Source organism: Malaclemys terrapin, chromosome 6 (assembly GCF_027887155.1).
Source record: "Malaclemys terrapin pileata isolate rMalTer1 chromosome 6, rMalTer1.hap1, whole genome shotgun sequence".
Taxonomy (NCBI): domain Eukaryota; kingdom Metazoa; phylum Chordata; order Testudines; family Emydidae; genus Malaclemys; species Malaclemys terrapin.
In genome coordinates, this window is record NC_071510.1 from 70,959,653 (window position 1) to 71,103,831 (window position 144,179).

The 144,179-nt window shown below is 41.3% G+C and overlaps 1 protein-coding gene across 1 annotated transcript; it reads left to right on the forward strand.

Annotated features, from left to right (window-relative positions):
* Positions 1 to 29,789: 29,789 nt before the first annotated feature.
* Positions 29,790 to 116,433, forward strand: ST8SIA4 (ST8 alpha-N-acetyl-neuraminide alpha-2,8-sialyltransferase 4). The gene is made up of 5 exons (XM_054031246.1): positions 29,790 to 30,162; positions 36,599 to 36,730; positions 47,850 to 48,107; positions 77,053 to 77,346; positions 111,488 to 116,433. Exons 1-5 carry the CDS (start codon positions 30,050 to 30,052, stop codon positions 111,768 to 111,770), a joined length of 1,080 nt encoding a protein of 359 aa, XP_053887221.1. The 5' UTR covers positions 29,790 to 30,049; the 3' UTR covers positions 111,771 to 116,433.
* Positions 116,434 to 144,179: the final 27,746 nt, after the last annotated feature.

A 144,179-nucleotide genomic window follows, 5' to 3' on the forward strand; every position in this document is an offset into this window, starting at 1 on the left:
CTGTATAAGCTGAAAAGCTTCTCTTTCACCAACAGAAGTCAGTCCAATAAAACACGTCACTCATCTTGTCTCTGACACTAAGCTCCACATAATAGCCATAAAGGCAGTACACTTTCTCCTTCAGACCCTTATAACTTATGTCTGCCGTGATGTCTAAGAACCGTTGTTTTGGAGTCAAGCTGAATGAGGTAATATCTTTTATTGGACCAACTTCAGTTGGTGAAAGAAGCTTTTGAGATGCACTGGACTCTTCATGTCTGGGGAAAGGTACTCACCATATCACAGCTAATACAAGGTGAAAGAGATTGTTTAACATAAGTAGCTCATGTTCTAAGAGACCATTCAAGGTGGAGTGGCTTGTTAACACCTTTGCATTCATGGGACAAAAAAAGGGGAGGGTGTATTAGTGGGTTATAGATTTTGTTGTAATAAACCATAAATCCATTGTCTTTATTAAAACCATGATTTTTAGTGTCTAGCAAAATTATCAGTTTAAATTCCCAGACTCATTTTCTGAAGGTGTTGTGCAGGTTTCCTTTGAAGACTGAGAGGTCAAATATGGAATGATCGTTTTCTGAAAGTGTTTGCCACTGTGTGGTGATTGGTGTTTTTTGGTGGGAATCTATCTGAAAGTGTAGTGATTGTCTGGTTTCACCCATGTAGTTGTTGGGCACTTATTGCACTGGCTAAGTTACACTACATGTTGCGATAGGCACATGTAGGACCCATGGATCTTGAAAGGTATGTTGTTGGGGTGTTGATCATCCTAGAAGTAGAGAGATGCCTGCATGTTTTTCATCTGTTATAGCAGAGTCTGATGCTGCCTCGAGTAGGTGGGCCTTGGTCTGTGGGGAGCTTATAATAATGAGATTGGGGGCTGTTTGAGGGCCAGAAGAAGGGGTTCAGGAAAGGCTTCGTTCAGGATATGGGTGGTCCCCCACTGAATACGGGTTGTAATTGTTTAATAATAACCTCGTATGGGTGTGGGGTGATAGGTGACAAGAGGGTTTGACATTTGATGTGCTGAGACCACTGTTCATTGCAATAATCATAGTTTTGCTGTTGTCTTCCACCCATTAGCCTGTATCCACATATTTATCTTCATAAGGTAAGATTAAAAGCTTGGGGAAGGGACTTTTTCTCCCCCCCCCCCCCCCCGCTTTCTTTTATTACCTATGTATACAGCAACTAGCATGATAGAACCTTTCTTCCTGAATGGGGTCCTCCCATAATACAAATAATTAATGATAACCCATGATGGATCACTGTGACAGCATGTTTTTTTGTACAGTGCTTAGAACGATGGGGTCCTGGTCCATGAATAGGTTTCCTAGGTGATACATTAATCCAAATACAGCCCTCCTGCACTCCGCCCCAATGGTGTCCCCTTTAGGAGTACCTGCTGGGTCAGACAGCAGTGAGCTTTTTTCCTGATGAAATCCCAACAGAATTTCCATGGCTCTACATGAGTGCCTCCCTGATCTTAAACTATCAGGATTAGGTTCAGATTCTTCAGATGGGGGTTTTGAAAAATCCAGCACATCCCTAGGTAAGTTGTTCCAACAGCTAATGACCCTCACTATTAAATATTTGCTTCTTATTTCTATTCTGAATTCATCAAGCTTCAACTTCCAGCCATTGAATTTTCTTACACCTTTGTCTGCTAAAGAACCCTCTACTGTTACTGTAGGTACTTATCTCAGGTAGGTGTACACATCTCCTTCGGCTCACAGGGGGTGCATGAATGCCTTTGGATTTACAACTAGAAATAAATTAGTGTCACAGGTATGGTTGTCAAATAGGTAATATTTAAAAAACAGACATTCCAGCAGGAGTGCTGGATCCTCCCTTGCCCTTTCTCTTCCTTCTCCCCCGCCACCCCCCGGCTCTGCCCCATCCACTGTAATGACGCTGGTTCTGGTGGGACCCAACTGAGAGTATCAATTCAGGACAAATTGCTTAAAGCAGAACAGTTACAGCCCAAGGCTGGGGTTTCTATGCACACCAAGGCAAACCAAACCAGCCAGACAGAGAGGACTTTGGTTTTACCCCACTGGCTAACCACAAGTCACACAAACAATTCCCTTAGACGCTCCAGTTTCCCAGTATCACCACCAGTGCCACTCATTATGGGGACAAATGGCTATGAAAACCAATACCCCAGTAAAAGAAAAGAGGTTCTCTCGATCCCAAATGACCAAGCCCCAGATCCAGGTCAATATACAAATCAGATCTTCACCACAAATCACGCTGTTGCCAGTCCTTTAGAATCTAAAATCTAAAGGTTTATTCATAAAAGGAAAAAGATAGAGATGAGAGTTAGAATTGGTTAAATGGAATCAATTACATACAGTAATGGCAAAGTTCTTGGTTCAAGCTTGTAGCAGTGATAGAATAAACTGCAGGTTTAACTCAAGTCTCTGGAATACATCCCCAGCTGGGATGGGTCATCAGTCCTTGGTTTAGAGCTTCCATTTGTAGCAAAGTCCCTCCAGAGGTATGAAGCAGGTTTGAAGACTAGATGGAGATGAGGCATCAGCCTTTTATAGTCTTTTCCAAGTGTAAGAACACCTCTTTGTTCTTACTGTGGAAAATTACAGCAAAATGGAGTCTGGAGTCACATGGGCAAGTCCCTGCATACTTTGCTGAGTCACAAGGTGTATCTGTCTTCTTTCAATGGGTCAGTTGTGTAACTGATGGTCCTTAATGGGCCATCAAGCATGTTAGGAAGCAGGCTAGGCAGAGCTGACACCAACTTGTCTGGGGTATCACCCAGAAGCATAGCATAAGTTTGAAATACAGACAGTATAGAGTCAATATTCATAACTTCAACTTCAAAAAATATATGCATATACAGACAATATAATCATAACCAGCAAACCATTAACCTCTCCATAGACCCCTTACATGACAACCTTTATACAATATTTATTGCAAATATATAACAGTGGTCTATACAGTTACAGATTGTCAATAACGTCACACACTCCTCTTCTCTTCTCTCCTCCCCCACCCCATCGCTCACTGCTTTTGCCCTCCCACCCCCCTGCCTGGGTCAGGGGAGACTCTCCCGTGGAGCCAGGGCTGGGAGCTGCAGCTGCCCAGTGCAGGTAGGAGGTGCCCCCAGATGAGTAGGGGTGGTGCACGTGATGACCCAGCGCCTCCCCTGCTTGCAGTAACTGGACTTTGGGTGTCCAGTCAGTAGATCTGACACCAGGTCTCCTTTTTGGGTGGACTCTTTGGTTGAAAACTGGGCACCTGGCCACCCTAGTCACAGGGCTGATGGAATGGCCCCATATGCAGTCTATGGATGTGGTGACCTACAGTGTGTGCATCCTACAGGGCAAACTCCTCAGAGGTAGATGGGGTGTCCATGTGCACAGTCCCAGAATACTGGATATTCTAGTACTTCCAGGAATGGTGTAACTCTGCCTCTGCTCGCATGATCTTGCATGAACTGTGTGTGTAAAGTCACACAGGTGTGGGCAGAGCAGTGCACTCCATTATGGTGTCCATATATGGGTTTGCCCAGTATCAGATGGGGGTTTCATCTCACTATCAGATGGGGGACAAACATTACAAAAGCAGGACTGTCCAATTTAAAACTGACCGAGTGGCCTGCCTATTGGTAGGCCACAGGTGTCCTCAGTAGTCTTAAGCAAGCTTGCAAAACAAAATATAGCCAGTCTCCCTCATACCCAAAGATCTAACTGACCCGTGTATGTTATGATCACCCCACTATGCACAGGGCCAGCCTGAGGATTTGGAGAATGGTTAGTAAGATTATTTGGGATGCACCCCAAATATTTACTAATTCACTTATAAAAAGTGGAGGAAAATGTTTACTTCCTACTTCCCCAGCTGCAGATATGGAGGTCAGCTACTTGTGCTGGGGTCTGTGTATAGCATTTCAAGGAAAATTATCATGGATAATCTGGGTATGTGGAAGCCACTATGTCTGCAGCCACTGGAATCTTTTGTGTGGCATCCAGCCGAAATCTGGCATGCACACGTCGTTCTCTACAAACAGCAACTATTGAAGTTTCACAGCCCTCTTGCTGTGTGGTAGGTAAGTATTAATTCCATTTTATAACTGAGGGAACACAAAGGTCAAATATCTTGACCCAAGCTTCAGAGGGAGTAAGTTTCAGAGAGGATTAGAGTGTGGGAGTCCTTGTTTCCATTCTCATAATCTAGTCCCTGCTGCTGCTCTCTCTGGAGTGTGCCCTCCACACTTGCCCTCATGCGTTTCATGTAGGCCAGGTGGGCCAATTAACCTACTGGGCTGCAAGCTGGGGGATATTTAGGCTGAGAAAATCCCTAATTAAGGGAAGCTAACCTGTGCAGGAACAGGCAGGGTTTCTATAAAACCAGGAAGCTAGTAGCAGAAAGAGGGCTGCAGTCATTCTCCCTGAGAGAAGTGAGTGAAAAAATGTAGACACAAGCAAAAGGGTTTGGCTAGAAGGGTGGAGAATGCAAGCCTGGGATAGGCAAGGTAGGAAGTTAGGGTTACCATTCGTCCGGATTTACCCGGACATTTCCTCTTTTTTGTACTAAAAATAGCGTCCGGGGGGAATTTGTAAAGCACTCACAATGTCCGGGATTTCCCCCCTCCCCCGGCAGAGCAGACCGAGCGGCTGGGAGGGCTGCAGGAAAGTCCCGGGCTGGACTCCGGAGCAGCTGTAGAGGAGCCGGATCCGCCCTGCATTCTGAGCAAGTGTATCAGCACAAAGTGCAGCCCTCCCCTTTTGCAACTGGGAGCGGTTTCTGCCATGCAGCGTAGCAAAACGGGAGTGAGAGCACTTTGTGCTGATACAAGGGCAGCTCTCCCCTGCAGCCCGGTCTGGGCCAGGGACCGGGTTTTGTTGTGCAGGGCCAGGGACCGGGTTTTGTTGTGCTGGGGAGCTCAGCCACGTGTCCGGCTCGCACAGAGCCCAACACCCTGTTCTGAGCAGCAGGGTAAGGGGGCCAGGGGGCAGGAAGGTTCTGGAGGTGGCAGTCAAGAAACAGGGGGGGGGAGCTTTTTGGGGGGAGTGGAGAAAGTTTTGGGCAGTCAGGGTACAGGTAGGGGGTAGGGTCCTGGGGGGCAGTTGGGGGGGTCTTAGGAGGGGGCAGTTAGGGGACAAGGAACAGGGAGTCTGAGGCCTGGTCCCCACTAAGTCCCCAAATCGGACTAAGGTACGCAAATTCAGCTACGTTAATAACGTAGCTGAATTCGAAGTACCTTAGTCCGAACTTACCGCGGTCCAGACGCGGCAGGAAGTCTCCCCCCGTCGATGTCGCGTACTCCTCTCGGCGAGCTGGAGTACCGGCGCCGACTGTGAGCACTTCCGGGATCGATCCGGGATCGATTTATCGCGTCTTAACCAGACGCGATAAATCGATCCCAGAACATCGATGGCGTGCCGCCGGACCAGCCGGTAAGTGAAGACTAGGCCTTAGGTAGGGGGTGGGGTTCTGGAGGGCAGTTAGGAGCAGGGGTCCCAGGAGGGGGCAGTCAGGGGACAAGGAGCGGGGTGGGGGGCTGAGAGTTCTGGGGGGGAGCTGTCAGGGGGCAGGAGTGCGGAGAGGGATCAGAGCAGTCAGGGGACAGGGAGCAGAGGGGTTTAGATGGGTTGGGAGTTCTGGGGGGGAGCTGTCAGGGGGCAGGAGTGCGGAGAGGGATCGGAGCAGTCAGGGGACAGGGAGCAGAGGGGTTTAGATGGGTTGGCAGTTCTGGGGGGGACTGTCAGGGGGTGGGGAGTGATTGGATGGGGCGTGGGAGTCCCAGGGGTCTGTCTGGGGGTGGGGGTGTGGATAAGGGTTGGGGCAGTCAGGGGACAAGAGGCAGGGAGGCTTAGATAGGGAGTGGAGTCCTGGGGGGCAGTTAGGGGCAGGGGTCCCAGGAGGGGGCAGTCAGGGGACAAGGAACGGGGGGAGGGTTGGGGGTTCTGGGGGGGCGGGAAGTGGGAGGGGCATGGGGCGGGGCTAGGGCGGGGCTCCTCCCGTCCTCTTTTTTGCTTGCTGAAATATGGTAACCCTATAGGAAGTAGGCCAGGGGAGTGGCAGGAAGGTTTGTGATTGCCTGGACCTTTGCTGCTGGAGATGAGGCCCTGGAGTAGATGCCCCAGAGTACAGGGTGGGCCTGAATTCACCTACTGGTCATTGTGTGGTTCAGTCCTGGCAGTGTACTTGAAGGCTGTCTGGGACCATGTGAGGGAGTGGCCCAGCCAGGGCAGTGGATTTAAAGACTGTTTAGGAGGCAAGGAAGACATTGATGTTACTCTGGAAGGAGAGGACTCCTATGGCTTGGCCAGAGGACAAAGCCACAAAGTTGAGGCACTGCAACTCCTGAGGAGCAAGAGAGGGGCTGCAGAGTGAGATGACAGGCCAAGGAATTGCAGGAAGAGAGCATCAGGTTCAAAGAGCTAATCCCAGAGTGACCAGAAGCAGGTGCTGCTGAGCAGTGAGTAGCTGACACCATTAATCTCCTTGTGTCCAAAGGTGTGTCAGCTGCCCCACAGATATGCTTGCTGACTCTGCTGCAAGGCCTCTGGCTGGAAGTGATCTTGTGGCTGTCATAATGCTGTTAGACAACTAGGTGATGCTGCTCCCCATAGCTGCAAACTAACCGTGGTCCCCACCAAATCTGAGATCTGATGCCACGGTTTTCATGAAACCTGCATACTCCTAGCATAGACCTGGCCTAAGGAACTCCTTACCACTACTTAATCCAACTTCACACTACGATGAGTTATCATGAAGAATTCTCCCCCCCACCCCCAACTGAGTGAGATGAGCTACATTGGCAGAAGTGTACTTTTGCTAGTATAGCTGGGTCTAAGCTAGGTACTTTTGCTGGCACGGCTATGTTGGTCAGCACTGTGATTGCTGACAAACATAGCTATGCTGCCAAGAGTGTTTAATGTAGTTCTGGCCATACAAGGACACATCTGGATCAGGGAAACTTGCTCTAGTCCAGAGGCTCCCAAATTCTTTATTTGTGTGTGTGTGTGTGTGTGTGTGTGTGTGTGTATACACACACACACACACACACACACACACACACACACATACATATGTGTGTGTGGGGCTCCCTTCAGAGCTCTCATGTCCCTTGCATGCCTGCCCCCTTCTAAGAAACAGTATTTCTGTGGCAGCCCAACCCAGCCAGGCCATCCAGCTGCTCCTGACCTGCAAGTATCCTCTTATTGGGATGCACTCCAGACAGGCAGCCCCAGCAGGACACATGTTGCACCCACTCTCCCCAGAATCACTGACAGGCCACAGGCTTCTGACCCTGACACAATCCCTAGAATATATGCACAAGAGCCTAGGAGGAACCACCAGTGTGGGGCCCATGCGCATCAATCTCTGGAGAGTTTAGTAAGCTGGAATGGGGTGCCCCCCCCACCTCCTGAACGGAGAGGCCATGCCCTCCAATCCTTCCTATCTCCTTGTTCTTCCAACCTGGCAGCAGTGGCTGGGACAGGTGACTTGGAGGCTAGTGAAAGGAATTCTTATTTTATCAATAATAGTCTGAAGAAACAAGAGAATTCTTAACTAGTCAGGTCCTTCTGCCCTCCCGGAAACTCATTGCTCTGCCTCCTGGGGGGTGCACCCCACAGTTTGAATACCAATGCTTTAGTGTAACTATACTGAGTTTATGCTGGTGCAGACTCCAAAAATAAATGCATTGCAGCACCAGAGCAAGCTCTGTCTTACATTTCTACAGTGCAGCTACTGCTTGACATAGGTGCTGGAACTGGGTGCTGCTGCACCCCATGGCTTGAAGGGGTTTCCAGCATATACAGGGTTTACAGTTTGGTTCAATGGCTCTCAGCACTCCCCACTATAAAAAATTTCCAGCACCCCTGTAGAATGGGGGTGTCTGTACTGGTATAGTTACTCCAGTGCAAAAGAAACACACAAGCAAAACACACGGGAATTTGACATCAACTACAGCACTTCTGGGAGATTTCCACTACACAAGAAATTGCTGAGAAAGATTTGGTAATACTAGGGTTACCATATTTCAATACTGCAAAAAGAGGACACTCCACGGGCCCTGGCCCCACCCCAACTCCACCCCTTCCCCGCCCCAACTCTGCCCCTTCCCCCAAAGTCCCCGCCCCAACTCCACCCCCTCCCCTGAGCACCCCGCATTCCCCCTCCTCCCTCCCGCCCCCCGGCTGCTGCTGTGCTGGGAAAGTTGCTTCGGCCCCCGCTGCGGTGGAGAGCGGTGGGAGCCGGGAAAGTTGGAGCCCGGGGAGGAGGCGGTCCCCTTATCATGCCTCCCTATTTTCCCGGACATGTCTGGCTTTTTGGAAATTCCTCCCGGATGGGGATTTGAGGACCAAAAAGCTGGACATGTCCAGAAAAATCCGGATGTATGGTAACCCTACCCCAGAGCTGCCTCCTGCCCGCCTGCCGGACCCCCCCCAGGCCTCACCCCAGAGCCGCCTCCTGCCCACCTGCCGGACCCCCCAGGCCTCACCCCAGAGCCACCTTCCACCCACCCACCGGACCCCCCAGGCCTCACCCCAGTGCCACCCGCTCTCCACAGGGCCCATCCTCAGCCTTCTCCTGCCTCAGTGCCACCTCTCCTGACAGCCTGCCCTCTGCAGCCCCCCCACTCTCCACAGCCCCTGCCTCAGAGCCCCCTCCCATAGCCCCCACCTTCCATAGTGCCTTCCACAGCACCCCCACTTCAGTCCTCCCCTTCACCTCCCTCCATAACTCCTACCCTTCATTTCCCCACCTCCTTCCATAGCCCACCCCCTCCACAGCCCCCCACTCTCCACAGCCCCTGCCTCAGAGCCCCCCACCCCCTCCCATAGTCCCCTACCCTCAGAATCCTCCCCACCTCAGAGTCCCCCACCCTTCACCTCCCTCAGGGGAGCCTCCACCCCGCTCCCAGCCGGACCTGGCAAGGTTGCGGCAGCTCAGGCTGCGGGAGGCGCTGCAGCGCGGGCCCTTCCCGGGTGGGGGAGCTCGGGCTCCCGGGAGCCGCCGCCACACACCGAGAAACTTTCTCTGTGTCGGGACCCACACCCGAGCAGCGGCTCCGCCGGGGGGGAGGCAGCCCTGGCTGCACGGACCGCTGGTGGGGGGGCTCCTTGCACGGCCAGGACGGAGGGGGGAGACTGAGGCTCTGCCAGAGCCGCGGGAGGGAGGGAGAAGGAGGGAGAAGCTGCCGCGGGTCCCCCGCACCAGCAGCTGGCTGCAGGGACGTCACCGCTCCTAGCCGTGGGGCGCAGGGTTGCAGCAGCACGGGGGGGGGGGGGGGGGAGGGAGGGTATTGCAATCCGCAGGCTGAGCAAGCTGACACTCCAAGAGGAGGCGGACAGTGGGTAGGGTTATCATACGTCCGTATTTTCCGGACGTTTTTATATATTTAAAAAATCCTCCCGGACGGCAATTAACAACTAAAAAGCCGGACATGTCCAGGGAAATACGGACGTATAGTAACCCTAGGTAATACATGCAAGTTTATGGCAATTCTATGTTGATCCTGTGGCTGTTCTGTCAGGCTGTCACACATATGTCATTGTACTTTAAGCACAAAAAAAGGGGAAATACATGCTTTTTATGAATCTGAAAAGCAAAAATCAGCATGATCCATCCATACTTCATGTTCTATAAATACATGGAATAAATAATACAATTTATTAAAATGACTTTAATCCTACTGCATATAGCAAAGCCATTCCTCTACACTGCTAATGTGCAGTGTTTTGCTATTTGAAATGCTAGTAATTTTAAAAATACAGGATTATGCTTCTGCTACAAGAATAAAAAGATTGCATATCAAAGAGCTCCTCTAGCATAAACATGTTGAAGGACAAGGTTTAATGAAAAAAAACACAGGGAGGTACTAAAATTTGGGGTTAAGATTGGTGTTTTTTTGAAGTATTAGTGTTTCCTGAACATCAACACTGTCATTGTTTATCTTTACCTGAAGTTATCAAGGGAAATGATGATACATATTGAATCATGCCTCTGTGAAAAAAGATCTAACCATGAGAAGTGCTTAAACTGCTCAAAGGATTAATCATTACACTGCTCTACAGCCAAAATGCTTCTGAAATAAATGTAGTCAAACTTTACTAATTCTGGGTCACTGAGAACGAAAATGATGCTTAAAATTGTTGATTGGCTGTAGTTTTCAAGCTATGCTATTGGGTCAGTATATACGACCCTTGACTTGGGAATGGCAGAGGATACGTAAGTTATAAAGGGAAGGGATCTCAATTTAAACCAGAAATGACTAAAATACATCTTTGACTGGATCTATGAATAAATCTATGACTGGGTTTGGACAGTACTTGCTTTTTAGGCAAAACAATGAATGATGCAATCTGAAGCTGGTATTGCGTCATACCTGATATGAATTGCATCATGTTATTCCTAGAAGTCATGGATGATGCAATCATAACGAAGCTTACATCACTCTGCTGAACAAATTGCCCTATATCAGTTCTAGAAATCATACAGTGTCGTGCTCTCTTATTTGTCAGTGTTTGATTTTGCAAAGGGACACATTTCTGTTTAGCCAAAGTGAGCAGAGATGCCTCGTACTTGCGTGAACAGTGCAGATAACTTCTGCTATGTTTGTGGTGAAGTGACTTTTGCATCACAAAAGCGCAGTATAACCACTATGGTTAAGAAAGCCTATCACCTTTATTTTGGCTGCAAAATTGGAGATCAGGACAAGAGGTGGGCCCCACACATATGCTGCAACACTTGTGCAACAAATCTTCGCCAGTGGTTGAACAGGAAAAGGAAATCTATGCCTTTTGCAGTGCCAATGATTTGGAGAGCACCAACAGATCATACCAGCAATTGTTACTTCTGCATGGTGCCTCCAGTTGGGAAAGGTGTGTCAAAGAAGAAAAAGTGGACTGTGCATTATCCAAACATTCCATCAGCTACACGCCCAGTACCCCACGGAGAAGGACTGCCGGTTCCTGATGCACCAGAATCATTCTCACTTGAGTCAGACGAGGAAGAGGATGAAACTTCTGGTCCTGAACCATCAATGTCACAGGACCCACATTTTCTCCCATCCTCCTCCTCTGAACCACACCTCATAACACAAGGTGAACTGAATGACCTTTTCAGGGATTTGGAACTACCTAAGAGTAAGGCAGAGCTGATGGGCTCCAGACTACAGCAGTGGAATCTCCTAGCAGGTGATGTTAGGGTTTCCATGTTCCGTGACCGTCAAAAGGATCTTGTCCCATTCTTCTTCATAGAAGGTGATCTTGTAGCCTGCAACAACATCGATGGTGTGATGGCAGCCCTCAACATTGTTCACGATCCAGATGAGTGGAGACTGTTCATTGATTCATCGAAGATGAGTTTTAAAGCTGTTTTACTGCATAATGGCAATGTTTTGCCATCAATTCCAGTTGGTCATGCAGTCCATATGAAGGAAACCTATGACAACATGAAACAACTTTGGAGGTGCATAAACTATGACCAACATCAGTGGCGGCTTTGTGGCAATTTGAAGGTTGTTGCTCTCTTGCTTGGTCTGCAGACTGGATACACAAAGTACTGCTGTTTTCTCTGCGAATGGGATAGTCATGCAAGAGATTCCCACTACCTCAAGAAAAATTGGCCACTCCGACAGTCATTGGAGCCTGGGACGAAAAGTGTTCAGCATCCACCACTTGTTGAATCAAGGAAGATTTTGTTACCACCCTTACACATCAAGCTGGGTCTGATGAAGAACTTTGTCAAGGCCATTGACAAAACACAAGCAGCTTTCAAGTACCTCCATGGAAAATTTCCAAGCTTAAGTGAAACTAAGATAAAGGAAGGTGTCTTTGTTGGTCCTCAGATTCGTGAACTTCTTCGAGATGATGCATTTGACCATGCACTGCATGGCAAGGAAAAGACGGCATGGAAAGCCTTCCAGTTAGTGGCAATAAATTTTCTCGGAAACATCAAGGCAGACAACTACAAGTTGTTGGTGGAAAACCTCCTCAAGGCATACAACATGTCCTCCTTGGTTGCAACATGTCACTAAAGATACATTTTTTGCACTCTCATCTAGATTTTTTTCCACCGAACTGCGGAGCAGTGTGCGACGAGCACGGCGAGCGATTTCACCAGGACATTGCAACAATGGAGAAATGCTATCAGGGCAAATGGAGCCCATCAATGCTTGCAGACTATTGCTGGACAGTGACAAGAGATGCTCCGTTTACAGAATACAAGAGACAAGCCAAGAAGCGCCGAGTAGACATGAATAGGACTAAACTATGTACATAATAGTTTTTTGCCTTTTTTTCATAATAAATTTTATTTATATAACCCTTTTGCTGATTTTTAAAGTGTTACATAAACAGGACAGGTGAAATATCATCATGTAAGCAACCATAAACACGTGAAAAGACCTAGGTTTACAATTTATGATTAAAAGTCTACTATCTACACAATATGCATAGACCTAAAATGTAAAAACTCAAATATCTTAGAAACAGTAGCCAATCAGTTGTTTTAATTGTCATATTTGAATTCAGCACATCAAAATACATAATAAATAGCACATTTTATCTCTGAAGCAGACGACTTCTCAAAAATTGTAGACCAGTGTTATCTAAGATTTTGGTTACACAACAAAAATAGAGTGGCTTGTAGTAGCAGATGTGGTGTGCAAAACTAAATCAGTTATAAAGTCTTGAGCATATATGAATACCTCCTTCCTCAAGAACAGACATCCACCAAACTCCTCCTTGCAGTATATGTAGTTACAAATACAGAGCCATATCTTTTTTTTTTTTTTTTTTTAAGGTAGAACTACATGAATTTAGATGGAGATTCTTGTTTAAAAAGTGACTATGATAAAGCTCAGAGAACTACATTTTTACTTTGACCACAGTGGATTTATATTAGTTTAAATGAGAGAAGAATTTGGCCACAAAAGGGTTTTTTTTTTTTTTTTTTGGCACAGATGCATAGAATGAAATGTATTTAATGGAAAAAGACTTAATATGGTTTAACAAATGCAAATATTGCCAGTCGCTAGATTTATTCAGTACAAAGTTCAGGCTATCTCATGAAGTCTGATGTTGCAACTAATTAGCACACAAAAACGTGAACTGCTTAAATGCATGATTTGTAGTATTCACAAATTTTTGCTTCTCCAATACCCCTCTGTGAAAAAATTTACTGTTAGCTGCCATGAAATAAGCTTTTCTGAGTATGTTTCTGGATTAGTATAACTAAACTATTTAATTCATATTATAAACTATATTTGATATGTATTCTTTTTATGTAAATATCAGTTTTTATTAAAAAAAAAACCCAAGCCATATAATTTCAAGGCATAATTTAGATAGCTTGTTAGTGCTGTGAAGTGCTGTTGATGGCCCATTAAAGAAAGGTAATTAAAAGAATTGGTGAAGTACTAGATAAGAATTTCAAAATTCTTTATACAGTAAACTCATTTTGTGTTGTAATAAACTGTCATTAGAAATAAAATGCACCACCTGGCTCAATTAACTATATGCCTCTGCTTATTACTTGACTACATATGAGAGCTAGAATACAACCCTATACAAGAAGGGGAAACATAGGCAGAGCATCCAGGGGGAGGGTCTCCCCTCATACTCCCAGTGGGCCTTGAAGTAGGGGCTCAGAGGTAGGTGCTGAACAGGCTGGCACAGAGATGCTTTGGATAATGGACTGTGTCAAGTTGAGGAGGGGCAAATAGATCACATTTGAACTATTCCAGTGGCCAAAAAATCCCTGCATGGTGCACACAGATGGGTTGCAGTCTCCTAGCCTGGAATAGCAGCAACAAAAAGGAGCCAAGGGGTCAGATAGTACATTCCTTATGCAACGAGAACACCCAATGATGTAACTGGAAGAAAAGGAAAATTGACAGTAATGAATATAAATCAGAAGATAGGAATTGTAGAATATTTGATATGGGAAGCAAAAGGCCATGAAATCTATGGCCAGCAGAGTTCAGGACAATAGGGAGTTTAATATTAAACAAAGAAACCTAACAATGGTATTGGTCCATTATTAGATGGCGGTAATGCAGAAAAAGCTGAAGTGTTCAAGAAATATTTCTGTTCTGTATCTGGGAAGAACACTGTCCATTTTGCTGTTATCTCTGGAGGATGTTAAACAGAAGCTACTAACGTCAGATATTTTTAGATCAGCAGGTCCAGATAACTTTCATCCAAGTGGTTTAAAAAGAGCTGGCTCAGGAGCTTGCTGGACCACTAATGTTGTTGACTTTTTCCCAGTAAGTATTGGAGCCCTGGGAAAGTTCCAGAAGACTGGAAGAAAACTAATGCCCCAACTTTTAAAAAGGGATAAATAGGATGACCTGGGTAACTTAGACCTCTCAACCTGACATCAAACCTGGGCCAGATAGGGGACTTTTTAATAAAAAAATTAATGCAAATCTACATGGGTTTATGGAAAACAGATCTTCTGTAACTTGATTTCTTTTCTTAAAGACATTACAAGTTTGGCTGATAAAGGAATAGTGCTGACATAAAAATACATTTGTATGGTGTTTTGACATGGTATCACACAACATTTTGATTAAAGAAAAAGAGAACATCATAATTAATATGGCACCCATTAAATGGATTACTAACTGCTAAGCCTCAAAATTTAATAGTAAAAAGGGAATAATTGAGTGTTACCCCTGTAGGGTGCTGCAAGTTTTTGGCCTATGCTAGTTAACATTTCTTATCAAGGACCTGGAACAAAACAAAATAATCATTGATAGTTTGCAGATGACCCACACATTTGTGGAGCAGGATTGCCAGTTTTGCCTGTGTCTAATCAGGCCTTATCTCTCAGAAGCTACTGAAGCCAAATGAGGAGATCTTAGGCGCTAAAGTCTGGCAGCGCTAAGGCAGGATCCCTGCCTATCCTGGCCCCCTGCTGCTCCCAGAAGCGTCCGGCACATCCCTGCGGCCTTTGGGCTGGGGGTGGGGGGAACAGGGGTTCTCCAAATGCTACTGTGACAGGTTGGATCACAGAAACCCCCCTGGGAGCTGCCAGCCGATGTGCCAAGACTACCCTGTTCCTATTTTCCCTGCTAGCTCAGGACTCCAGCACTCCTGTCTACTCCAACACAGACCCAGGGTCTGAATTACTTATCCCAAAGCTGCAGGTTTACCTGAAAACAGCTCACAGAAGTGTGCTTGTCTTTAGCACTCAGATGCCCAACTCCCAGTTGGGTCTAAACCCAAATAAATCTGGTTTACCCTGTATAAAGCTTATGCAGGGTAAACTCATAAATTGTTCACCCTCTATAAAACTGATAGAGAGAGATGCACAGTTGTTTGCTCCCCCAGGTATTAATACATACTCTGAGTTAATTAATAAGTAAAAGTGATTTTTATTAAATACAGAAAGTAGGATTCAAGTGGTTTTAAGTAGAAACAGACAGAACAAAGTAAGTCACCAAGCAAAATAAAATAAAATGCACAAATCTATGTCTAATCAAACTAAATACAGAGAAGATCCTCACCAGTTCCAGAATGCTCCCTTTTACAGACTAATCTCCTTTTAGCCTGGGTCCAACAATCACTCACACCCCCTGTTGCTGTCCTTTGTTCTAGTTTCCTTCAAGTATCCTCGGGGGTGGGGGGGTGGAGAGGCTCCTTCTTTAGCCAGCTGAAGACAAAATGGAGGGGTCTCCTAGAGGTTTAAATAGACTCTCTCTTGTGGGTGGAGACCCCCTCCTTACCCTGTGTAGAATCCAGTCACAAAATGGAGAATCGGAATCACATGGGCAAGTCACATACCCATGCATGACTCAGGACTTGCAGGTAGTAGCCATTACCCACATGCTACCTTGAACGTACTTAGGTAGACTTCTTATGTGGATTGGAATCTTCCAAGCTCTTTTGTCTGTTAAGTGCTTCCTGATTGAGCATCTAATTTGCACATTCCTTTCCCAAGAAGTGACCAAATGTTCTAACTAAGGCTACTTAGAAATCAAGCAATTATACAGCCAATGTTCATAACTTTGAACACACAAATGGTGCCTGCATGCAACTAGGATGAACATAACCAGTAGATCATAACCTTTACATAGATATGTTACATGGCATATGTAGCAAAACTCTATTCCAGTTATATCATACATACATTTATGAGCACCCCCCCCATAAAGCCTTAGGGGGTACACTGTCACAGCTACCCCCGCCCTTTAGGCTATGTCTACATTATGCAGCTTTTAGTGACACAGCTGTGTCACTACAGTTGTGCTGCTAAAAGTTGTGCCATGTAGCTGCTGTTTGTCTGCTCTCCTGTGGACAAAAAACTTCCACTCACAACGAGCGGTGTTAGCGTTGTCAGCAGGTGAGTGCTACTGCCGACAAAGAGCTGTTCACACCAGCGCTTGTCATTGGCAAAACTTTTCTTTTGGGAGGTGGGGGGTTAACACCTCTAAAAGACAAAAGTTTTGTTGTTCAGTTACCGGTGTATACATAGCCTTAACCATGCTGCACCACCACCCAGAAGCTGCCCAAGGTAAGCATCTCCCAGCCAGAGCATGCACCCCTCACCCCCTACTGCACCCCAACTCCCCACCCCAGCCCTGAGCCGCCTCCTGCACCCAAACTCCCTCCCAGAGCTTGCACCTAACACCCCTTCCTGCACCCTAACCCCCTGCCCTAGCCCCATGGAAGTGAGTGAGAGCAAGTGACAGAAGGAGAGGAGTTGGAGTGAGTGGGCCAGGGCTTCGGAGAAGGGGCAGGGCAAGGGTGTTTGGGTTTGTGTGATTAGACAGTTGGCAACCCTATTGTGGAGAGGTAAATAAGGAAGAGGATAGGTCACTAACTCAGTGATCTGGATTGCCTGTGCACAATTTACAAGCAAACTATGTATTTTAAGTATCAGAGGGGTAGCCGTGTTAGTCTGAATCTGTAAAAAGCAACAGAGGGTCCTGTGGCACCTTTGAGACTAACAAAAGTATTGGGAGCATAAGCTTTCGTGGGTAAGAACCTCACTTCTTCAGATGCAAAGGTGCCTCTGTTGCTTTTTATGTATTTTAATACAGCTAAATGGAGAACAAAGAATGTAGGCCCTACTTACAGCATGGGGCATAGGCGCTGACTTCCCCCTTTTCCCCTGGTGCTCGACCCCCCTCCTTGCCCCGCACCCACTCCACCCCTTCCATGCAGCCCCGCCCCTGCCCCACTTCTTCCCACCCCCATTCCAACCCTTTCCCCAAAGTACCTGCCCAACTTCACCCCCTCCTCCTCCCCTAAGCATGCCATGTTCCCACTTCTCCCCCCGCCTCCCAGCACACCACCAAAGAGCTGTTTGGCAGCAGCCAGGCGGGAAATGGTGGGAGGTAGGCGGAGGAGCAGGGACGTGGTGCGCTTGGGGTGGGGGGAGGAGGAGGTGGTGGAGCAGGGGGGAAGGGAGCTTGGCTGCCAGTGGGTGCAGGGCACCCACTAATTTTTCCCCGTGGGTGCTCCAGCCCCAGAGCACCCATGGAGTCAGTGCCTATGGCATGGGGGACACTACCCAGGGAAGCAGTGATTCTGAAAATGACATGGGGGTGACTGGTGTGTAATCAACTGAACATGAGCTGCCACTGTGGTGCTGAGGCTAAAAGAACTAATGCAATCCTGGGATGCATAAACCAGGGACTACTCAGTAGGGATAAAGGTTATTTAACTCCATATTTGGCACTGGTGTGACTGCTGCTGGGATACTTTGTCCAGTTCTGGTGCCCCAATTCAAGAAGTAGAAACATAAAGGATAAATTGACAAAGGTTCAGAGAAGAGCCAAGAGAATGATTAAAAGATTAGAAACCTGCCTTATAGGATAGAGTAAGCTCTTTGAGTCTATTAAACTTAACAAAGAAGGAGAGGGTGACTTGATTACAGTCAATATGTATCTACATGGGGAACAAATATTTTAATGGGCTCTTCAGTCTAGCAGAGAGGGTATAACACGCTCCAGTAGCTGGAAGTTGAAACTAGACAAATTCAGGCTGGAAATAAGGTGCATATTTTTAATGATGAGTGTTGAGATGAGTTCCTGTCTGCATCCTGTAAAACTTGCCCATACCGGTATTGCCCTGGCCTCTTCTTTTGTCATTCAGTGTTGCACGCATTCTAAAACAATATGCATTTCCTCTACTTTTGGAGGCGAAGCCAGACTTTGAGGCACCTGCTCCCCTACTTGGTGTAAACTTTGCTTGTGCCAATCAGAAACGAACACAAACAGGTTTTGGGCCCCGTTCCCTTTGACACTTCTATATTGTCATAGTTGGTACTTTATGGGCCTGCCTGCCATGTGCAGGCAGGGAGAGGAGAAAGAAAAATGAATCCTGTGTATCCTGTGTACACCCGTAACCGAGCCTGATCACCTCGAAGCCTCTCTCTCAGCTCACGTGTTTCAAACAGAGTTTCTACGTTTGCAGGTCGTTATGCGTTGGTTTGTATTTGTAAGTATCAGTTATTACTAATTGCTGCATCTTTGTTTATAAATATTGTTAGTAGATATTTTAGTCATTGTGTGTTTTAAGTTTCATTAACTCTATTAGCTAATCAAACGCTGCTCCCTTACCCTTTGTAATTATCCCCAATAAAACTTTAAATTGATTAATTTGTGTGTGTGTGTGTCTGCAGTTTGCATCGTGACCCATACTCTCCTTGCATCCCTTACCAATATAGTCTATTGCCACGTGCAGCCTAAATAACAGGCCTGCATTTTCTTTCACCCCTGCGTGCCCGTGGCAATCCACATGGCGTCACGAACAGGATGCAAGGGAGTTGGGCCATGCCCGTGGCATGCTGCAGACCGCGCAGATGATGAAATTGAACAGTTCCAATATTTGCAGTTTCACCTTTTTACTAGCCAAAATTCGACTGATCCAAAAATAGAATGGATCTGTTCCCTTGGCTCGGGTAAAACTCTATACTGTACCATTAACCCTGGCACATACGGGATGCCTCCTTCGGTGCCACCCGAGCTTTAGGTGTCAGCCAGCCAATTGTTCCCTACAGCCTCAGTGCATGGAGACTGCGGAGAACCTCAGTGCTGCAGATCCCTCTCAGCTTTGGAGAGAGTGTAGCCGCATTGTTAGAAAATCCGGAGGTACCGTTTCCAAATTGATTCCCCCACCTCGGGTAATATCTGCTGATCCGGCACACAAATTATTATGCCAGATGATAAAAGAATTAGATTTAATTAAGAAAACCAAAAAATTGCGACCCGATGAATATAAATCTGAGGATGTTTCCACCGTCCTGTTTAGCATGATATGCAAGGCCCTCGATCTGTGCTCTGTCCTCCACGGGGGCACAATGTTTGCAGCTAAACAGCCCCAGGCTCTCCTAAAGATGATAATGAGGAGAAGACAGAAAAGGTAGAGCCCATCACTACCTCCCCCTCCCCAAGTCCCTCTCAGAAAATTTTGCCACCCCCATATGAAGCTCCTAAAACTCCTCTGTATCCAGCTCTGCCAACAACCCCAGAATTTACTGAATCTGAAACTGTAGCAGAAGCTTTGCCTATTGCGATAACTAAAACTAAAATAGATGCACAAACAGGCAACACCACGCAGGTTACTGAACTGCGAACACGTACTAAGGCCGAACTTAAAAAGTTTTTAAAGGAAACGCAACGAAAAGCCGATGAGGCACCAATGGTTTGGGTCGGGCGGCTAGCCTTAGAACACGGAGGAGAATTGGTGGACCGTGAGGAGGTTGGCATCTTAGCCAAAACGGCCAATTGGGCATGAGGCTTCCCGGGTCATGCTTTATTAAATAATCGCATTTGGCCACTTACCACCCCGGCAGCTGCCATTTTAGCAATGCAAGGCAGTTTTAAAGGATTGTATATCCCCCTGGGAGCCTTAGTTATGGGCAATCGCAGGAGCTTCCATAGCCCTGTGGGATCCACTACAAAACCCACTTAATTTAACTGTTCAACAGCAATTGGTAGCCACACCCTTTATACATGTTACTGATCCCACCCAAATTCCTGTCTCAGCAGAGGCAGTTGATTTAGCATTAGAAGCTGCCCCTGGAGCTGACACCGATGCCATGCTGCACTTGCATGCGGCTGTTCACAGATCCATCTTAACGTTATTTGAAGTAGTTAGTAAAATTAAGTTGTCACTGCCGCCCCCGCCTGTTGTCCTCCTAGTTGATTCGCCACCAAAAGACCCTCCAAAGAGTCAGTTTAATCCCCAAAAATATCCTGAGTGAACTAAAGCTGAGTGGGCACGATTTGGCTTCCTTCTTAACAAAGGAATCCCCAAAGAAGCCCTGCATAAAATGTCAGGCCAAGAGCAGCAAAATATAGCCGAACAGCTAGGCTGGAAAAATTGGGAGGACTATGTTAGGTCAAAAAACGAATAGGGGCCGGATGCTGCCCGGCCCAAATTAAAGATCCTACCGATGAATGCCCATACGCCACCCTGTTAGTTAACGGTGACACCCCCACCTCCTTTTTATTAGACACTTGAGCTCAAGTTAGCATTATTGAGCCTAATGTTCCCCACTGTCCTACTGGCTCCTTTATGTTTGTTCAAGGCCTCAATGCAGTACAAGAAAAACCCGTGGTTTGGGTTAAAATTGCCCACGAAAAATACGTAAGAAAAATAGAAGCCTTGTTAGGATCAAAAAATCTGCTAGGTGTCTCAGATATTAAAAAATTTAAACTGCATAATCAAATTCTGCAAGCCCTCCCTATAACCGTAGGCGATCATTCCCCCTATACCCCCGAAGTAGTTAACTCCCAGCCATGGAAATTTTCCCCTATCCCCACAAAATCCGAAGGGCTTCCCCTTATTGAAGCTTTGCTCACTCAGCTTCTAGAAGAGAAAAAGATAGAAAGGGTTACTGCATCCACCTTTCTGTCCGCGGGTTGGGGTATTCCCAAGCCCGGCGATCCCTCTAAATATCGCCTTGTCATTGATTATAGACAAGCTAACAGCCGTGTAAAGCCTATCACATTTTCCAGCTCTGTCACCATTCCAGAAATACAGCGGCAACTAAGCAATGCAAGTAATCAGTGGGCATGTACTCTTGATTTAAAAGATATGTTTTACCAAATCCCACTCCAGGACACACAAGGAATCTTAAATTTTGCTTTTAAGGGCGTCCAATATAAATGGAAAGTCTGCCCACAGGGGTTCTGTAATTCACCTGCATTTGCATCGTCCCATCTCAATATCACATTACAAAAGGTAAAACCCCTACAGGATGTGTCCGTGTTAGCCTATGTAGATGATATTGTCATTTGTGGGCCCAATCCACAAGCAGTTCAAAGTACCACCCAAATGATAATAGATGCATTAGAAGCAGATGGGTGGCAAATTAACAAAACAAAGAGCCACCTGCAGGCCAGCCAGCAATTCTCATTCTTGGGACTCCATTTCACTCCCACCACTCACACACAAGCCCCAGCCAGCGTATTAGACCCTTGGACAGAAGCCCCTCCAAAAAATAAATGAGAGCTTCAGCAGCTACTAGGTCTCCTTAATTATCACCGCCAATATATTCCGGCGCAATTAATTTCTAACCTAGAAATCCTACAAAGCTCTCTCTCTTCTAAACGCTCCCGAGAAGTGTGGAATGCATCAGCACAAAGAAGCTTAGAGAAGCTAGCTGGCTGATTCGCCTCTAACCCCCCCCCCCGCCCGTTTTAATTCCCAAGAACCCCTCAACATTAATTTATCACAAAATACCATGTAGGGTTCACTGTATTGCAACATGGTAATGCCATTTACAATTGGGCCCATCACCTGTCTGGACCCCAGTATAACTATGGTCTGGTGGGAAAAATGCTACTGGTTGCGTCCAGTGCTCGTCACTGGTCCCAAGTCCCTATCCCAGGTACCTTGTCTGGATCACATGTTCATTTAATCCCGTGGCTTACAAGTACCCCTCCACCCGAGTTTCATGGCACTACTCACACCTGGCAGCTTCTATGTTTCCAAGTTGAGGTAGCTTGGAAGGCATGGACCCTAACTCCCAGCGATAAAATCTTAGCCCCCCCCATCTCACCAACCGTTATGCATTGAAGCAAAATATGAACCCTGGGTTGTGTCTGACGGGGGCACCTCACCATCCCCTAGGGCGGGAGTTCTTTGTTCCACATGTAATTACTTTAATGTGCAGTTACTGCCCCCCTCCTGCTCCGCACAAGAATGCGAAGTGCAGGGCGTTCTTTTAGCTGCCCAGCATGTTGCTAATGCCCACTCTGCCAACAAGCAAGTTGTTTTAGGTATCGATTCTCAATTTTGTTTAGATATTTTAATTGAGCAAGCCTATCCCTCAGCTTTTGTTAAAATGTGGGACCAAATTTTTGCCCTAATTCGTAAATTCTCTCACCCTTGGTTCGTTACGCACTGTCCCTCTCATCGACCAGACTCTAACCTCCTGCATTCCAGTCTTGATCAAAGAATGAGAGAGGTCTCCCAAGTTCATATGGCAAATCCCGCCCCACAGGCCGACCCGCTGTTGTGCTGGCTCCACGAAGAATGGGGACACTTACCACCCACAAAATTGTACAGCCTGTTATCTGGATTTTCTAACCAAAAGTCTGACGTTAGCCGCAGTCAGTGCGAGCTCATTGTTCAGTCCTGCTTGCAGTGTGTGCAGGTAAAAACTATGAATCGTCCCCGATATGAGCGCTCTGCATACACTGCAGAACACTTTGCCCCAGGTAGTACGTGGCAAATTGACTTAATAGGACCCCTGCCAGGTGCTCGTCGTTTTCCAAAAGCCTTAGTTACTGTTGATCTGGGGTCTCGGCAAACTTTTGTGTCCCTCTTACTAAAACCAATGCTGCTTCTGTCGCTGTGGCTCTTAAGCAAACAGCAGCTGCCTGGGGCACTCCCACTGAAGTCCAAGCAGATGGTGGGCCACCCTTTACCAGCAAAAGCATTGAACAGCTCATTTTTGGATGAGGGGCTTCCTTTCACATTCATACTCAAAGCAATGGTGTGGTGGAGCGAAAAATCGCAGTCCTTAAGACTATGCTGCGAACAGCAAACCCCAACCCTGATTTTAAAAACTGGAGCTCATTTTTACCCCAGGTACTTATCGCACTCAACAAAAGTTACTCTCGCTGGCCTCACATTTCACCTACACCTAAGTCGCCTTGGTCCCCATGTTTAACACCGGCCAACTGGTTTGGCTTACAGAACCCCAAGCCTCCGGCCATAGAGAACCTATAAAAGCCACCATTCTCCAGGCCGGCAAGTACCCTAACACCTACTTAGTGGCTACAAGTACCCCCGGTGACAAGCTAGTTCATCATAACTGGCTCAGCAAATGTAGTTCTTAATAAACAAACTAATGCCCCTGAGCAGGGCTCGTATTATTCTGTTTTACAGGTTATGCTGCTCTCCCTCACAACATCTTTGCCCACAGAGCCCTTAGGAGAAGGTGGACTACAAACATGGTTCGCCGCCTACTGGGTACAGGAGGTCAGCGGAAACCAGTCCCTGTCAGCGCTGAGTCCAGAAGATTGTCTTGTTTGCTCCACTCAGTTCTCACCTAAATATCCATTACCCTTTCAGTTCTCACCTAAATATCCATTACCCTTTCAATTTGTACCAATAGTTTATAATTTTTCTTCGTTTAATATTTCTAGTGTGAATTGTTCTTCCCCCTATGTGCAGTGGGCTGCTTCTAGTGTTTGGAATAATTGTTCTTCACAATTTAATTCTTATGTGTTTCCAGTTCTTAATGCTTCAGGTCGAAGTGATCATAGCTTTCCTTTAATTGAGAGTATTAGAGTTCCAGCATCTCATTGTTGGGTTTTTGTTGGTAATAGTTTAACCCCAGCCCCTACTTGGGTTGGTACTTATTCTAACTGTGCTATGTGGAGTTTCTCTTATGCTAATACCTCCCTAACTAAACCCACTCTTAATTTTACCTATCCCCCTCCCATTAATTGTTCTTATCATCTTAATTATAATATATTTTTTGGAACCTTCTATACCTCCATAACACATACGTATCTGTTTCATGCCCAGCATATGCATCATGCTGAGGCTGCATGTATCAATCGTGCATCCAGCTTTTATTTTGTAACCAATAATGGGTGGGGCCATACCACAGTTTCTTCCTTAAGACCCAGTCATTTTTGGATTTGCGGTAATGTTGCATTTGCTGTGCTTCCTCCCAATCCCCGGGGTATATGCACCATTGGCACCCTGTATCTACAGGGCGGAGGTATTTATACCTTGCCATCTAGCCACTGACACCATCGTAGTACCCACTCTTTTTGGACTCGTTTGCAAACAGCAGCTTCCTCCCTGGCCTCCTCTATTGTTAGTTTTAACCCTGTTGGTTATATGATGTTACATGATCAAGTGCTGTTTCAATCCCTTGCTATTGAAATGCTTGCTAATACTACGGGCAAGGGCCTCTCCTTAATTAATCAGCAGTTAAATTCCCTTGTTCAGTATAGTATTCAAAATAGATTAATGATTCAATATTTGTTACAATCTTCCTCATTTTGTACTAAATTTGCTGAAGTATATCCCGACTTTGCTGATAAATGCTGCGTTTCTTTGCCTTCTATTTCTCCTAATTTGTCCTCAATTGTTAAAGACCTGCAAACGTTGAGCTCTACTGTCCGAGAGTCACGAGAGTCCTTCCAGTTTTGGTCATGGCTCGATTGGCTTGGCCTTGTGCCCTACAAATCCTATTTCCAATCCCTGTTTGTGTCCCTTCTAGTTAGGCTCGCTCTTCTCTGTCTCGGATGTGCCTTCATTAAAGCCTGCATTCACAAGTTTGTTGCCTCGGCCTACATCGTTTCCACCCCCGAAGCACATCCCCTCGTAGGTGGGAATGAGGAGTCGGACTCGGAAGTTTAGGTTTTCGGCCTAACTATTTCGGCCAGGGCACGGAGGCATGTTGACATGAGTTCCTGTCTGCATCCTGTAAAACTTGCCCATACCGGTATTGCCCTGGCCTCTTCTTTTGTCATTCAGTGTTGCACGCATTCTAAAACAATATGCATTTCCTCACCTTTTGGGGGCGAAGCCAGACTTTGAGGCACCTGCTCCCCTACTTGGTGTAAACTTTGCTTGTGCCAATCAGAAACGAACACAAACAGGTTTTGGGCCCTGTCCCCTATGACACTTCTATGATGTCATAGTTGGTACTTTATGGGCCTGCCTGCCATGTGCAGGCAGGGAGAGGAGAAAGAAAAATGAATCCTGTGTATCCTGTGTACACCTGTAACCGAGCCTGATCACCTCGAAGCCTCTTTCTCAGTTCACGTGTTTCAAACAGAGTTTCTACGTTTGCAGGTCGTTATGCGTTGGTTTGTATTTGTAAGTATCAGTTATTACTAATTGCTGCATCTTTGTTTATAAATATTGTTAGTAGATATTTTAGTCATTGTGTGTTTTAAGTTTCATTAACTCTATTAGCTAATCAAACGCTGCTCCCTTACCCCTTGTAATTATCCCCAATAAAACTTTAAATTGATTAATTTGTGTGTGTGTGTGTGTGTGTGTGTGTGTGTGTCTGCAGTTTGCATCGTGACCCATACTCTCCTTGCATCCCTTACCAATATAGTCTATTGCCACGTGCAGCCTGGTAAATAACAGGCCTGCATTTTCTTTCACCCCTGCGTGCCCATGGCAATCCACAATGAGTAATTTCACATTGGAACATGTGACAAGGCTGTGAGATGGAGTTTGAACCAGGAGTCTGGTCAGTATTAGCAACAATTACATTGCCCCAAAGAAGGCCTAATTGGTCAGGAGTGTATCCAATTATTAGGCCAGACTGGGGTTAGGAAGTCAATAAGCTAATTAACCTATCACAGGCCAGTGTTTAAAAAGAGCCAGGGGGGAGAGAAGGTAAGTGAGAGCCTGGTCAGGGGAGTTGTCTGAGTTTAGACCCCTCTCAAACCACTGCCCCACACATACAGTGTAAAGGGGTAGGTGCACTGATATATATTGGGGGAGAGAGAGAGACATTGTAAATAAAGGACAGGCCAGTGTTTACAAGCAAGAAGGTCTCAGAATGGTCTCAGGGGAGAGGCACGAATACAGGAACTACACCCTTGTCACAGAACTACTATTTGTAGTGGATCCCATCTCTGACAACTTTTAAAGTAACATTTAATGTTTTCTAAATTATATGCTCTAGGAATTATTTTGTGGATGTTTATAACCATGTTATACACAGACTAGATGATCACAATGGTTCTGACCTTGGAATCTATGAACATTTTATTTTAAGGTTGTAAACTTCTTCGGGGGGAGAACCATGTGTTTCTCCATTTTTGTACAACATGAAACCCGCTATTACTGTGTAATATTACAGGAGTTCTCAATCTTTTTCTTTCTGAGCCCCCCTCTCTCCCCAACATGCTATAAAAACTCCACTGCCCACCTGTGCCACAACAGCTGTTTTTCTGCAATATAAAAGTCAGGGCCAGTGTTAGGGGTAGCAAGAAGGGCAATTGCCAGGGCCCCAAACCACAGGGGGCCCTGTGAAGCTAAGTTTCTCAAAGTTCACCCATAAGTGGAGGGGCTTGGAACGTCAGGCTTCAGCCCCATGCGGTTGGGCTTCAGCTTTCTGCCCTGGGCCACAGCAAGTCTAATGTTGGCCCTGCTTGGCAGACCCCTGAAACCTGCTCAGGACCCTTGGACCTCTGGTTGAGAACCACTGTAATATTAGACTGCATATTGCCATCTCTGAATGGCAGTTCAGAGCACTTAATTCAAAACCTGAGTATGTTCATGAAAAGATGAATATATGGTACATCCTGCATGCCATTATGGTATACATTTTGACATGTACAAATTATATACACATCTAACCAGAAATAGAAAATATCACCTATGTACAACATAGCTAACATGGCAAGTGGAACTGTAACTTGTGCATTTCCTTGTGATCTTAGCTATGCCACTTTTATATGTCAATGTAGATTTTTTGTATTTCATATACAATTTTTTTTTTAAAAAAAGAGAAACTGCCTGCTCTTAATGGTAACATTTAAATGGTCCCAAGTAGCCTTTGAAAATCTCATCTCATGGAGGTAAAGTGGTTTCCTACCTCTGTTATTTCTATTTATCTGGAGACCACTATCTGTTGAGTCTGGGTTATCAGAGGAGTAGTACACCAGTTGTCTTTGCTGTTTGATTCAGTTCTCATTAATATCACTGGTACAATTCCTGTTGACTTCAATGGGTGCTGGCTCTGGACTGGGCCCATTCTCTAAATAAATATTAGAATTTGTAGATTATTGTAGAATGTAGCAAATGTTAGAGACCCTGCAACAAGAGGGGCTTCAGTGACCCATGCAAATGTGTGGGAGAAGGTTCTGCTGTGGTGGGGGGACACTTCCGATTCTCATGAGGGAATTTAGGAATGAAAATTGTAAAGCTGAGCTGAGGGTTGGAGAAGAGCAAATTAACATTTTAAAAGGTGTGATCTAGGGAATTACAGACCAGCAAGCCTGTACTTGGTCAATTGGTTGAAATGGAAAAAAAAATCTGCAAGATCATGATGTGATAGGGTCTAATATGGTTTCTGCAAAAGAAAATTGTCACTAATCTCTGAAGTCTTTGAATGTATCACAGTAATGGTTAAAGAAGAACTGCTTGATGTAGTTGGGTCCCTCCCCACAAAAAAGGCTTTTGACAAGATTCCTCACAAAAGAAACTAACCAGTTGTGGGATGAGAGACAAAGGTTTGTCATGTATCAAGGGTAGGAATAAACAGTCAATTTGCATCATGGCTAAAAGTTAACAATAGGGTGCCTCAGTATTCTGCACTAGATTTGGAAAAGGGGGATGACTAGGGATGTAATAATTTGCAGATGCCTAAGATAAATAATTGTGTGCCAATTCAGAAACAACTGTGAGAAACTTTGAAGGAACCTAAAAAATGTAGATGAATGGGAAACGTGACAAATGAAGAACATTGTTGATTAAATGCAAAGTAATGCACAGTAAAGGAGGAAAAATAAATTACTCTGTATACATTACAGGCTTGTAAAAGGAACCTCACAGATCATCAAGTCCAGGCCCCTGAATATAAATCTATTAAGCTCCATCTTAAACCTAGTTAGGTTGTTTGACCCCCATAATTCCTAGGGGGAGGCTGTTTGCAGAACCTCACTCTACTGATAGTTAGAAATCTTCTTTTAAGTCCCAGCCTAAATGTATTCACAGCCAGTTTATACCCATTTGTTCTTGTGCCAACATTAAGCTGAAAGACAAACAGCTATTCTGCCTGCCTGGGGTTGACTCCTCACTCCCCATCCCATGTATTTACCCAGTCAAGCTCCATGGATTCCCCATACAGTTGACATGTCAACTCTATTGGAAGAGAGCATAGCGGGGCCATAGGAGAGTAAATACAGCCCCAAGTGAGCCAGGTTTCGACTCACTTTTGACTGTCAAGCTTTACAATTTTCCACTACCCATGTCTTTTTGTTGGGTCTCCCTCAGCCCCTCTCCCCCCCAGTTTTACTTGCTATTAAAGGGCCACTATCCATTTAATATCAATTGGCCCTGCAGCAGTCTGACAGTAACAGCCTGTTGAATGCCAAGCCAGCTAACAAGTATATACAATAAAACTGAGCAAAGTGGATTAGGATTTAACTATACCCTGCTAATATCTTAGCAGCTGCTGTCCAAAGACTTATGCACATATTTAACTTTATTCATGCCAGTAGTCCTACTGACTTTGATGGGACTACACACATACATAAATATTTGCAGGATCAGGGCATAAGCATGGACAGTTAATGTTATTTTTATCCTCTAAACCAGGGGTTGGCAACCTTTCAGAAGTGGTGTGCCGAATCTTCATTTATTCACTCTGATTTAAGGTTTTGCATGCCAGTAATACATTTTAACATTTTTAGAAGTTCTCTGTCTATGAGTCTATATTATATAACTAAACTATTGTTGTAGGTAAAGTAAACAAGGTTTTAAAAACATTTAAGAAGCTTCATTTAAATTAAAATGCAGAGTCCCCCAGGTGGCCAGGACCTGGGCAGTGTGAGTGCCACTGAAAATCAGCTTGCATGCCATAGGTTGCCTACCCCTGCTCTAAACCATCTCCAGCCTGCCAATGTGCAAACGTGGGGGCAAATTGTGCTCTGTCCCCCCCCTTTAAAAATCTTTTTAAAAGAAAATGTATTTTCTACAATCCCATTGCTGCAGGGTGGCTGAAGGGATTTTACTGAAATCCTCTTCTCCCCCCCCCAAAAATCTTCAAGTCATACCGTCTAGTGCTTGGTTGGGGACACTGAGTGTTTTTGGGGGAAAAAATGTATTATAAAAGAAATTGTTTTGCAACCTTGTTCCAGCTGTAATACACACCCTTTTACCCGCATCAAAGAACTTGCTAACCGACTGCAGAGTAGATGACTTAATTCATGCCGGTGGTTAGGGCCAAGCGCTAGTATGACACGGGATTTGCGAGCAGCGTACTAACTCTAGCGGTGCATGCACAATACGTAGCTGTTCCCTTGGGGTTGATGGCTCATGCCTCCAGCCTCAAAGAGAAGGCAAGAGGATCCTTAAAGAGTTTTCTGCGGGGCGCGTCCTTCAGCGCGGTGAGATGCTGCAGCTCCATCCCCAGCTTAAGCGCGTGCAGCAGCATCAAAGAAGCTCGGGGCGCCTGGAAAGGCTTTTAAAGTTGGGGAGGCAGCCGTCCCCGCCCCCCTGGCTACTTATTGGCCGGGCTGTGCTCATCATTTCCCCGCCAGGGAAAGGGAGGGGCCAGCGACGCCGCGGAGCTTGGCTGCTGCCGACTGCTCTGTACACGGGGAAGAAACGTGAGAGTGGCTGCTGAGCCAGAGAGCGGCGGCGCGTCGGTGCGCACTCGGGCTCCGGGAAGCGCCAGGGGAGAGGAGAAGGACTTATTCCCCCAGCCGAGGAGCAGCAGCCTCCCCCGCCGCCTGCGATTTCTGCCCATGACAGCAACATCTCTGCCCGCTCCTTTTTAAAATTATTTTTATTTTTGCACATTTGCGTAAAGTCTTTGTGTTTTGTGTTTGCTGTTTTTCTTCTTCACGCCCCTGCCAAACAAAGAGAAGGGGGGGGCTCTGGGAGAAGACATGCGTTCCGTCAGGAAGAGATGGACTATCTGCACGATAAGTATCCTCCTGATCTTTTATAAGACAAAAGAAATAGCAAGAACTGAGGAGCACCAGGAAACGCAACTCACAGGGTAAATGCAAAGCCTTGACTTGTAAGGATTTGACAAAGGAAAAGCAGCGTGTGAAATTTAAATGACTCAGGCTCTTTCTTACTCTTCCTCTCTTTCCCCCCACCCCCTTTCCTTGGTTTTATATTCTAGCATCTATTTCAACTTTGCGTTTATACGCGTGGTGGTTGCTTTCATGTTCAAATGATAAAAGCAACCATCACTGCAGAATGGTCTCGCAATAAAGAGTTTGTCTTTGCTTTTAGATTTAAGGAGAAAAAGTAAAGTGTGATCAGAGGTTTGTTAAATACCCCACGCCCCACAATGGTTGCTTTTTTTGTGCGCAGAAAGAGGCTGAAGGAAGCCGGTTACTTTTAAACGGGAAAGGGTTGATCAGTGTCGTGTAGTTTTGAAACGGGTGGCACATTAGGTTTGTTGTTTTTGTGATCTAGTCAATAACACATTTTCTAAGAAGGTTAGATGGAAAAAGCTTTTTACTGAGGAGCTGGGACACCTTTCTGGTGGTTACACAGGACATAATAATAAAATCAAGTTATGTTTCGTTTCCTGGCTTGAGTGAGTGAACAATAACAAGGAGCTGTCTCTTTCTGCCTTTGTTGCTTTGAAGTTTGTATAGCAGATTGTCATAACTTTGGTGATGGTTGTTATTGCTGGTACACTGTTCCTCGGGGATCCGAGAATAGATTATAAAATCCCCTTCACTCTTCAGATGTTTCCTCTTGCAAACCTTTTCTTGCACTGACCACCGCCTGTTTCTTTCTTCTCCCGATTTGTGATTAAAACAAAAGCAAAAGCTGCTTGCTGTCGTCCTCTTGGGCTCTTGGTTTATTTTTGTCTTTAGATACTCCATTATTTTTTTAAACTTGAAACTAACGCGAAGAAGCTGGTTTCTTAGCCAAGTCTTTGTTTCCGTCCACCAGAGATGATTGTCAGCTTTTAATTCTTTCATGATTTCTTTTTAAAGAAAGCCATGGACTGCAGAAATGCGATAACGCAGCGGAATTTTATTCTTGGTTTTTATTTGTCACCAGAAGCGTAAAATCGATTTTTTGGAAGCATTCGCAGCGGGTTTTTATTCATGAATGTTTGCACACGCCCAGAGCTCATTGGTTTGGAGGCGCAATATAAATGCAAAGCAGGGTTACTTATTGTGAGGGTTCATTGGGAGTGGAGGGAGAGGAAGAATAGGAGATCCCCAATGAATCATTTACAGGAAGGAGACAGCTCCCTAAAGGGTGCATGGCAAACCTCTGCCCCCGTACACGTGCCCCCTACGAAGGTGCCATGTGTGAACGCGGTGAGGCTGTGGAGGTATTACCTAGAGTGGGCATGGCCCTCTCCGTATGTGCATTTCTATCCATGCATACAATATGGTTCCGTTACCCATGTGCGGCTGGTGTGGCTGGGAAGGAGTGTGTGTGCATATGTGCGCCCCGGAGGATGGAGAGCCAGCCGGTGGCTGGTGTGCGTCCTTCTGCTCCTCACTGCCAGCCTGCCAGTGCCTCGGAGAGGTTTGGACCAGCCGCTGGCGGGCACCGCTGTGCTAGTGTAAAGGAGGCGATTGCATCGCTCCCCCGAGCTCCTTTTTATGCTGGAGGGAGGCGAGTGCATCGACCCTTCCCCACCCTCATCTCTAGCATCCCGTTTCCAAGTTCCTTGACAGGTAGCTATGCTGGAAGGAAGCCAGTGCATCGCTTCCCCCTTCATCCCGATCAGGGTCCCTGACAAGCAGCTGTGCTGCTGGAAAGAGGGGCGGACATTGCACCGCTGGAGCACCTCGCCTGCTCCCCCTATGCCTAGTTGCAGGGACCATGACAAGCAGCTGTGCTCAGCTGGCAGAAAGGTTGCTGCCGGCGGGCTGGAGCAGCTGCAGCAGCAGCAGCTCCAGGCAGGCTTTGTGGTTGCCTCGTACGTAGCGTGTCTGAAAATTTGCATTGCGAGCGTTTCGCTGCAACTCGACAGGAAAAGCGCTGCTCATCTATTTCAACCGCTGAGCCGAGCCTGAGCCTCAGAAAGAGGCAAAAGAACGGAGCCTTTGTTAGCGCAGGCAGGTTGCCCCGGTCCCCGAAAGGAGCAGGCACAGTTCAGATAGCAGGGCTCCTCCTCCTTCATTAACTCCACTAATTACAGAGCTGGGGGGGCCAGGCAAATTGTTTCACTCCTGCCAGGCTGCAGCGAGCTTGTTTCTTCCTTACCCTGCTTTTTTCCCCCCTTTCTTTTTTCCCTCCCAACACAGAGTTAAGCCTGGGAACCCCTTTGTATTTTATATGGTTAATAATGTATTATTTGTATCACCTTTATAAAGGGACACATAACTGGGCTATAACTTTTTCTGTCTGGCTGCAATTTGGTATATTAAAATCTCAGGTTTAGTATAGTTTCTTTACAAATGTAGGTATTATAGATACACACTTCACTCTCAACTCCTTTTCCCATTTACACAGGATCAGAGGTGCCCATAATCCCTCCCCACTCCTTTTGGACCATATCTTGGCGTTCCTTTCTCTTCAAACTTCTCTTGATGTCTTTGTATGTATATGTATATGTGTGTGTATGTGTGTGTATATATATATGTGTGTGTGTATATGTGTGTGTATATATATGTGTGTGTGTGTGTGTATATATATGTGTGTGTGTGTGTGTGTGTGTGTGTATGTGTGTGTGTGTGTGTATATGTATATAAAGCTAAATGTTTTAATTGTGGTCCCAAGAAGACATTTCAAACTAACTAGCCTTCTTTCTCATTAGCTTATTAAAGATAAACACATCTCCTAATAAATATATATGTTTATATAAATATAAACATGTATCCTAATATAAGTGCTTTTTGGGGCACATATAACTGAAAGTATTTAAAATCAGCTAGAAAGTAGTCCCTAACTGTTGTAATAAGACATAAAACCGGTGTCTGAGTCCATGATTTTTAGTGTCTAGCAAAGTTATGAATTTAAACTTCTAGGTTTGTCTCTTTGAAGGTGGTGTGTAGGTTTCCTTTGAGGGTCAAGAACTGTTTTCACCTACATAGTTCTTGTGACATTTGATGCCCTGCATGAGGTATACCAACATCCTATGATAGGCATATGTAAGACCTATGGGACTTGAAAGGTGTGTTGTTGGGGTGTTGATAATCATAGCAATGGAGATCTGTGTTCCGGTTTTGCACCTGTTGTTCTGGCAGGGTCTGGTGCTGCTTTGAATTGGTGTGTCCTGGTTTGTGGGAAGCTTGCTTCTGATGATTTTGGTGAAGTTGGGGGTTTGGTTGAAGGCCAGAAAAGGGGTCATGAAAGATTTCTTTCTGGAATCATATTGGGCCATATTTTATCCAAGATTCACTGTTTGGTTCATTGATATTAATGGATATTGTATATGGCCAGAGAGTTTAATATATCTCTAAAGTCAGGAGAGTCAGCATCAAGGTTGATGCTTTAAGTCCTAAATTGCCCTTTGTCTTTAAGTGGATTTCCCACTACATCAGTTGTAGTTCCACACAAATCTGGAGGGTAGAATGTGGCCCAAATGATTTGTTATACTTGTCAGACTATTTACACAAAGAAAAATTTCTGGGTGTTTGGCACACATGCTTAGTTTTATGTAAAGGTAGCTTTTTCTCTGGTGTATTTACTGATATATCGGGGTAAAGAAGGGATAAGGAGAGCACTTTTATAAGTAAGCAAAATTCTACTGCATTTGGAGTAGAGCTTTAATGCAGAACATTTGGAACTTTCAGCTCCTGAAAACATGTTTATTTAAAAGTTGTTTTATTGCATCATATTTGTGGTTTGTTGTAGCTGTAGAGTACATCTCGAAGACTCAAGTCAACCACATTTCAAATGGTAGCGTACTTTTTAGGTACAAGTTACTTAATTAATTGCTAATTCTGTCATGTATGCCACTGTGTGAAAGTGCTTAATGGATTACTCTTAGCTCAGCATAAACCAGAATCCTCTCCAATGTATTGTTATATGGTATACTTTCCTTGATTTATTTTGTTAATTTTCCTTTAGATGCATGTACTGTATTGTGTTGTAGGGCAAATATATGCCGTAAATATGTTCACTGCTGTTGTAAAGAAATTTTACTGCCTATGGAGTCGCAAGGGAATGGTTAAATTAATTCTGATTGAGATCTTTCCCATAGAACATATGCAGATAACTTTCATTGACACTAATGGGTTTATTCCACATGGACTTTTGCAACATCCTCCTATCCACTTCAAGTTAAAATAAATAGAATAATTTGCATAGAGGTGCCAGACCTGTAAAATTACTCAGTTGGTTTTTCAGTAGGTGGCATCTTACCTCGTAATTAGTACTACATCAATGCCTCAGCATGATAGCAAAGGGGCACGGGGTTGCTAGTAATGATGTCTTTTTGATGACTTGTGAAACCGTGTTTGGCCACTTATTGGCTCTTTAGTGACCATGACTTTTTTGAAATGCTACCCAAATTTTAGTTTAGGTAATTACATTCAGCCTAACTAAAATCCCACTGCAGTTTAAATTCGATTGGCTTCATCACCGTAGACTAATCTGTTTTGTACTGTTTGTATACTGCCAGATATTATTTTTTTGTAGTGCTTAAGAGCACTCATTATCAACCAGGATCCCATTTGTTCTAGGTGCTGTATAAACACAAAACAAAGACAGACTCTTTCCCAAAGAGCTTACTGTCTAACAGCTAGGGTGTTCCATTTACTTGCTTTGAGATCTATTGATGAAAAGCTCCATACTAGAGCCAAATATTAATTTGATTATTTATGTATTATTTCAGAGGTGGCTGCATTTCCTTAGTAGGCAAAGCGATTACTGTACATAGTTGGTAAAGTAATTTGAAATGCTATTGGATGAAAGGCACTCTAACTCTAAAATATTATTATCCAATAAGGATTAAAGCAGTGATTCTCAACCATTTGGGATTCAGGATCCATTTGTAAATCTTGATGGCCTGTCAAGACCCAGCAAATAGATTTAGCACAACAAATCTGGTTTACTAACTATTTCTTACTCACGATATATAATCTACACATTAATGTAATAAGTACTACATATGTACACCAGGTGTACCATAGCGGCTGCTCCTGTCCTGTGGGGCTGGCTGTGTTTTGCTTCCTGCTCTGGGTGTTGTGGTCTCTGGAGTTTCAGTGCCGCTCATGTTTGGTACAGCCTTCCTGAGTGGAGGGGTGGGGGGCATTTGGAAGGGGGTGAATTTCTGTGAGTGGGATTGTGAACTGGCACGTGGGGTCGCAGTGCCAATCAAATTTGGCTGAGTTGGCCCCTTGTCATCATGATGGAGTGGTTAGGCCAGCTGAGAGTGGTGTTGCAATCCCATGCACTAGGACCAAATCTTCCCCCACCAGGCCTTGACACAACCTTTCAATACATTCTGGTGACCCAATTTTGGGTCATAACCCACAGATTGAGAAACTCTGGATTAAAGAACCTCAAGTTTGAACTCAGGGAGCCAAATTTTGTCTCTTGTATCTGTGTGCTGGATTCAATAGGATTACCTACAAGAGAGAAGAATTTAGATTTAGTATTATTCTTGCTATTTTTATTTCTAACTTTTTATGTGTCCTATTAGATTTGTGTGATTCTTTGGCCCTCAAGCTTCCCACAGACCAGGACACACCAATTCAATTCAATAATTGCAATGATTATTGTCTGATTTTTAATTACAATACCTCTGTACATGTTCATGATCATCAGCCACCACTTCCTCTAGTGCACAAGGTTTTTCCACCTAAAAAATGTCCACGTCTGACTCTGCTTAGTATGTAACTATGATAAGATTATTCTTTGACGCTATATGGCTGTGAGAGACGTATGTGCAGAAGTTCCTAAAAATCAAGCTTAAGTTATTGTGGGTGTATTCTCCCCCTTGTTCCAAACTTGTACGGAAATTCCATGAGCATATCAAGGAAGAATATGCCCCAGTAACTTGAAACTCCACATATGGGGGACTTCTAGTATCATTGGGAGTCAAAAGAATTGATGGTGCCCAGCACATGCATGATAACTGAGAAATTGTGGGGAGGGGGACTGAAAGCTAAAACTTAGTGCATAGCTTAATAGTTGATGGGAGAATGTGATGTACCAGGAGTACAGGTTCTGGCCCACATCTGGTCAGTTTGGGCCCACATTCACAATAAAAAGCTTCCTCTGTATTTAAGGTATATGATTTAAAATAACTTAAATGCAATGTAATTAAAGTGTTTTTATATATTTTTTCAGATTAAGCATTTCCTTGTATCTAAAATACCATTTTGTTAGGTGGAATTTATTTTTTTGAACATGTAAAATGAGTGGAGATGGGGGAGAAATTCTTGCTGCTTTGCCTATGGATATAAATAAACCCCCACTAGTTTTTTGTGATGTGTAGAAAAAGCATCCCAGCAGCCCCAACCTTACCTTAATGGTGTCTTTTCCGTATTGCATTTCAGAGATGGTGAGTTGAGTTTGAGTAGATCAATGCTCAATAGCTCTGATAAAATAATTCAAAAGAGTGGCTCTTCAATCTTTCAACATTCTGTAGAAGGCTGGAAAATCAATTCTTCTTTGGTCCTGGAGATAAGGTGAGTGCCTTGAATAACACACAGTTAATTTCATGTTACTATAGCCTATAATTATCTGGGTCTAGCAAACTTATCTAGAACTCTTGATTTACAGTTTAAAGGTAGCTGTTGCTTAACAAAATACGCTGCTAGTTCTATTTAATGTTACACGGTGAATGACCTGAAACCCTGAAAAGAAGAAATACTTCCATCCTCATGTATAAGAGTGAATAAAATGGGAGCTTTAAATAACTATGACTGCACTTTGTGAGGGAGTAAAGTAGTAGTAATATGGACACTTTGTGCAGTTTCCTTTTTTCCGTTAAGTTACTTGAGGCCAGAATGTGCCTGACACTAGGGTGGTCATACCATGCAGTAAGAGGAAGCCACAACCTTTCTATGGTTACAGCAGGGCTTTCTGGACCTTGGGACCCAACATGGGGGCTAAAGGAAGGGAGAGTAGAGGGCTGTGGGTATGGTACTTCCTCCCCCTGTCAAGCAAGCAGGAATCAGAAAGGGTAGGGAATCTGGAGCCTTGGCTAGCAGAATTGAGCCAGTAGGCATGGTGGAATATGCTATATCCAGTGAAGGACTGTGGCAAATTGCCTCTCTCTGTGTTGGGGCAGCAGGGAAGTCTATGTACTGGCCCATGTTTGGGGCATTGAGCAAAAATTCAGTCTAGTACTTAAAGTGGGGCATCTGTGCCCTTTCTGTGTAACCATTTCCTTTTTTAAGGGGCAAATCCTGAAGTCCTTAATCAGGTAAAACTCCTATCTATACAGGAGTAGACTGCCTGAGGTTTAGTAAGGACAGCTGTATTGGACCCAATGTTTTTTGTCTTGAATACTAAAGCAAAGAGAAGATATTAATAGCTCAATGATAATGAGCATGTGCAAAGTTGTGGTAAAAGGTGTCTGTGGGATACTTATGACTCTGGAGATTTGGGAAAGCTTATGCTGTGAGTGACCTCAGTGCCTCACCATTATAACAATTACTGAACAGCAATTGGGATGACTTGCATTTCAGTGACTTCATTGCTTTTTAAGGAAGTAATGATTCTAAATTTTAAATTAAACATATGATTCATAGATTGGGCTACATCACATATTAATTATATTGATTACTGAAGAATTCTCAGTTATCACTCTGAGGTTTGACAGGTTCTTGTCCCAAGATCAGGCCCAGTATTAAAATTACTGTTTAGCTGGGAACCCCGATGTGCACAGTTACAAATATTTCCTCAAGTATGAATGTTGTAATTGTGACCTGCTAAATGTATTCATAAACTACTCTAACCCTGCATTATTTTTATCTGCCTTGCTGAATGTACATCTGAACATCCATATACTCGCACCATCCCTTGCAGAACAACCCAGAATGTTTGCCATTATCTTGCTCATCATCCTCTTCCGTAATCACCAGTAGCCATCATCCTGGCACCTCCCAAGGGCTACATTTTTCCCTTCCCAAGCTCACAGGCTGGGATAAAACTTTTATGTTACGCTGATGCCACTATCTCTAATGCATATTCAGTCGGGGTTTCTCCTCTCTTCCTTATTTGTATTTCCTCACTCTACTAATTTTGAGTTGCCCTTCTCTTATAGGTTAGTATATAAATGATCTCAACTTACTATCATATACCTCAATTCATTGCCCGTGACACTCTTGTGGTCCGACATCTGCAGATGTTCCCATCCTAAAATATCAGAAGCTGGTGTTAGCTCAAGTTCCTGTGGTTGGCTGGTGTTATGGACAAACTTCCCCCTTAAATACACTCTATTCTGGGTTCCCCAAAACTTAGGGATGACCTGTTAGGCCATTTATCTGCACCCAAGTTCATAGGCCTCAAGCCTTATGATAATTGCTGAAGCCAGTGTCTTACAGGATACAGGCCTGTAGGTTCCTTGCATTACTGCTGAAAAAAATAAATGCTAAAGCTAGCTCTACGGGCTACAGTGATCAGTAAATGAACTCTAAAGTGAGACCTTTAACCTTCAACAAATACTTGGCCCATTCTTCTTTCAGTTACACCAGTGTAAATTTGGAGTAAGTCCAGTGATTTTACTTACTCCAATTTTATGTTGGTGGGACTGAGAGCAGAAGTAGCACCACATGTGCTTTCTCAATTTAGTCCAGATTTTGTATCTTTACTAGTACTGAGCTGTAACTTAATGTGTGAGTGGTCCCACTGAATTCTGAGGGGGTAATGTGCAGAGTAAAGTACTGCTTACAAATAAGGGTGGCAAAATCTATCTCTTAAGCTACTGTTTGCTTCTATTAGTACTCTGGAGCCTATGTGACTTGTGCATAGTTGTTAATAGCTAAATTTTGCTCTAATTTACCTAATGTAAATCAATGTAATTCCTATATTAATGGGATTATTTCATGGATGTAATTGATAGAACAATTTGAAGTGGGGAAGATGAGTGAGCTCAAAAGAACACCTCTTGACTTTCAAATCCTAGGTTGTTTGGCTGGCAACTTAGCAAAATAATTGTTTTACCTGCAAACTGAGCATATTTGCTATGGAAGTAATTGAGAGAACATAATTATGAAACCCAGTAATACCCCTTTTTAGTCACTTTCCAAAATGTAACCATTTAAAACAAATCTATCTGGTTGTGCAGGGCAAACCATAAGTGTGACCTTTAGCACTGTAGTAAGTATTTGGCTTACAGGTTACAGAAGGAAGCACAGCATGTCATACAGTTGACAAACTTAATTTTCCCCAGTTTCAAGAAAGCAAAATATAACATTAAGACAAGGAGAACAAATGTTGAAGAGTGTCAGATAAATGCTCCAAAGCCTGTTTCTAGAGATGTATCTCACACACTATCTTTACACTTTTCAGAAGATTTTTGGTAGTTTAAAGAAAACCATTGTAGAAACAATTGAGACAATGCAGATACAGTAGAAACAAAAATAACATGTTACTAAGAGAACTTTTTAAAATACTTTGGGCATGTCTTCACTATGGAGCTTAATCGGTGTTGCTACAATTGATGCAGCAGCATTGAGTTAGTGGGTTTGGTGAAAACTTGCTAAATCGATGGGAGAGCATTCTCCCATCTATTTCTGTACTTTGCCTCCCCAGGAAGAGTAAGGTAAGTCAGTGGGAGAGTGTCTCCCATCGACACAGCATGGTGTAGATGCTGCGGTAAGTGGATCTAGCTATGTTGACTTCAGTTATGTTATTCATGTAACTGGAGTAGTGTAGCTTAAATCCGTTTACTGTGGTAGTGTAGATCTGGCCTTTGTTAGAGTAAGTATTAGAAATTACACAATGGCTGATTAAAATGATGATGTAGGCTATGGTGTCATCCCAGGAACACATGTGAAGAAGAGCACTTGCTTTCTCTTAGTATAAGTAGGAAATATTCCACTACACCAGTGTGAAGACTTGCAATAGCTGCTGAAGACTAAAGGGCTTCTCACTTTTTGAGCTGTAGTGGTAATGAACATGAGCATCAAGTCGTGGAAGTAGAGGATCCAACAGAAGCTTTTAGCTGAATATGACTTGGGGCCGCATCTTGCCCTAGTCCTCAATGCAAGGGGGATCAGGGATGCTGGCAGATGCATCTCCTTTCCAGGAATCCTTACTGCCAGGCTACATGCTAGTCAACAATGGTGGACGAAGGTTGGGAACAACTTCTGCAGAGCTGACCATGCCTTTCGGAAACAGTCCATTGCTGTATCTGGACCCCTTTCTGATACTCTGCATTTAGGGGAGGAATAGCTCAGTGGTTTGAGCATTGGCCTGCTAAGCCCAGAGAGTTGAGTTCAATTCTTGAGGGGGCCACTTAGGGATCTGGGGCAAAATCAGTACTTGGTCCTGCTAGTGAAGACAGGGGGCTGGACTTGATGACCTTTCAGGGTCCCTTCCAGTTCTAGGAGATAGGATATTTCCATTAAAAAAAAAAATACTAAGAAGAAATCTTATTCTTCTGCCTCCACAACAGGCTCTCTGTGCAACCTTTTGACCCCATGCACAACAAGGATCTATCCCTTAATATTTTTTTATACTGTTGGAGTCATAGGGACTAATTTCAGAATGTCTCTAGCAAACTCCTAGAGTGTTTTCACTGCTAAAGTAATTGTTTAGCTTTCCAAAGTACATTAAATGCACTATGTAGATCATGAAGATGATTCATATTCCTATTATTGCAACTATTAGTGTGTATAAAGTGTTTGTACTTGTGGTGTGAGGTATGCCATAGCAAATAACACAGAGAGAAACACACAATAAAAAAAAAAGCTAGTACCTATTGAATAATATATAAAAAGTTGTCAGTTCTTTGGAATGGAGAAATAATTTGTGAAACCCTTAATGTACAGTGTACAGGCATTTTATAAAACCCATGATGGCAGCCACTGCTGAGTATTACATCAGCTTGACACCCATCATAAAAAGTTCAGAATGTGAAAAATTTGACTGGGATTTGCTTTCTACAAGGATAGCATATTTCATTGTGTGCCTGGACCTAACCGCTAGGCAGCTGAAAGTCCTATGGTTCATTTTGTACCATCTCTTGAGCACTCTCCATTACCATTTTTGACTTGCTCGAGTAAATGACAGGTTTCCACTATCCACAGGAGTCCTAACTTTATTTATTTATTTATGTATATTGAATCAGATTCTTGAGATAGTCACGTCTATGTGGGTGGGAGGGTGAGTAGCCGTTAAGCTGTTCCATGATCAAGACTCTGTGGGGAGGTTTATGTCTGAGCTCCTGACATCTGTCAACAGGACCTTGTGGATCCTTAGCTCCTGTCTCTAACCTGGGAATCAGCAGAGACTGAAATGGTAGCCCCTGAGAACATGCCTTTTTAGAGTGTGGAGGGGGGGCATAATTAGTTAGTTATTGGAGATTGTAGCAAATCTGCTGCCTTCCCAGTTGTGACTGCTCTAGTGAGAGAGTGATTTTCAGATTGATGGTACCCTTTGCCTGCTGCCAAGTTAATTTCAGAACAGATAGCAGTTCCTGTACTTGTGGGGAGGAGACTGGTTGGCTCCCTTAGTATCTGCTGGCTGTCAGTCATATGGAGGAGACTCCACCTGCTCATGGAAATTGACACCCTCCTCATATTTTTTTACTGAGTCCTTGCTATAATGACAGGTTTCAGAGTAGCAGCCGTGTTAGTCTGTATCCACAAAAAGAACAGGAGTACTTGTGGCACCTTAGAGACTAACAAATTTATTAGAGCATAAGCTTTCGTGAGCTACAGCCCACTTCTTCGGATGCATATAGAGTGGAACATATATTGAGGATATATATATATACACACACACATACAGAGAGCATGAACAGGTTGTATGTGTGTATATATATCTCCTCAATATATGTTCTACTCTATATGCATCCGAAGAAGTGGGCTGTATCCCACGAAAGTTTATGCTCTAATAAATTTGTTAGTCTCTAAGGTGCCACAAGTACTCCTGTTCTTCTTGCTATAGTGGATGACAGTAGGGTTGTGTGGATGGTAGTGGGGATAGTGTCAAAGGAGAGACTGCTGTCAGGATGGGGGGGGGGATGCAGTTGAGTTGATGAGGAGCTTATTGTCCAGGAATGACTCAAGCACATCTGAGATATACAACCTCCTAGGTGTTCAGAGTCCCACTCAATGTGTGTGACCTTCTTCCTTCACATCTCTTACGTCCCCTGTGTAAACTGTTAGGAGTTGAATCTTTTGAGGGAAAGCGAGGAGAAAATTACCCAAGTGTCTAGGGTGCTGGGTCAGGGAGCAATGAATGGAGTTTCCTGTTAAGTAAGAAGAGTGGAAGCCTGCAAAGTGCCCAGCCAGGGATTTAGTACAGGAAAAGTCAGTAGCTGTTTTTTGTATATGATCCTGCATCAATACTCGCAACTAAAATGATTGCCCTCACCTTTGTCTTCATTTGTTTGTGAAGTCCATCAATTAGAGTGTAAGTTCCTCAGAGTAGGGACCTATTGTTTTATGTGCCTTCTGTGGTGTGCCTAGCACACAGATGGGCACAGTTAAAAAAACAAAAAAACAAAAAAAATTAATTGGGTTGGATAAACTTGTGCTTGCTTCATAGGCTTTGCTGCAAGCCAACAAATGACATGTGCCAAATGTACCGAATGATTCTGTAGCATCTTTCTAAAGGAGCAGTTAGTAATGTGTGAGACTTGCTAGTTGCTTTTATATATTTAGACATTTTGTTTATTCTATACAAAAATACATACAAGGACCAACTTAGAACTAAAAAGCCCAAAGTTGGGCTCAAGTGAAAAGACATGCAAGGTTTGCTATTTTTGTAGTCTAATTAGAGAAATTAGTTTTAGCTACTGTCAAAATGATCCATGTGATATTTAAAAATCAGAGCCTTGGTTTACAAAGATGCCTTAAGGGCAATTAAAAACACATGCAGATATTCTTGATAGTGACCATTTGCCTTTAAGTAATCAGCAGCAGTTCCTTGGAGAAGTTAAACATGAATCTGTTTTTTTAATAGCATGCAGAAAGCTCATTGCAATTACTAAATATATATACTCAACAATGTACAGTACGTAAAGCAATTGTTAGAATTGCATAGCTATTGTCAGTTAAGTTTCTTAATGATCACTATGCATAGTGAGAGCATGAAAAGAAATACAGAAAAATAAAAATTGGTTAATCAAATTAAAGTATGCATTTTTCACTTATTCAGAATTGTTAAAAATCAAATACACTCTCATTTATCCAAATGCCCCGGGGGACAGAGGTGAGGCTAGCCCATTGGGGGCCCTAAGCAGAAATTGTTTTGGCCCTCACCCCAACACAAACTAAAAAAGCAAATAGGGGCTCCCTGGAGCTGCTCAGGACCCTAAGCAATTGCTTATTGCTGCTTATGCCTGGAGCCAGCTCTTCTGGGCAATATCCAAAACTTTTAGATAACTAGGCATTTGGATAAATGGAAGTGTTATTAACTAACTTAGGACTACATGGGGGGCACTGTGTGGATTTGGATAAATAGTATTTTCAGATAACTGGAAGTATACTATACTACTTTCTGTTTGGATGTGCAGCTGAAGGCAAGCCCAGTTGTTCCCTGTGAAACAATATTTTTGGTTCTCCCTCTTAATATAAATATTTAAAAAATCTGTATTAAGGTAAGGCCACAATCTGCTTTCAGAGACGTGTGAAATTCCTGTAGACTTCATTAGGAGTCAGTGTGAGGTGGGGGGGGAGGCAAAATTTGCCCCCAAAATGCTTATCTAAATCTATATTCAGCCAGATAAAGAAGGTGAGTTAATAATACCTTTTCAGGGAAAGCACCATTTAATTTAAAACAAATAGTTTTAACTAAATCTTCCATAACTAATTTTGAAATTAAGAACTTCCTCTGCGTTCTGGATGGTGTATGCTTAATGAATGGTCTCTGGTAAAGCTTTGGTAAGAATTAGGCTAATGTCTTTGCCAGGGCAGGACCTCTCAATGTAGTTCTAACAGGTTTAACACTACAGTGTTTCTGGGGTTGGTCTGGCTTCCTAGATACTTATGGTGCTCTTTGGCAAATTCGCCTCATTAATTGTTTCTACTAGAGACGACTGGAACATAAACCCTGACCCTTTCTGGAAACTAGGACTTCCAGTGCTAGCTGGCTTGGGGATGTGAATCTTCCTGGGAGATGGGTGAAAGCAGGATATGTGGTCTCTGTGGATCTTGCTGGGAGATTTGAAGTTGGGAGATTGTTCAAGAAAATGGACCAATCATTAGTGGGCTACAAATTAATCTAGAGCCTTTAAGTTCAAAAAGTCTACCCACCCAACTCCTCTTCAGTCTACACAATTCTCAGGCAGAGATTGGAGAAGCTACCATTTTTATGGTACTATGGCACAGTGCAAATATTGCATTTTGAGCTTTGTAATGATAAACTACATATTAAGAGAAAAATGCTAGCTTATTAAAAGGAGTCTATAGACTATCTCCCAGAAAGCTATAAATAAGTGTCATCGCTAATAATTATATATTGCTTATTAAATAACCTGCAGTTATGCCCACAGTTTTAATAGAAACTGAAATCAGAAGTTCATATTAAGAGCGAACTCTCCAACAAATGATCATGTCAGCAATAGCGCTATCTTGTAAACTTGTCATGTAAACAAAGCTGTAAATTGTGAATTATCTCTTATTCAAATTATTCAATACATTTATATGAAAGACTTCCATTAATTTTAATGGGAGCTGGATCAGGATCTTCATGCATTTAAAAATAATTAGATAACTAGTGAGTTTACATTGTGAATTGCCCATATTCAAATTAACAAGTACAAGTCACAGTTCAAGCCAGGGCTCTTTCTATCTAATTTCTTTCGTGTTAATTCAGAGAAAGTTATTCCCCACTTGGATGCCTTTAACATTTAAAAAGACACAGTAAAACAATACATGGGAAATCCTGTTTATGTGCAAATGTAGCTGCACGTTTGCTAGCACACACAACAGCCAGGTGCCTCTTAGATATTGAAAGTGTATATCAGGGATTGAAAGTGAATCCTCCTGATCCTTCTTCCCTTATGATTCTTATTTCACTCAGGTCCCTGAGAGTCCTTTGACATTTTCACCTATTCATTGAGGCTCTCCATTGTGGCCACTGTTCTTCTAGATGTAGTCACCATCGCCTTTAAAAAGCCCCAACTCTGAAGGGTGCATTCCTATGTAATGAATATTTTTATCAGGATTTTAATTCAATCTGCTCAAATGTTTTTCTTCGTTTATTCTTTTCCTAGTCATTTACATCTCCATGGCAGGTGCCCACAAAACTAGGCATATCAAACCCACAGGGCTTTTAAGTCTATTCAACTTACAGGCTGAAGAAAGTATTTATCTTGCTTTACAAAAAACAAAACAAAAATCCCTTGCCTTGCCATATACACCATTTACCAAAAGCTTAAGGCATTTAAGGTTTTAATATCTCCCATTCTGCTTCATTATTCTCGGTCCCTCATGCATGCTACATCATCAGATATCCTTGCTCTGATGCTACTTCATACATACACAAGAGCCCTAACATAGAATTTAAAAGTTTTCTCTTTATTTTAGTTAGGTTTAAGATATGTGAGATAACATTAGAAACACATCTTACTATGTTTCACTTTCCCTTAGGCTTTTAAGGTAAATTCCAGTGTAGCAAATGTTTTGTGACCAGTTTCATTACCAGACATTCTCTTGTATCTTGAGGCAGTGACACAGGGTAGCTGACTGGCCTACATGATGATGTTGTGTTTTTTGTCCCTTCACCTCTGGAGATTATTTCCCCCCTTTCATTTCCCAGTAGGTGCTTCTAAATAGCTTGTACAGCAGTTAAAGCAGCAGGATGGTTTTCCTGGTAAGTATTGATTCTGTTCTAAGGATTAGCAATGCAGAGTCCTTAAAGTGACTATAAGAAAATGCTATTTTTACACTCAACAAAATGCTTGTTGTGCATTCAGAGTCTTATCTGCTGACTTGAATGATAAAAATGTCTTTTACAGCTTTTTTTTTTTTCTCCTGTTAGAATTGTAGAGCCAATGCTGAGGTAGAACACCTTTTTAGGGAAAGCACCATTTAATTGATAGCAAATCTGCTTTAACTAAATCTTCTTCCATAACCAGTCGTAAAATTAAGAGCCCTCTTCTGCCTTCCAGATGGCGTGTGTGTGTGTGTGTGTGTGTGTGTGTATGTATGTATATATATATGAGAGAGATCTATATCTATATCTTTAATACTCTTTAGTAAGAGTTAGGCTAATGTCTTTGCCAGGTCAGACCCTCTCAGTGTAGTTCTAACCCCACTTCCGCATTCCATTGAGCACCTGCTTAACTTTAGACATGTACTGTAGTCCCATTAACAAACGTAAGTACATAGTTGAATAGAGAGACGTAAACGTGTGCTTAAATGCTTTGCTGATTCGGGATTTGTAGCTGGTAGTATTTGTACAATTGGGCTCTGCAGAGTGGACCAGATCTTTTCCAACTTGTTCATTATCAAGGAAATTGTTTACCAAGGCCCAGTCTATATGTACAGTTGCACTGGTTGTACTGGTAGTTTTAAAACGGATGTAGCTAAAACGGTGGAACTTATGCTGTGGACACTCTTAACTTGGTTTAAACCTGGCTGTTTGGCTTGCAGAGGTGCAAGCTAAACTGACATAAACCAGATTTAAATCTTTGAGTGTCTGCACAAAGGTACTCTTAACTTGGTTTAATAGTGGCTTATTTTGGTTCATCTTAAACCCGTTCCTAACTGACTTAAGATCAACCAAAATAAGCCAATAGTAAACCAAAATAAGTGTGTACATTAGGGTTTTCACCAGTACAACTGAACTTGTTTAATGAAACCACTGCAAGTTTGTGTAGACAAGGCTTAAATTGAACTTAAACTGATTTAAGTTACAAAACTGCAATTTCTCTGTGTAGACAAGTGCTAAATTCGAATCAGTTATACATGTGCAAGCACACTGAATAATAATACCAACTTGGTGCTTAAAACTGAAGGACATGGTGATGAGAGGAACTCTGCAAATCTTTTAAAAGTGCAGTTCCAGTGTGATAATGAATCTGTAAAAAAAAGACACTGGGGGAATCCAGACTTATCTCCTGCTGATTTCCATGACAGAGATGCTCAGTTTAGAGGTTAAAAAAAGTTTTATCTAGCTGCCAGCTCTGACAACTCGACCAAGGCTGAGACCCATGCTAGTACATTCCTTGATTTTTGACACACGAGGCTACATTCAAATCCTTGTAAATATCTTTTAACTTACCGGTTGTTAATAAAATAGAATGACACAGTTTATTCTGGAATCTGTGCATTAACACACATGCCAGATGGTTTTGAGTAGTATTTTAGAAAACTAGTTACCACACATATGCACTGTCCAACTTTTAAAACTTGACTCCATAGTCACTTACTACTTTAACATCTAGTGATTAGACTGTCTTTGAGTAATTGTTTGTCACATTACATTTTTTAATCAAGACCATAAGGGTTTTTAATGGAGCCCTAACATAATTTTATAGCACGTGAAATGGCATAGTCTGATATTGTGGGAATGAAAATCTGAAACCTTATGCTCTTTTAGGTTCTATGTTTTATACCATATTACTAAAAGATGAGCTGATTGTGAGGAATGAATACTGTCTGCCTGTTTCTTTCAAAATAGGAAGAATATTCTTCGATTTTTGGATGCTGAAAGAGATGTCTCAGTGGTCAAAAGCAGCTTCAAGCCAGGAGACGTAATTCATTATGTGCTAGACAGACGTCGCACCCTGAACATTTCTCAGGATTTGCATAGCCTCCTTCCTGAAGTTTCACCAATGAAGAACCGTCGGTTTAAAACATGTGCAGTTGTGGGCAATTCTGGCATCCTCCTGGACAGTGAATGTGGAAAGGAGATTGACAACCATGACTTTGTAATAAGGTGAGCTTTCATCTGCAGCTGGGGATTATAGCCTGCTATCTGTCACTTTGGGGGGGGAGGGGAGGAAACAGGCAGAAATGCTTTAACCTGAGAGATCAATTTCAGGGATTATTTGGAATTACTGAGTAATTTATCTGAAGTGATATTTTCACTGTGATACCTAAATTTAAATACATTTTTGGTATGCAAAAAACAAGATTACTTCTATATTGAAAATGAGGTGTGCACATTTGGAGATAGAAGACAGATTCACATTTGCTCATTGCCCGTGTTTGTTCATTTGTGTTATTCCAGATAAAATCATTACTCTGAATGAAGAGTTGTTCCTGTAAATGGAAATTTTTTTTTCCAAAATCTCTCTTCCTGTCTCTTGGCGAGTAGTCGTGGCCTAGCAGTAAATTACTGAATTACTTTATATACGGAGGGGAGGGGAGCAAAATTTCATTGTGATGCATTGGAATTTAGTCAGATGGCTTCAGGTAAGGTAACTGAAAGCCACACATCTTACTCACTTCACATTGCTCTGAAAATATATCCCCACAGCAGGTACCAAAAGTTTCATATAATTTATTTTTTTTAGTGTAGACATTCAAACATGCTCAACCTCAACAAAATTTTGTCTTAGGACTTCACAGATCAGGGGCAAATTAAGAGCAGTTACTGCCGCCATTTGACAAGCTGTCATGATATGAACATACATAGATAGATTTAGACAAAAAAGATACTCTGCTTTTTAGACAAAGTCTCCATTGGTATGGAACAAGGAGGGCTTAATGGTGGTGATAGAGAATTACTATATATGTAGGGTTAGCTCACATCACTGCTCCTGTTCCGGTTTTTCCTTTTCTATTTTGTACAAAGCTGGTGGAAACTTGAAACGGACAGCGTCTATGAAAGGAAAAATTATAGTTCTTTTCTTTTCATAATATTAAGGCTGGGATTTTCAAAAGCTTTCAGTGGAAGTTGGACATCTAGCTCTCTTAGGCAGCTTTGAAATAAATACATCGCCCTTTTTCTAGTAGTAACAATTGCAGGAATTATTGAGTAGTATTTTCTTCAAAGGCACAATTTTAGGCTTGAATAGAGAAACACAGCAAGTTTTTTAAGACTTAAGAAAACCTCATTAGTATATTGGACAATGTGAAATACATTTCATCGTTATGCACGTCATCACAGCTACTTATCCCATTTTATGATCACTTGTATTAATATGCGAAAAGAACACTTTTCCAAAGATACTAATAAAAATGGATACAAATCCTTTGGACTCTTTTATGGAAAAATGCTGCCTGTCATTTAGGGTTGCCAAAGACCTCAGATGCTCCTGCACCTTGCTAACTGAAGGGCCTGACTTTTTTGTTTTGGATAGTGACACTGCAGAAAGCTGGGAGGACAGAGACAAGAAAATTATAAAGATTTGGAAGCTATATTATGTCTTTCTTCACACTCCACCTTTCATCTCTCTGTTCTGTCCTACAACACGTGACCAAAACACTGCACACACAGATATAGGAGCTATATTTTATTTTGGAGTTTTTCCAGTTACTGGCCAGAGTCTGCCCTTTCCTTTTCCATGCATGTTCGACTTGTACTCTGAACGTTTTGATTCTGCCAAGTTAGAACTCCTGCTTATAGCCAAGAGAGTTCATTATAAACAGTCCATTGCACTTAGCCTGTAGCTTTTTTTGTTGACGTTATGCCCTCTTGCAGGTTTAATGTGTTTGACTTGACAAGGTGCATAATGATGCAGATACTATACTTTCTGCAGGAAGTTCTTCTGTGTGAAGCCAAACTCATGATTGTGCCTCAAAAAGGCCTGGATTCAGCAAAGTACCTAAGCACGTACAGTATTTAACTTTAATCGTGTGCTTAATTCCTGTTGAAGTCAAAGAACCACCGATGCCTATCCCCGAAACACATCTTAGCTAGTAGTGAAACCAGAGGATGAGATTTAATATGAATTTTGAACTAACAAAGAATTTGAGCTCTGTGGAATGAAGGAAGTACGTTTGCAAAGGTTTAATTTACAGAAATTAGCCAGTGAATAAAAGGAAAATGATAAAGCTCAATATGAACATCAGGAAGCAAAACCTGCAATTTAGATTGGAGGCACATGTATCACGTCAATGCAGTCCCATCGCATCAAAGGGACTAGCCATAATAATCAGTATCCTTAGTATTCCAGAATAGGGTCAGATTAGCCAAGAGTGAATCCTTCATCTGAACAAGAGGCAAGGAAATGGGTGTGACACTTTGGAGTATGTATGGTACAGAGATTTTATTCACTGGTCAGACCTTAACACTCTTCAGAAGTGCACAGAATGTGTATGGCTAAACTGCATTCAGAGACTTTTCACTGCTTAAAGTATGCAGTAAGGAAGTCCTTTAGGAATTATGGGAGAAGAGTGAATAGATCTCTTTGCTAGGAGAAGGAGGAAAAGGAACATAATAAAAGTAAACAGCACTCTATGCTTCCTTCATGCTGAATAATTGTATTGCTGTAAGGGCTCAGGTGTGAACTCCATGATCTGACTTTGCTGATTCCTTTGCTTTTGGTTGACTTATCTGAAAATAAAATATACACATCTTATTCACCACGTTTTTTTTGTTTTTTGTTTTTGCTTTTTCTGAAAAAGCAGTTGTATAAGCTATATTGGGCTCACAGTTGACAGTACAAACTAATGAAGAAAATTTCTGTGGACTCTTAACAGTTTTGTGTAGTATGAGCAAACCATTTTAGAGAGATGCTTATATTGTTTTGGTGAAACTAAATATTATTCTGTTAATTTTGGTAATACTTTGTTTTCCTCTTAAGAGATTCATGAAAGGAAATACATAACAAAAAGTGTGTGTGATTTATTAGAACAGGAGTATCTTGATTACACTACCCCTAATATCAGTGGTCTTGTTAATTTGATGGTGGCAGTGATAGTGAAAATGAGACCAGTGTCTGAAGGTAAGGAAAGTACTTTAGACATTCTACAGTAACTTCAAAAAGATCTCACAAAACGAAGTGATTGGGCAACAAAATGGCAAATGAAATTTAATGTGGATAAATGTAAAGTAATGCACATTGGAAAAAATAACCCCAACTATACATACAATATGATGGGGGCTACTTTAGCTACAACTAATCAGGAAAGAGATCTTGGAGTCATCGTGGATAGTTCTCTGAAGATGTCCACGCAGTGTGCAGCAGCAGTCAAAAATGCAAACAGGATGTTAGGAATCATTAAAAAAGGGATAGAGAATAAGATGGAGAATATCTTATTGCCCTTATATAAATCCATGGTACGCCCACATCTTGAATACTTCATACAAATGTGGTCTCATCTCAAAAAAGATATATCGGCATTAGAAAAGGTTCAGAGAAGGGCAACTAAAATGATTAGGGGCTTGGAACGGGTCCCATTTGAGGAAAGATTAAAGAGGCTAGGACTTTTCAGCTTGAAAAAGAGACTAAGGGGGGATAAGATAGAAGTATATAAAATCATGAGTGGTGTGGAGAAAGTGAATAAGGAAAAGTTATTTGCTTGTTCCTATAATATAAGAACTAGAAGCCACAAAATGAAATGAATGGGAAGTAGGTTTAAAACAAATAAAAGGAAGTTCTTCACACAGCACACAGTCAACCTATGGAACTCCTTACTTGAGGAGGTTGTGAAGGCTAGGACTATAACAGGGTTTAAAAGAGAACTAAATAAATTCATGGAGATTAAGTCCATTAATGGCTATTAGCCAGGATGGGTAACAAAAGGTGTCCCTAACCCCTGTATGTCAGAGGGTGGAGATGGATGGCAGGAGAGAGATCACTGGATCATTACCTGTTAGGTTCACTCCCTCTGAGGCACCTCACATTGGCCACTGTCGGTAGACAGGATGCTGGGCTGGATGGGCCCTGGGTCTGACCCCCTATGGCCATTCTTATGTTCTTATGTTAGTATTTGGATTGTGATACAGTAAATCCAGCAATCTTGCATTGCAATATGATGGAATTGGATACTATGTTAAAGGTAACCTGAAAATATTAATAACCAATGAAATATTACTTGGACACCCTAAAAGCATTATCAAGGGGAGAAGGAAGCATTCACTACGTAGCTTATTTAAATTTTATAGTGTCTTATCTTTAAGGTAGTCATCCAAGGTCATTAATAACAGAGCCTTTCTGTGAGACATCACCGTGTGCTATATGTTGATGATGTCTGACCTATCATAGTCAATTGGAGCATGCAGCTAGCTAAAGAAGAAAATAACTAGGTTGTGTTTAGAATATGTTTATTAAGCCAGATTTTTAAAAATAGGTACCTAATAGAGAGACAGTGTATGCACACATGGGAACAAACAGGTAATTGTGCTAGTAAATTATACAGTTGCAAGAATACAATTATCACTCCTCTTTACAGAGCGCTAAAAATGCATATGTAAACACACACTTTTTTGCAAACGCAGTTGTATGCTTTGTCAGTGTAACTATCTGTTTCTACCATATTTAGGGCACATCTTAAGCAGCTATTTTTGAGATAAAGCATAACTCTACACAAACAGGACTTGATTCTCTTCACGCACCAGTGTAAATCAGGAGTAACTTCTTTAATGTCAAGGGGCCAGATCTTCTGCTGGAGTAAAGTGGCTTAGCTCTGTCAAGTTCAGTAAAGCTACAACAGCTTAAGCATCAGAAGGTCTGACTCAGTTGAGTTAACTTGGTGAGAGAGGAGAATCAGGCCTCTATTCTCTTAAAATGGTACTGATTGCAAATTGTTTTCTCTCTTCAGATTCTTTCCTAGTCACCTTTTAAAGCTAAGTGTATCCAAGAAAATGAGCACTGATCCCTGCATCCACAGTAGTGATGTGATAAATCACAGCATGTAGCATTTCTGTATGATACCATGAAAAGATTCCTTAACTCTAAGAACACCTGTCACTCTATGAAAGGAATCAGTGCTGTAAAAAATAAGATAATACACTGATTGCTCGCAGGTTGCTGAAATATGGCCTGGCTCCACTTAGTGCTGTTCTTCAGTTCTCTAGCTGTTGAATCAGATCGCTATAAGATGGTGCTCCTGTCTAAGATTAAAACATGTCAGGCTTGTTCCTCCACTGAGGATGTTCTAAACAATATTTTTATTGCTATTGCTGACAGGAAAAAAAATACATGATACATGAGAAAATACACATGCAGTAAGATTCAGTAGATCTCTGCAGCTCTAAGGACTCATTTCTTTAGTTTACTTTACCTTTGTTTCCTTTCCTTTGTCTGCATAGTATGATTGTGCTTTTTCTTTAGAGATAGGTTTTCTAAGTATTTGCAACTTAACAGACAATAGCCATAGGACTACACGTGCTGAATGCCCCCAAATAATGAGGGTGAAATAGGCATTCAGGGGACACATGATTTTTAACCTTAACCATTTTTCTGTTTAAGGTGTCTCAGTCATGGAGTACCAGCTCTCACTGTGAGTTTTTCAAGCATGAACTCTGCTAGTGATGTTACACCCACTAAAGAGTATAGAGCTAACCTTTGTAGGGTAAGCAAGTGGCAATTTTTTTTGTTATATGGTGGTTTTAAGACCTTTTTTAAATATAAAATTTTATATTTTAGTCATATATTGTAAGATAATTATAATGTTTCCAGGTATCAAAAAGAAGAGCCACTTGTGTACCTGCCAAAAAATGAGTTCAGATTCTGATTTTTCCTATAACAGTTCATGATTTTGTGAGCACATAAGAGAATTCAGTTTACTTTTAGGTTCAGCATGTTAAGAATGCTGAGGATTTTAGAAAAACGGCTTCATTTTTTCCACAGGACGTAAGGATTCTGATCACTCAGGAAACCTTTGCAGTGTAGCTGCAGATAGTTTATTGTGCCAGTGCAAAGTAAGGATCAGATTCTGCCAGCCTTACTGACACTGAGTAGCACCTTATTCCGCAAAGAATCCAGACCTAAATATATTTAGTGTGGGCTAGATGGAGCATTTAGGCTTATCCTTGAGTAAGGGGCAACACCTGGTGCTCTACTTAAGGAAATTGTAGCTTGCCTGCTCCCCTCTTGTTGGTGGGGGAGAGTAAGTTGTGAAGTGGCATCTGAGATAATGACAAATACTGCATGTGTATTAAGCAAACTGTTGTTGCGCATAAACCTACCAAATATTAATTTTGATAGTAGATGTTCCATGGAGACGTAGGCTGAGCAGAGAAAAGGATTTTTCAATATATTCCATGACTTTGACTCCCTCACAGCTCCTCAAAACTGTGCACATAGTAAACATTTAATCAGATGTGGGTTTCTGTCACATCTTAAGTTACATTTTTACCAGAATACTGTATTTATGCATATATGATTCAGTCCTTACTTGTACAACTAGTTGCATTGGCTTTATATAGGAAAATGATGCATCTCTTTCAGAGACAGACAGAAAGACACTTGCCCCAAGGTCTATTCATGTGAATAAGGGTTTGTAGGATCACTCTACATGTATGACAAAAAACAACTCTCTCTCTCACTCTCTCTACCTCTGCTAGAGATGTAGGGACATACAGCTTTTGTACCTGTTTCAAGTATTTCTAGTCTATAGACTAGATAAATGTATCTTGAATAAAACTCCAAAATGAGTCCCTACTTTTTTGAGAATCATTTCCTAAATTGAGAGAGTCACAAAGTGCCTGTCTGGGTCTGAATGGAGCTAATTCCGAAGAGTTTGGTGGGCAGGAGCACATTCAATACATTTCTTTAGGTTTCTGCTAGCCATTTATTCCAGAACACAATCAGATCGCCTTCCAGTTTGCCCAGGATCTGCAAGTAATTAATTCTTAATCTTGTTCACTTTCTGCACAGTCATGCTTTTACAAATAGCCTCACTGAAGTAGTGATGTGTCATCAATTGAGCCTCGTTTACTGTAGTTTAATTTTAGTTTTCCCCAAATGACCTACAGCAGATTCCTTTGTTTTTATGTTGGTTCGTGATAATGATTTCTGGACAGAAATCCAGCATTTGGAGTAGAATACTGTTAATCATGGCTTCCTGGAAGGCCTCCAGTGTTCTCCAGTGAAGCCTAGAAGTAAGAACTACCATCTTGTCTGTGTACTTGGAAAAGTTCTTTTTGCTCATGTCTGTGTTTTACTGATGTTTGATCTCCCCCCCCCCACACACACACACATAGGGGATGGATGGCAGGGAAGGTGACACTTTTTTATCTCAAAGGGTTTGGTGAGCTTTTGATGAGCTTCTTTCAGCAGGCGAGCTAGTCCCACTAATATTTACCTTTCTTCCTCTCATTCATATGCCTTCCCCAACTGCAGACCAGACCCATGCCTTTCCCAGAGAGATTAGTGACAGCACTGCTCAAACCTCACCCAGGCAGCTAGGGGTTTAGGAGGTGATTTCCTTTTTCTTCTCTTTGTAAAATAAAAATCCCAACAAATTGTAGTAGTGTTCTTCTGGCTTAACAAAGCTGCTGCTGCTTCAGCAGAAACAGTTCTGTCTCAGGAACACACGTCTTTTGTGTTCCTGGGGCAGGACTAGTGGGGCAGCTCTAGATGGATTTTGGCAGGAGATGAGTGGTTTCATATTACTACAGGCTGTCTATCTCACTGGATGAAAAAGTGCAGATTCCCATGTTAAACATTAATAAAACCTTAAAATATATATAAATAAGTTATTTTTACTAACTTAAAAATCAGTGTGTGGTTTAGGGGATTCTGGGATACGAAGCCTTTAAACCTGTAGATTGCCATTGTGAGTCAGATCCAAGTAGATAATGGTTAAGCCCCATTATTGCAAATTGATCTGAGTGGACAGCCCTGAGCCCATTGACTTAAGGGTCTGCAGAAATCAGCTTGTAGGATCAGGGCCCAAATTTTGACCAGCCGATGACTGTGCTGGGCCTCTGAGATGAGTTGATGAGCTCAGTAAGTTTCAATATAACGTGTTTGAATGTGTCAATCAATTTAAAAAAAAAAAAGAAAGATGTGAACTACAAGAAGCAATGGGCCATGCCTTCAGTGCTTTTCAGGTTGCAATATGAAGTGAAGTGCAAACTTGGGGAAACATCAAAAACATGTATTTAAGTCGTTACAAGGATCACTGTGTACCAGTGATTTGAAATGAATGAGTCATTCACATTTCTGCCAGTTGAGAAAGGGGAGGGAGGAAGAAAGGTGGAAATGGGGAGAGTCACTTTCAGCCTTTTGGTTGAGATCAAGTGTAGTAGATGTGTGTACCTCATGAACCTTGTAACTGATACTCGCAATCCCCCGTAACCCAAGCGCAACCCCAGATGTACAGTACCTTCCCTCTTAACTTGTGTAAATTTGATTTTAAACATTAACTTTAATAAAATTTTTAAATTTGTGGTTATGAATGAGGGTTGGGGGGGGGGGAGGGGCAGGGTGCAGGGGTTTGAATCCTTCCCATGTTGGGGGAAGGAATCTGGCTATCTTTTTAATAAGTCCTTTGAATGTCTTATTGAACTTGTCTGAATCTGATTAATGTGTATGACAATCCCCAAACATACCATTTCCGCATTCGTATGGTTTAATGCTGCACATCGGAGAAGTGAAATGGCCTCTGGTGTAAATTATAGTAGTCCCTAGCTGCTCTAAGTAATGGCAACCCATCCTGGGCTGCAGTGCTGCCCAGAATCCTCATAGTACCAGTATGGGCCCACCCCTGATTTGTCTCTGGCCATGTCCCCAGCATGCCCTCTATGCCAGGGCTAATGCGGGGGAGGGGGAGCAGTATATACCAGCCCTATGTTGTGCCTGTACCAGGGGAATGTTCTCATGATCACTTGCATGTGGCTCCTGTACAGCAGTTGTACGCCTCCAGAATGGTGGATGGAATCTGTCTTTCTCAATTTTCAGAGAAATTCTTTAAATTTAGAGAAAGGGGATACCTTAATAAAGTTACCTACTGTACATTTTCATACCTCCTCCTGATATTATTGTATTTACTAGTCAGCAGCTGTTTGTCTTGGCCCTTGTATTTTTTTGTTCTTATAGTTTCACTGGGAGTGATACCTAAAAGTTAGAGGAACCTACTCTTAATGGTTAAACCACTTACATCTCTCATAACAAAGACAGGTTATATTTCCCATATATCTTCTAATAAAAACCCTTTTAACCATATTACTCTACAAAGACTAAAATTCAACACACAAGCCCCCGAGGAAGCCAAATAAAAATGAGAAATCCAATTTCTCTGTAAATTTCCCCAAACAAAAATTCTTTAATCTTCATGCAACAATTACTGTTTCGGTAATCCAGTAGGTTCCCCAGATTTGTACTTCTGCTTCTGAGGTTTCTGGTCAGGTGCAATAACATTTTTTTCAATACTGTTTCAATTTGAAGAACTTCTTGTTTCTCTTCTTAATCTCCAAACTCCTACCCCAATCTTTTATCTGACCTCCCCACAAAAAGGGAAACAGTCAACACTTTATCCCATCTGTCTCCACTGAACTCCACATGCTGCTAATATGCCATGATACACAACTCTGTAAAAGGTGTGGTTGTACTCTCAAAATTGTATATGTAAAAACAGCATTTGGGGGTTCCATGTTAATTGTCTCAGATTTTTAGTGCAAAAGTGCACAGTTTAGAAGTATAAAGATACTTCCTGGCCTCTGCAATTGCTATTCCTGCTGTCCCTTCTTTCTAGGAAGCAGATGGATTTTTGTTGCACAAAGGGTGGATTTGATTTAAATCAAATTGATTTAAATCACTAGTCAGGAAGACTCAATTTAATCATGGATTTCTGCATAAAAGTGCATTCTTGTTGGTTGTTATAACCTTAATACATATTCTTCACAGCTCAGAGATAAATGTGGGTTTCATTTTTAGAAGTTACACACTGTACATTTTTAAGTGATTTTTGAAAATTCTTCAGATTAGTTTTACAGCTATATCAGAAAATGAATGATTGTTTGGTTATTTCATTTACCTTTGGTAAATGAAGTAGATATTTATGAAGTCACTGGGAGGTGAACTATCTCCAATTCAACAGATTAATCATTAATACTTGGAGGATTTTCTTGCCATGCTGTATTAGAATAATAGAATATCAGGGTTGGAAGGGACCTCAAGAGGTGATCTAGTCCAACCCCCTGATCAAAGCAGGATCAATCCCCAACTAAATCATCCCAGCGGGGGCTTTGTCAAGCCTGATCTTAAAAACCTCTAAGGAAGGAGATTCTACCATCTCCCTAGGTAACCCATTCCAGTGCTTCACCACTCTCCTAGTGAACAAGTTTTTCCCCAATATCCAATCTAAACCTCCCCCACTGCAATGTGAGACCATTACTCCTTGTTCTGTCATCTGCTACCACGGAGAACAGTCTAGATCCATCCTCTTTGGAACCCCCTTTCAGGTAGTTAAAAGCAGCTATCAAATCCCCCCTCATGCTTCTCTTCTGCAGACTAAATAACCCCAGTTCCCTCAGCCTCTCCTCATAAGCCATGTGCCTCCTAATAATTTTTGTTGCCCTCTACTGGACTCTCTCAAATTTGTCCACATCCTTCTTGTAGTGTGGGGCCCAAAACTGGACATAGTACTCCGGATGAGGCCTCACCAATGCTGAATAGATGGGAATGATCACGTCCCTCAATCTGCTGGCAATGCTCCTACATTACGAGGAGAACATCAGCAGACAGACATTTAAATTGTTTTATTTAACTAAAACAACAACATTAAGTATTCTGGATTTTTTTCTTCAACAGCAAACATAATATTTTAACAAAACAAACATATGAATTTTTGAATTTAGTTAAACACAAGTTTTTTTAAATCAGGTTTGTTTTTATTAAAATTAACTAAAATTGTTAATTTTTAAAAAAAAACAAAAATTTAATCGACTATGTCAGCCAAGTCAACATGAAAAACTTAAAATATTGGCTTCTGCAGCTAACTCAGTCATCTTCACCTTCATTTTCCTGTTTGTTCATAGTCTGGAAAAGTAAAAACAAGCTTTCCTGCCTTTTTCAGGTCCCAAATGATTTCTCAATTTGGAATGAATTAGTCCAAAGGAAGAAAATATTACTTCTACACCGGCAGAAGAAGCTACTGCTGTTAAGTGAGATTATCACTTCAACAGTCTCTGAATCCAAGTACTTAAGTGACTTCCACCGGTTCACTGGTGTGACTTCCTTCAAAACATCAGCAGCTAACATTTATTTCTTGAATGGTTCTTATTCCCAAACTAGGTCTCTTTTACGGCCTGCTGCCATTATAGGTTTTCCCTTCTAGTGAAAGAATGGTATGGTAGGTCTCAAATCAATGAAGGCTACACTCAGAAAGACCTCAAGACTTCTGGAATATGCTGCTCGAACAGTTTCACTTTTGTTTCTACTGCCTGTTCCTCCCTTCTCACATTTATCTCCAGACTTCTTCTCCTTGTCCAGATCTATTCCGCCCTCAACAATTTTCTATTCATTGCACTTTTAGAAAGAAGTAAGGGATTGTGTACACAGTGTATGCAAATTTGCAGAGGGACAATAGGGTTGAGGTCTGTTATTTCTCACCTCTATATATTTATTTAAAAACATTTTTGCTGTTAATTGTTATCTCTGGAGAGACACATCCACAGTTTGAGAACTGCAAAACTAAGCATCTCTGATGGTATCTTCTAGACTGAGCACTGAGTCCCAGTGGGTAGATAGAAAGTTTAACCTAAATAATCTATACAGAAGCCCCTGGGGCCCCATAGGATTGGATCCCTAATCCATGAACTATTGGAACTCGTTTGCAAAACTTTTCTTAAACATTACATGAAATTTTTGAATTTATAATCCTTATTCCATGATGAGATATCGTTGAGCTATAATGTATCTTTATCTTTAGATGGATTTTTTTGATTAAGTGCTTTTTGAGGGGAAAAACCTGATTTAAATAAAAAAATCTGATTCTATTTATTTAAAAATCATTGATTTTTATCCACCCTGGTTGCACATCATCATCAGTAAGAAAGATTTTGCCAGTCAAATTAGGCCCTCAGTTTTCCAGTGTTCATTGTCTTTAAATTATTCCCTTAGGCCTGGTCTATACTACAGCATAAGGTTGATTTTAAGGCAGTTTATGTTGACCTAATTATGTCAGTGTATATACTTCAGCCTTGCTCCTGCCATTGTAAGTGCCCTACTACACTGACATAGTAACTCCATGAGAGGCATAGGGCTTATGTTGATGTAGTTAAGGTATAAGATTACTTATATCTATTGGCTGTCATTCTTGTCAATTTCTGGCTCCCCAGTTGGGCTGCTGCCCGGTCTCTGCTGCAAGCCGGGCTGTCACCCAGGCTCCCAACTCAAGCTGCTGCTGGGCTCACCACTCCCTTTGGGGAACCCAACTTCCTGCTCTTAGCTGGGCTGCCACCAGGCTTCTGGCTCTCCACTCAGATTTGGCCGTGCCCACTGGGCGCACTGCAGCTGAGCAGACTCTGGGTGCAGATCTCCCAGCCAGGCTCCCGGTTCTCCACTAGGGTGACCAGATAGAAACTGGGGGAAAATGGGGACAGGTTGGGGGTAGTGGTGATGAACAGGTGCCTGTATAAGAGAGCTCTGAATATCATGACTGTCCCTATGAAATCTGGACATCTGGTCACCCTACACCCCACTGGGAGCATGGCAGCTGACCAGACTTCAGGTGCGGATCTCCCGGCAGGGTACCTGGCTGCCCTCCCAGGCTCTTGGCTGCCTGCTGGGAGCACAGCTGCACCTGGCAGGAAGCTCTGTGCCCGGACAGTGGTCCCAGTAGTGAGTGGGGAGCCGAAAATCCCGGTGCAGCTGCCCCATTCCAGGCAGGGGACTGGACTACCGGCAGGGAGCTGTGTGCAGAGCTGAGAGTCCTGGCTCTCACCCCGCGACACTGCCCCTCTTAAGTTGCTGGAAGCACTTCTGGTGAGGACACATACCGCCGACAGAAGAAGGGCAGTGTGGATATGAACCACCACAATAATTACTGCAGTGGCTGTAAGCAGGGCCAGCTCCAGGCACCAATGCAACAAGCAGGTGTTTGGTGCGGCCCATAGAAGGGGGCGGCATGTCTGGGTCTTCGGCGGCAATTCTGCGGCGGGTCCCTCAGTCTCTCTTGGAGGGAAGGATGGCTGCCGAATTGCCGCTGAAGAATGAAGCGGCGCGGTAGAGTGCCGCCGATCGCGGGGTGGTGTTTTTTTTTTTTTTTTTTTTCCCCGCTGCTTGGGGCGGCAAAAAAGCTGGAGCCGGCCCTGGCTGTAAGTTGACTTAACAAAGGTCAACTTAAGTTTACAGTGTAGATGTGCATGTACAGTGAAACCTGTGCATTCCCCTTGCCTTTAGTAAGGTTTTCACAGGTGTAGGTAATTGGAACTTGATAAACAGCTTTTGTTGATTATTCACCAGAAGGAATAGAATCCAGCTTGGTTACTCTTAACTGTCTTGGCTTTGTAGGAATAAGAGGTAAGAAAGCAGTAGAAACTTTCTTTTTGAAAGTAAGCAGTTACAACAATGAACGCACACAGGTAGCCGATCTGTTGAGAAGTTGCCAATTTTACAAACTCCCTCTTCAGAGCAGAACTGCATTTTAAGGTATCATGTGACTGTGTGATAGACAATTTCAATAGAACCTTTAAAACTCTCTTCCTTTTCATGTTCTACAAATGCTTCAGCCCATTGTCTGTTCTCTTTCTGCAAATTGTTCTGTTGTGTAGTAAAATAGCTTTAATTACAGTATGTGAGCAGTGAGTGAGAAGAATAGTGTTGAGAATAATATTGCTCACTTCACTCAGTGTTTACCTATGCATAGGTCCCAGCTTTCTCTTCTATTTTCTCCCTCCTGTGTCTTAGCAAAATTTTTTGCTGTAGGCTCGTCAGTAGTACAAGATTTAGGGTGAAACTTTACCCTGTTTTGGTCTTTGGATAACACAATCTCACCTTGTATTGCGTCTTTTATTTATTTTATTTAAAATATATTGTAGGGTATCATAAATATAGATGGCACTTCAAAGATCACTTTTCAGCTTCTGCTGACACTTTCTTCATCATAGATTCTGATGCTTCTGTCACTTCTCTTCCATACATGACAATTACTACTTTGCCAGCTGCTTAATCTTTTTTCTATTGTGTTCCCAATTACTTTTGTCAGACAAAACAGTTGCATAAAAAATAAGTCATATCTTCAGCTGGTGCTGTTCTTTATTTGGTGCCTCCGAGAAGTGGGGAGGGCAGAAGTGACTTACTACCACTACTGTTTCCTGTCTTCGGGATGGCTGGAAGCCCCTTGTATGAGTTAGAGCAGCTCTGAGATTATTCTTACTTTGTTGCAGCCAGAATTTTTCCATTTGAGTTTCTGCTCCAGCCAAGGATATCTCTAGCTAGGCCTTTTCCATGTCTTGGCATGCCCGCTGTGCCATAGGCCTCAGAGGAGGTGAGGTAAAACCAGTTTAAGAAACTTTTCATTACCTGTGGGACTCATCAGTTCAGTGAGCACCTAACATTGCCATTGATTTCACTTGATGTTGTCAGCTGCTCAGCAGTTTTGAAAATCATGGCAGTTGTTGAGGGATGTCAGGATTTAGAAGCCTAATTTCAGACCCTCTTGCATCTGAAGAAGTGAGGTTCTTACCCACGAAAGCTTATGCTCCCAGTACTTCTGTTAGTCTCAAAGGTGCCACAGGACCCTCTGTTGCTTTTTACAGATTCAGACTAACACGGCTACCCCTCTGATATTCAGACCCTCAGTTTCATAAATCTTGGCCTGAATGTGCAATTTGATGGAAGATCAGAGTCTAAATCAATAAAACAATAATGATGGGTGATTTCAGCTGCCCACATGAAGGCTAGTCAAATGTCATAATAAGATATTAGAGAGACAAGATGGGTGAGGTAATATCTTTTATTGGATCAACTTCTGTTGGGGTGTGAGAGAGAGAGAGTCTTGTCTCTTACTATCAGAAGCTGGTCCAGTGAAAGATATTACTTCACCTACCTTGTCTCCCTAATATCCTGGGACCACCATAGCTATAATGCTGCATACAACAGATAGGATTTAGATAAACAGTTTATTGATATTAGAAAAGACTGCTTTGTAGAACAGCTAGTTCTAGAGCATACAAGATCCGTTCTGGCTTTTTTTTATGGTTTTCCTGGGAGAGACACCTAAGAGTAGGTAAAATTTCCATTAATGGTTAAGACACTCATGTTAGTCACTAGTAAAGAATGTTCTAATGCAGAACATCCATTAATATTTTTTCCTTCAGAAGTTACAAAACTCTAAATTTACCTTTTAAAAAAATCATAATTCCATCCCTTCCAACCCTGATATTCTATGATTCTATGAACTCTGTAAAACTCTCCTAAACAAAAAATACTATCAAACTGTAATCTGAACTCAAAAACCAGAAGTTGCCAGTTCTGTAATAAGTCTGCTTCCCTAGCCTCCTTCTTTTGGGGGTTTTTGTGGTTTTAAAAAAAAACTAACCCTTCAGTTGGTGCAGCTCCATCAACATAAAAACTCTCTTTTGAATATCTTAAGTGGTCCTTCTTGCTATTGACATCCACAAAGGTCCTTTTTTTGCATGACTGGAAAAGAGAGTTCTGTTTACCCTCCCAGAAGTGTAAATAATCATAATATTTAACCTCTCTTCCTCCACTGAGTGACATAATGGCTCTAAAATTACCTGTATTAAAACAGTATAAAAAAGTTAGTGGTGTGAGATCTGCCCTCTAGACTAATCTTATATAGAGTCAGTAAAACTACATATATGCAAGAAGATGGAGTTACAGACAGAGTGGAAACTACAACTTAGTTTTCTGGCTTTCTGTGATTAAGATCTCATTCTTGATATTTCACTTACTTAGTTTTTTGCATATACTGTGCAGCAACATTTCAGTGATATGAATTTATTTCTTTATAACCATGTCAGAAGAACTCTAACGGAATCAACTGTAACTCATTGGTAGCGATGCAGCAAGGTCTGTTGCTAAAGAAGTAAATAATGTGTCATCACTTTTTCTAAGTATTTAATACCATTTAAACCTTCCCTGTTATTTCACTCTGTGGCCTCACATGAGAAGAACCCATATCACAGTCCCTGTTATTGCAGGAACAAGGAACTTAGTGGTCATAAGTTTGAATTCCTGTTTCGTAACCAACTTAAAAATAAGGGTACTAGAGATTAGGAAACTTGTTGGCAGCTGACTTTAAAGAAGGCAACACTTTTTTTAATGAAACCTGAATTCTTGTGACAAGTCTTATAGTAGGTAATTAACAAATGGTAACATCACCATGATAGACCTTAAGGGGCAGACCTGGTCCCTGTACATCAGTGGCAGATAAGAGCTGGAATTGTGCTGCCACAAAGGGCCTTGGGAAAACTCCCCCAGAACAGAAACATCATATGACTTCTATAAGAAGTTCTATTGTGGCTACTGTGCATACCTAGCAGATGGGAGAAAGTCTTAGGAGGGGCTGCGTAGGAAGTGAGACCATCACTTTAAGGGATTCTGGGCTGGGCAGGATTGTAGAGTAGCCTAGAGGTAGCTGCTGGGAGCTTAAATTGGACCAGCCTGTGCTCTAGTTTATGGCAGGAACCACACTAGCTCCCAAACCATCCTACCCTCCTGAGGGCTCCAAACCAAATGCTTTTCAAATCACTGCTATTGCCAGACCTCTTCTGTTCTTTTAGGAAGAAATACAAATTCCTTTTTAAACTAAGGGCTGGGGGAACGCCAACAGGTGTGGAGAGCACACCGTTCGGCTAGAGATGTAGGGGAGTCTCTATTAAAGGGGAGTCTCTGTATCCTTATAAAGAGGTGAGGATGGATGTTGATAAAATCCAGAAAGGAACTGAAGAGAAACAGTCAAATGAAAAAGAGTCCCATTCAGTTACATCACATAATTGCAGACAACTAAAAGTGACACATTTTATAAGTGCTTGTGTACAAAAGCTAGAAGTAAGATGATGATGATGATATTGATGTAACTGGCATTACAGAAACTTGGTGGAATGATGATAATCAATCGGATATGGTAATACCAGGGTACAAAATACATAGGAATGACAGAGTAGGTCATGCTGGTGGGGGAGTGGCATTATCTGTGAAAGAAAGCAGAGTCAAATATAGTACACATCTTAAATGAAGCAAACTGTACTCTAGAATCTCTATAGATAGAAATTCCATGCTTGAATAATAAGAATAAAACAATAGGACTATACTACCGACCACCTGACCAGGATGGTGATGGCGATTGTGAAATGCTCAGGGAGATTAGAGAGGCTATAAGATGGGGGGGAAAAACGGAGTTACAATCCCCCATTATTATCTTCATATTGACTGTGTACATGTCACCGCAGGATGGGATGCGGAGATAAAGTTTCTAAACACAGATTGATCAGACATATGGGTGAACACTATATTTTTTTGGGGTAGAGTCAACGTAGTTTTTGTAAAGGGAAATCATACCTCACCAACCCATTAGAATTCTTTGAGGGCATCAACAAACATGTGGACAACAGTGATCTAATGGATATAGTGTACTTGAGCTATTGACAAGGTCCCACACTAAAGGACAGGTCATGGGCAGTAAACAAAAATCCATGGAAGTCCGCATCCTATCCCTGACTTTTACTAAAAATACCCTGGGAACAAGGGGAGACAAATAGAACACTGCTGAGGTTTGCAACTGCTCCAACTCCAGGGTGGTTGACCCAACCCCAGCCACTGCTCCAGTGGGCTGGGGACTTCATCTCCGGCAGCCCTAGGGCTGACTGCTGGTCAGTTGTCCCTGAGCCTGGCCACCAGCCAGTTTTTCTGGTAGGTAGCCCCAGAAGAAGTTAAGGAGGTCCCGGAAAGTCACAGAATCCATGACTTCCATGACAGAATCATAACCTTAGTCATGGGATAAGAGGGAAGGTCCTCTCATAGAACAGTAACTGGTTAAAGGACAGGAAACAAAAAGTAGAAATGAATGGTCAGTTTTCAGAACGGAGAGAAGTAAACAGTGGTGTCCCGCAGGGATTGGCACTGGGGCCAGCACTGGTCAACATGTTAATAAATGATCTGGAAAAAGAGCTGAACAGTGAGATGGCAAAAATTGCAGACAATACAAAACTAGTCCAAAGCAGACTGTGAAGAGTTACAAGGGGATCTCACAAAACTGGGTGACTGGGCAACAAAATGGCAAATGAAATCCAGTTGTTAACAAATGCAAAATATTGCACATTAGGTGGGATGCTGTTTTACATACATACAAAATTATGGGATCTAAATTAGTTGTTACCACTCAAAAAAGGGATCTTGGCGTCTTCGTGGATAGTTTTCTGAAAACATCTGCTCAATGTGCAGTGGCTGTTGAAAAAGCTAACAATATTAGGAACCATTAGGAAAAGGATAGATAATATCATAAGGCCACTATATAAATCCAAGGTACATCCACACCTTGAATACTGCATGAAGTTATGGTCATCCCATCTCAAGAAAGATATATTAGAATTAAAAAAGGTACAGAGAAGGGCAACAAAAATGATTAAGGGTGTGAAACAGCTTCCATATGAGGTGAGATCAAAAACACTGGGGCTTTTCAGATTGGAAAAGAGACAACTAAGGGGTAGAGATCACTGAGGTCTATAAAATCATGAATGGTATGGAGAAGATGAATAAGGAAATGCTATTTATTCATTCACATAATCGGGGTCACCCAATCAAATTAATAGGCAGCAGGTTTAAAACAACACAAAAAAATAGTTTTTCACGCAGCGCGCAGTCAAGCTGAGGAACTCCTTGCCAAGGGATGTTGTGAAGGCCAAAACTATAACGGGGTTCAAAAGAGAATTTGATAAGTTCATGGAGGATAAGTCCATGAAGGCTATTGGACAAGATGGTCAGGGATGCAACCCCATGCTCTGGGCGTCTGTAGTCTCTGACTGCCAGGAACTGGGAGTGGGTAACAGGGGATGATCATTCGATGATTGCCTGTTCTGTTCATTCCCTCTGAAGCACCTGACATTGGCCACTATTGGAAGACAGGATATAGGCTAAATGAACCATTGGTCTGACCCAGTATGGCCGTTCTTATGGTCTCTCCTTTTTTTTGCTTCATGCTCTATGTAGTCCAAATGCAAGGCAATGAAGCTGTTTTCTGTTAAGTATGCAGACATCATAGTGATGTGCTTTCTGTAAATAAACAGATTAGCAGGTATTACTCTCTCTGTTAGGTTCTGTGCTATCCTTGCCTTTGTTTTTTGTTTTGTGAGCCTTGAAGTTCAGTTCCAGATTTAGATACATTCTAAAAGTTCAGGGGCATCTGGATTCAGGGTTCCAGTTTTGGTCCATTTTAGAGATCAGGACTTGTATCTGCATTACCAAAGTTTGCAGACTGTGAGGGGGAAGACTTTGGGGGTTCTTGATGCCAGTTTAGGCCCATCTACAGAGTTTAGGTGACAGATTACATATCAATTTTCCAACAACGGGTTAATCTTAATATTTTGGCTTCCAGAGTACACCTCGAGTTATGGTGGGCATATTATCCTTTGATCCACAAGGAATGGTTTGCTGAAAGAGGAAACACTTTCACAGCAGTGTTCTGTGCAGGTTCTGCTTGATGCCAGCAACAGTTGCCAAATGCTTCTATTTCAACCAAGAAGCCTGTATTCTACAAATTGCACAGATTAGGCAATGGATCAACACACTTAAAATGTATAGGGCCAAATCCTGAGGTCCTTACTCAGTTTTTACCTGTTGCTTTACATTGGAATTTGTCTAAGCAAGGAATGCAGGATTTGTCCCATAAATACTACAGTTGGATATGTACATTTGGGTCATCTAGCCCATTCCACTGCATCACTGTGGAATAATAAAATCTGTATTTGGCTGTGGCTTCCATGAATGTGATTGCAATACCTTCTTTATAAGGTTATTCAGTTCTGCAACTTCACTGTGCGACAGGCTTAATTGGGCCATAAAACCAGCATAATGAGCCCAGCATGGATAATTTCTCTGTAAGAATGTAGATCCTCTCATGATGTAGGTCACGGGGGCATGGCCAAAGGAAAAGAAGTATGCGCAATGCTAATCTTTGGCAGCATTGTTAACTCCTTTGGCCTCTAGATCTTAAGTTTACTAAGAGCAGTCCTCAGGCTGTTCTGACATGGTATAGAGGGACTTTTCCTGGACAGTGCTGCAGGAGGATCAAGGGTTTAAGCACTTTGTGTGTATGCACATAACCTGTAGTCTGTACATCTCAAGATGTGGTTCATTATATAGGTTCCCAAATGACATGCAGTGTATTTCAGTACTTTGTTTCCTTTTGTGGTGACAGCATCACATTGCATGCTCATGTTCAATTTATTCTTTCATGTCACCCCCAATGGAGTATTGTTTCCTACCAAGGAAACAGACATTTTATACATTAGAATATTTTTTCTCCCCAAGTGAACCAACTCACAATTTATCTATTAAATCTTGTCATCTTAATTTCTGTCTGTTACTCTACTTTTTTTTTACAGGCTACTGAATTTACTTGTTCATTGTGCTAGTCCATCTATCATTTTATCAGCAAATCTGATCACTGTCCTCTCTACTCCTTCCTCTAAGTCAATGGTTCTCAACCGTTCCAGATTACTGTACCCCTTTCAGGAGTCTGATTTCAGCCCCAAGCAGTGGGGCCTGGACTTTGGCTTGAGCCACAGGTGGTGGGGCTTGGGCTTCAGCATATATCTTAGCTTCAATGGGCACATGCTTTCCACCACCTAATGGCAGTCCTGAACTTGCGACCCCCCCAAACACATCCTGTGACATCTCCCCCGTGGGTTGCCACACCCAGATTGAGAAACACTGATATAGTATATAGTATAAACAGTATAAACAGGTCATAATATGAAATTTTAGTTTGTACCGACTTTGCTAGTGCTTTTTATGTAGCCTGTTGTAAAACTTGGCAAATAGCTAGATGAGTTGATGTACCCCTTGGAAAACCTCTGCATACCCCCAGGAATACCCCTGGTTGAGAACCACTGCTCTAGGTCACTTATGAAGATACTAAGTAATAATGGATACAACACTGACCCTTGTTGAATGCTTCAAGATACTGTTACACATGGCCATTAATAATTACTCTCCTCCAGCCAGATCTGTATCCATCCTTCTACTTTTTGCATATTTTTACATGAGTACTTTTATCCAAACCACATTTTTGCTTTCTAATTGAGACTCCACGTGGAACTGTTTTTTAATATCTCCATATATTATGTCCACTATGTTTGTATAAATACACACACACACACACACACACGCGCAGTTTAGTTTGACTTGAACCTGAGCTTACTCCTTACCTTAACTATCTTCTTGCTACTTATTTATCCTCCTTACTAGGTTCTTGAATCCTTATTATTCACTCTATTTTTTTTTATATGATGTTAAGGTTAGACTTATGGGCCAGTAATTTCCTGGATATCCTTTTTATGGGATGGTGAACAAGCTTAGTTAGGATTTTGGATATTGTCTTAGTTCATCCAATAGGAAGAGTAGTGAGCTGTGGAATCCAGGTGTGTTGCCTTGTATTCAGTGGAGTGGATACTAGTGAACACATGTATTATGACCCTTCCCTTCCCCGCCTGTTTACTTTTCCCCCCAGATAAAGACCATTATAGTTAAACTTTCTGCACCATCAGACCAAGAAGAATCTTTCTAAGAACTGGGGGATAAAACTAGTCAGTGCAAGGGGAAAACAAGGAGCTAAAGCTGCTAAGCTGTTTTTTCCATATACAAATATTTATTCTTTCAATCTCAAAGACCAGAACCATTTCCCAAAGTGAAATTTAATGGATAAAAAACAAAGAACTAAATAAAACAACCTCTTTTTTTTTTGTAACATTCTTGTTACCAGGGCAATCCCTGTTTACATTGCAGTCCCTTTAAAAATAAGCTGCAGTAAGGAATTTGTGAATACTGTGCTGTAGCCTTGCAAATTTCCGCAGGATGTGATGAAGTTTTGTCGATGCTCATATGTAGAGCCAGTCACCTGCTTCCTGAAGTCTGTCTTCAATGTAGGATATAACTGATATTTCTGTCCTGTTTTCATGTTCCCAACTTCAGTACGTGACTTCAGGGATTTCCTATATTCAGGTCTGTCCTCCTTGGCATTGATGAGTTAGGCTTGCTCTCTTGCAGGTTGACTTAAGTAGTGGTGATATTGTTTTTGTTAAGATAGTCATGTGCTTCTGAAGCTTAAAGGAAGTTGCTGAGATCTGGGAGAGAATTGTTTTTGAGAGTGGTATTTTAAACAGTAGTGCAGTAGGAAGAAAACAATATTGGGGTAGGTGGGCAGGAAATAGCCCAGTAAATACCCCTGTAGTATTTATTCTCCCTTGTTCAATCTGGCTGAGTGGTAGCAGGGACACTTCTGCAATAGCCTTTTATTAACAGAAGAAATTAAAGTTTAATTTGAAGCTTGTCATTTAATGTCCAGTACTGGAAAATATTGTAATGAATCAGCTGGCTTATTACTGGGTAGCCACCTTCTTCCCGGCTGAGCTGCAGTGAAAGGCTCTAGCGAATGGAACACATCGTGTTATGCAGTTCAACGCCGGCCAGTAGAAAGCTCCATATAAACATCTGTCAGGGATGGCCTAGGTAAACTTAATCCTGCCTCAGTGTGCGGGGTGCACAAGATGATCCCTGGAGGTCCCATCCAGCTCTACATTTCTATTGTTCTGTAATCCCTCCAGTACAGAAAAGGAAGAGAGTTCCTGAGGTAGGGTGACCAGATGTCCTGATTTTATAGGAACAGTCCCGATAATCGTGGCTTTGTCTTGTATAGGCGCCTATTACCTCCCACCCCCGGACCCGATTTTTCACACTCACTATCTGGTCACCCTATTCTGAAAGCAGAGGGGAACAGGCTCAGGAGGGCATAAGAGGCTGTGCCTGTGTGTGAGCAGGAGTAGTAGGCCAAAGTCAGCAGTTGAGGGCTTTGAGGTAAAGGCTGGGTAGCAGGCAGCCTGAGAGCTGGGCAAGGAAGCAAATTCTTACCTGTGGCTGTCGGGAGCTGCACAGGAAGCAGCAGTTGCAAGATACAGGATGATGGCCTGAAAGTATTTGACATGGGACTACAGTACATATGGTTGGGAGGATTATGATGTGAAGAGGTCCCAACAAGACATGGTTACTCTTTATACCCCTCTCTTAGACTGCCCCAAGGACTGGGTGAGGAATGGCTAGGTTGACCTTATTCCTCTCCCTTTATTTCTGGCAGTTCTAGTAAAGTAATCTTCAGTTACTTCCTCAGAATACATAAGTGTTAATAGGGATTTACTGAGGGATAAAACCTATTGATCCTTGTGCTTGGAGCACTTTCAGTGCTGGTCTATGAGCTCATGTTACACAGAACATGCTCCCAGACCTATAAAGGAGTCTGGTGTATCACAGCAGTACCCTGCAATGGGGTTGGGTGCAATGCATTAGGGTTAAATAAACAATAAGTGGAGTAAGATGCATACCTTTTTAGTGAATTGAACTGACAGCATGATAGAAATGAATTAGTTGGGCAAAAAGCTGTGGTAGTTTGAAATATGGTTAAAAATTGAATATGTGATTAAAATATGACATTCTAATTCAGATACCATTCCTTTTTCCCATGCCATTCATCTGAGGTCCCGATTCAGGAAGGCAATCAAGTATTTTCTTCCATGTATTTGTATTCTGGTATGCATTAAACTTGTGCTTTTCTTTAAGCATCTGCTTAAGTCCATTGACTTCAGTAGGTCTTGAGCCCATGCTCAAAATTAAACACATGTTTACTGCTTTCCTGAGTCAGGATGCTGTCCTGAAACAGAACAGACAGTAGAAAACAATTGATGTCAACTAAGAAAACCGTATGTTTATTTAAGTACAGTATTGCAAGCATGATACATCACAAAGGTGGTGCATTAGGCCTGGTCTACACTAACCCCCCAATTCAAACTAAGGTACGCAACTTCAGCTACGTGAATAACGTAGCTGAAGTCGACGTACCTTAGTTCGAACTTACCTTGGTCCAGACACGGCAGGCAGGCTCCTCCGTCGACTCCGCGTACTCCTCTCGCCGAGCAGGATTACCGGAGTCGATGGCAAGCACTTCTGGGTTCGATTTATCGCGTCCAGACAAGACGCGATAAATCGAACCCAGAAGTTCGATTGCCTGCCGCCGAACCAGCGCGTAAGTATAGACAAGCCCTTAGAGACTCAAAAAAGGGTTTGAAAACAGATATAGGAAGTTATCTACATATACTTAGATCTGTGTGCAAGGGCAGTGGCTGGTTTTATAAGGTTCATGTATGTGTATCTGAAAACATGAAGTCCTAAATGGAAACTACAACAACTAAAAGCTTTAGAATCTGAGCCTTCCAAAAAGAATAAAAAATTACCTGATTGTGGATTCTTGAGGGTGGAAAAGTGGAAATGTGCAATGTAACTAGTTTATGATCTAGAAAAAGATATAATGAAATGCAGAATATATGTGAAGTCTAATACCAGATATAAATGCATTTAGACATAGGTAGTTATCATTCAGAAAATGCAGTGCTGAATTCCAAGAAAAATCCCAGTTGAACGAAGAAAGAAGAACATTTTGCTGATAATGTAACAACTAAGTCTCTAAAATGCTAATAATTTTTTCAGAAACCAAAGCATAATGTATGCAAGTGCTGAATATCTCTATGGAAATCATTCACATCCAATTTTATAGAAACGTATCTATTTTTAAGTATGCTACTCTGAAACCTTCAGAAAGGCACATACAGATATCTGATGTAGTGTGCTCTCTCTCTCTGTGACCCCACATTATTGTTGTATGTGCATGTGTCCAAAGTATTTAAAAAAATAGATTCTGAAAGGCATCTTAATATCAGATTTCCAAGAATCCTATGAAAATATAAGTTGATTGGTAGTGGCAGTGTGGTGTCAAAAATACAGTTGATGACTATTGTGAACATAGCAGCCGTGTTAGTCTGTATCCGCAAAAAGAACAGGAATACTTGTGGCACCTTAGAGACTAACAAATTTATTAGAGCATAAGCTTTCGTGGGCTACAACCCACTTCTTCGGATGCATAGAATGGAACATATATTGAGGATGGATATATATATATATATACACACACACACACACATACAGAGAGCATGAACAGATGGGAGTTGTCTTACCAACTCTGAGAGGCCAATTAAGTAAGTGAAAAAAAAACTTTTGAAGTGATAATCAAGCTAGCCCAGTACAGACAGTTTGATAAGAAGAGTGAGAATACTTACAAGGGGAGATAGATTCAATGTTTGTAATGGCTCAGCCATTCCCAGTCCTTATTCAATCCTAAATTGATTGTATCTAGTTTGCATATCAATTCCAGCTCAGCAGTCTTTCGTTGGAGTCTGTTTTTGAAGTTTTTCTGTTGTAAGATAGCCACCTGCAGGTCTGTCATTGAATGACCAGACAGGTTAAAGTATTCTCCCACTGGTTTTTGAGTATTATGATTCCTGATGTCAGATTTGTGTCCATTAATTCTTTTGCGTAGAGACTGTCCGGTTTGGCCAATGTACATGGCAGAGGGGCATTGCTGGCACATGATGGCATATCACATTGGTAGATGTGCAAGTGAATGAGCCCCTGATGGTACGGCTGATGTGATTAGGTCCTATGATGATGTCACTTGAATAGATATGTGGACAGAGTTGGCATCAGGCTTTGTTACAAGGATAGGTTCCTGGGTCAGTGTTTTTGTTCAGTGATGTGTGGTTGCTGGTGAGTATTTGCTTTAGGTTGGGGGGTTGTCTGTAAGCGAGGACAGGTCTGTCTCCCAAGATCTGTGAGAGTGAGGGATCATCTTTCAGGATAGGTTGTAGATCTTTGATGATGCGCTGGAGAGGTTTTAGTTGGGGGCTGAAGGTGACAGCTAGTGGTGTTCTGTTATTTTCTTTGTTGGGCCTGTCTTGTAGGAGGTGACTTCTGGGTAGTCGTCTGACTCTGTCAATCTGTTTTTTCACTTCAGCAGATGGGTATTGTTGTTTTAAGAATGCTTGATAGAGATCTTGTAGGTGCTTGTCTCTGTCTGAGGGATTGGAGCAAATGTGGTTATATCTTAGAGCTTGGCTGTAGACAATGGATCGTGTGGTGTGTCCTGGATGGAAGCTGGAGGCATGTAGGTAAGTGTAGCGGTCAGTACGTTTCCGGTATAGGGTGGTATTTATGTGACCATCACTTATTAGCACAGTAGTGTCCAGGAAATGGACTGCTTGTGTGGATTGATCTAGGCTGAAGTTGATGGTGGGATGGAAATTATTGAAATCATGGTGGAATTCCTCAAGGGCTTCTTTTCCATGGGTCCAGATGATGAAGATGTCATCAATGTAGCGCAAGTAGAGTAGGGGCGTTAGGGGACGAGAGCTAAGGAAGCGTTGTTCTAAGTCAGTCTTGGATGGGTCAGTTAGAATGGCAGAAACAATTGTACCATAAGCTGCTTTGTGAAGAAGGTGCTATTTTTAATTTATGGATTTTGCAAGATTTTGCATTGCTTCTAGATTGGGCTATAAGCTATTAAGCTATTGAGAAAACATTAAGTACTGCTATCTTCTGTTCTGTAAGCCACATTTTTGGAGGGGAAAAAAATCTGTTAAATAGGTGGGAAGTGAGCAAAGTCTGATAATACTATTATAAAGCAATCAGCTGCTCCCAAGGTAGTATTGTTCATTCTCCTAACACAATTCTATATTGCTGTAACAGCTAGTATTACACTGGTTTTCTACCAAAATAATAATAGTGTAGGCACTGCACTAGCATAGCAACATTGAGGTACTTCCATGAAATTAGAGTTTCACAGAGCATTGTCTTACTTTTACTATCACAAAAGTTTTTCAAACTGAGTATCTAAAATGATTCTCTTAAATTCATAATTATGTACCTAAAATAACTGACTAGATTCTCAGAGGACCAAGCATCAATATTGAAGATACACAGCATGTCTAACAATAAAACCACTTATTTAAATTCCTCTATCCATATAATGAGGCACCAAGGTTTGAAAAAAATTGCTTAAGGTGTTTAATAACAATCCAGGGACACCTCAATTACCCAGGAGTGAATTTGGGCTGGCTTATTACCTTTTCTAACTCAGGGTTGAAAAATCTCATGATGCTGCCTGTTATAAAACATGTACTGCCAGATATATTAGGTCAAAAAAGTATACCATTATAAAACATAACATTTTGCATTAGGTATGTTTCTCATATAATTATTTTTCAGGTTTATGGGAAAATTACATTTAGGCACCATTTTCTAACAGCAGAAAACCTTTGTAATTGAAGAGAGATGATGCTACCTAAACAGTACTGTAGTTGCCAGATCAGAAGAGGTTTGTCTTAAAGACATATTGGCCAAATTTGTGTCAGTGCAGTTTTACATAAAAAAAAAATGTCAGCACCATATCCTTTACATCCATGTGATTCTAGCACTTGTGCAGAATCACATGGATGATTATTATGTGCAGGTAATAGAATTTGCATTGCAAATCTTGCTTCTTGGGAAATGAATTAACCTCTGTTATAATAACTATTATTTATATTATAGTAGTGCCAAGGATCACATTCAGAATTAGCCATTGTGCTGGCACCTGTACAAACTCTAGTTACTTTATTTGAGTTACAACACAGATATGAAGTGGACCCAATATGTTTTTCCACTTAAACTCCTACTTCACACTTAACTTTCTTCATTTAAACTTACCCTGTTTGAGAATTATTGAGAGGAAGGCAGTTCTTGTGATTAAAGCACTAGACTGGGACGGCAGTGTTGTGAGGATAAATTCAATGTTTTGAAGGGGCACATTTATGATTCTGATGAGCAGCATAGAATAGTCACTACATTAAATTTTCTGACAATTTTTGCTAAAATTACATCCCATTTTTTTCACAAACAAAATGATTACTCAGTGGAAGAGTAGGAAGATTTTGTTGCAAGGCAACAACTGCAGAAACAAAGAAATGAGTAAGAAAAACCCTACCTATGTTGATACTTGTTTGTCCTGTGCGTATATGCAGTAAATAGATTATCATATTCTTCTGGAGATATATTTTATATATTAAAAGTTTTAAATGCAATTTATTCTAGAACAGATTTTAAATATTATCAGGTGTATAATATGTGGATGTGTTGCTAATGATGAGCTTAGTGGCCAATATGTTACAGTAAAACTTTAAGAGACTGGTCTCTTTTTGCTTAGTTGGTGATTATTAGAAGTTACATGTTGGTGGAAAAGATCTGAACAAGCTTAAAATTGGAGAAAGCAAGGGGTCACTGACAACTTCCGCTGGTCTAAAAACGGGACATAATTTTCACAAAAAAAGTCACTCTTTTGGTCAAAACTTGAAACTTACATGAAAAATGAAAAATCCAAATCGTGATTGTCAGAATTTTTCAGCCAGCTTTACTGACAATGAAACAAACCCAAACCAGTTCGATTTTTCTGACAGTTATTTGTGATTGGTATGAAATGCTATGCTGTACAAACTACATAATGGATAACAAAAATAAATGAATTTTACTTGATTGGCATGACTACCTTTAAGAGCTTGAGCTGTTTCCAAGGAATTTAAGATAGGTTAAACAAATGCACATTAGTGAAAATAACAATAACTGTAAGAGACATATTGTTGTTAAGCACTTGTCTACGTATTGACTCATTCTGTTTGAACACTAATTATATGAATTTTAAATGTATTATACAGTATCTTCTTCACTGAGTTGATTACACTTAATACCTTTTTTAGAACATGCTGGGAACATCCAGGCTTTATACATCACTAAGTAATATCATGCAGATTACCATTGATACTTTTTAGCTCACCTAGTTTGAAACAGTTTTACATGTTCATTTTCAGCTTTTCCTTCATGCATACCCTTATCTAAGTTAATGGTTCATATTTATTTTCATTTGTCCATTAATTTTTTCCTCTTCAGGTGCAATCTAGCCCCTGTGGTGGAGTTTGCTGCAGATGTGGGAACTAAATCTGATTTTATTACCATGAATCCATCAGTTGTACAAAGAGCATTTGGAGGCTTTCGGAATGAGAGTGACAGAGAAAAATTTGTGCATAGACTATCCATGCTGAATGACAGTGTCCTTTGGATCCCTGCTTTCATGGTGAAAGGCGGAGAGAAGCATGTGGAGTGGGTTAATGCATTAATCCTTAAGAATAAATTGAAAGTGCGAACCGCCTATCCATCACTGAGACTTATTCATGCTGTCAGAGGGTAAGTGTCTGTAAAAGACTGGTCTGTCCTTGGCACAATGGAACTCATAACTAAAATTTCCAGTAGATAGAAAAAAGCTCTAGTAAACCTCTAAAAGGGTTTATGGTATATCTATTATTTTCATAATGGATTGCATTTGTTGATAAAGCTATTTGTTTGGTAATAAATGTTGTCTGCTCGTTGAGTCTGTTCAAAGGTAAACATTTGGGGTGTTTTAGCTTAGTAACTTTTCTTTTCCACCTTCATGAACACTTTTATTATCATAAGGAGGAATTACTGAAAAATAAGGTGAATTCAAAGCATGGGTGGGAAGCTTTTGGCACACAGAATGCAATAAAAGTACTTCATGTTCTCTATTGGGCCAGGCTGTGGAGGACAAAAAGGATTGATATTTCATGAGAAACAGTTAGATTCCATCTCCAGAAATGGTGTACTACAAAAGAGTCTGTCTGGCAGATGTGAAAAACCTGAGCTTCTTTCAAAATGTTCCCTGTTTTGTCCTGAACTGAGAGCCTTTTGGGCCATCGAAAACAGCCAACTAGTCAGAATAACTAAAAGCTTAAAAGTAGTTGTTGTTAAAAGCGATGTATGTGTCCAGTGGAGCTAGGAGACTATTTTTTTTTCAACCAGATAAAATTGTGTGCGCTTCTTGGATGTGGACGTTGTAACTGTCATTCATGTCTGTCATTTTAAGATTAGATTACCATGATGCACATAGGGATACACCTTAAAACCATGAACTGGAGTTGATGGAATATTTCAGCTCATCTATTAAGTGCAATACCTTGCTGTGAACATATTCAACCCATGTTCCATGAACTTCATTAGTGACTTGTAGGTTTCCAGGTGTTGTTTAAGGTGTCTATTTTGATTATACAGCTCTAAACAGCTTAGAACCTGCCTGTCTACCAGACCACCACAGCTGAGATCAGATGAGATGTTTGAGCTGAAGTCTCACTAGTAGACCTGAGAAAGAGCTGCTGTAGCATAGTGCTTTCCATGAAAATTGCTTTACAGTTCACTCACCTTCTTGTCCAAAGAGGTTAACTTGGACTACCTTCAGATGGCAAACTTGGTCTTTTTTTTCTTCAGCCAGTTGAGAATAGGAGGACAATTGTTAGAGGGGGAGGTAAATTTGGTATTGGATTGCCTGGTTGCTGTTGGTGGGTTGTTTTGAATTGTACTGCTATTCTTTAATTACATTTGGGCACTGATTTTGTTGAATTTTCGGGTTGTCTCTAGTGTGCCTGGAACATATGGCTAGGTGATCTTCATTTAACGTGTATAAATCTGAATGAATAAATACATAACATAATAAATCCTTTAAAGTAAGTCCAGATTCAGTTAACAAACAACTGTTGTAGTAGTAATAACTTACATTCTCAAAAGGGACTAGTGATTAGGGTGCTTACATTTTGGGTGGCCAACTTGAGGCACCTTGAAGGGGCCTAATTTTTTGAAAACACTGTGCACTTACCTTCTGAAAATCAGGTCCCTTTATTGTATCTTAAATTGGTAACCTATAACTGAGTCACCAAAAATCACTAGTCAGTTTTGAAAATTTAGGCCAACAATTTTAAATCTGTTAGGATTACCCTATTTCTGAGACCCAGTATTTAGAAAACTATGGGACTTCACCTTCTGTGATGTTTCAGAAAATCTGTTAAATCTCTTTCAAATCATTACTCTGAAGTCAGTTTTTGGGGTGGAGGGGATTAATCACCCCATTCATTTGGACTTCTAGCTGCACCCCTGCAGCAGGTATGGAAGTCGTCATTATTCATTGTTCTCATTTACAGTATGAATAAAAATGAAAGTTCATCTAATGAAAACAAAAACTAAAAGTCCTGGGTCTGATTCATCCCTGATCCAACTCCACTGACTTTCACAAAGTGACATGAGGGATTAATTTGGCTTCATGTGCCTGATTGACAGGTAGCATACAGATATATATTGATTAAATTTAGAGTAAATATCCTTCTAGATTTCCTAATAGGCAGGCTTTTCTGGCTTTTAAAACAAAAATTGCAATAAGGTTTAGTACTAAATACAATTTATGCCTCTGAAAAAAGTACCATCTCTTTCATGTTTAGAGATAAATCTCAAAAGTTATCACCACACTATGTATCTGGTCTATGAATTTCAAGCAGAACAATTTGTATGTTATGGCAGTGGTAGAAGTTGATAGGCAAAGATTAATCTTGAAGACTGATTTTATAAAAATAAAATTTATGCCTAAATTTCAGTTCCACATTTCCCAGTGGCAAACCTATAATGTGAAAATATGAAGTAAAATCTGTACCTTCCCCCCCATCCCCACCCGCACAGACTCCTAACCACTTTGCAAGGTTAGTGTATATGAAAAGGTTTGTATAGTTACCTTGTCTGACTTCAGTAATAGCTTGAAACAAATACAGAACCACTGATTGCCACTTCATGTAGTAACTATAATTTGTATATTATAGTATAATAGTTTTGAGGAACATTTAGTACATGACAATTCTATTTTTATTTTTGTTCCATTCATTTTTATTTCAAACCCTATGAGAATTGTGTGATGATTTGTGCTCTCCTGAGAAGACACGTTCCAGAAGCAACACTCCTAAAACTCTCTTATGTGGAGGCTGAACTTGTCATCTGTATAAATATATTTTTTGCTACGCTTAAGCACAAGTCTCCATAAGTTACTGTCTAATAAATAAACTGTGATAATTAATGGAGTCCTCAGCTACTGCAGAAGTGAAAGAAATAGCATGAAAACATGTAGAAGATTGCTGCTAGCTCCATGGTAAAAAGTAAACAGAATATGTACGCCCAAATACTCTGCTTGTTTGTTTAAAAAAAAAAGGCGGGGGGTGAGGATGTTTGTGAAAAACATCTAATTTATTGTATACACCAGCTAAATAATCTGTTAGACATGGTATATTTTACATCAGTGTTTGAAACAATCAGAGGAGATCAAGTTTTAACTTTTGATGAAAGAAAGATAGGCAAGGCTGAACTCAATGGCCATTAGCTAGGATGGATGGCGGATGGTGTGCCTAGCCTCTGTTTGCCAGAAGCTGGGAATGGGTGACAGGGGATGGATCACTTGATGATTACATGTTCTGTTCATTCCCCCTGGGGCACCTAGTATTGGCCACTGTCAAAAGACAGGATACTGAGCTAGATGGACCTTTGGTCTGACCCAGTATGGCCATTCTTATGTTCTAACTGCAAAAAGTGGTATTGTCTGTTCAGGTACTTTATTTTACAGTATGGTGCTAATTGTATATCCATTACTTTTGTGATCCTTGTTTTGCAACATATCAGGATTCTTATAGATTTCATATCCTTGCCCTTGAATATAGTGTGCTGACTTCCATTAAGGACCACAAAAAGCTTGGAGTACACATATATGAATAAAGAAGAACAGGCTGGATCCCCACTTTGAGCTTTAGGGTACAAATGTAGGGGCCTGCATGAAAACTTCTAAGCTTAACTACCAGCTTAGCTCTGGTTCTGCTGCCACCATTTCAATGGATTCCATTCCTGGGAAACCTTGAAAAACCTTCACCAATTCCCTGGTGAATACAGATCCAAACCCCTTGGATTTTAAAACAAGGAGAAATTAACCATTCCCCCTCCTTCCTGTTCTTCTTTTTGGGGATACAGACTAACACGGCTGCTACTCTGAAACCTGACATATATGAATGTGACGTTTAGAATCATTCCCCCAAATTAATATTTGCATTTTCTCCAAAGACAGAAATTTCCTTTTAACCTTTAAACACATGAATAGTCATTTTGTGTTTCCTCTCACTTGCATTCATATTATCAAGGCTTCATTGTTTTACATTTTATTTTGCATTTAAATAATCATTTATATGATGGTGGTTTTTTAAATTAGACTTCATGATAAGAGTATCAGTCTGCAAATCATTAAGGCTCTAATGTTGCTTTTTTTATTATGTCTTGAGATCCTTCCAAAGTTATATTAAGTGAAACATGGAGAGATTTTTATAAGACCATGTCAGAGACATACTAGGAGGATCTTCCAAAGTAGTATCCTGAACTTGAAATGATAATCTAATGAGGAAAAATAAAATATGCAATTTGATGTTTAAATGACTCCATAAAGTTGTTTTGAAAGAAAGGAATTTTCATCTCTGATAGAGAAGAGGCCCTTTATGGCTTACACATTCACTGTTGTTGTTTTTTTCCTTTTGAGAGATAGAGCACTTCCATAGAGTTCTGATGTACAAACTGAGGCTCTTTAGTGAGACTTTGTTTATTAGATTTGCAAGTACAATTCTACAAAGGTCTGCAAAGTAGAACAGTGTATTATTTGTAAGATGGTAATGCTCAAAGGCTCAGTCAGCCTTACGATACGTCTACATTGTAATGAGGTGGCTGGCTCGAGTCAATTGACTCAGGCCTGTGGGGCTCAGGCTGCAAAATTGCAGTCTATACATTTGAGCTCAGGATGGAGCCTGAGCTAAGAGACCCTATGAGAGGGGAGAGTCTCAGAACTTGGGCTTCAGCCCTAGCCCAACTGTCTACACTGAAATTTTATGGTCCTGCAGCCCGAGTCAGCTGACCTGGCCTCTGAGACTCAGTGCTATGGTTTTCTTATGGCAATGTAGACATCCCAAATACAATGGATCTCTGTGGGTGCTTTACAAACACACATTAAGAGACAATCCCTACCCCAAGGAGCTTACAATCAAATTGTAAAGTATTCATTTTTTTGTAGAACAAGCAAAACTTTGTCCTGTGCGACTCTATATTTAATTCAATGTGAGGAGCCCTGTGGTCTGACTCACCTGAAATTTTCATTAAAAATTTGGCACTCTAAGGAGACCTGTGGTGTAAAACAGGCTGGATGACTTCATGATTCTTAAAAAGAACAGGAGTACTTGTGGCACCTTATATATATATATATGCATCCAAAGAAGTGGGCTGTAGTCCACGAAAGCTTATGCTCTAATAAATTTGTTAGTCTCTAAGGTGCCACAAGTACTCCTGTTCTTTTTGCGGATACAGACTAACACGGCTGCTACTCTGAAACCTTTCATGATTCTTGTTTCCAACTTGATATGTTGAGCAAGGGTTAAAGAAATTTCATGCTTCAGCGTGTAGGCTGATGGCTGCAGGGTTCAGGAAGGAATCACGCCTGCTTTCTGCCTATGAACAGCATTGCCAAGTCATCCAGGGGCATTGTTTTTCCTTTATCTTTCTGTGACCATCAGGTGTAAGCAGTTTCCAGAGACAGGATATTAGACTTGATAGACTATTGAGGTGATCTAGTATGACCACATTATATCTTCATGTGTACTGGCATATATAATAACCAGACAGTTTTGCAGTGATCACACATGGCACTAAACCTTTCTCTTCTTACTCATTTAACTCTGTTGTCTTTAATAGGATTACCTTTAGCTGGGTCTGGCCACTTTTCTTATTCAGAATGTGTCCTAGTCTCCCTCCACGGTCTGAGAGAATTTAAAGAAAACTTTTTTTTTTCTGGTCACTTGTGGGTTGTTTGGTTCATAAAAAAGGTAATGTGGTGTTTGAAAAAGAAATTGCTTTTTGCAGATTTCATGCTTTATTAAACTTCTGTGAATGATGGGTATTGCTCAGAAATCTCATGATGATTTAAAGCTTTGTATGCACATATTATGTAAATACTAGGTCCAGTATGATAACTGCATTTTTAAGCTATTGCATATCTTTAGTGACCTTTACATTCAGATTCTGACTTAAGCAGTTCTTGCCCAGGATGATCAAATAGCGTTATGCTGTAATCCATTTCCTATGGGCAAATACAAAAAAATTTCTCTTAAGCGTTGTATTGCTTGCTCAGATATCATTTTATATCACTACTTTACAATTTTGGGCACTAAGAGTTTTTCTTTGGACAGTTGCGTGACTTGCTTATGCATTATGTCTAATAGCTTTTACTGAACTTTTATGTAATTGTGCATGCATTATTGACAAAATAATTGAGGTAATCAATATCCCATGGTGTTCAAGATTAACAGCAGGAAGTAGAAGCTCTAAATTAAAGGTTTAATTGATTAAAATGATTCACTCTCTTTAGCCCCTGACCAGAAGGTTAATTAGGGTAATTCCAGTAAGCAAACCACACAGCTTTTAAAAATTGAATTGAACAAAAAAATTCAGAAAGTTGAAACCGGGGCTTAGTTATGGACCTGAGACTTCATGCAGAGCTGTTGTTTGTTTGTGTGTTTGTTTGCTTGTTTTTGTTTTTAATGATACACCATAAGACAGCTGAATAGGAAAGTAAGTGCAGTGTGTACATGTAGGATCCTCTTCAAGTACCTTGTTGTGTCAGAACTTCCATGGAAGCCACCTTAAACCGGAGACAAAGAGAGGAGCAGAACTTACCAGGACTGGCTAGCATTGTGGCCCAAATGCTGCTCTTCATTTCCACTAATGGAGGGCAATTAAAACTAGTAGAGCAAGGGATGCTCTCTTCCATGGCATGCCGCTCTGCAGACTACATGGATAACTGAGCAGCTGTTAACACTGCTCCAAAGATCATCAGCTGCCAGTGAATTCCCTCTGCTGTTACATGGCCACAGAAAGAAGCAAACAGTTGCACCAAAGCTCCTGTAAGAACCACACCATCGGGGGAGAGGAACTAGCAGGCAACATGGAGGGGCTGGACAGAAGTACACATAGCTCCAGGAACTGGAGAGCTGTGGCACAGTGATGCACAGATCCCTGGGTTCTGTGGGTCTGAAGGTCTCTTCCCTCTGCTTCCTCCACAGTCTTCACTCCTCACTGATGAGAGTATGCAATGAAACAAAAAAGAGTCAGTAAAACAATTTTACAGTCTTTTATACTATTCTTCTATGAAGTGAAGCTGCCTTGTCCAGCCCTGTTCCCTTCTGGGAGTCCAAAACCAATATTCTCGAGGGCATCTTAATTTAAATGTAATGCATGATCCTGTTTTTTTTTTTTTTTTTTTTTTTTTTTTTTAGTTGCAGCAGTTCATTCCCTTGAACTGTTCGCCGTTCAGCATCCACATCACTAGAAATTTCTTCACGCCTTCATAGTCTTTTGTGTAGGGGAAATCACATAACCATTCTTCAGGCTTTCCCTATATTAAGATTTTCATCTTGCCACCTCTTATGAAAGACAGTAATGAGCTTGATCTTGTACTCCCTATTGAGGCAAAATTCCTAATGAAGTCTTTGTGAATTTTGCCTGAGTAAAGAATACAGGGTTGTGCCTGTTCATGGTTATTTTTTCAGTGCATAGCCCTTGTCCTTTATAAGTTGAGACAAACAGCTTATTTTGAAGGGAATGACCTTTTATACAACTTCACTATCTCTCTGATGTCCTTCACAGCGGGCAGTTCAGAAAAATAATACTTTGTGAAACTCAAACATGCATAAGTCAAATTGTCCTCCTGTAGCTCTATGATAAACAATTGCTGGGAGGGATCAATATAGCACTTTGTGGTTTGTCTTGTTAACATTCTTTCTCTATTTTTGCTGCCAAAGTAACAAAATATATATATTTAAGTGTCACGATTAGTCTAAAAATCATATATTGTGTATGTTTTAATACAGTAAATGCCTTAACCTGTCTTTCTAAACAACTCACAATGAAAGATTTCTTTTAAAAATTTCCTTACTGCTTTTTCTGTTTCTGTTTACATTTTGTGTCTAACTCAGGTTGCTAATGAAAATATGCTAGTCAGGGTAATTTGATTTTTAATTGTCAGTTTCTCCACAAAAAGAATGAGGAGTACTTGTGGCACCTTAGATACTAACAAATGTATTTGGGCATAAGCTTTTGTGGGCTAAAATCCACTTCCTTGGATGCATTCAGTGGAAAATACACTAGGAAGATATATATATATATATATATATATATATATATATATATATATATATATATATATATATATATATATATATATATATATATATACACACAGAGAGCATGAAAAAATGGGTGTTGCCATACCAACTCTAACAAGACTAATCAATTAAGGTGGTTTCAGAGTAGCAGCCGTGTTAGTCTGTATCCGCAAAAAGAACAGGAGTACTTGTGGCACCTTAGAGACTAACAAATTTATTAGAGCATAAGCTTTCGTGGGCTACTGGAACATATATTGAGGGGATATATATACACACATTCAGAGAGCATGAACAGGTGGGAGTTGTCTTACCAACTCTGAGAGGCCAATTAAGTAAGAGGAAAAAAAAATTTTTTGAAGTGATAATCAAGCTAGCCCAGTACAGACAGTTTGATAAGAAGTGTGAGAATACTTACAAGGGGAGATAGAGTCAATGTTTGTAATGGCTCAGCCATTCCCAGTCCTTATTCAATCCTGAGTTGATTGTATCTAGTTTGCATATCAATTCTAGCTCAGCAGTCTCTCGTTGGAGTCTGTTTTTGAAGTTTTTCTGTTGTAAGATAGCCACCTGCAGGTCTGTCATTGAATGGCCAGACAGGTTAAAGTGTTCTCCCACTGGTTTTTGAGTATTATGATTCCTGATGTCAGATTTGTGTCCATTAATTCTTTTGCGTAGAGACTGTCTGGTTTGGCCAATGTACATGGCAGAGGGACATTGCTGGCACATGATGGCATATCATATTGGTAGATGTGTAGGTGAACGAGCCCCTGATGGTATGGCTGATGTGATTAGATCCTATGATGATGTCACTTGAATAAATATGTGGACAGAGTTGGCATTGGGCTTTGTTACAAGGATAGGTTCCTGGGTCAGTGTTTTTGTTCAGTGATGTGTGGTTGCTGGTGAGTATTTGCTTTAGGTTGGGGGGTTGTCTGTAAACGAGGACAGGTCTGTCTCCCAAGATCTGTGAGAGTAAAGGATCATCTTTCAGGATAGGTTGTAGATCTTTGATGATGCGCTGGAGAGGTTTTAGTTGGGGGCTGAAGGTGACAGCTATTATTTTCTTTGTTGGGCCTGTCTTGTAGGAGGTGACTTCTGGGTACTTGTCTGGCTCTGTCAATCTGTTTTTTCACTTCAGCAGGTGGGTATTGTAATTTTAAGAATGCTTGATAGAGATCTTGTAGGTGCTTGTCTCTGTCTGAGGGATTGGAGCAATCCCTCCAAAACCTCTCCAGCACATCATCATCATCATCAGTAGCCCACGAAAGCTTATGCTCTAATAAATTTTTTAGTCTCTAAGGTGCCACAAGTACTCCTGTTCTTTTTTCAATTAAGGTGGGCTATTATCAGCAGGAGAAAAAAACTTTTGTAGTGATAATCAGGATGGCCCATTTCAAACAGTTGACAAGAAGGTGTGAGTAACAGTAGGGGGAAAATTAGCATGGAGAAATAGTTTTTACTTTGTGTAATGACCCATCCACTCCCAGTCTTTATTCAAGCCTAATTTAATGGTGTCCAGTTTGCAAATTAATTCCAATTCTGCGGTTTCTCATTGGAGTCTGTTTTTGAAGTCTTTTGTTGGAGAATTGCGACTTTTAGGTCTGTAATTGAGTGACCAGGGAGGTTGAAGAGTTCTCCAACTGGTTTTTGAATGTTGTAATTCTTGACATCTGATTTTCTCATGTTCTCTGTGTATATATATATATATCTTCCTACTGTATTTTCCACTGTATGCATCCAATGAAGTGGGTTTTAGCCCACGAAAGCTTATGCCCAAATACATTTGTTAGTCTCTAAGGTGCCACAAGTACTCATTCTTTTTGCTGATACAGATTAACACGGCTATCACTTTGAAACCTGAGTTTCTCCACAATTTCTCATTTGGATTTTTATGTAGTAAGCCTATATTGCAATGTTTCAGTTACAAGGATTTAACTTTTTATTGGAAATATTTCTGTTGGATTTTACAAATGCTAAATTTTAGTTGAAATGTGATTTGCCAGTGTCTTTTTAATGCAGTAATGGCCTGATGATGTGAGGAGCAGGGCTGCAACTCACATTAGAGGTTGTGATTTCTGAGCATCTCTGAACCCACATGAATCTGACTGAATTTATTTATACCAATTTTACACTTGTGTGATTCAGGTTTAGTGGAGTTACTTCTGGTTTACACTACTGTAAACAATGCAGTAATGCTCAATGCATTACAGGAATGCCACACTGGAAGAATAAAAAGGGAACTATCACTTTCCAATATAAAATAATGCTAATACTATTATATTTCCCTTCAACCTTCACTTAGGATAGCAACAGAACTGGCTTTGCAGAGAGTCCTTAAATGGGATACCAGATAGCACTGATTTTGTGAATTAACACATTGGGCCAAATTCTGTGGTCCTTACTCTGAGGTCCATGCTACTGACATGAGTAGAAAAGAGATGAAGCTGTTCTGTGGAGCTCTAGGTATTGGATGGGGTGGAGTGAGGTGAAATTGGGAATGAGAGCTTTGGAGGGTGAGAGGGTGGAGCTGGATGTGTTGTTTCTTCCCCCCTTTGAATAGTGGGAGAAATAAGTACAAATTAATGATCTCAACTAACTATCATAGATGTCCATTCATTGCCATGGCATTTTTGTGGTCAGACATCTGCAGACGTTCCCATCCTAAAATAACAAAAGCTGGTGTTAGCTCATGTTCCTGTGGTTGGCTAGTGTCATTATGGCCAAACGTCCCTCTTAAACACTCTATTCCCAGTTCCCCAAAACTTAAGAGTGACTGTTAGGCTATTTATTTGCGTCAAAGTTGATGGCCTCAAGCCTTAAGCTAACTGCTGAAGCCGCTGTGTTACAAGATACAGGCCTATAGGTACCTTATGTCACTACTAAATAAAATAAATGCTAAAGCTAGCTCTATGGGCTACCCACCCAAATTGGGGGATAATATTAGGGAGAAAGTGCACATGGTGATGGTGGGAGGTTTCTGCCCTTAAAGGTAATTTGCAAAGTATTTAAAAATAATTGGATTTGTGTCATCTAGTGCTTCTACATCAGTGGTTTTCAAACTTTTTTATGGGGACCCAGGTGAAGAAAATTGTTGATGCCCGTGACCCAGCGGAGCTGGGCATGAGGGGTTTGGGGTGTGGGAGGGGCTCAGGGCTGGGTCAGGGGGTTGGAGTGAGGGAGGGTCAGGGCTCTGGTCTGGGGGTGCAGGCTCTGTGGTGGGGCTGGGGATGAGGGATTTGGGGTGCAGGAAGGGGTTCTAGGTTTAGGGGGGCTTGAGGCTGGGGCAGGGGGTTGGGGCGTGGACTTACCTCTGGCAGCTCCCAGTCAGCAGGGCAGCCAGGGTGCACCATGGACCATGCTGCGCCCTGGAAGCAGCCAGCAGCAGCAGGTCTGGCTCCATACGAATCTCGCCTGCAGGCACTGCCCCCCCACCAGTTCCCATTGGCCAATGGGAGTGCAGAGCCAGTTACCGGGGTGGGGGCAGCACGTGGAGTCCCATGCCCCCCCCGCCTAGAAACCAGACCCACTGCTGGCTGCTTCCAGCGCACAGCACGGTGTCGGAAAAGGTAGGCATTAACCTGCCTTAGCTGGGCAGCACCGCCGACAGGACTTTTAACATCCTGATCGGCGGTGCTGACCAGAGCAAGGTGACCCAGCGCCTTACATGCCGCGACCCAGTAGTGAGTCACGACCCATGATTTGAAAAACACTGTTCTACAGGACGTATAAGAAAATCCTATAAGATTTGTTCATGTTATCGTTTTAAAGTTGATTTTTACCTTCGATATTTCAGGAGTATTAGCTCTAATCTTACCTGGTTTTGTAGGAGGTCTTGGAAGATGTATACTGTCAGCTCTCACACATTACTGCATAGGTGATCATGAGGTATAGATGATGTCACCACAGGATTCTGACTGGTACCTTTTAACTCACTACAAATCACAGGATTGCTTACTACTTTATATGGAATTTTAAAAATAGCCCAATCCTGTTGCCAATAAATCAATGGGAAATCTGACATTGGCTACAATGAGAACAGGGCAGAGCCCTAACAATTGTAAGCTAAAACAAATTGGTTTGGTTGTCCTACTGTTGAAAATGCAGCAAAAATTCCAATCAAGGGGGCTTAAGTATGCCTTCAGATATGACCCATAACAACTCCTGATTTCAGTGGGAGTAGTGGACATATATTTGAAGGAAGGATTTGGCTCAGTCTTTTTTTCTTTTGATAGCTCTAACATACAAGTCAAGTAATAAATAATCCATTATTCTTTGTGTAACACATTCTAAATCTGCTGTTTTTAGTTTACATGTAGATTTTTAAGAATGGTCATTTGGGGATCTGTTTTTCATATAACACCTATTAATTTGAAATAGTAAGAGGAGACTTTTTAAATGCAAGCTGTGGGCTTGGTGCCTAAAAACAGAGTTAACTGGTCATTTAAAAGTTATGACCATTACCCCTCTTTGAGACTGTGACTTCCATTTTTACTCTATTTCCTGATAGAAATCACACTTGAAAATATACCCAAATTCACATGAGCTCTGTGTAGAGAATGGGAACAGGAGTCTTATCTCATGTAGTTTGCCCCCATCAAAACATAAAAGTACATCAATGACAATGCTGAGGCATAGAAGTTACTGCTAGCACTTTTTTACTTTTTAAATTTGGTTGCTGTTTGTGTGCTAGAGATGGGACTGGGGGATTTCCATTGAGAATTAATAATCATTTTCTGCTGTACTGTTAAACACTATCTGTAGAAAGAATCTGAGATAAGATATCATTTTTAGCAAATGCAGTAACCGTTTTCCACAGTATCAGGAGCATGAGTTTGTGTGTCGGTTTCAATCTAAATGTGTGCACTGTTGCCAGAAAACTTTGCAAAGAGGAAGTTGTGGGTATATCAGAGTTGTGCCAAAATGCAAAATGGGTACATCTTACACTCATACAAAAATCATGTCTTCAAGTAAAACTTGTAACACCCACAAGGATCTTAAGATGTACATGTGTCGCCTGAAATTGGTATGACTTTTATCAGAGTGGTATCCAGTTTCTAATTACATTCCCACACATAAATCTACTTCAGCAAACCTTTGAAACTCTTAGTAAGGAAGACTCATAATCACAGGTTTCTGGTGCTTAGGCACAAAAACCCTTCTCACAAGACATGGTCTCAGTGTTTGTTTCTTTCTGTCTTAGCAGAAATGTCAGTCACAAAAAGATCTGTTAAGGAGAAACCTCACAGGAGAATTTAGACAAGATCCTTGTAATGGTCTCCAGTTTCATAGTGAGTCTAGGAGCTTCAAGCATGATGCACTGGTGAATGCTGGCCACCAGCTTCAGTGACAGAACTCCTGGCCTGATTTAGCACACATTGAAGTCAATGAGTGTCTTTCCAATAAGTCAGTGGGCATTGAATGGGGTCTTCACAAAAGAAGCAAGTCACTGGTTAAATTGATGTCTCCCTAAATCCCTTGGGTCATTTCACAGCATGACCCAAGGTGGAGGGAGACAATGGGTGGGAATCTGGGCCTGAATGACTTGTCCGAGGTCAAACAGGAAATCTGTGGCAGAGCCAGGAATTGAATTCCCTGAGTGCCTTAGCCAGGAGACCTCTATAAACAGTTGTGGGTATTCTGGCAAAATATTTGCCTACTAATATAGTTAAGAAAGGGCAGATTAAAAAAGTAGTACATGGGTTTACGAGTGTTAGGCTTTTTCTGTTTTTGTTTTTGTTTTTTTTATTTTTAATTTTTATAAACTTCTGGGCATGGAACGTCTGGGAACTGTGCCAGTATGTACACACACTTAATGTCTATAACATTGATGACTTGAAGTTGAGTAGTTTGAATTGAAACTAAGGATCTCGCTTCAAATTAGTATTAATTATACGGTTGTTGGTAAATAAGTAGGGCCATTGGCAATATACAATGACTTGCAGCTTATTTATTCAACTAGACATTTTAGTATTTGCTTGAGGGGTATAAGCAACAAAGCAAATAATATTTGCATTTTAAAAAATATTAAAATAGGTTTGCACAGTTTCATTTTTAAGACTGTGATTTCCATGCAGTTCATTGGAACTGGTTAGCTAGTTTATTGGAAATTAGTCATGACACTCTTTTATTGAGTTGATTTATAATAGTAATAATGGGCATCTCTCCACTTGGACACCTTTGTACTATATTAAAAACCCATAAAACTTGCAATAAGAAAATAAAACAAATTATATAATAAACCACACACATACACACACACACACCCTTATATTTGCCTGACAAGAATTAATAGTCGTATAATAAAGCCCCTCAAGCATGCTCCATTATCGCAATTTCCCAAACACCCAATAGAAAAGATGGGTTGATACAGAAAGCTATCAAATCTGGGTTTTGTCAGACCAATGAAGGAAGCTAGTCATGGGATCCTCATGGAGAGCATGCTGCCAGCCATCCCTGCAGTGCATCACAGATTCTTTTGTGGTTAAGTGGTTGCTCAAGGAATTAATAACGGTATCTAGAGCCTTTCATCTATATGTCACAGGTTTCTCTCTGACCTAGTCCAGCAGTGATTGGCAGTCATTGTCAACTGGTGGCTATGTGGCCTGTATGAAACAAGTTGGTGGTCTTGGCCTAGTTGCTGTTCACAATTGGTGCTAATTACACTTATGTTAGCAAGAGGTCAGAGACTGAATGGACATGGAAACCAGGAAGTAGACACTGGCATTTTGGCATGGCAGTATGTGGAAGCTAGTGGTGCCTGTAGGTGTGCTGTATGTGTTTTATGGATGAATAGAGAACTTCACTTTACCAGGCTGTCAGTTTGGCATCTTTCACAGCATTAAATTCCAGTAGGTTTTGATTCAGTAAACCATGCCTTTTTAGGAAAGCGGTTAAGCATATGCTTAATTTTAAGCACGTCTTTAAACCCCATTAACTTCTGTTCGTAAGGACTCTGCTGAATCTGGATCCTAGATTGTAACTTGTACCTCTTTGGTTATTTAAGTTCTTTATTTGTATACATATCCACCATGGCTAAGGCTGTGAGTGTTTCAGGGAGGTCACGGATTCTGTGACTTTCAAGGACTGCCGTGACTTTTGCAGCGACCGAAGCAGCTGACCCCAGTGCCACCCGAGCAGCTGGGGCGGCCCAGGGCCAGCCACACCGGCCACTGCTCAGGCAGCCCCAGGCAGCTGGTCCCAGGTGCTGCCCGGATCAGCGGTCTGGGAGCACCGGCAGGGCCCAGGCTGCTGCCCCTCACCCGGAGCAGCAGCAGCAGGGTGGCCCTGGGCTGTCCCTCCCTTTCCCCTAAGCAACAACATTGATTCATAGATTCTAGGACTGGAAGGGACCTCGAGAGGTCATCGAGTCCAGTCCCCTGCCCACATGGCAGGACCAAATACTGTCTAGACCATCGCTGATAGACATTTATCTAACCTACTCTTAAATATCTCCAGAGATGCAGATTCCATAGCCTCCCTAGGCAATTTTATTCCAGTGTTTAACCATCCTGACAGGAACTTTTTTCCTAATGTCCAACCTAGACCTCCCTTGCTGCAGTTTAAGCCCATTGCTTCTTGTTCTATCCTTAGAGGCTAAGGTGAACAAGTTTTCTCCCTCCTCCTTACGACACCCTTTTAGATACCTGAAAACTGCTATCATGTCCCCTCTCAGTCTTCTCTTTTCCAAACTAAACAAACCCAATTCTTTCAGCCTTCCTTCATAGGTCATGTTCTCAAGTCCTTTAATCATTCTTGTTGCTCTTCTCTGGACCCTTTCCAATTTCTCCACATCTTTTTTAAAATGCGGTGCCCAGAACTGGACACAATATTCCAGCTGAGGCCTAACCAGAGCAGAGTAGAGCGGAAGAATGACTTCTCGTGTCTTGCTCACAACACACCTGTTAATACATCCCAGAATCATGTTTGCTTTTTTTGCAACAGCATCACACTGTTGACTCATATTTAGCTTGTGGTCCACTATAACCCCTAGATCCCTTTCTGCCGTACTCCTTCCTAGACAGTCTCTTCCCATTCTGTATGTATGAAACTGATTTTTTCTTCCTAAGTGGAGCACTTTGCATTTGTCTTTGTTAAACTTCATCCTGTTTAACTCAGACCATTTCTCCAATTTGTCCAGATCATTTTGAATTATGACCCTGTCCTCCAAAGCAGTTGCAATCCCTCCCAGTTTGGTATCATCCGCAAACTTAATAAGCGTACTTTCTATGCCAATATCTAAGTCGTTGATGAAGATATTGAACAGAGCCGGTCCCAAAACAGACCCCTGCGGTACCCCACTCGTTATGCCTTTCCAGCAGGATTGGGAACCATTAATAACAACTCTCTGAGTACGGTTATCCAGCCAGTTATGCCCCCACCTTATAGTAGCCCCATCTAAATTGTATTTGCCTAGTTTATCGATAAGAATATCATGCGAGACTGTATCAAAGGCCTTACTAAAGTCTAGGTATACCACATCCACAGCTTCACCCTTATCCACAAGGCTCGTTATCCTATCAAAGAAAACTATCAGATTGGTTTGACATGATTTGTTCTTCACAAATCCATGCTGGCTGTTCCCTATCACCTTACCACCTTCCAAGTGTTTGCAGATGATTTCCTTAATTACTTGCTCCATTATCTTCCCTGGCACAGAAGTTAAACTAACTGGTCTGTAGTTTCCTGGGTTGTTTTTATTTCCCTTTTTATAGATGGGCACTATATTTGTCCTTTTCCAGTCTTCTGGAATCTCTCCCGTCTCCCATGATTTTCTAAAGATAATAGCTAGAGGCTCAGATACTTCCTCTATTAGCTCCTTGAGTATTCTAGGATGCATTTCATCAGGCCCTGGTGACTTGCAGGCATCTAACTTTTCTAAGTGATTTTTAACTTGTTCTTTTTTTATTTTATCTGCTAAACCTACCCCCGTCCCATTAGCATTCACTATGTTAGGCATTCCTTCAGACTTCTCGGTGAAGACCGAAACAAAGAAGTCATTAAGCATCTCTGCCATTTCCAAGTTTCCTGTTACTGTTTCTCCCTCTTCACTAAGCAGTGGGCCTACCCTGTCTTTGGTCTTCCTCTTGCTTCTAATGTATTGATAAAAAGTCTTCTTATTTCCCTTTATTCCCGTAGCTAGTTTGGCGGGGCCCTGGGCTCCACTGCACCCCAGCAGTGGCAGGGCCCGGAGCACCCACCTCCCAGAGCAGCAGTGTCCAGAGGAGCGCACCCCACCCCCGCCCCCCAGCGCTTAAGATTTAGTTAGGTATAGTTTTAGTAAAAGTCAAGGACAGATCAGGGTCATGACTTCTTGTTTATTGCCCATGACCTGTCCATGACTTTTATTAAAAATACCCGTGCCTTATCGTAGCCTTAATCATGGTGGTTCTGATTGGCTAATAAAAATACACTGACAACTGGGATATATAACTGCAAAATCCATAGTTTTATATCTGATTAATATGTCCTGGTTTATTATATTTATCAAATCTAATTCTCTGTAATGAATATTTTATATATAATAATCTCTAAAAAGGAGACCTTAAATTGTCTTGATTTAAAGAAAAAGTGGTCAAATTTTCAGCTGTATGATTGTAGTTGTTCTAACAAACAACACCAAATAATAATAAGTATGTGTTTCACCATATGTATCTGGAACAGGACATTTATTTTAAACTTTATGATGTGTAGTTTTGAACTTCACAGATCTAAAAAGTAAAGGCTGCTAACCGCATCCTTAATGTATTGAACATCATGCAGTGTATTTTAATTTTTTACATTTTTCCTTTTTATCTTAGTGTTGACAGTGTGTCCAAAAGGGAGATATATTGGGATATTTTCTATAGAGAAAACACATTTCTTGGATATTAGCATAAGAGCAATTATCTGTGTTATTAGGAAAGACTAGAGCTAATGGTGGAAGGTAGAATCAGTGCAAGTTGTTAACTTTAATTATACCACTCCAATGGTACGCTTTTGCAATTTAAAAAGAACAAAACATAGATAAAAGGTAATTTGTGATAATGCTTGCATAAAATAGTAAGATTCCCAAGTGTGGGTTGGGTTTGTGTGTGTGTGTTTTAATGCATGTTTTAAAAATTACAACTGAAATATACTGTTTATTGCAAAGCACTTAGGGATCAGCTAATCAGACTTCTGCACTGGCAGAATATTCCTAACACTATAATTTTGCAGTTCGATTACATCATGCTGTTTTCCTAACTACTCTTACTGCTGGGTTATCATCTCTCGTCAGCCAAAAGTTGTCTGTTATTCACTAGGGGAGTACAGCTCTTCATTCTATATGGCTTTTCCAAAGTGAGTGGTGTATGGTTACGTAGTCTTGTCCATTCAAACCAAATATTGTTTTGCTACAAACCATGTGATATCCATGCCTCATTCTATTTCACACCTCCCTCTCTTGCAAATAGAGATCCCCAGGAAAAGTGAGAATTACGGCCCCTGTGCAACAGAGCACTTAAGTCATGATTAACAAGCATGTACTTACAATCTATTGATTTCAGGGAGATTTGACACTTGCTGAAAGTTGAGCGCCAGTGCTTTTTTGAACCAGGACTTGTATTAGCTACAACATAATTTGTGTGACCATCATTTAAAGGCCACCACCCTTTGCAACAAACAGACCATTTAGTCTAACAAAAAACAATCTTTTAATAGATTCGGATGAATTTGTCAAAAAACATTCATATGATGGCACGGGACACTCTAAAACTTATGGGCCAGACTCTTGCCCTGGCTGCATCTCTTTTGAAAGCTTAAGCCCCCATAAAACTGTCTTATAGAGATTGATGGAGATTCCTCCTGATGGGGGGCGGGAGAGGGGGGTGTAGAGACCGTGTCAGGAAGAGGTAAGAAGGTGGGATAGGTGCCTAATCCTCTGCGTGATTCCTGTGTGAGGCAGCACTCCCAGAGGGACATTTGCAGCCAGCACAATTAAGACTAACCCTTAATCTACAGTAAATTATGCCAGGTGTTGATTCTTGTTTAAGAAACTTAGTACACGCTAATTATGAATTACTAGGCTATGTCTTCACTCCAGCTGGAAGTGTAACATGCAGCTTGTGTCGTCATATCTGCTTTAAATCTATCTAGTTTGCTAAAAACTGGGCTTCAGTGCGGGCAAGCAATGCCACTATGTACCCAGAGCAGTGGGGTGGGTTTGCACAGTTTTGTAAACAACATTAGTCTTTCATGCAATAAATGTTTTGTTTCCAAGTCATGGTTATTATACTCTTCATCTTTTCACAAGCATGTTTTGATGTCTGTCTCATTATCTCTTTGCTTGTTCTCCCTTTTGCTCAGTCTTGTGCTGTTTTAATTCTCTTACAAGTATGCTTACAGAAGGAAAATGAAATATTTAAAGTATATCTAACAGAAAAATCTAGGGATGCTGACACTTACTCATGTGAGTAGTTCCGCTGACTCCAATGGGACTACTAGCATGAAAAATGACTACTCAATAGAGTATGTGTTCGTGGGACCAGGCCCATTGTTTCTCCTAATTTTAATCATAACACTACTGTTGCTGCCAAAGAGATTGGCTTTATGCTTGTGCTATCAGCATGCTTAACTGCTCTGACCTTGTGTTGAATTGGCGCTTCAGTGGACTAAGGGGTGTAGTAGTTCACTAGCCTTTATCCTCTGGAGATTTTCATTAACAGCTGATTTAGCTCACCAGTGAAAATGAGCTTAGAGATTTTGATACAGTCTCTAGTGTATGTTTAACCACATCAAAAGGAACTGTACAATTCAGCATCATTTAAAGTCTGTGATCTGAGGAAACAAGGGCCTGGAACAGCAGAGATGTGTCCTAATTGAGGTGCATTCACCGAGCTACGTGAGCAGTGTAGCACAGCTCCTTGTTCACATTATGCTATTGTCCGAGCTATTCGTTGGTCACTTTCATGAGCATCAGCATTAACCCACGTCTCCAGGAAGTATTGCTACCTTCTACTTGTGGTTTACAGGAGGCTGTTGTTATGTTTTATTAGTTACATAGTGCCATAAGAGTATGTGATTCGTAGAGTGCACTTGGCGTCAGACTATCCAAACTTCTTGAAGGTTCTGCATTTGTTAAAAATGACATTTTTGCCAGTTGCTCAAGTTGCTTCAAATTCTGGTCTCTTTCACTAATTGTGAATTAAGATTTGGATAAACATTAATTTGATGTGACCTGACCTGATGTGACCAGACTGAAGAAAGCTCCTAGCTCCCTCATATCCCCATCCTTGTCAACTCACACACATACATTTTCATCTCTCCTTTTTGACCGTTCGGCTGTTTTACTTTGCAGAGCTGTTTTTCTGCCTTGAAGAATTCCAAATATTTTCTTTCCTGACTTTTTGTTAATAAAAACATTTTAATCAAGTGTGATCTTAGGCCCTGATCCTGTAAATTCACACATGCTTAACAGCCTCTGTGGTATCCCTAGCCTCTGTTTGCCAGAAGCATCTAGCCTCTGGTTGCCAGAAGCTCGGAATGCGCCACAGGGGATGCATCACTTGATTACCTGTTCTGTTCATTCCCTCTGGGGCACCTGGCATTGGCCACTGTCGAAGATAGGATACTGGGCTAGATGGACCTTTGGTCTGACCCAGTATGGCCATTCTTATGTTTACTACCACTGGACTACTCACAGGAGCATATTTGAAAAGGTTTGCAGTATCAGGGTACTTAGCAAATAGAGTAAGAAAACACTAATGCTGATAATTTTCAACCAATATTAATGCATGTTTTGTTCACTATGTGTAGATACAGTCCATGTCAATCAAAAATAGATTCAACTAATTTCTGTGCTTTAAAAGAGCAAACTTGCATTCTCTGAATAATCAGTGTTCACAAAAATATTTTGCAGAAAAACTCTTTCAGGATTGTGCATGTGTGTGTGAGAAGAGAATTGAGACCAAAAAAGAATTAAATGGGGAACCTTTTGTAATTTCACAGTAACGATTTATCATTTTTAGGACCAAGAATGTGAATTGATGACTTTCTTTGGACAGTTGTTTAAAGCCAAAATCTGAGGCAACACCCAAAGCAATTAAAATACAGTTTTTGAGATGCACAGATAAAGAAACTTGTGAGGAAGATAATAATCAAGCATTACCAGGTTTATATGTACTTCAGCGTGTCCCTTAAGTGTGTGAACAGATGGTTGTGGAATGAATAAAAAGGACATGTGAGCAACATGGGCCAATCAACAATTTAGTATGTGGCACATCTGAACTTCACCACTGATGGGAAATGCCATTTCTTTGGAGAAACTAGTGAGGTAGGCACTTTCTTAAGAACATAGTGACATTGCATTAAGGAATAGAGTTCACATTCGTTGCCAGTGCTACATCAGTGGAAGACATTTGCCTGCCGACCTAGCTTCTGCTTCTCACCGAGGTGGCGTAATTATGCCGATGGGAGAGCGCTCTCCCATCGGAATAGTGCATCTTCACCAGACATGCTACAGCAGCACAGCTGCATCGGTGCAGCTTCGCCGATGTAGCATTATAGTGTAGACTTGCCCTGAGGTCCAGACAGGACACAGGCCAAATCCACAAAGGGATAGGTGTCTGGCCACCCAGTGGAATCTACAAACCCGGAGTTAGGTGCTCAGGTGAGACAGACAGGGGAACATCTAGTTTCACCAGGTTTGAGGATCCCGCTGTGGCTTAGGCATGAGATAGGTACCCAGGCCCCTATACTGAGGGATTGTGTGCATGCCCAGAGCCAAAATCATAGGTGCTTAGGGCACATCTACAGCAGAAATTTAGGCACCATTGGATTTTAGGCACCTCTGAGGGTTAGGTGGCAGTTTAGTGGGGATTGCGAGGTTCTCAATGGTACCTACTTTTTGGATTTTAGGCACCTAAGTCCTTTTGTGACTCTGGGCCTCAGGTGCTTCCTAGGAATTTTGTAATCTAGGAAATAACCTCCTTTAAGCAACTGTAATGAAGCTTTCAGCTTCTAACCATATATCTAATTGTTGTTCTGCTGATATAAAATTGTATCATTAATAATGAGTTCCTGAATTGGTTAATTATTGAGATTTTTAAGGACATGCAAGTGTTTTAGAGACTGGTTATGTTGGTAGACTAAGAAACAGGTATGTAAAATGAATCTGATATATAAAATGAATCTCTAATTTCACCCTGGAAGTAAAAGATCTGTAATCAGAATAAATGCCCACTATGAAAACTAAAATTAGAACACAAAACTAGAAATTAGTTTTGATTAACAATATACATCCTATCTAAATGGTACATTGAAAATGAGAGGTGAGATGAACAATTGAGAAATCTGAGAGCGAGCAATGAACTCCATCATATTAAAGTTTTTCATTTTGATAAAAGCAACAAAATTAACAAAACACTTAGGTGGAAACGATATAACAATGTTATCAGAAATCCTATCTAGCCAAGGCACAATAGTATAATATTGCTGAAATAAGTGAAGAATGTGTAGAGTATATTTGAGTCCTATATAGTTTAGAAAGGAGAGATTATCCACCTATGTTCTTTATAATGGTGCACACCATTATTAGAATGACTCCAAAATCTCATTAGACCAGTGGTCTGCTTTCCCTTCCTCCTGAAGCAGTAGAAGGTTTTTTTGTTGTTTTGTTTTTTTAAATGTATTTACTTTCTCTCTACTTACCTGTCTCCTGCTTCTTTCTCTCTCTCCCTTTTTGCCTACACTGCTTTTTCTTTCTTTTCCTTTTTTGCGGTTCAAAATATCAGCTGAGGAAATGATAATTGGAAGTGAATTTAACACTTTGTTCTGAGGGCAGAGAGATTTGTGGTCCTTTATTTCTGGTAATGAGTTTCAAAGCCTTAGCCTTGTTTCCAAATAAGACTTTTCACCTATTCTCAGGATCTCCATCTTTGAACTTTGCTGCTTCATAGTTCCTGAGGAATGTCAAGGGAAATCTTTGTCTTGGAAAGCATCTGCAGTACATTGGGCCAATTCCATGGAAGGCCTTGAAGATCAGCACAGAGATGTTGAATGCTGTCTTTAGCTAATAAATTTGGGCCTACTCCTGATCCTATTGCCATCAATAATAAAATTCTCATTGACTCCGTTTTGAGCAGGAGACAGATCCTTGATGATTGACTGCATTTATTTGACAGCTTCTTAAAAAATACCTTAATGTTTCCATTTTAATTGTGTTATTTACTGTGGCACAGGGTAAGATTTACACAAATTTTAGATAAGATTAACATATTTTCTTTCTAAAATAACAAATGATAATTTATCTTGTAGCACTACATTTAATGTAAAGGAAAAACAAGCTCTGTTGCTATGGCTCCACAATTACAGAGGAATAGCCAGCATACATTATTTAACCATTCCTGAAAAATACATGTTATAGCACTTTAAAAAAAAATATCTATTTAAGAGTATATATCTTAATAGTCATAACTACTCCCATAGCTTGCTATCCTTCTAATATTTTTATCTAGGAGAAAACAGTTTTGCAGCTTTTTATATGTTAGAGTCTTCTAAACATCTAGTTAGGTGGTTTTGTGATTTATCACTGGAGTTCTTAGGTCTGGTAGATTGTGGTCTAGTTTAAATGTTCACTTCCGGTATGAGGCATAACTGTTAATCACATGAATAGTTGCATGTAAGTCAGCAGAACAACTCTCATGAGGGAGGATTGCTTTCATGAGTAGAGGCTGCAGATTGAGCCTTTATCAAGACAATAATCTGTATTGTTTTTACAATGTGTGCTGAGTGTATTTAGGTCTTTTCTGAGTTAAATAACCCTAAGCTGAAATAGTTTTATGCATATATGTTGATAATTATTTAGGAGACATTCCAAGCATGTTAGTATTTTGCTCCCAGATTGTCTGCCTTTGGGTAGTTCTTAACAACATTAGTAACCAGAAAAGTTAACTTGGAAGTTTGAGGATAGAAGTATTGCTCCTACACCAAAAGCATGACATGACAATTACATAACTTTTAAGATGATCATGCTGTTCTTATTTTGAGATGTTTATCATTTTGGAGGCTGAGTCTGTACTCTTTCCGCGGAAGCATATGGAATAGATTTCTTATTAGTATTATGCGTGGCTTGCAGTTGTAAATATTGCAAAAGGAAATCATTTAGAGGCTCCTTGGAATAGTATGTCTAAGTTCATGTTGAGTTCATTTCACCTGTGCTTGAAAAGTAATATAGGATGGTATTTTGCCATTACATTTATAGTGTGACACGTGTGTTTGATCTTCTAAGAGAGATCAGTACATTATTTTTTTTAAATTCATCTAAAACTTGTTCAGCAGTGAAGTCCAAATTGAACTAGTTACTGTATCATGGGTCAGCTTGTCCATGTGGGATCTTGTCTTCTGAGCTTCTAACAATCAATTTTAATAATTAAGACTCAATTGACACTTCAGCAGCCATTATGGGATATCAGTCTATTCTGGTTGTGTTTTATTCAGCGATATATAGGCTTATATTGTGATTTTTATTTTTATTTATATATATATATATTGGTCATGTAAATTTAGCCATTTGAAAACTTCCCAAACAGATTATTTTTTAAGAATCATCGATGCACCTACTCTTCAGTGGGCTTTTTAATGTTAGTGTGGATTTACACCCTACTTTAATATACACAGTAAATTCTTGTGTGGGAGCAAGACAATGTACCTGAATGAGTAGGCTTACAACATTTTATTTTTAAACTTGCCTTTGATGTTTTTGATAGTGTACAGTTCTAGCTCATCTGGACATTCCTGAAAACATAGAGCTAAATTCTGTTCCCCTTTAAATCATAAATTCTGCAGGTCTAAATATAGACGGAATTTGTCCCAGAAGTTTCAGAGCCACCTTAAAAGGGAAAAAAAATGTTTTCAGGTGTTTCGTTTAACATGGACAGATAAAGACAGTGAGCAAGCTTCAGCTGAAATAAAGTGCAGGTAGATGACAAAGGTCATTTAAAGCTCATATTTGCAGTTTCCTAACCCTGATGCTGCTCTGCACAGGGCCATCTTGAAGGCAGTTCTAACATATGCTAGGTTATAAAGGCAAGCTAAACGCAAGTCAAAACACAGCCAGAGGTTGGTGTGGTTCAGCTGTATAGCTGTCTTTTTGCCATGCCTACTTTTCCACGGTACACTGGTTGCAGGGAGGGGTGTGTGACATAAGTGCCCGTACATCACATCTATGTCACTGGAGTATCATCCTTGTACTAAGGTGGTCTTCTCTAGATGATTGGCTAAATTTGTTCTCGGCCCAGATTACACCCCTGGAGTGCTGTAAACCAGCTACATTATAGCAGAGAATTTGGCCATTATTTTTAAGGTTGTACAAACTGAGCTTTAATATATTAGATGTTTTGTCACAGTCACTAAAACGAACATTTGAAATGTTTAAAGTTCTCCATAGTGGTGATTTAAGATGAATACACAGTCTTCTTAGCACATTCATGCTTATTCATAACAAGATATAGTGCTCCTGTAACTTGGTTGTCTTTACAGCTTCAGTCACTGATTTTTTTTTTTCCTTCATTCTGCAGAAGAACAAAAACACTATCATCAAAAGCCCAGGCTAATGGTCTTTTCATTCACCATCTGCTTTATAAACAGGAACCTAAATGTGCCTGAAAATATTTAGCAGAAACCACTTGGCACCAAGTCAGGTCAAAGAAGGAGGAAAGGGGGCAGTAGCATTGACTGAGCTCATTAAAGAGAAACTAACAGTTTGAGCAAGTGCATCTCCCTTTATTAAAGTGCATCATTACTTTTGATAAAAACAGTTGTGTCTTGTATACTAACTGCTTAAAAATGCCATACAATAAATATTGCAAATTAGCTCATAGGTAAGCACTCAACAGTGCTTCTTGTGCTCTCATTGTACAGATGTAATTGGCAACAGTTTAACCTCTCCTGAGCCCTGGTACCATGGAGGAGGAAGCTGCCTGATTCAAATGAAGAAGAGAACAAAATCTGTAGGGGGCATAGGCTGGGACCTGAAGTCCTGTGGGAAAAAATAGTATGTTGTGCTATTTTTCATTAGCCTATAACAGCATGGGCTGTACTTCAGTGGGGTTTCAGAATGCTACAGGACATGTGCCAAGAAAGTTAATGTGCCATAGTTTGATAGCCAACAGCTGATGCTGTTACATTTTTTTTTAAGTTTACTCTTGGTTTTTTAGCTATGCTGTATTTTCCATCCACAACTGAATAAAATGGTGTAAAATATATGAAATAAAATCTACCCTCACCACCATTTTCCATTTGATTTCACCCTTAATAATGTCAGTTCAGATTTTCAGCTGTTTACCTTCTCATGCAGGAATATGTAATGATTAATATGGCACAATTTTTGCTAGTCACAGTACCTCAGCATCTTTTATCTTTTATCTTACTGGGGTGAAACCACTGTGCTGAAAGGCTGTCTCAAAACTTTGCCACACTTGAAAAATGCAAGATGGTGAGGACATGGCACCATTAGACAAATCCATCTTTACATCACCTTTCCACCATGATAGGACTTCTCCAAGTCTGTTGTCCATGAAAACTTTATTCTAAGTGTGTCTGCCAGACTTGTTGCCAGTCACTCCTCTCCTAAAATCTTGTACCTGGGACTTCTGCATCATAAGTTCAGTAGAAATTATGCATTAATGTGAAGTAATAATCCTTAATGCTAAACACTGAAAATGTAAACAGGTCTCATTTATATACATATTTTTGTTGTGTTCTTTCTGATACATAAAACATTTACCTCACAAATCTTTTTAAATCTTAATATTACAAAATGCAAGGCTTTAATGGCCAATTCATCTTTCTATGTAGTATACGCTCAGTATACTAATCTTTGTTTAATGCCATTAGCCAAACAGTATTTTGCTAATGACTTCTGTTTTAAGATGACTAATCAGGATATTTAAATTGGCAAATTGCTACTATATACATCCATTTTAAGCAGATATGCAAATGCTTGCTGTTATTGCTTTTTGAGAGGCATGAGGAAGTTTGGATGGAAGTAGTTGACTTTTTCACTGCCTGTTGCAACTTTAGGCCAAGAATGGGAAAATTCAAAGGGAGAGGGTATCTTGTCATCAGGCCTATGCCTGCTGTATGCTTCCTAGGGCTCCAAAAGTCAATATTTGATGTGGATGACTTTCTCCAAGAAGGACTCTGATAATACTTCTCAGTGGGAGTAGCTGAAGTACTCAGTTAACAAGAGGATTCACAATCTGTGACAGTTCAATGGAACATGAGTTAGCAGCTGCTATGGTGGAAGAAAGGTGGGATTTCTCTGTTTCTTCAATAGCCAGGACATAAGCTTGTATTCCTTGTATTGGGGCATGTCGATATCTGTTTATGCTTTCGGTCACTGATTCACTTTCTTCCTTTGCACTTTTTTTTGTCAGAGATAATCAGAAAACCATAGAAACCCTTGGGAACTTTGGGGAAGGAGCAAATATTTCAATGCCAGAATATCAGCCGTTGTGGTTAATGATAACACTAACACTGAATGGTCATAATGACCTACTTGGTCTTCTGTTTCACGGCCTTTTGATGAGTGGAAGTAATATGCAAGGATGTTTTAGAATTTGACTGAATCCAGGAACTTCTTGTTAATAGGGCTGCTCTGTCTTGCCAGGAGACTTGGGAGGATTCTGATCTTAGCCTGAAGGAGACGACAGTCTGTTCAGGACTGGTGGTGTTTCTTGTTTTTGTTATGTCCACAGCCAGTTTGAAAATCAGGTCTAAGACGTCGATCGCTGTGAATGTAGGTCCAGAGATAACCTGTGAAAAACTAAAGATGCCTGCTGCATTTTCCAGATCCTGAGTAGAGCTGCCTTTTCCTTTGCTACTTGGAATTCTTAATCTTACAGAGAAACTATACTCTCAAACCATACTCCTAAAAATAAATAAAAAGAGGCTGTCATTATAGCTTAGATTTAACTGAATGTGTTCACAGGCAGGAAGGGAAAGGTGCAAAATGGTTATTGATCAAACAATTTTTGCAACCTTAAGGAATTTCCAAAAATTAAGCCTTAATTGATCTCATAGTGGGGCAGTTATTCTCGTCATTAACCATTTTAGTCATATAATCCAGACTAAATGACAGAGGCCAAGTAGATGAAAAGGTCTATTTTAAAATCAATTCAAACAGTGATTGGGATCTTGGCTTTGCAGAGGTGAGATGTGATCATTCCTGATTAATTACAAATCTGATTTCTAAAGAAGGCTGTAAGCTTCAAACTGCTCTAACCTTTTTATTCATTTCACATCTTGTGTCCTTTGGATCTGTATTTGAGTTGATCTCAAGCTGCAAAATTCAGCTACATATTTAAACCAACCCCATATTTTGAGTGTGAAGTTTGGACCCAGGTCTCATTTGTATGAGTGGACGAACATTTTTCTCAGTATGATTTGGATAAGAGTTTTGACAAGTAGAAGAAAGTTTCCTTGCAGGTTTTTAATTCCTACTGTAAACCCTACTAGTGATAGACTTTGGCATGCTGGGGGTGTTTTTCATCCTAGCTGTAATAGAATATTCATCTCTGTCTCTTGGAAATAACTTGTACTAATTCCTTGTGCCAAAAATACGGAACTGTCTGTATATTGCAGACTTATTTCATGAACATTTAACTCTGCCATTCTTACTAGAGTCCCCAGGCATCCGTTTTTTGACCGTAATGCCTGGTCGAAAAGGGACCCTGGTGGCTCCAATCACCCCCCTCCCCCGTGCTCCTACCCCATCCCGGAGCCCCCTCCTGCACCCTCAACCCCTCATTTCTGGGCCCACCCCACAGGCAGCACCCCCCACTGTAGCCCTCACCCCCTCCCGCACCCCAGCCCCCTGCCCCAGCCCAGTGAAAGTGAATGAGGGTTGGGGAGAACGAGGAGGGAGAGGGACTGGAGTGAATGGGTGGTGGGGCCTCAGAAAAGGGGTGGGGTGGAGGCAGGTCCTCATGGAAGGGGCGAGGCAAAGGTATTGGTTTTGTACAATTAGAAAGTTGGCAACCCTAATTCTCACATGAGTGAAATTCACCCAGGGTAAGAGGAGGCCAAGGAAGGTTCCCAACAAACAAACAAAAAACAAATGGAAGCACCTGGTTGGGCTTCTGAGGGAAAGGCAGCAGTGTAGTAAGTAAGCAGCTTAACTCTGCAACCTCCTGTATATGGAGAGCCTGCCACACCAATTCTGCATAGCCCTGCAACACCTGTTTCTGCTGAAACTAGATCCCTGGGTGCAGCTTCAGCCTATGTTGAGCAGGTATCTGTATCTGTGGCTTGAAGGTCTTGAACTGACTATTGCTCAGTCTGAAGTTGTTTTCAGCTCAGGGAGCCTAGCATTTGTTAAAACAAAACACGACAATAAAAATCGTACCAGTTGTAAAATGCTGGATCAACAGAGGGAATATCTCAGAGGTCTCTCCTGCCTAAAAATGCAGGTTAATGAAAGCATTCAGAATAACACATAGTACTCTGCAATTATCATAACCACATACCATAATATTCACTTTCTTAATTTGCTTTCATTCATACGCCTTTTAAACTAAACAGATTCCTGAGTCTTTCTCTGCTGTCTTTAAAGTGTCCATGACTCAGCCTGGAGCTGCTTTCAGTTCACTGAACCTGTCAGCTTTTTAAAACTGTGTGAGTGCAACAGGAATGATGGGGGTGGGGGAGCGGAATGGGGAGGGGGAGGGAAGGTTCTTTTTCCTTTTAAACAAAGGCCAATTTTTTCTGAGATGAAAGAACCACCGTCCAAGCCACAGCCACTTCAGAGACTCAGACTGCAAGTCTGAAAAGGTCAATTTTAACAGAATGAATATTTTTAGGATTTTGGAGTTTCTGATGCTTTTAAGACACTTTTGATATTAAAGGCTAAATTTTGCTACTCTTACTTATGTGTGTAAACACATGTATTCACACGAGGTCCCAATGTTGCTCTAAATTAATACAATCTGTGTATCTTAAAAAAACCCCAACCACACTACCATAAGTATGCACTCCAAACCAGCATTTCTCAAATGCGGCCACTAGGGGCTTTTCATGCAGTCACGAAAACCTCCTGGGTGGTGATGGGATGTGTGGAGGGCAATTATCGACCTTTCCCCCTCCCTCCCAGTTGCTCCTGCATGCACTGCCCTGCATCGCCTCTAGAGGGCAGTGCATGGACCACAATGCTGATCCCCGGTCCCAGCTGCACAGCAGTGGGCTCTGACCCCAGACTTCAGCTGTGCAGCCCCCAGCTCTGACCATACAGTACGTGCGCTGACCCCCAGCTCCGGCCATGCAGGCTCACCCCCATCGCCCTGGGCCCCACTGCCTTCCCTGGCCCCACATTCATTGTCCCTGGCTCCGCTGCCTCCTCCTGTGGCCCCCCCTCCCCCCAGGCTTAATTTGTCCTGGAGCTTGCTGAGAAAAGTAATATTAACAAACATACAAGTATCACTTTTCACAGCAGACTTACTAGCTAGCTGTGAAAAGTTTTGCCTTCATGTGTTTTCTTAAGTGAAGTTAAAGGTCATTACACAAAAATGTTTATAACTGCATCTACTTTTGCACAAGCAATTAATTTGCATATTTGTGTGTTTTAAATTGGCTAATGAGATATTTATTTATTAAACTGGATCTTTCTAAGTACAAATGATCAGATATATGTCTACATGGCCCGTTTTGCCTATGCTGTTACCTGATAATTAGAACAGCTACATGCATATTTTTGAAGAATAGTCTAAAAGACTTTGGCCCAAAGATTTGAACTATTTCATAGTCAAAGTGAACTATTTAGACATTTGTTTGGCACAGATACTTCCTCCTATCTTAGTGTTTAACTATAGCGAATGATCCTGATTAGTAGGTGCTAATCTTGAATCAGTGGTTCCCCCAGCTCTGACCACACAGTACGTGCGCTGACCCCCGGCTCCGGCCATGCAGGCTCACCCCCATCGCCCTGGGCCCCACTGTCTTGCCTGGCCCCACATTCATTGCCCCTAGCCCCGCTGCTTCCTCCTGTGCCCCCCCCCCCAAGGCTTAATTTGTCTTGGAGTTTGCTGAGAAAAATAATATTAACAAACATACAAGTATCACTTTTCACAGCAGACTTACTAGCTAGCTGGGAGGCTGTGATAAGTGATACTTGTATGTTTGTTAGTATCACTTATCACAGCCTCTTAGCTGGCTACTAAGTGTGCTGTGAAAAGTGATATTAACAACGATACAAGTAGTATTTTTATTATTGAGTCTGCAAAAAAAACCTACATAAATAAATTACAATGATTTGGATGCGTGTATAAGCATATGTATTTGTTTTTTTCCTAAAGTTAATTAAGTGTTTTAGAGAAAAGTATCAGCACGGCAAGAGCTGGTGGCCACACTCTGAGATGACCAAAAAATGTGTTGTGAGAACCTTTGCTCCAAACAGTAATAATACTTAACCCTTACAGAGTGCCCTTTACCTCTTCAAAGTGCTCGACAAACCTTAACTAAGTGTTTGAGCAAGCATGAGGCCAGTCCTTACCAAGCCACTAATACGCCAAAACCTTATTTAATGAATATGGCCATATTTTTCAGAACTAGGTGCCTAAAGATAGGAAGACGGTGAAGATTTTCAGTTAGATTCCTAATTCCCTTTGACTTTCCATGTAGTCCACCCAACTTCCATTTGTGTCTTTGAAAACGCCCCCTGGTTCCTAAAATCCATATTTAGGTACCTATGTAAAAGTGACCTGATTTTCAGTGGAGCGAGCAAACGTAATCCCATTAACTTCAGTGGAATGTATGGATATTCAGCATAAAAATCAGACCACTTTTGTTTGTTTCAATTAATAATAAAACTTAACTCTTGTTTAGCACTTTTCATCCAGAGATCCCCACATGTTTTGCAAAGGAGGGTAAATGTCATTAGCCCAGTTTTATAGATGGGGAAACTTTAAAGTAAATCTATATGAGCAAGACAAAATGTAACTCTTGGTCTGCAGTTATGAGAGCTGTGCAGTACTGTTATGCCTTGCACTTCATGTTTTCATTCACTTGTTTTTTAGGCAAGAATGAGATGTGAAACAGCCTCTGTGCTTGTCAAAGGTTCAGTGTAAGGCTGGTCTGCTTGGGTAGTAGAATGGCAAGCTAGTGTGGAGGTAAAGGTTTATCATTAGAGAATAACATGCTGTCTTCATTGTTCAATGGACGGAGCAGGTTATCTGAAATGTTTTTCAGCACCTGCTTGCCTTGAGAGCTTGTTAGAATTTGGAACTCAAACTCATGTGCCTGGCCTCTCTTTAACCTGGTGTTAATATAAAAATTAATATAGCTTAGAAGAAAATAAGTTGACCTAATGAGTCATTGTCAGTGTAGCTGTAGCTCTATCTTAATGTTATGTGGATTAGTTCCATTGGCCCTAACAAAAGTGTTTCCTTTTTCATAAACCTGTGAATTGCTGGCACATCCATCTCTTAAAAACAGACTTTGGCAAACCTGAATAGAACCAAGAAAATAAAATTCTGTCAAAACATGGTTCAACTCAGTGCCTTCTCCCAGAATACAGTTCCCTCAGTTTATTCAAAATGTACCAGAAAACAGATGTGAATGGTCTTCCAATGGAGTGTCATCAGTCAGGATTTCTTTTTGGCACGCAAGAAAAAAAGCCTAAATTTAGCTGATTCTTCACATTCTTGTGTTTCTTTCTCTGTCACTCCTTGCATCAACTTTCGCAGTTGAGAGGCTCTATCTCATTGCCAACATATGCTTAAAAAAAACTGAGAAACCTGTGATTAATGACATCCAGAACTAAGCCTGCCAAGATGTATGTTTGTCTCTGTTGCGTTTGGAAGGAGAGCTTGCTGAAAACCAAAGAAACAGTGTAACTACAACACTGCACAGTATTTTAGATTAGAAATTAGATACATCACCTTTTGGTAACATCTTGATTTCGCGCACAGATTTGTCTATCAAGTCTGCAAAAGCATGTTCAGATTTATGAGGGTTTTGTTAGTAAGTATAAAGATATAGATCAAGGATAGAGGTAGTTCATTTTAATGGTGAATTTATAAAAAAAGTTGCAATCCTTGTGATGGGGAAAAGGAATAGTCTCAGATTTGTAGTAAACATGCAAACGAGTTAAAGGGTCAGATTACTTTAATAAAAATGTCCTTTATTTTTCAATGAAACAATGAATCAGATTTTACAAAAATACAGTTTTGCCTTCATGTGTTTTCTTAAGTGAAGCAAAAGGTCGTTACACAAAAATGTTTATAACTGCATCTACTTTTGCACAAGCAATTAATTTGCATATTTGTGTGTTTTTAATTGGTTAATGAGATATTCATTTATTAAACTGGATCTTTCTAAGTACAAATGATCAGATATATGTCTACATGGCCCGTTTTGCCTATGCTGTCACCTGATAATTAGAACAGCTACATGCATATTTTTGAAGAATAGTCTAAAAGACTTTGGCCCAAAGATTTGAACTATTTCATAGTCAAAGTGAACTATTTAGACATTTGTTTGGCACAGATACTTCCTTCTATCTTAGTGTTTAACTATAGCGAATGATCCTGATTAGTAGGTGCTAATCTTGAACCAGTGGTTCCCAAACTTTTCCATACCATGACCCATCTCACAACAAAAAAAAAAAAAACTTAAGGCCCTGTCTCATTAAGAAAGAGGGTGTAGTTGTTACCCTCTGGACCTGTTAACAATGCCCCTGAGGGTGGCAGTCCCCATCACCTAGGTAAACTGGTATTCTAGGTCTTCCCCTCATCTAATGTCTATGAAATAATGTAAAAAGAGTGTCTTTTCAAAATTAATGAAATCTCCTTTTATAGCTTTTGGAGCTGGCAGTTCCAGAACTCAAGTGGTTACTGCATTTTGTCTTGGAATTCCTAACTCCTAGTATACAGCTGAGCCAATGTAAAGCTTCAGTTCAGGAGCAATACCTTGTGTTGGTCAAGGCTTCAACTTCCTCCTCCAAAAAGAAAGTTAACCCCTTTTAAAAACTTGTGAACTCCTTTCTCACACAAGTGAGCAGTTACCTACACAGGTCATACCACTGAAAATTAATGGAACTACTTTTGCAAGTAACTGCTCACCATTTTGCCCTAAAGGAGAAGAAACCAGCTAATCTGTATATATCTATTCCAAGGAAATGAATGAAGCCCATAAAAACATGCATGAAAGAAAAATAATGTATATAATGAAGATAAACGAAGTGCATTTCACAAGTTTTGTTTACAAGGAGTTGTATGTACATTTCATGACTTGTCTTTTTCTTGTTTGCTTTGTAGTTACTGGCTGACAAACAAGGTCCACATCAAACGACCCAGCACCGGTCTCCTCATGTACACGCTCACTACCAGATTTTGTGATGAAATTCACCTGTATGGGTTTTGGCCTTTCCCAAAGGATTTCTATGGAAAACCAGTCAAATATCATTACTACGATGATCTAAAATATCGATACTTTTCTAATGCCAGCCCTCATAGGATGCCATTAGAGTTTAAAACTTTGCATATGTTACATAACCAAGGAGCACTGAAATTAACAACAGGGAAATGTGTACAGCAATAAAGCACATGTAAAGTACAATATAAAGTACAGAATAGTCACTTCATCATAAAGATGTTGTGAAAAGGCAATGGGATCCAACAGAGGATATATTTCAATACCCACTAAGCCATTGGGAAAAGGAAGCTTACCTGAAGTCCATGACCAGCTGTAAAGTGCTATAAAACTAAGATATCTTGACTGCAAGGGTTCAAGTAAGTGCCACTTTCACTAAGAACAAAGCTTGAATGTATAATCAGTAGTGTTTACAAGATCCAATGATGCATTCATCGTCAATTAAAGAAGAAGCAAATAGTCCATTTAATGCTGACTTGCCACCACAAAATTGAGCAGCTTATAGAAGAAATACCCAACAGATGGAATCTGTCCTTGGGGAAATAAAACAGCCTTCGTCATCAGAAATCATGGTGGAATTAGTGGAGAAAGTGATGTCCATAAGATTAAATAGAGCAAGTAAATGCCTTCAGTCAGGGGACTGTTTGACCTTGTATTATAACCTCATTGTTTTGTTGGTGTTTTTTCTGATTGCTGTTTTATTCATTTGGGTATTGGAATCCTTAAAGGATTTTATGAGGACAATAGGAACAATTAAAAATAAAATCTTCAAAGAGTTGTATTTGAAGAAATAAGTTCTTATTGGGGGGAAATCAAATACTTAAAAAGTATTTATGTTGTATCCTGCTGTTGCACAACTCTAAACCTCCAGATTGCTTTTTTTAACTACGGTTGTCAGTACCAGCTAAACAGAACCACTATGAGATTGGTAATTTTGAGCCATTCTTAAGGAAAAGTTTCTGTTACTTGCCAACTGGAGAGGACGTACTTAATAAGAAGGTGCCCTTACATTTGGTACCAAAGATTACACTGATTTTTTTGTATACAAATACCTTTGTTTTTCTTTTCATGCAGAAAACGTACATTTAGTACTGTGTTGCTGTGCTGCTGAAGGAAAAATGTTTCTGGGTATTGTTGTTTACTGCAATATATGTTGCCTACTTTGTTTGAATGAAGAGCCTCAAACAAATTCCCTAAGCTGACTTTGTCTCAAGTGATTTGTTCTTTAGAAATATCCAAATTGTTTTTATTCCATGCACTTAAACATGAGTGTGGTTTTTATTTCCATTGGAGCAAAATTCAGTTTTTAATTAATGTAATAAAAACATTATGACATAGTCAATGGGAGGTTTTAATTATTTGGAATCTGTTTTCTTTTAACCAAGATGACAAAGAATTAATGTAGCAAAATTTTGCAATATGTAATATCCCTGTCATATTGGAATGGGTAAAAAAAACTGAATGGAAAATAAAGCATAAATTGAACAGAGTCCTTTTTAAATCTAAATTTCTCACAGTGTTGGACAATATACCTGTCTTGTATCAGTCTAACATGTTGATAAGTAACTGATGCAAATAGCACATTGTTGTATTATTCCAATATCAGTTCTTTACTTCCAAACCTCATTCATTCATTTTATTATTCAGAATAACTGCTCTTGTCCTGTACTTGTCCAAGAAAGAGATTTAGCAGTGGCAGAAGGAGAATCTTCAGGATCTAATACAGAAGAGTCTGTAGTACCATTTCTTAGTCTGTTCATATCACAGACTTGGGTAATTAGAGTGATTGAATGCTTTGGAGTTAAGTAAAATCAGAATATTTCCTTTTTAGAATGTGTATATCAGGAAACTTAACACCTGACACATGAGCAAGGATGCACCTATTTAAAAAGGGGAAGAGCTAGTTTAAAGAACTTTACTCACACCTTGGTAGAGGAATGACTGTAGCCAAGTGAAGACCCCCTTGATCCCAACTGCTGGTCTTGGACGTGATGGTTCTAGTGGAATGAGCTCCATATCATACTTTCACTCTGATTGCTCCCTAATGACAGTGGGGTCTGAAGCCTGATTATGTCTCCAGTCATGTGTGTCAGGCTCCAGAACTAGCATTTAAGAAAGTTCTAAGAGCATATCTTTGCCTTGTTGACTAACTCCTCCTTCCTCCCCCCTGCATCTATACAACACATGGTGGGTTTTAGCCCTAAAGGATAAATTTTGTTCCTAATTTGAGGGTCCAGGATTCATTACACATGGCAGGGGAAAGTCTATGATCATGCAAGTCCACTAGCCAGACTCCCCTCAGAGGAGGACACAGAACTTATTACTGCAGCTAACAGACTGAGGTTTGAAGGCACAGCTGTCCATCTCATAGACATAATCAACATTTCTCTCCTGCCCCCACCAAGCTTTCCTGTACAACACTTGTTTGCTTTGGCTTTGTGCTGGGGTCCAAGATTTGGCCTACATGATCATGGATTAATACCTTTTTTGTTTTGTTTTTTTATTCCAGAAATCATAGGGGAATCACTTAGAGCTACTTGGCAGCACTGAATGGAACATTTTTAACTTGGGTTTGAAAAACTGCAAAACTGTGTAGGGTAAACATTAAAGATTTGCATTTTAAAACAAATATGGATGATATCCTTGTTAACGGTAAATATGAATGGAGGTTGTCTTGTTCCATCCATTATTTATAGAATGATTGACTGTCCACTGAGAGATTTACTGATATCCATCTCAGAGAAGCTCAGAGTAGTGCCTTTTTAGCTTATTCACATACCTTTATTACTACATACTTTGTGGTCTGTGAATTTGGTCTCCCTGTTGAGATGGCAGAGTCTACAATCAAAAAAGGGCTTCCTCGTGGATTAAAACTGTTTTTTTTCTGCCCCATCTCAGGAAACTTTTTAATACTCCAATATGAGTTGAATGAAGATAGAGAAAGTTCAAAGTAGATGGACATGCTTTATTTCCCATTGCACAAAAAAAGAAAAATAAATTGCCTTTTTAGTAGACTTAGGGAAACCAGTGAGACCTAGAAACAGAATAGTAGATGAGTTTTTTTTCTGTTCAGATTTTAAATTCAGCAGATGAAGATTGGGGGAAGTAGGCAGAATATGAATGAATATTTAAAAGATATACATGAGCCTATTTTGCAGTGTTCACATCTAGTTCTGTTGATGAAACTGACCCCAGTGCAGAAACCACAAACAAACCCAGTAGCTCAATGTAATGTAGGGAGATTCTTTGGTACACTGAAGAGGGGGATTCCCAGTCCTGTGTCCATTACTGCAGCCACCTTCTCCATGATACTGTATCTCCCTTTGTGAAGGTCAATATCCGGTAAATCATCTCCACATCAGCAGATCCATGGATGCCAGCCCATCCCTGGCCTGCCATGCCCTGCTCCTAAACACTGCTGCACGAGGATTACAAAGCTGATGTCCATAATGTACAGGGCTGCCCCTGGACCTCCATTCAAATTCCCCAAATCCTCCCCTCCCTTAACAGTGAAATCACACTGCTTCCACTATGTGACCCTCTTTTTCCTGTAGAGGTTGATGAAGGATTGGCCTCATAGAACTTATGTGGAGGTTTAAATAGGTCATAGGGCCTATGCAGGGGAATGGATTTCACTGTGTGGTTCTTCAACTCACAGTACAACAATCTAGCTCAAATCTGCATAGCAGCTTTGGATGAGTTCTGTTGTTTTCATCTCCCCACACTGCTTACAGAACTGCTAATATAAACATCCATTGTAATTATTGCCCAACACTTATCGCTGACTTATGTTAACTAGAGAAAATAATGGACAAGTCGCCCGCGTGCTATAATGATACCTGATTTGGTGGAGAAATGAAACTGGGCATCAGATTAAGCCGCTTATGAATGAGGAATGGTCTCAAATGACTGACTTCTTCCTACACAAGATGTAGCAATCACCAGTAATGATTCTAGCAAATATGTTTAAAAAAGAATAATAATTGAAAACAAAATTCTGGAAACTGTCTGTTATGTTGCCAGAATCTTGAGGCAGATCTACAGTGAGACAAAGTTAGCAGAGGAATTCGTTTTCATTCAGACACATTTGTTGTAAATGATTTATAAACTAGTATTTTCACATTTCTTTGGCAGGGACCCTCTCTCCTGTGGTTTAATGGAGAATAATGGATAATATATTTGCTTGTTAAGTTTGCAGCTTTGGGCCAGTTCTCCCTCTCCCACTCCCCAAGTCTAACATCTACTGAATGTGTCCAGCCTTGAAAGGGTTTGGGCAATTTGATGTGTTTTGCAAACTGAACCACAATTAATAAATCCTACCCTGAAATAAACTTCTCATTAAAAATAAAATCAACACACTCATTAGGATGACGACTTGTTTGAATTGACTGCAATTTGCAGATAAATAAACCTGTGGGTTCAGTACATTTTTTTTCTTTTTAGGGTCTGATCCTGTGAAGTGCAGAGCGCTCGTTGCTCTCATTGAGTTCACTGAGAGTTGAAGTGCTCAGAACAAATAGGCGCCTAGCCTCTTGCAGGATTTAAGCTTTATATTGCACATTAAATTTTATTGTTTTGAAGATATGCTACTTTGTGTAGGGAAAAGCACAATTGTTCTAAATGTATATAATAAAGGAAGAGAGTTTATGGAGTAGAGCATTTCTGCACAGTACTATTGCTACTGAGCAATCACAATACCATTTGTGTAGTTTACAGTGTTAAGATGTATTCTGTCAGACTTGTCCTCTAATATTATTTTATGTACAGCATTTGGGTATTACTGTTTTATTATTTGTATAACTGTAAAATAAATTAAACAATTTTCATTTTTTTTCTGTTACTTTCTTATACCGTGTTCCTATGTACTACAATCAGTCTTGAGGTTTTTTTCCACAGGTTTTTCAAATTAGTCTTAATATGTTGCAATACAAAAATCCTTTAAAATCTATCATATGTCAGGACTTAAGGGCTAGAAAAACTAATCAAACATGGCCAGATTTAATATTTACAGACAGGTTAGAATATACTAGGGATGAAATCCATAGGGTTATGTAGGAATTAACGCAGTTCTATAAAAGTTACTGTAAAAACCCCTGGAGTTAATAGCAAATGTTATCATTTGCCATTGACTTGTAAGTTATACAAATAGAGAGTTTATATCCTTCCTATGGAATTGTATAGATTTAAAAAAAAATCTATAAAAAGTACTGTTCTGTAATAAATTTGATCATCTGTTTCCATAATGGTAGATTCAACTTGCACACACTGCTGAAGCCTGGGCATATTTGAAAAAGCCATGAAAATCAATATTTTGCAGAGCTCTACTGTTTTCCACTGCATAGAAGTCGGATGTCCTATTTTACTGAATCCAGCCCATAGTCCTATAATATTACTGGGATTGTTTAAATGATGGTCAGTTTTTATAGGGTCAGTGGTATTGCTTTAATTACCCTTCCACTATGAAGATGTATGCATACCAGATTATATAACAGTACCATGATATATGCTTGCACTGTAATGAAGAGCTACTTACGCTCAGTATTCTGATCTGTTTTCTTGCACAGTTCTCAACAGTGGCCTTGCCATCCTCACCTTTTTCTGCTCATTGTATTCCTTCTTGTCCTGTATTTTCTTATTACAAAACCTATATGTATGTATATTTAACATTGTTTAATTGCTTCCTCAGAATCCTAAGAAACCCTTGTTAGCAAGAATATAAAAGGCTATTTCTAAAAGAATAATGCAAAATGGAACATAATTTTCACTTTTTCTTTTTTAATGGCACCCAGATACTATGATATTAGATAGCAAAGTGGAGGAGGCTGTGGGCTGAGAGGAAAAAAAATGTTTTCTAGGGACTAAAATTTGCCTAGGGAAAAGTGTGATGAGGAACAAACAGAATGACAAACACACCCCCTTTGTTGATCCACTGTTTATTTGACTCTTGATCATATGGAGGACCGGTCTTATTCTCATTGAAGTAAATGCTAATTTTCCCTGAAGATCAATGGTAGAATATGGTGTTACTGGCCAGATTCTGCTCACAGTTACACCAGAGTAAATCTGAAATAACTCCATTGACATAAACTCCATTGATTCAAATTCATTGGCTTATTCTATTGTTGTAACTGAGAGCAGAATCTGGTGCCATATGGTTACTAAAATGAAGAAAGTGCCTATTAATTAAAAGTCTGCCTCTTCATGGAGAACTCTTCATGTTCTAGGGTAGTGCATGGTCTAAAGATTATTGGGACTGCTTCTCACTTCCACTGGTTTTATACCAGTAAAACCACACTAGAAACAATGGAGTTGCTCCTGATTTAAATTAATGTGAGTTTGGAATAAGAGATTATGTTGGTCTTTAAAGAGATAGGGAACCAGAATGCATAGCTTTGTGTTAGGGCTACATGTATATCAAAGACTCTCAAGAACAAATTCAGCCCTAGAACAGATCTGTTGACATTAGATCTGATTAGAGATATTTGGAATTCCTTTCTAATTTTTTTTTCAATGAAAAATGTGGTTTCCACAAAGTTGATGTTTTCCATAGGTTTATTTATTTTACCTTCTCTCCCCGCTCAATTGGGAAAAACTAAACAAAATATTTAGTTTCATGTTGTTTTTAGCCAAATCAAAATATTTTCATTTGTCAAAGTAAATTGATACATTTCATTTCAAGTCAGTTTAACAAACTGTGTCCATCTGAGTTGCCACATTTCCTAATGGGAGTTGTAGTTTAGGTACCTCATGTCCCCATTCTTACCTATGGCCTTGGCCCCTTGGCCTGACACATTTCCCATGATGTACTACGGCCGCCTCTCTCGCTAAACTGCCTTGATGCATCATGGGAATCCCATGACCGTGGTATATCCTGGGAGATGTAGTCCGCCAGAGAGCCCATTGAGGAGAAGGGGGACATGAGGTACCCAAACAACAGTTCCCATGAGGCATCACAGCAGCTCGGGCAGATGTAGTTCAATGAACCAACCCAAAATAAAATATTTCAATTTGGGAAAGTTGAAATTATTTACTTTGATCATAAATATGTATTCTATTTTTTAAACTAAATAGTTCAATATTTCCAAACTCCAAGTTCCAAAAATCAGAACTTTTCTTTCTGCAAAAAGGTTTGGTATTTTGACTTTTTCCATCCTGATTTAGGAAAAAACAAATGTCAAATTATTGGATTTTCCCATAGGATGGAATTTCCAATTTTCTATCAGCCCTACTGCACACCCCAAGGTTTATTGTTGCATTTAGAGAGTTCCTTCTGTGGGAGCAGCCTATTATAGCCCATCTTTTGTGTGTCCTACGTTGAGTCATTCTTCTGTGAATTAGAGCAATTTGTAGGCCTTCACCATTACTGGAATTTTTAATTCCATCTATTGGTATGCATCAATGAGTGTCAGGCAAACAGCCTAATAATAAACACAAAGGGACAAATTAATAGTGTAACTCCATTGAAATGAAATGCATGCATGTGCTATGTACTGACTACACCCTCACCTTACCTGGACATGCCACTGGTACACACCCGCTGCTGGTGGACAATGTAGGGTGATTCCAGAACTTCTACCTGTCTAAGAAACCCCATTAATTACACATTGGACTTTTATCCAGTGGACAAGTTATAGAACAGTGTAAAGAAGATAGACTAGAGCAAATAATCTGTCTCGGTGTCTTCCAGCTGCCTAGAGTGGCTCAGTGCAACTGAATTGGCCAATGTGATGTGACTGTGAAAAAGACTAATGTAATCCTAGGATGCTTCAGATGAGGTATTTCTTGTAGATGTAGGACAAGTGTTATTACCGTTATATAAGGCATTGGTGAGCCCTCATCTGGAACACTGTGCAGTTCTGGTCTCCCATGTTTAAGAAAGATTAATTCAAATGGGAATAGATGCAGAGAAGGGCTACTAGGATGATCAGAGGAATGGAGAACCTACCTTATGAGAGGAGATTTAAGGAGCCTAACCAAACAAAGGTTGAAGGGAGATATGATTGCTTTCTGTAACTACATCAGAGGAATAAACACCAGGGAAGGAGAGGAGTTATTTAAGCTAAGGGTCAATATTGACACAAGAACAAATGGACATAAACTGTCCATCAGTAAATTTAGACTTGAGATTAGATGAAGGTTTCTAGCCATCAGAGGAGTAAAGTTGTGGAATAGTCTTTCAAGGGAAGTAGTGGGGCAAAAAACCTAACTTGTTTTATCAAGACTGAGCTTAATACATTTATAGAGGGGATGGGATGATGAGATTGCCTGCAACGGCATATGGCCCACCCATGACTACTATTAGCAAATATCTCCAACAGCTGCAGATGGGTCACTAGATGGTGAGGGCTCTGATTTACTGCAGGGAATTATTTCCCAGTTGACCAGCTGGTGAGTCTCACCCACATGCTCAGGGTCTAACTCATCGCCATATTTCAGGTTGAGACGGAATTTTCCCCCTGCTCAGATTGGCAGAAACTCTGGGGGGTTTCATCTTCCTGTGCAGCATGGAGCCCAGGTAATTTGCTGGTTTTAACTGGAGTAAATGGTGGATTCTTTGTAACCTGAAGTCTTTAAATCAAGATTTGAGGACTTCAGCAACTCAGTGAGGTTCTGTGGCCTGTGATCTGCAGGAGGTCACATTAATGATCATGATGGTCCCTTATAACCTTAAATTATATGAGTCTAAAAGTGCTCTGGGTTTCTTTGGCTCAGGCCATCTCTGATGGTCCTGCTAAGTTCTATTCAGTTAGTCCTACTTAATTTTTGCCATCATCCGTAGCAGTGTTGCCAACTTAGTGACTTTGTCACTAGATTTAGTGACTTTTTGGTTTCCCTAGCAAAAGATAAATGTCAAAGTGACCAGTGACAAATCTAGGGACTTTCACTGCCAATTACAGTGACATTCAGAGAAAGAAGTCACCAATATCTATAGTCACAAAATCATGCACAAGCCGCTCAATAGTGTTAATAAAATCCACTCCATGCTCTTCTTACTACATTCTGTTGCACACCAAGTCAATGTCATTACATTTAAATTGAGCATATCCTCAGAAGGAATCACATTCTAGGGCTTCTTGGGCTGAGATCACTATAATCTGCAGGTGAGGAAAAGGTTTGTGGAGGGTAATTAAATACTTTGCTAAGCCAGGCGCACTTTGGAGAGAGCAGCACATTAGCCAGGACTTGTTTTTACCCAAATGTGTTCTTTCTCACCACTCCATAGTAGGTAGCACAGCCTGTGATGTAGGGAAAGATGGCTAACCAAATGTGCAGGGGGGGGGGAGGCAGGTTAGCCAGAGAAGGAGAGCCACACGGATGAAAGGTGGGGTGGGATGAGACAGGCCCATGTGCTCCAATGGGGCAGAGTGGCACCGTGCCTCCAGGAATGAAACCCTTACTACAGAATCAAAGGTGGAGCTAGCTTGATTTTGGCTCCCCCTTTACTCCTTCCCCTGGCTTGGCCTGGCATCAGCTGCCCAGCTGTTTTCAGAAGCTGGAAGTGGGGGGAAGGGGTCCAGCCAGCGGATTTTTGTTTTTTAAATCTACTTTCTTGGCTCCCTGCAGCACCAAGCTCAGGTCAGGTGAATGCCTCTTTCCCTGGCTCTGGGCTCTCCCTCCCTTTCACAAACCTGGTGGCTCAAATCCAGGCTGGCAAGAAAGGGAGGCTAAGCTGAAGTTAACCAACCCCAGCCAACCTGGGCTGCAGTGTACAGAGCACCCTTCCCAATGAGTGGAGTGCTGCACTTTACTTCCCAATAAGCAGAGGATGCTCTCCTGATGATGACAGTGTACTGGTGTAGTTGCTTCTGGTGTGCTACAGAATGTAGATAGAAGAGCATGGAATGGATTTTATTAACACTTGAGCTGCTTGTGAATGATTTTGTGACTCTGTGTGTGTGTGTGTGTGCGTGCGCATATATATATATGTGTGCACACACATATATATTTAAATTCTTTGTTGAATTCTCTAGAAATTTTGTTTGGTGACATTTCTGTCTCCTTTTGACTGCTTAAACAGCTACATCTAGTGAATTTTCAGGGCTTGTCTGTTGACTTCCTGCTATGTGGTATTGGCAGCATTGTAGCATGAGCGGGAGGTTGGGGGGACTTTTAAATTAATATATAATTACTTGAGCAATTATCAAGTTTTTGTGGTCTTGGAGGTTGTTTCTGTTGAGAGAAATTACTGGTGGAGTCAGGTATTTCTTTGATGCAGTTCTGTTTATTTACAAAAAAAGTATATAAAGCCCCACACAAAAGCTTCCCTGAACACAGTAGCAATCAAATGGCAGGAGACAATATCTTTGCTCAGTTCCAAGCCACTCTTTAGCCAGCATTCTAGACACAAGCTCTTTCTTTTAGCTTTTCTCAGGGCCACACTACAAGTGTTTCTCTGACCATCTTGGCTTCTTTGCAGACTTTTCTGTATGCTTCTGTGGTGTTTCTGCAGCTTCTGACACACTGACTCACACATACATGCCCACAATCAAATCAATCAATTTCATTTCCTTGCATTTCTTGGGGGGAAAACCCTTGGATGGCCTGGTCACTGCCCAGGCTATCAAGCAATCTAGTCTTTGGGCAGTGTTTTCCATTGTTTCAATATCACTAAACAAAGGGACATGCAATTGTTCCCCCATTCGCTTGAATGGAAATAATCTGTCACACCCAACAGCTTCAGGGAGGTAGTGTGATTGCCTAATGCCCAGAATAATTCTCTCTCTCTCTCTCTCTCTCTCTCTCTGGGTGCATGTGCACACACACACTATTTCTGATTATGTATGCATTTCTCTAGTGATTGGGCTGAAAGAGAACAGCAGTAGAAGGGGACACGAATGAAAATAGGAAAGTATGTGGGAGGCCGGTAAAAAGCAGTGGCAGAATGAGAGTGGCTAGGATCTTCTACTCCTCAATCCCGAATTCACTCCATTCACCCAGCCTTCCCCCAGCTCTCTCAGCCCATCCCCCTGGTCTCCAATCGCTCTCCTGCTGTTATCCAGATGATTCAGAAAGTTATGAGTGGAGAGAGAATGACACCTGCAGTGGGAAATAGTACTTGTTCTCATGGGTGGGAAATGGCACACATGGAGTTGCACAATAATTGGCAATTCTAGCTCTGTTAATGAAAGAATAATCCTACTGGAGTACAGGACAGAACTATGGATCTAAAGTGGGGAAGTGATGGCCTGCAAAGAGTCCCAGTTCCTACATATTTTCCCAACCCCTGTAAAATCTGCATTTATCTCAGGTTGGTTACTGCATTTGTGGGGAAAAGGATAGATGAGCACCAGTTACCTACTTTCCTCTTCCTTTTCTCTTCACTGATTTCATACACTGAGTTTATGGTTAGGGTGGGGAGAACCATGATGGATGATTCCTGATAGACTGATAACCTGTCAGTAAGAAATGAATACACCAATTACAATTCAGCCCAGCAGGGGAATAATTTTTGCTCTTGGTCCCTTGTGGATCACAAGATCATTTTTCTGACTATGTAGTCTTTCATAAATGGCTCCAGTTTGAGCAGGTCTACAAACAATTGACTTAATTTTGGCAAGGGACTGGAGGAAAGCCAATGAATTGCTTATTTTGGCAAGGGACTGGAGGAAAGCCAATGAATTGCTTATTTTCAAGAAAAAGTGCATAAGTCCATGTGACAATCAAATGAACACATATCAATTAGTCTGATCAAGGTTTTCAGAGCTAAATGCACAATTAGGGATTGAGAACTGGCTTTGGGTGCAGAGTATCAGTGTAAATGGGAATAGATCCTTTTGGAAGATGATGACATTTGGGGTTCACGGTTTTAAAAAAAGAGAATGAGCAGTATGGTTTTGAAACCTGCAGATGTCTCAAAAATAGGAAGGATAGAGTGTTCATTCTATGGATAATACTGTTGATCTACAGAACAAAGCAACAGAATATATGCGCATAACATTTTAGCAAGGAAACAATTTGCACAGAATATATTTCTTAGCCAATAACTTTGACTTCTCTACACAGAGTACAGCCAAAAGATGGTAACATACCAAATGCAATCCATTTGCTACAATTAAAAAAATAAATGGGAGTTTGCTGAGTAAGGACTAGATAAAACTGAGTAAAAGCCTCAGAATTGGTGCATTGATTGAACTGTGAGTTTTACCTGAGTAAACCTGCAGGACGTGAGTGGAAGAATTTGCCAAAAGAAGTCTTTTTTTCTTCTTCTTTGTTTGATTTTTCAAACAGAAGCCAGAAAGTAAAGGGAACAGAAAGGAATCAGACACTTAAAGAGTGGTCAGGAGAATTCTATGGAGGTGATAATACATCTATCCAATGCACCCTTTATGGCTCTATAGCTATCTACAGCCCACCAGGATTTTTACATTGGTGCTTAGCTGTACATGACCAGGGGTCCTGAGCCTGGGTGAGGAATCTAGGAACAGCTGCATTACGCAGCATGCTTCTATCTCAGGGGTTCTCAAACTGGGGGTTGGGACCCCTCAGGGGATTGCAAAGTTATTACATGGGGGGTTGCGAGCTGCCAGCCTCCACCCCAAACCCCGCTTTGCCTCCAGCATTTATAATAAAGTTAAATATATTAAAAATGGTTTTAATTTATAAGGGGTGTCACCCTCATAGGCTTGCTATGTGAAAGGGGTCACCAGTACAAAAGTTTGAGAACCACTGGTCTATCTCAAGGCAAAAGAAGTTATGAAGCCCAATGCATTATCAGATACTGCAGCAAGGGAGATTTAGGTTAGACATTAGAAAAAACTTCCTAACCGTATAGACAGTTAAGCACTGGAACAAATTACCTAGGGAGGTTGTGGAATATCCATCATTGGAGATTTTTAACAATAGGTTATACAAATTCTGGGATGATCTAGGTCAGTTCTACTCAGATCTCAGTGGTTCAGGAGCCAAATTAGTGATCAACATTACCCAAAACAGCCACAGTATTGTGAATTCATTGTTTCATTTACTATAGTACTATATAGTCATATTTAAACATTATGACAAGGGAAATATTTAGTTTGTATAAATTCTCACAGCAAAATGACTCACCAAGTATTATTATTTTATCAACTACAATTGGTTAATAACATAATAAAAGCCTCCTGATTGGTTAATAACTCAGATTGGTTAATAATTAAATCACACTGTTTTAATATCATGTGCTGCAAAGAGCCACAGGAGAGACATTAAAGAGCCACTTGCAGCTCACTCCTCAGTCTGAATATCACTCGTCTAGATAATACTTAGTCCTCCCTCAGTGCAGGGGACTGGTGTAGATGGCCTATCGAGGTCCCTTCTAGTCCTACATTTTTATGATTCTATGATTTAAGCCACTATGTCCATATTTATTATGTGAATTACAATGTATAGAAACAAAGCAAAAAAAAATTATGTTTTAGAACCCAGTGCATTTAAAGCCATAAAGCCTGAGTCTCCCTCCCGTACCAGTAAGTGTCCTCAGTTACTTTCACCCCTGCCTGATGCAACTGCTAGAGGTGATGCTGAGTCTCTGCTGCTGCTGCCAGTGAATGCACCTGAATCCCATTCCCATTTCCCTTCTTACTATGAAAAAGGGAGAGCCTAAAGTAGAAAGAACAGCTGAAGGTTGCAGAAGTACAAATTGCCTGTATATCAGCTTGGATTAGAGAGAGAACCAAAACATCACTTCACAGATGAACTGGTGTAATCATATTAATTATTATTTAATATTTAAATAGTGCCAGCATTGTGTTACGACTTTTACAGGTTTTCTACAAGGCTAGGTAAAAAATTCCCTGCCCCAAAGAGGTTTCAATCCAGAGGCAACATCACATCACCACTGTGGGATGTGGGAATGAGGCGTGAGAAAAGAAGTGTGACTGAGAAGAGATGTTTGGCACATGTTGCATGATTTTTGTGTGGATTTATTTTTTTAAGGAGTGGAAATTTTCATGCTTTGACTCAGGAAAGGCCTTTTCGAAGAAGGATTGAAACCACTGAGGTAGCACTGGTGTAAATGAAAGAAGAAGTTATGCCAGGAGACATACTAGTACTAATGATGCACTGGCCAAATATCCACCATATGACGTGTGACTGATACACTGCCTCCCAATTTATGTTCTGTGTTGGATGAGTGTATCTGTCTAGGAAGCTGATTTCAGTTGAGTTATTCTATATTTACACTGGTTTAACTTAGGGCATGTGTACACTAGAAACTTAAGTCAACCTATGCTAGGACAACTTATAACCACCGCAGTAATTACTCTGGTGGTTCATGTTCACGCCGCCCTCCTTCTGTCGATGGTGTGCATCCTCACCAGGAGCACTTCCACTGACTTAAGAGGCACAATGTGGGAGGCTGACAGCCCAGGTTCTCAGCTCCACAGGCAGCTCCCTCTGGGCTGGGAGCAGGGAACCGGGACTCATGGGGCAGCCCAGTTCCCAGGGGGAGAGGGGAGAGTGCAGCCTGACTAGAAGTGGGAAGTCTGAGGAGCATCTGGGCTCTAGCTGGAGACCCCCACCCTCCCCGGGGTGACAGTCTAGCTTTCTTGTCAATTTCATGACTCCATTGATGAGTGACAGTCAACGGTGGATGTAAGTAACTGCATTGTCTATATGGACACAGCATCACCCTAATTACACCAACATAGCCCTATGCCTCTCTGTATAGTAGACCAGGCCTAAGAACAGAAGTAGTCACTCAAAGGGACATGGTAAGAGGCCATCCTACAGCCATAACTTGTCCTTCCAGAAAAAAATGTAGAGTGTCTATGAAGATCTGTTAAGAATAAGTCTACTCGTGGTTGTAGATTTCAGTAACATAATCATTGGGGCAGTTTTTTAAAGTGGTTGTTTCATAAGGAGAAGCACTTTGAACAAGAGCCATCTGGTGTGAGTGACTCACTGGAGTAGCAGCACGTTGGAGTCATTCACATTGTTGAATAAATTGGATGCTGCTGCTCCTGAATGTGTGAATTTTGCAACAATAAGGAGTTTAGAAGAATAATTCATATGACCTGATGGGTTAAAGAGGCAGCTTAAAAATGAATAATTAGGGCATGTCTACACTTGCAAAGTTACAGCACCACTCAGAGAGCGCTGAAGGGAAACCGCTATTGTGTGTTCACACTGACAGCTGCCTGCGCAATAGCATGTTCACATTTGCGACACTTTCAGCGCTATTCAGAGCAGTGCACTCTGGGCAGCTATCCCACAGAGCACCTCTTTCTCTTCTACTGCTAAGAGTTGATGGAAGACAGAGGGGGTCGCGGGGCATCCTGGATCCTGTCCTAATGCCCCGTGATGCACTGCTTCGCATCCCAGCAATCCGTGTGCTTCCATCCGCATTTGGTGCCATCTTTCAACAGTTTGTGTACTGCGCACCCAGGGGCGGCTCTATGTGTTTTGCCGCCCCAAGCACAGCAGTCAGTGGCATGCCTGCGGGCGGTCCGCTGGTCACACCGATTCGGTGGCAATTCGGCGATGGGTATGCCGAAGCTGCAGGACCGGCGGACCTCCCGCAGGCATGCCGCCGAAGGCAGCCTGACTGCCGCTCTCACAGGGACCGGCAGGCTGCCCCCTGCGGCTTGCTGCCCCAGCCACATGCTTGCTGCTCTGGTGCCTGGAGCCGCCCCTGTGCACATCCTGCCTCTTCGGACTGCAGGAATGGATCGCGAACGGCTGACCAGTATGCTGCTCACTCTGACCAACACGTCACCAGTGGCAGTGGAGTTATTCCTTAATCTACAAGGAAGGCAAGAGGAGTGTGACATTGATCTCACCACACATAGTAGTTACGACACAAGATTGCTTGTGGCATTCACGGAGGTGCTGACCACAGTGGAACGCCGCTTTTGGGCTTGGGAAACAAGCACTGAGTGGGGGATCAAATCGTGATGCACATCTGGGATGATGAGCAGTGGCTGCCGAACTTTCTCATGAGGAAAGCCACATTCATGGGACTGTATGATGAGCTTGCCCTAGCCCTGCAACAGAAGAACATGAGAATGAGAGCTGCCCTGTCACTGGAGAGACACATGGTGATAGCACTGTGGAAGCTGGTTACTCCAGACTGCTACCGATCAGTCACTAATCAGTTCTGAGTGGGAAAGTCAACCATTGGAGTCATGTTGATGGAAGTGTGCAGGGCCATTAATCGCATCCTGGTCTGAAAGACCGTGACTCTGGGCAACGTGCGTGACATTTTGGATGGCTTTGCACAAATGGGCTTCCCTAACTGCAGCAGGGCGATAGATGGCATGCGAATTCCAATTCTGGCACCAGACTACCTAGCCACCGAGTACATTAATCACAAGGGGTATTTCTCAATGGTTCTCCAGGCGCTTGTGGATCACCGTTGGCATTTTACAGACATTAACGGGGACTGGTCTGGAAAGGTGCATGACAGAACACTGGCCTGTTCAAGAAGCTACAAGCAGGGACTTTCTTCTCGGACTAGAAGATCACCATAGGGGAAGTCGAAATGCCCATTGTGATTCTGGGAGACCCCGCCTACCCCTTAATGTCGTGGCTCATGAAGCCATACATGGGGCAACTTGACAGCAGCAAGGAGTGGTTCAACAACAGGCTGAACAAATGCAGAATGACTGTGGAGTGTGCATTTGGCCGTTTAAAAGCCCGCTGGTGCTGTCTCTATGGGAAGCTGGGCATGGCCGAAGACAATATTCCTAAGCTTGTAGCTGCGTGCTGTATGATTCATAATATTTGTGAAGGGAAGGGTGAAAGATTCACTCAGGGCTGGACCGCAGAGGCTCAGCACCTGGAGACTGAGTTTGAACAGCCGGAGACCAGGGCTATTAGAGGGGCACAGTGCAGGACCATAAGGATCAGGAATGCCTTGAGGCTGCAATTTGAAGCTGAAAACCACTATTTTTTGTTGCTATGCTCGGGATTGCAGTACTTGTAATGCTAGGAGGTGATTGGTGCACATGATGTAAGAAGGTGCCTTAACATTATTGTATGTTGCTTTGCAGTGCTCCTTTTGCTTTCACTTAATAGAATAAAGATTGCTTCCAAACACACACAGTTCTTTTATTAAAAGACAACAAGCGGAGGAGAGAGTCAAATTAAAAAATTCATCAGCAGGGAGAAGGAGGGGGTATGGGGCAAGGGAAGATCTCAAGAGGAGGAGGGGTCCCAGGACAGCTACAGATTTGTGTATATCCAGGGAGCATACCCATCCTTCTCCTTTGGAGTACAAAGCACCCGGTGCTGTACTTCAGCAGGGCCAAACTGCTGAGGGATGGTTGTTGAGTGCAGTGGGTAGTGGGAGTCCACACTGCTGGACTGTGAGGAGGGAGGAGTGGAATGCTGCGGGTAGAGAGTGGAGCCAGGACGTTGATTAGTGTGTTGGCAGTGTGTGTGTGGGGTGGGGGGGCACATGGGAAGGAGTTTTGTGACAGAGGCTGAGGTCAGGTGCTGAGCTGCTTGGTTTGAAGAACTAGTATCGCCTGGAGCATGTCCTCTTGGCACTCCATAACTGTTAGGAGCTGCTCCATGGCTGCTTTCTGGTGTGCCGCATTCTCCTTTCAGTCCTTCTTCTCACTGTCCCGCCACTCCTTCAATTCCTGTTTCTCGGCAGACGAGTGCATCATAACCTCACGCAGAAAGTCCTCATTAGTTCTTCTTGGATGCTTTCTAATTCTGTGCAGCTGTTCTGATGCCAATAAGGGAGGCTGGTCTCCCAAGATCTTCTCTGTGAAGTTTAAATGCAACATTTTACAGAAGCAGTATTGTTTGCAACACAGACAACAGTGATTCAGTGCTTTAAAACACAGCCAGTACTCACACACCTGTCACTAATTGGCTGACCCCAGGCAAGCACACATGAGCCACAAGACCCCCAAAATGGTGAGTAGTCACAGGAGCAGGGTAAATCACTCTTCCCGGATCCTGTTGTACACTTGGCATGTGGCTCTTGGGGAGAGCCAGCACTGTAGGGTGGGGCTGATAATAATTTATGTCCCCAAACTTTCCATGGGTGGTGATCATTATGGAAGATATCTCTTTGCTGAGGGTGAGCAGGGAATCAAGGGAGGGTCTTCTCCAATCCTGCAGCTTCTGCCCTGGTGCCTATGTGGCTAGCCTCTGTGCAGCAATGGTTATTCCTCCCCTTCCGCCCTCCCCCAGTCACAGCAAAGTGGCACCGGAAAGTTACCGTTAATGGGGCAAGAAACAAAGCAGCTCTGCCAAGGAACCTGTGGCAGCGGATTGCCCAGTGTCTCCTCAAGAGTTTCCTGGAGATCTCTGAGGGAGATTCCCATGAAGTGAGGGAGTCAATCAACAGCCTGTTCCTCCGCTCAGATTAGGCATGCGGTGGGAAAGAAGCCTGTTTCCTGCAACCCTCCTGCCCCCAACAACAAAATCAGATCCACTTACCAGGGGCCACCTCTCCTGTTTGTGCTTTGCCAAGCTCCGACTGCTGTGACTGGCTAGGCTCCTCTGGGGTAGAAAAGAGCTCTTGGCTGCATGCATCTCTAGTTTCCGAATCATCCTCTGCCTCTGGGTCCCCTTCCCCCTCTTCATCCAAGATTTCCTCCTCCTGGCTTGGTCCACTCTCGACTGGAACATGAGCCAACAAAGTATCCACAGGGGACTTCACAGTGGAGGTGGGGTCACCACTGAGTATTGCATCCAGCCCTTTGTAGAGCCAGCAGCTCATGGGTGTAGCACCGGCGCGGCGGTTTGCCTCCTTTGCCTGGTGGTAGGCTTTCTGCAGCTCCTTCACTTTTACTGTAATGTGTCCCACTCATGGCCCCTTTCTATCATGCATCATGAAATCTGTCCATAGGTATCATAACTCCTACAGCTGGAGCGCAGCTGGGACTGCACTGCCTCCTCTCCCCAAATGCCGATGAGGTCCAGCAGCTCGGCATTGCTCCAAGCGGGGGATCACCTGGTGCGTGGAACAAGCATGGCCACCTGGAAAGATGCGGTGAGACCACTGCACGCATCACTGAGCAAACAGGAAGGGGACTTTCAAATTTGCAAAGGAATGTATGGGATGGGGCTGACAGTTGGTCACCTAAGGGCAGTAGAGTTCAAACTGATGACCAGGGAGGTGAGAACAGGCATTGTGAGATACCTCCTGGAGGCCAGTCGCAGTGCTGTAATTGCCACGGTGTCTACACTGGCACCACAGAGCTGTAGCCCTGGCGCAAAAAGCTCTGTGCCTCTCGTTGGGGTGTTTTTTTTATAGCACTGCAACTGCACAGTTTCTGCAAACTATGTGGCTTGGCAGTGTGTACGCCTTGGGAGTTACAGTGTTCAAAGATGCTTTAGTGCACAGAAATTTGCCAGTGTATACGGGGCCTTAGAGAAGTAAAGGCCCAGTACTCTTGAGCTTGGGTGCCTAAATGAGGCAGCTAAATCCAGATATAGGTATCCAATTAAATTTTCAGGGGTGCTGCACTCCAGCAGCTTCCGTTGATTGCGTTGGAGTTGTGGATGCTCAGCCCTTCTAAATCACAAGCTATTTAAATTAAATTAATAAAGAAGGCAGTTTTATGAGCATTTTACCTTTTTGTTAATAGTCCATTTCAGTTTCTGGCCCTTGGGCACTAGCACCAGTTCAGGTTGCTAATGCTATAGAGGAAAGCTGAAGTGAAAAAAACATGGAAAAAACCCTCTCTTCTTAGATATAATAGCTTTTAACAAATCATAACTATGTGTCTTTTCACACCGTAATAGTGTTTGTCAATGACGCACTTCTAGTCTATTCTTTTAACAAAACCCACATTTTGGGCTTAAACAGCAGTTGCGAATTGAAGCCACTGCTATATTGCAGCCTGGCACCACCATCTTATCACCAGTAAGGACTGTCACTGGGGCCTATTCCTATCACAGCCTCCCGCAGCCAGATGGGACCCAGCAGTCAGGGCTGGAAGGCTCTTAAAAAACAAACAAACAATGGACTACTGGTACTGAGGGGATTTAGCTGGGAAGAGGTGGTGTGGTATGGTTGAGGTGTGTGATGGCTGTTTTCTCCTGGCATGAAAGCCCAGCAAGGGGAGGAAACCCTCAGGATGATATTCCCTTTGTGAGTTTGGGTAACTATAGAGCGCTCTCTGTGGCAGGGAGGCTGGTATATAGGCAACGATGGAATTAGAAGTGGCATGAGAACCCAGGGGATGCTATAGTAGTGAGTGTAGCCTCTTCTTGTTTTTTGAGGGTGGGTGCAAAGTTTATACCGAGGTAAGCAACCTATGGCATGCATGCCAAAGGCGGCACGCGAGCTGATTTTCAGTGGCATTCACACTGCCTGATTCCTGGCCACCGGTCTGGGGGGGCTTTGCATTTTAATTTAATTTTAAATGAAGCTTCTTAAACATTTTTACAAACCTTATTTACTTTACATACAACAATAGTTTAGTTATATATTACAGACTTATAGAAAGAGACCTTCTAAAAATGTTAAAATGTATTACTGGCATGCGAAACCTTAAACTAGAGTGAATAAATGAAGACTCAGCACACCACTTCTGAAAGGTTGCTGACCCCTGGTTTATACCATGGATGTGAGAGGTCTTAGAGGCCAGGAAAGGGGCAAATCTTGGATTCTTGTCTCTACCACTTCCAGGGCTGTGGGACTAGTAGGAGAGAGATTTAGAGACCTTTGTAGTTGGTTAATCCACACGGGCACTATGACTGTAGAAAGAGAAAAGACGTGATGGCCATAGAAAGGGGAAGAATATTTGTTTTGTGTGGAAGAGGGAGTCTGGCACCTTAAAGTATGAAAGGCCCCGAGATAGAGACAAAGGGTTAGCGTGAAGTGTTTGTGGGTGGATTGGAAAGGGTTTATGTATTAATAATGCCTTTTGCAGCTAGCAGGGGGAGGGGAGGAGCATTCTTGGGTACCCAGATGCAGAAGCTGTATTCCTTTGTTGGTCATTTTCAATTGAAAGATTGGCTGAAATATTGCCAAGTTCTTGGAAGGGTTTGTTTGTGAGGACAGAGCCCCGTGGTCATTGTGTTTTTGGGCAGGGGGAGGCAAGACCATAAAAATGAACATTTGTAAAAAGACCTCAAACCAGAAAGGAAATGTTTAGTCTCAGTCCTGGTGGTTTCACCTACTGTTTTCAGGAGGCTGAGTTCTTGGGAGACAGGGCTCCTGGCCTTTTTCTAATGCTGTTGAATGCCAGGTTGGTGCTAAATAAAACAACAATTATCCATGATTTAATGGCTTGTTTTTGAGGATATTCCCAAAACCTTGTTGGATCACATTGCTAGAATGGTCGTTTTCTGGACATGCTGCAAAATAAATTTTGGAGAAGATTAAGGATATCTTCCTGATGCTGGTTAAAGAGGACTGGTTTGTTGCTGTGATTTATTGACTGACTAAATTAATTTATTATGTGAATATGAGTATTTAATGCTGCTGAGTAGCTATTATGCTATCATAACTCTAATTAATTTGTAGGATACCTACAGATTTTTTGTGTATGTGTATATTGTTATATAAATCTACATAAATACACTATTGGACAATGTCCCTTAAAATATAAAACTACTGGTAATTACTAATTTAGAAAATACTTGATTTAATTTTTTAGATTTCCTGGAATCAGGAAATAACAGTAATTGTTCAGATAGCGCATAGAATTATTGTATCTATGAGATGAATACTGTTAATTGCATCTTATTCTTAAAAGGAAATGCCCGGTTTCTATATTCCTGTATTGTAACTTTGTTAAACTAATTGGAGAGGAAAAAAAGGATTTCTTTTATAGACATGGAGTGTCACTGTTAAGGCTGACAAGCTCCATATTCAACCTACTTTAAAAATTCCAGGGCTGGTTGTCATTTATATCAAGGCCTCTTTACATCAACCTGACAGTGTAACGGGGCTTTAATGTGGGAATAAGCTATATTTACATTTTTTTCAAGGGCATTCTGCCAAGCTAGAGAAGTGTAATATGACAGTAGTATAAATGAGAATCAAATATTACCAGTCATGAAATATACAGAGTTAAAACTGCTTTTGCCACACAATGCAACAGGAAAATCTGTGTGTTGACAGAGATGGGCTTTAACTATAAAGTAAAGCAACTTGTACTAGAGGTCTTCAGACTTTGGGGGTATTCTTTAAATGGCTGTTTGAGAGAAGGTTGTCTAATAATGATTTTTAGAGTGCATTTTACTGTGCATCACTTCTAAAACAAAGGATAATGTGAACCCTCCAACTTTTCAGGTAGGTGACTTTCCAACATCTAGCACAGGGCATGAGATTACTCTCTGAATACAGGTGGATGCATGCACTCCTTACCATCTTGTTTGTCTGTCTTCCTTGTTCATATAGGCCTGTTCCTAAGAAGAATCTTTGTTTATTTCAATGGTCAGAATGCTCACAGGAATGGAGCAGACAAGCAGGTTGAGGGATGGTACAAACAAAACAAAACCGATAGAATATATTCTGTGCATGAATAGAAGGTAATATGTTGTAGATGTAATTTTAGATTTACCAGCACTAAGAAGATCCCTTTCAGCATTGATTAAATGTACCCTGACAGTCAGTATAGAAAACATCGCACACCATAGATTCAGTTTTCAGTAAATAAGGAATAGGGGAAATCTCCCATTGTGGTTTTAAGTGTTGACTATTGATGGATCTTTCTGTGAAAATTCTTAGCCTTAGGTGGTGTGCAAAAGTGCCATCTCATTGTTCATAAAATCTCTTTCTCTAAGAGCATTTTTACTGGTAGCTGCATTATTTCAGCTCCTACTTAAGTGAGAAATCAGTGATGTCCTAAAATGTTCCTGGAAACCATGTAACCTGCTGTGATCTTATTAGTAGCACATAGAGGAGAAAAATTCTGGCTTCACTTGCTCCAGGGTAAGTCTCAAGTAACACCATTGGATTCCATAGGCTCTCCCAATTGATGCAGAGATCAGAATTTGTCCCATTTATTTATGGCAATAGCTACTGCTAATATAGAACCAAAACATCTTCTCCTGCATTAAAACTCAACGGGGCACTGTCTGCTTCCTCCTCCACCCATGTCACCCCTTTGACAGCATGAGGGAAAAAGCCACCAAGCCTCCCTCTAAGCCACACAGATTCCCAGCTACCTAAGGCTACATCCACATTAGCAATTGTACATGTGTCCATGTGTGTATCTGTGACATAAGCTTGTCCACAGTTAAATCCCAGAAGCACATGTCTGAAGGTGACTAGAGGGTGACTAAGGTAGCACACCTGAGGGGTATCAGTACATACATACCTCAGACCAGTGTGCAGTGTAGATGTGGGTAAGGGGCACATACCAAGTCTCAAGTTTAAATAGTCCTCCTTCCCCCATTCCCATAATGCACTGAAAACTTTTCTGCCTGAGTCTTACCCAATCTGTAAGAGTCCCTCTCCCCCTATTTTCACCAACAGTAGCAAGCTGCACTGCCCACATCAGAACAGCTTTCCAGAGTGTTCTTTTGATCAGTACATGTGAATCAAGAATCCTACTCCAAGAGCGGTCACCTGGACCACCAACCACACCCAGGGGTGCCAGAACAGGAGAGTCGGGGGCCATGGCCCTCTCACTTTTTACTGGTTGTAAGGGATAGGGACAGGGGCAGGGAGCAGAGAGGCGTGAGCAGGGGCTGGGGTCTTGGGGGGGGAGAAGTGACATGGGAGAGGGGCCTCAGGAGAAGGGACAGTGCAGGGCCTTGGGAGAAGGGGCAGAGGCTTGGGGAGAAGAGGTGGCATGAGAGAGGGACATCAGGGGAGTGGGTGGCCTCAGGGAGAAGGGGTGCTTTGGGCTGGGCGTGGCCACAGTTCAGGCACCAGTGCCCCCCCCCCCCACACTTTTAGGGACTTTCTGCCACTCCTGATCATACCCACATGGGCAGGGGGCTGCCTTTGCCCCCTCCTCCCCGCAGGGACAGGGGCTGGGCTCCCTAGCCCCACTCCGACTTTTGGCTTGGGCTGGGGGCAAGGCCTCGGTGGCAGAGCCTCTGGACCCCTACTTTTGGGAAGGCTCCACCGCCTCTGATGCTAGCTGAACACATCAGCAGTTTCGTCAAGACTGCTTCCCAATTCTTCTGTAAGTATATTTCAGCAAACTTCTACTGCAGCAGGAACTCCAGCTGGGTCTTGAGGTTCAACAGCTGTGCAAATCTGCTTGGTCCATCTTTATAGTTGACCAAATCTCTTCATTCTGCAATATGTAGAAGAGCGGCCATTAACAAAAACATCTCTCTGCCATGGAGTGCCACATCTCCTCTACAGGACTGGAACCATTTTCCATTTTGGGACCCTGAAAACACCCTACATACTCCAAATATTGGCAAGCCTTAAAGAAGAAATTGAAAACTGGTAATATCACTCCTGAAGGAACTGCCCCAACCCCATGTGACACTAAGTGTTTTTTTAATAATTAAAATGATCAAAAAAACACTTTGACATGTGTCTTACTATTAGCAGCCTCTACTTCTTCAGGAGCTGCAAAAGTTGTCTGACACCCAATGATATTCTAATAGTCATTCCTGGAATGCTAAGAAGTATCTTTATTGTGGACTCCCACAGCAAAGTTATTGGTGGGGGGAATTCTCAGCTTCGTCCAAAGGGAATATATATAAATAAAATGCTAGCTACCCTGGTCTTTGAATTGGCAGGACCTTCAACTCTGAGAGGGAAAACATTCTGCCTGGAGGGCAGGCAAAATCACTCCACAGACAGCCTGAGAAGCATCCTGGAGGAGCTGCTCATTGGCATGGACAGAGGGAACCAGGAGCAGTTTGAGTTTCTTAGGGCACAGAGTAATCAGGGGGGCTCTTCAGCAGGAAGAGATACTGAAGGACCAACTCCTGGAGTCGGAGGCACACCACAGGGAATGGGAGCATTCCTTAATAGAGATGCTGATAGAAATGGTGGCCGAATGACTTTGGGGTCCACCTGCCACCATGGCCACTGCCTTTTGCCCTGAGCCACCACCACTACCTCCTCCTCTACCTCTGACTGCCACCATGCATGCCTCCAAGTGACAAGGAGAAGTCTGCAGGATTTCCAGGACCACACTCTTCACTAGCATCCAAAAACCTTCACATGGAGCCCCTCCTCCCAAGTGTTCAGAAGGGGCATGATAGACCCACAGTGTCCCTGAATCCCACCAAGTGCCTGCCTCCCAAGTCTTGTGTAAAAGACATCCCTGTTTGTTCCCAAGAACAATTTCACCCATTTTTCCTTCCTCAACAGGGAGAGGGGTATGGCAAGGAGATGGGTGAAGAGACATTTACATTTGGGTGCTGTTCACACATTCAGGCCCAATGTGTTTTGTTGCTTTTCATGTCTTTTAAAAACTATATTCAATTACGTGTTCCCTAACTTTTAATAAAGGTTCTACCTGCAGTTTTCTTGTCTTGTGTATGGACCCTCCTTCTTCAGTATGATGAATGTAAGAGATATTTTTAGGTTCAGGATTGGACCGTATGATTCACAGCACGTGAATTGGAACAGTGTAACTGCTTGGTGCCATCACACTGCAAACACTTTTCTGTCTTTCCCACATCTACAACCCCACAGTTAAGAAATATCCAAATTTCCAAGGATACAGAGGAAGGATAGGGAAAGTGCAGGTAGTAGACGTTTACGGAAATAAGTGCTACTTCTAAAAGCAGCAGAACTCACCACAGAAAATGAGTACAAAAATATCTTTATGGCTTGGTTCGCATGCAGAAAAATGAAACAATTCAAGTAACCATGCAGGCATCTGCCACAGTTATTAAACATTCCCCTCTCCCCCCAGGCCATGACCAGTTTCAGTCTTGGGATTAATGCTCCATAGCCTATAAGTACAGTCAGCAGCGCTGACAAAGAACAGGTTAAAAAAAAAATAGAATAGGTGTACTCCCCAAAGCAACCCTTCAAGAGGTTGTTAAGAGATCGAGTTCTCCGGCTAACAGAGGTTTGTAAACAAGTGAACAGTTAAGACAAAAGCATTGCACAATGATCGCATTACAACTCAGCCACAACCCTCTGCAGCACAAACCAACCTTAAGGTGATAACCCACTGGAGGTGCCCTGTAATAAATTGTCTGTAATGTGTGAATTGCACAGGGAATTAATAGCTAGCGAACTTTGGCTACAGGAAAACAAAGCCGCATCAGCATGTGCCAGTGTTCCATAATGTGCTTTTCCAGCAGCTGCAAAGGGTGTAAAGATGTCCCTTGAAGCAGGTAGATGTTATCCTCTGCCTCCCTGCTGTCCCAAGATGTGTGTACATATGGCATCTTTGATTTACCTTGCCTTTTGGGGACCAAGACCAGTGTGCATGTGATGTGGGTGGGATCTGGCTGCCTGTATGGAGTCTGTAAACCAGAGTTGTCCTGTGCTCACTTGGGACGGGGCCCACTCCTCACAAACATTATGGAGTGCTCAGCAGGTGATGATTATATGAAAGGCACTATCCACTTTTGGCATCCTTATGGATGAAGTATTTACTATGGATTATGTACTTTAGATTGTAAAAATTCTTATTAGAAGTGAAATAAAACTAAAAAGTCTATGCAGTCACAAAGTTCTTCTGAGTAAAAAAAATGAATGGCATCTTAAAATTAGCATCTTTAAAATTACATGTAAAAAATTAGCACCATATTTGAACTATAAAAAGATTATTCCAAATTCTCCTTTATGTCTTAGAGAAGTTGAAGTGTGTTTCTTTACATCACATAAATCAATTCTTATGTTGCATCAATCTTTGTGTAAGAGAGCACACACACAAAAATCCTTGAGACACTTGAAATCAGAAAGTGTTGCCATTTTTGACTGAATATTCACTTTAAGATGACTACTGATGCTAAAATACAAATTGAAGATGGAAGCAAAGTGGAATGGAAGACATTTGTAGTAGCCACAAGTGATCAGATGTAGTGATTCATAATTGGAAATGTGGTAACTATTTAGTCTGAACAATAAGTTTCTAAACTGTACCCATTCACAAAAAACACCTGGTAATCATTTTGGAAAGCTCAATGAAAACTTCATCTCAGTCACAGTGGATAAAATTTACATACAGTATTGGTCAGATGTAGTTTTTATTTTTCAAGCTCCTTTTGGTAATATGAAATAATGTTTCTTTACACAAAAGACTTGCTTGGTAAAAGAACAATATGTTAAACCATCCATTCTGATGACAAATGCATAAGTAATATGAAATGACAGTCACTCTCAGCTATTTCTTAATTTTGCCAAATTAAGGAATTAGTATAATCTTTTTTCTGAACATTCTCCAAAAATATATGATTCAATCATGTTTTCCCATGATTAGTGCTTATTAAATAAATTCTCTCTTGTAGCTGGCTAGTTTGTAGAGAAAAATTACAAAGCAATCCATCGCTTACTGAGATTGAGATAACTGTATCTAATGTGAAGTCTATTTATCTTCATTCAGGTATAAAAATATAATCAGTTTAACATTAATTCATTCCTAGATTTTCTTTTTTCTTGAGTATTATCAATTCAAAAATATATTGCTGAAGCATAGCTACTGGTAAATCTTATTTGTATTGGAAAAATACATATCCATCATCGTACTACCTCCAAACCTTTTGGAAAAATGTCCTAAGACCCTGACGATCTCTGTGCCATTTGATTCACCTAATGGGAAGGTAATATTTGTGCTAGATGATATTTAGTGATGAGTGAACATTAACAATTTTGAAGTTCAGATAAGCATTTAAAAGTTTTATTTTCAAAAATATTCAATGGACAAGATTTTCAAAACTGACCAGTGATTTTTTGGGTGCCTTGATTTTTCTTTACCCAACTTGAGACAAGGATCCTGACTTACAGAGTTGCTTGGGCTCAGCACCCAGCAGGGATCAATTCTTATATCAATGAGAAGCTCTGTGAAGATCCTGAGCAGCAACAATAGCACAGGGAAAGAAGGCAAGAGATCGTCAGGAGCTGTTCCACAGGAGAGCAATATATCTGAGGGATAGGGCAGGAGGCTTCAGATTAAAGGGGCTATGCTAGGCCATATAGACCTTTGAGGGTCCTGGAAGGTCCTTTAGTGTTTATGATACTCCCACACCTCATTATCCTTAGTAAAGGGAAATAACATCTGCCTGGGAAGTGGAAGCCTTGGACTCAGGGGAGCTATTTTAATTGCGTGTGATGGTGTGTTTTCACAGCTTATGCATAAAAAAATCAAATAGGGTAGTATTCTAACTGATGGGTAGCTGCTAATTGGCAATTGCATTATAGGCAGGAATATGGTGCTGTTGGCAACAGTGCAAGAGATGGGAAGGGTTTGGAAGGAAAGAAAAAAGAGTTCAGTTTGGTTCCTCTTTAAATTGTGGGTGAGATATCCAGGAGATGTCAGAGACACAAGCTAACATGTGGTTTGGATGAAGGGGGACAGATCTGAAATAGAGAGATGGATTTGTGAGTCATTAGCATAAAGATGGGAGGTGAAACAGTTTGGGTGGATGTGATCACTAGAAAAAGCGTATAATGCATGAAGAAGAGTGGACCAGAAATGAAGCCCTGTGGGACACCCATGGAAAGTGGAAGAGGGAACACCAAAAGAGACATTGAAAGAATGACTTTAGGAATAGAATTAAGAGAGGCTGGAGTCACAAAAGCTAAAGGAGAATGAGATTTCAAGAAGGAGGGTGTTATCAATGTGTCCAAAGCAGCAAAGAGGTCATGGGGGATAGACTAGAAACCCTGAGATTTGGTCATCAAAAGGCAGTTGGCGAGTGTAGTATCATCAGAATGAAGGGGGTTGGAAGAGAGGGAATAGGTTGGAATGGATTAAGAATAGTGCTTGGAGGAGAGAAATTTGAGGCAAAAGCTATAGATGACATATTAATTGGTTTAGAGATGAGGACTAGGTAGACCATAACATTTTGTATTCTGAGAGGGAAGGAACCTGAGAGAATGAGATGTTATGTAGAAAGCTGATGGAGTGAGTGAATTATAGACCCTACAACAGCAAAACCCAGATAGGATTGTTATAATATTCATTTCAGTTCCAGAAAATTAGCAAAAATTTATTGTGTTGAAGTTGTGCTTTTACTCTACAGTTTAAGAGAGCGTAATTTAAAAAAAAAATTAAATTACCATTTAAAATAAACAGATTTAAATTATACAGAGTATCAAAATATTCATCATCTTGAATTTTATCACTGTCTTTGTGAAATTAAATCAAGTATAAGATCAGCTATGCTGCAAGGGAAGCAGCAAAGGAGTGTATATTCACTTGAGAAAAGAGGCATCTAGAAGATCTCTTATATTATTCAAACTTCCCTTAAATTTTGTTGTACATAAACTAAAATTACATTTTCTGTCTTCTTTTGTAATATATAAGAAAATCTATTTGTTTCTGAGTGTCATGCACTGTAATTTCAGATTGTTTCTGCATTCGTTATTCCAGTTGGCAAAGCTGAAAAGCTATTATATTTTGTATTGTTAAAACACCACTCACCTAAGACACTACAGAGGCAAAAACCTAATTCTTTCAACCAGCTTCAAAGAAATATGCAGAAGTAGAGCCAGGCCTGATTTGAACCAAAGCACTTTTTAGTCATTTGCAATGTACATTTTATTGTGGAATTATCACATAAAATATTGCCACAATTTAAGGTCCAGAATATAATACCCAATCTCGCAATCCTTTCATAGATCAAACTTTGGAGTTCTTGTAGGGAGAATAACAACATTTCTTAACCACTCATGTAAAAGATTTTCTGCTGGCATAAATGGGGACAACTCCACTGGCTTCAATGGAACTGCACCTAGTTAGATCATCTGAAGGTCTGGCCCTATGTATCCATATGAAAAAGAGCAGGGGTGTCTTACTTTGGACACCAATAATATAAAGAGCACAGCAGTTTCTTGCCTCTTATCTCCATTAATTAGATACATGATCAGAACACATTAGATTTACTAGTTCATGTTTGAGATTGTTTATTGCCCAGAATTGTTAGTGATAAACCGTTAGCCAGTGGCTCAGCTCATTCCCATGGTCAATTCTCGTCAGTTACTGATTTATGTGAATTTTGACCTAGTTAGACAGCAAGAAAACTTAATCACTACTAATAAATGTGATAACTAGTACTGCACATTTCAGTTTATCTATTTAGATTTAAACCATATTTAAAAATGCCCATGCAAAAAGCTTTAGGAATCCTAACAGTTAAGGAGACTTACCAGATCACAATGACCACTCAAATTCATTAAGTACTCATAAATAGGAAACATTAACTCAGGCAGCCAGTAAATTAAAGAAACATAAAAGCTTAATACCTCTTTATTAAACACATAAATAGTCAGTTTCAGTAAATTTTCATCTATATATCTTGGAACACTCTGTCTCCAGACACACTTAAGGATCTTTTAAAAAGGTTTTAGGGGTGCAGGTCCTCACAAGGTATTTAGGAGCCTAACTTCCAAGGATTTCAATGGGAATTAGGCTCCTAAATACCTTTGAGGATCTGGGCCTACACACCTAAAGTTGCAGATAGGTGAAAGAGCATGTAGGCATCTTTCTCCCATGGGACAGAAGGAACTAGGCACCTATTTGCATCTTTAGGCATTTAAATATCTTTGAAATTCTGTCCCTAAGTCTTTAAGCATTTAATTGTAAGTCCCTTATTTTTGTTATAATAATCTGCTCCTGGGCCAGTGCAGTTAAACGCTTACTCAGGACTAGGCTGTAAATGTATATTCTAACCATGTATAATCAAACATTGTTGCAACAACCAGTGTATACATTCTATATACAGTTTTTAAAATATGTGCAATATATTTCATTTTAAACTTCTCATTCTTAAAAAAAACAAGACTTGTAAAAATCAAACTCCATTATAAGAGATTCACATTTTGTTCATTTATTATTTAAAATAAAACCTGGCTTTAAGACCCTATAGAAATAATATAGCATAGGCCTAGTGTGCATCTTAAATGTTACAAGAACAAAAACTGCAGAGCAGCGCTCATTTTCCCTATTCTGTATTACATACACAAGCAATACACATCGTTTATCCCTCATTAAAAATATATGTGCAAAACTTAACCAGCGTGGGATTCCTACCCTCACTCCATGAAGAAAAAAATAACCCATATACCAAGAAATACACGTTGTAACATTCATAATTGGGAAACTAAGTTCTTGTATTGAAGACATAACAAGAAATAGCTAGTTAGTGTTTCTCTTATCTTAAATGAGATGTCTGGTTTGTAGATGTTTTGCCCTTGAATAAAAGACAATCTATATATCAGTAAATTTAAATTCTTAACTCATTGCCTCAGGTCAATGTTATCATAACTGGACTACATTCATTTTCCCCCACAAAAACTGTTCAACTACTTCATATCTTTTTCTTAAATAGAACCTGTCAGTTTTGTTATAAAAACAAAACATTTAATGAAAAGTACATTTCAATATACAGATGTCAACATATATAAAATGCACTAACTTTCCAATATATGTAAATATTAGGGGCCAGATTCTTAGCTGTGGCCAAGGAGTGCTCAGTGTACTTGAGGAGTGAAGAAGAGAAGCCTTGAGCTGCTCAGTGCCAAGGTCTAGTCCATGGCAAGTTAGAGCAGCTCTTGAGCCACTCTGAGGCTATGGCTACACAGCAAAAGCTGTGCATGGGCTAGTTTGAATCCAGCTAGTGCAGTGGGGTACAAGTCCAGCATAGACCCTGGGTATGTACTCAGCTCACAAGCCCACACTGCTTTGTCTTTGCTGCTATTACTAGCTAGATTCACGTAGGCTAGTTCATGCACTGTTTTTGCTGTGTAGATACACCCTAAGTTGAATGTGCTGCGTATGGCCCCAACAGACCATTATGTCAGTGTGCTATCGCCAAGGCATGGATCCTCTGAGCATGCTGCCAATTCTGACTGCAGGAAGTGATGTAGGAGCCACTATCACAAGTCTAGAGCACCTGAAGGGAGCTCCTTCTACAGGTGAGATCTTCCTAGGGGATAGTAAGCTAGCTTTAGGGCACTTTTCCACAGGTGGCCTGGGTCACAACTGCACTTTTGCAGGGGAGGATCTGGCCCTGTTTGTTTAATTTTGGGTGCCTAATATCTATTCTATTTTGCAAGATCGGATCCTTACTGGCATTAAACATTCTCTTCTGGCACAGTATGGGACAGACCACTGGGTAAATATTTTATACAACAGAGGCACTTATGTATTTTAAAACAATAAATATGTTTGTATCATATGGTAAGATTTACATACTGTGCCTCTTAATGCTTGAGCCAATAATTGCCCCCATTTGCTAGCAATTTATTTAAAAATTCACCCCCCACCACTTGAATAGAAGTTTGGCTCAAATAGCACAAAAAATGGAGGGCCAGAACCTTGAACCTTATATGGTCCCTTTGAACCTTTAACATGCCTGGGTCATGTGGCTGAAGATTTCCTCCAGCATGGAGGAATGCCAAGGTAGTGGAAAACTAGCATAGCTAGCTCACGGCCAACCCTTTACCCTGCCAGAGACATAGGTGTGACAGAGTGTGAATAGCCTAAGACTGACTCACCACTGTGTGCACTTTGGAAGCATCCCCACATGGGAGATAATAGTTTAAGTACTAAGTGACTAACTAATTAGTTGGGTGATTCAGTT

What these genes read in the sequence shown, in the direction of transcription:
- ST8SIA4 (XM_054031246.1), top strand. Translation starts at nt 30,050, where the DNA reads ATGCGTTCCGTCAGGAAGAGATGGACTATCTGCACGATAAGTATCCTC. An exon ending in CAGGAAACGCAACTCACAGG is followed by an intron (nt 30,163 to 36,598) that starts GTAAATGCAAAG and finishes ATTGCATTTCAG; the next exon opens with AGATGGTGAGTTGAGTTTGA. An exon ending in AACCATGACTTTGTAATAAG is followed by an intron (nt 48,108 to 77,052) that starts GTGAGCTTTCAT and finishes TTTCCTCTTCAG; the next exon opens with GTGCAATCTAGCCCCTGTGG.